The sequence below is a fragment of the Eumetopias jubatus genome, unplaced genomic scaffold, assembly GCF_037043125.1.
Source record: "Eumetopias jubatus isolate StellerSeaLion01/CBP00866 unplaced genomic scaffold, mEumJub1_p1.0 scaffold_1, whole genome shotgun sequence".
In the NCBI taxonomy this organism is placed as follows: Eukaryota; Metazoa; Chordata; class Mammalia; order Carnivora; family Otariidae; genus Eumetopias; species Eumetopias jubatus.
The window spans coordinates 119452784-119576548 of NW_028274807.1; the positions used below are offsets into that span (position 1 = coordinate 119452784).

Sequence of the window (123765 nt, forward strand, 5' to 3'; positions counted from 1 at the left end):
TTGTTAAACTCCATTTATTCATTTAATCAGCAGGAGGCTCCTGGCACATTCTCCTTCATACAGAGGGTAGAATGGGCTATCTTTCTAAAACATTCCAAAACATACTTGAATAAAATGGTGTTCTTATAGAAATCAGAGAGGGACATGACACACCACAGATGGAAGGAGCCTCAAGATGTTCAATGCTTGCAAAGTAACAAACAATAGAAAGGGTGAAAGATGGAAATGGGATTTGCTAACAGATGGTCAGTATGAAAATATGCAATCCTAATTCAGATATGCAGATCTGTACCTTTATGAAGAAAATTGGAAATGTTAACTAAAAGGGTAAATACATAAGATTTTTTTCTTCTTATTTAAATCTCATTGAAAAGATAATTATCTAAACAACAACAATAACCACCAAATACAATGGTTTGTGGGGTTTATAATATGTGTATAAATAAAATATATGACAACAAGAGCATAAAGGTTAGGATGGGTGAAATGAGAGCATATGATTGCAAGGTTCTCATACAATATAAGTAGTGGTAAAATATCCCTTGGAGGTACAACATAAGTTAAAAATGTATAAACCTGGGGCGCTTGGGTGGCTCAGTCGGCTGAGCGACTGCCTTTGGCTTGGGTCATGATCCCAGGGTCCTGGGATCGAGCCCCACATCGGGCTCCTTGCTCCGCAGGAAGTCTGCTTCTCCCTCTCCCACTCCCCCTGCTTGTGTTCCCTCTCTTGATGTCTCTCTCTCTGTCAAATAAATAAATAAAATATCTTTAAAAAAATGTATAAACCTTAGAGCAACCACTAACATAACAAAACAAAAAGCTATAGTTTATAAGCCAAAAAAATGAGATAAAATGAAGCATAAACAATGCTCAAGTCATCCAAAAGAAGGCAGATAAACGAAAAAAAAGAGAATAAAGAACAGATGGAACATGAACTCCCTTAAAAAAAAAGCAACACATATTTCTTGTAGGCAGTATAATGTTTAAAGTTGGATTTGCTTTTTTACCCACAAAGAAGAATCCAGGCACAGACAAATTCACTGATAAATTTTATGAAACATTTAAGGAAGAAATAATATCAATTCTACAGAAATTTTTCAAGAAAAGTGAAAAGGAGAGAATCTTTTCCAACTTAGTATTATCCTGAGACCAAAACAAGAGAAAAGACATTACAAGGAAAAAAAAAAAAAGGGCACAGACTATACCCCTCACAAAACGAATGCAAAAATTTAAAGCAAAAATGTTAGTAAATCAAATTCAAAAATAACTAAAGGGATAATATATCATTGGTGAGTTTATCCCAGGAATGCATGTGTCAAATGATCAATGCAATTAACCTTATTAATAAACTAAAAAAGAAAAACCATATAATCATCTCACTACATGTGGAAAGACATTTGACAAAATCTAACATCCATTCCACATAAAAACTCATAGCAAATAGCAATTCTTTCTGAGGGAAATTTTTCTTTTTTCTTTTTTTTAATTTTAATTTTAATTTTAGTTTTTATTTTATTTATCTATTTACTTATTTTTATTTATTTTTTAAAAATATTTTATTTATTTATTTGACAGAGAGAGATACAGCGAGAGAGAGGGAACACAAGCAGGGGGAGTGGGAGAGGGAGAAGCAGGCTTCCCACTGAGCAGGGAGCCCAATGCGGGGCTCGATCCCAGGACTCTGGGATCATGACCCGAGCCGAAGGCAGATGCTTAACAACTGAGCCACCCAAGCACCCCCTATTTATTTATTTTTTTATGTTATGTTAGTCACCATACATTTTATCATTAGTTTTGATGTGGTGTTCCATGATTCCTTGTTTGTGTATAACACCAAGTGCTCCATTTGGTATGTGCCCTCTTTAATACCCATCACCAGGCTAACCCATCCCTCCACCCCCCTCTCCTCTAGAACCCTCAGTTTGTTTCTCAGAGTCCATAGTCTCTCATGGTTCGTCTCCCCCTCCGATTTCCCCCCCTTCATTTTTCCCTTCCTACTATCTTCTTTTTTTTTTTTTAACATATAATGTATTATTTGTTTCAGAGGTACAGGTCTGTGATTCAACAGTCTTATACAATTCACAGCGCTCACCATAGCACATACCCTCCCCAGTGTCTATCACCCAGCCACCCCATCCCTCCCACCCCCCTCCACTCCAGCAACCCTCAGTTTGTTTCCTGAGATTAAGAATTCCTCATATCAGTGAGATCATATGATACTTGTCTTTCTCTGATTGACTTATTTTGTTTAGCATAATACCGAGGGAACTTTTTCAACATGTTAAAGAACATTTATGAAAAGCTTATAGCTAACATCTTGATTAAAGGTGAAAAACTGAATACTTATGCCCTAAGATCAGGAACAAAACAAAAATTTCTGTTCTCACTGCTTCTATTCAACCTTGTATTGGAGGGTCTAGCCAGTACAATAAGACAAGAAATAAAAATAAAAGGCATCCAGATTAGTAATTAAGAAGTAGAGCTCTCTTTATTTGCAGACAGCATGATCCATTTTGTAGAAAATCCAGTGAAATTTACAGAAGATCCTGGAACCAATATGTGAGTGTAGCAATGTTGCAGGATACAAGATCTATATACAAAAATAAATTATATTTCTTTTTTTTTAAGATTTTATTTATTTATTTGACAGAGAGAGACAAAGTGAGAGCGGGAACACAAGCAGGGGGAGTGGGAAAGGGAGAAACAGGCTTCCCGCTGAGCAGGGAGCCCGATGTGGGGCTCGATCCCAGGACCCTGGGATCATGACCCGAAGTGAAGGCAGACACTTAATGAATGAGCCACCCAGGTGCCCCAATAATTGTATTTCTATAAGTAGGTACCAATGATCTGAAGCAGAAATGTTTTTAAACATTTTAACACATCAACAAATATTAAATACTGAGGGGGTGAATCTCAAAAAAGATGTGCAAGACTTATCCACTAAAAGTATCAAACACTTTTGAGAGAAATTAAAGAGGACCTAAACAAATGGACAGATATATGTTTCTCATGAGTTGGAAGACTCAACATTGTTAAGATGTCATTTATTCCCAAAATGGTCTATAGATTCAGTGCAATCCCTATTGAAACCAAGCAAATTTTCTTTTTGGGAGAAATTAATAAGGCGATTCTAAAACTTATATGGAAGTACAAAAAACCTTAGGATAGCCAAAATGAATTTCATAAAGAACAAAGTTGGGGGACTAATACTAACTGATTGCAAGACTTATTATAAAGCTATAGTAGTCAAGACAGCATAGTATTGGCATCAAGACAAATGGATCAATGGAACAGAATACAGAGTCCAGAAAAATACCACACATATATGAACAACTACACTTCTACAAAGATGCAAAGCCAATTGGGTGAAGAAAGGATAATGTTTTCAACAAATGGTGCTAAAACATTTGGATATCTATATGCAATAGCAAGACTTTGGCCAATGGCTTACCCAATATACAAAAATTAACTAAAAGTGGATCAAAACCTAAATGTAAAATCTAAAGCTATAAAACTTTTAGGCTCTTCTAGAAGAAAACATAGGAGAAAATCTTTGTGAGTGTGGTAAAGAAAGATTTTATTTTATTATGTTATGTTAATCACCATACATTACATCATTAGTTTTTGATGTAGTGTTCCAGTGTTTCATTGTTTGCATATAACACCCAGTGCTCCATGCAGTATGTGCCCTCTTTAATACCCATCACCAGGCTAACCCATCCCCTCACCCCCTCCCCTCTAGAACCCTCAGTTTGTTTCTCAGAGTCCATAGTCTCTCATGGTTCGTCTCCCCCTCTGATTCCCCCCCTTTCATTCTTCCCCTCCCGCTATCATCATCATCTTCTTCTTCTTCTTCTTCTTTTTCTTCTTTTTTTTTTAACATATAATGTATTATTTGTTTCAAAGGTACAGATCTGTGATTCATCAGTCTCACACAATTCACAGCACTCACCATAGCACATACCCTCCCCAATGTCGATCACCCAGCCACCCCATCCCTCCCACCCCCACCACTCCAGCAACCCTCAGTTTGTTTCCTGAGATTAAGAATTCCTCATATCAGTGAGGTCATATGATACATGTCCTTCTCTGATTGACTTATTTAAAGCAAAGATTTTTAAATAAGACACCAAAAGCACAGTGGATAAAAGAAAAAAATTAATGATTTAGACTTTGTTGAAGTTAAAAAATTCTGCTCTTAAAGGACACGGCTAAGGGAATGAAAAGACAAATGACACACTGGGAGAAAATAAAGCATACATCTGATAAAGAATGTGCATCCAGAATATGTAAAGAACTCTCAAAATTTAATAATAAAAACCAAACAACTCAATTAAGAATGTCCAAAAGATTGGAACAGATATTTTAACAAAGATATATGGATGGTAAATAAGCATATGAAAAGATGCTCCATGTCACTGGTCATTAGAAATCTGCTAATTAAAACCTTAATGAGATAGTGCTTCACACCTAAAGTTATAAAGGCTGATGTTATCAAATGTTAGCAATCATGTGAAAGAACTGGAACTCACACACTGGGAATGTGAAATGACCCAACAAACTTAGAAAACAATTTGGCAGTTTCTTTTCTTTTCTTTTTTTTCTTTTTAAGATTTTATTTATTTATTTGACAGAGAGAGACACAGCGAGAGAGGGAACACAAGCAGGGGGAGTGGGAAAGGGAGAAACAGGCTTCCCGCTGAGCAGGGAGCCCGATGTGGGGCTCGATCCCAGGACCCTGGGATCATGACCCGAAGTGAAGGCAGACACTTAATGAATGAGCCGCCCAGGAGCCCTGGCAGTTTCTTAAAAAGTCCAACATACTCCTAACATATGGTCTAGCATTCCACTCCTATGTATTTACCCAAGAGAAATGAGCATATGCCCACATATGAATATTCATGGTAGCTTTATTTGTAATTGCCCCAATCCAGAAGCAACCCAAATGTCCATCAATGGTGAGTGGATAAACAAGTTGTGGTGTATTTATCCAACGGAATGCTACTCAGCAGGAAAAAGGAATGAACTGTTGCTGCACATAAAACTATGGATGCATCTTAAAAAGAATTGCTGAATGAAAGAATCCAGATAAAAAAGAGCACGTAAAAACCAAATATATCTGAGTGATCAAAAAGGAAAGCAAGAAGGTATTCAACCCCAAGCTTAGATTCCAGTTAATGAAGGACACATTGATGATAGAAAATCATTAGTTACCTGGAGGGAAAATCAGGAAATCTTATTTGCATTTTCAAAGGTGGATGAGAAATGGCAAGTTGATTTCAACAGTCAGAATCTCCCTGATTATTAATCTGTGTGATCGGATGTAAATGCTATCCCTCCAAATCAATTCACCTGTAGAGAATCTGTTCTTTGTTATTATTATTATGACCAATTTCAAACAATAAGAGTAGAATGGACAGTATAACAAACTCTCATGTTCCCATTACTCAGCTCCAACAATTTTCAACTCGTTGCCTCTTTTGTTTCATCTCTATAACCCTGTCCACTCCCTGTGCCTCCAGCCCCAACATCATGCCATTCCATCTGGAACTATTTGTTTGTATTTCTACAAAAAAAAAAAAAAGATTATTTTCAGTCTCCGTTTTAAATTTCTAAGAATTCAGAACCAGTCCTGGCAACTTCATCTGAAAATCTTGGAGTAGTTTGGGAGGAATGTAGGACTGCCCACACACTGATAAAGGAGAAGCGATTTACCGGCCAAGACATTTTTCTCAAGAAAAGGGAAAAGGTTTGTCTTCTCTTCTCTGTTTACAAAAAAAAGCAAAGTTGATTTTTCTGTAATGAGTCGCAGTGCTATCTTCTCAGGCTCTATGTGACCGTCCCAGGGGCTGCTGTGTAACATGACCATTATCCAGGAAAGAAATGCGCATTTTTAGACGGAAACGTGAAACCTTCTCCGTGGCAATCGGGCTCGTAAGGGCATCCACACTTGCTTTATAGGAGGCCACTCGGAATGGGAAATCGTGGAACAGATGTTGCGCTCCTGGGAGTGCTTCGCGGACCTCAGCTCTCTGGAAGTGTTTTCATGAGACAATGGGATTCTTTGTTCTTTAAAATCTTCAAATCTCTCAGTTTTCTTTCCTCCTCCCCTTTCCTCCTCCTCCTCCTTCTTTGGAAGCCTCTTCCTTCTCAGATGTGATAACTACTAATTGCTGCCAAGGGTAATAATACTGCATTGCATCCAAAGAATTTCCAGTGAGAACGAAGTGACTTTTGAGGGAATATGCTCCTCTCTCTCTTTTTTTTTTAATTTAGGTTTTTTTTTTTAAATATAGGTTTATACATAAATAAAGTATGTGAATCTTAAGTATATAGTTTGGTGAATTTGTATATATATATATCCATGTAACCATCATTTAGGTGAAAATGTGGAATTTTTCCAGGACCCTAGCAAGCTCCCTCTTGCTTATCCCCAAGATCAGAGTCATGCCCCCTCCCCTCCAGAGTAACACTATACTGACTTCTACAATCAGAGATACTTTTGTCTGTTCTTGAACTCACCTACACGAAATTACGTATTCCTTTATGTCTAACTTCTTTCACTCATCATTGTCATAAGTTCCACTCAGGTCATGTGTAGCAATAGTCCATTTCTTTTATTAAAAATTATTATATAGTATTCCACTGTACGAATATGCCACAATTTATTTTTCTCTTCTGGGGATGGACATTGGGGCTATTTCCAATTTGGGCCTGTTAGGAAAGTGTCCAGTTCTCTGTGTTGCCACTAGCTTCTTCCAGACTGTGACTTGCCTTTCCATTCTCTTAACCTGTGTCCTTTGATGAAGAACAGTTAATTTTGATAAAGTACGATATATTTATCTTTTTCTTTATAGTTACTGCATTTTGTGCCTTAAGAAAGCCTTGCTTCTTTCTCTAGAAAACATATGTTGTCGTTGTTTTACTTTCACATTTAGGCCTCTATTCACTTTCACAGTAATTTTTGTCTGTGGTGTGAGGTAGGGGTGATGATTCGTGTTTCTTTCCGTATGGCTATCCGACTGAGCCAGCACCACTTTTTTTTAAATTTAATTTTATTATGTTATGTTAATCACCATACATTCCATCATTAGTTTTTGATGTAGTGTTCTATGATTCATTGTTTGCGTATAACACCCAGTGCTCCATTCAATACGTGCCCTCTTTAATACCCATCACCAGGCTAACCCATCCCCCCACCGCCCTCCCCTCTAGAACCCTCAGTTTGTTTCTCAGAGTCCATAGTCTCTCATGGTTCGTCTCCCCCTCCGACTTCCCCCCCTTCATTTTTCCCTTCCTACTATCTTTTTTTTTTTTAACATATATTATTTGTTTCAGAGGTATAGGCCTGTGATTCAACAGTCTTAACACAATTCATAGTGCTCACCATAGCACATACCCTCCCCCATGTCCATCACCCAGCCACCCCATCCCTCCCACCCCCTCCACTCCAGCAACCCTCAGTTTGTTTCCTGAGATTAAGAATTCCTCATATCAGTGAGATCATATGATACATGTCTTTCTCTGATTGACTTATTACGCTTAGCATAATACCCTCTAGTTCCATCCACGTCATTGCAAATGCAAGATTTCGTGGGTTTTTTTTGATGGCTGCATAGTATTCCATTGTGTATATATACCACATCTTCTTTATCCATTCATCTGTCGATGGACATCTTGGCTCTTCCCATAGTTTGGCTATTGTGGACATTGCTGCTATAAACATTGGGGTGCACATGCCCCTTCGGATCACTATGTTTGTATCCTTTGGGTAAATACCCAGTAGTGCAACTGCTGGGTCATAGGGTAGCTCTATTTTCAACTTTTTGAGGAACCTCCATACTGTTCTCCAGAGTGGCTGCACCAGCTTGCATTACCCCCAACAGTGTAGGAGGGTTCGCCTTTCTCCGCATCCTCGCCAACATCTGTCGTTTCCTGACTTGTTCGTTTTAGCCATCCTGACTGGTGTGAGGTGGTATCTCACTGAGGTTTTGATTTGGATTTCCCTGATGCCGAGCGATGTTGAGCACTTATTCATGTGTCTGTTGGCCATTTGGATGTCTTCATGTCTTCCCAGCACCACTTATTGAAAAGACCATATTTCCTCCACTGAATTTCAGTGACACAATCATTGACATGCAAGTGTGGGTCTGTTTCTGAACTGTATTCTTGTCAGTGATCTATTTGTTCATCCTTACACAACCAGCAAACCATCTTAATTATTGTATCTTTATAGCAACTCTCAGTATCTGGTAACATAAGTCCTCCTATTTTGCTTTTCTTTTTTAAGACCATTACAGCTATTTTAGGTCCTTTGCATTTCCAGATGAATTTAGAATCAACTTGTCAATTCCCACAACAAACTCAGAATTTTTAATGTTATTGCATTGACTCTAGATCATTTTGGGCAGAATAACTTATTAACAATATTGCATCTTCTTTTTAAAAAAATTTTTGGGCGGGGAGGGGCAGAGGGAGAGAGAATCCCAAGCAGGCTCCACATTGCACAGAGCCTGACCCCAGGCTTGATCTCATGCCCCTGAGATCATGACCTGAGTCCAAATCAAGAGTCCAACGCTTAACCAACTGAGCCACCCAGGCACCCCAATGATATTTCATCTTCTGATTGACATGGTATATCTCTCCGTTTATTTAGGTCTCCTTCAGTGTCTCTTGAAAATGCTTTGTAGTTTTCAGTGTGGAGGCCCTATACATCTTTCATTAGATTTTCCTATTTTTGTTACTATAAGTGGCACTGTTTTAAATTTCATTTTCTAATAGCTGTTAATATGAAAACATGCAATTTAAAAAAATACTGACTTTGTATCCAGTTATCTTTCTAAATTCCCTTAATTTTCACAATTTTCTTTAGATTTGTTTCTATGTATACAATGATGTCATCTGCAAATAATGATGATGTTATTTCTTCCCTTCCCTTCCCTAATTTTTATACCTTTTAATTTTTTGTTCTTATCTTATTGAACTGCCTAGGATTTCCAATATGATGTTACACAGAAGTGGTGAGAGTGGGCAACCTTTCTTGTCTGTCATCTCAAGCAGGTGGGGACACTGCCACCAAGCTTGTCACTGGCTTATTTACTCCCAAGACCCATCAAAGAAGTGGAGGTCATAATTATTTTGGCCAAATGTGTCATCTCGCTTAAGGAAGCAAGGTTTGGCAATATCAGGAAGCAAAGCATTCTTATAGCCAGGTCTCACCATCTCAGTTCTTCTAATGAAACAGTAAGTTCAAGACCAAGCCACTGTTAGTCACTCTGTATTTATTATTCTGTGGTTATTTTGATTGATCATGATGATCCTCTCCGGGAAATTCTCCACACAGCATGGGCCCCACAGGTTGCGGGTGGGTGGGGCTGGAATGAATTAGTCAAAAATTGTGCACCATCAGGGCAAAGTGAATAGTTCCTCCACCCTGGTTCTGGAGAGCAACCAACTCAACATCGCTGAAGGAAGAAAGAGAGTTGGGAAGTACTCCCTGGCTTCGGACTCAATCACCTGGTGACAAGTGCCCTTCAAAATCTTCCTGCCCTGAGAATTCTGGGTGGGCTGGGACAGCTTTCTCAGTTCTGTGATACAGGTTCTCACTAATGTCAACCATACCTGCCCCGAGATGACTTAATTAAGCACGTCTTTAGGGGTGGGGGGTGGAGGGGGTTCAACCTGGCTGCATATTAGAATCACCTGGAGAGTTTGAAAAACTACCAAGGCCCAGGTCCCACGCCAGAGGTCCTGATTTAATTGGTCTGGGGAAGGACCTGGGCCCTGGGACTTTTTACAAAGTTCGTCAGGGGATTCTAATGCACATCCAAGCTTGCCTAGTCCTATCATGCAGCTCCTTAAAAAGAGGACCCAAGAATTCTTGTCCTTGTCCTCTGGGAGTTCATCATCTAACCAGGGACATACATGCTGTCCCTGGCATCTGGGCAGAGATCCTGGGTGTCTGTGACCTCCTTGGATATCAGTGGCTGGGGCTGTGAGACACTTCAAAGTCAAGTCTAGAACTAGCAGACTCACCTCCTGAAGCCGCCCTTGGTTGAGTGTGCCTGTGTATGAGATTGTGTTATTGTAATAGTCCAGAGAGGTGACCTGGAAGCCTTGACCCAGATCCAGACAGTGACACCCACGAGGGAGGTTGGCAGTGAGAGGTCGCGATGTTGTGCTGTGGGAAGGGTGGACCTAGGGCTGGGTCACACAACAGAGACCTCCTCTCAAGAGGCTGTCACTGCTCGGCTTCCGCCAACATCACCATATAGAGGAATGTGGGCCTGGTCTTTCAGCATCTCTCTATTTTTCAAGAGAGGTCAGAAATCTGGATTTTCTGTTTAATTACCTGATTTTTCTGAGTTGGGCTCAATTTTATTTAAACGCACACATTAAGTGGGATGACAGATGTCTGACAAAACGACCTGGCCCCCAGAACTAGAGGGAAAAGCGGACCAACTCCTTGCGTTTGGGACTAAGTGGAGATTCCCGCTCTTTGCCGGGGCCCGGGGCGAGACGCTGCGTGGTCTCCTGTCGGTCCGCTGACGCGCAGACGGGTCTCCTGCTCTGAGGCTGCCGCTGGGAGCGGGGTCCTGGGGAGCAGGCACAGCTGTCCTGGCACAAATCAACCACCACTGTGTTACTTGTCACCTGCCGCCACTTCGGCCGCCGCATCGTGAGGTGAGGAAACCTTTGTTTCTTACGAAAGATGGCCCCTAAAGAAGCCAGCGGCTGGCATGAGGGTCTGAGGGGGAAACAGGGGAAAGAGGGTGGCTTTTGTCCAGAAAGTGGCAATGGTAGGTGGGGGACAGCGTGAGCCAGGGAGCTCAGCAGGGCTCGGCTCTCTGCGGGGACTGTGCCCCCCATGTGCTCTAGTCTCCGACAGTTAGAAAGCGGTTAGCGGGACTGTCTCAGCAAGTGCCTCGGTCAGAAACGGGTCATGGAAAGGCCAAACCTCAGAGAACGTGCGGGGATGAGAAGGGGCCGGGGCTGGGGTGTGACGGGCACTGCCTCTGGGGAGGCTCCCAGGCTGCTTGCGGGGAAGGGCCCGCGCCGGGGTGCGCGTGTGCGCGCGTGGGTGTGTGCGTGCAGGCGGTACTAACACACCGGGAGCCCTGGGACGTGGGGCGCGCACACAGGCGGACTCAACTGGGAGGGCTACAGCAGCTCCTGACCTCTCAGCCCAGCTCACCTGGACACAGAAGCTCCCGCCTAGGGAAGGTTGGGACAGCAGAAAGTCCCCCCCCCCCCCAGGACTCCCCCTTTCCTGTGCATGGCTCCCTCTCAACTTGTTCACAGCTCTGCATCTCTGCCCTGGTTTTCCTTGATCGCCGTCAGTCCTGGGCGCCTTCCACTCCCTGCCCTCCCGCCCTGCCTGGCTGCTTTCTTCCCTCCGACACCATTCTGTGGCGTTGCTTCGCGCTACCCGTCTCCCCTTAGAATGTGAGCTCCAGCGGCGCGGGACGGGACCCCCTCCTTCGTGTTCTGGCAGGGCGGGGCGCACCCCAGTGCCCCAATATCTATGGAATGGCTAAGGGAGTGAAAGGGCCTGAGGTCCCAGAGGCCTCCTGGCCAGGGTCTCCGCTCTAACAGGAATTCCTCCCCTTTCCCCGGGGAACTGTCCTTGCAGGTTCCATGGACATCCCAGCTACAAGGGGGCATTTCCGCACACACCTCCACCTCACTGGTCTTTGCTGAAGCCATATGTCTGGGCCAGGGCTGTGTGGAAACAGCAGGCCCGGGCTCTACCGTTACAAGACTCACAGTCCGCAGGGGCAGAGAGGGGCTCTAGCGCTGGAAGCTGAGGAATGGACTCCCAGAGCAGGCAGACGTTAGCAGCGGGGGGTGGGGGGGGGTGGGGAGAGCTAGGGAAGGTCTTCTTGGAGGAGGGTCAACCTAAGCCAGTCCTGGAGAAGGTAAAGTGAGGAGAACATTGCTGGGATGAAGGAAATTGCATAAGCAAGGTGTGAACAAGACAGATGCCTTTAAGCTGGAAAGCTGGTGCTGAAACTGGGACCCTAGGAGTTGGGGAGAGTGTCCTTGTCCACTGGTCACCTGGTCCAGCCCCTGCAGTGTGTAGAGAAGGAAGTGATACACCCAAGGTCACAACATATAAGTGACAAACCCAGGCCTCCTGACTCCAAAGCTGAGCCCAGCCTCCAGCCTTGAGATTAGAGCAAGGAAAGAATGCTGCCCCTGGTGGTAGGTTTAACATGTCTGATGCTTTTGGTCCGTCCTTACCCAGGTCGTCTTTGCTTAAAAAGCAGAGATGAAGAGTGCCTCCGCCTCCAGGAAGCCTCCCCCTCAGACCCTATCTTCCCACACCACCTCCGTGATCTCCCTCTCACTTTGTTAGTCTGTAACATCCGTAAATGTCCCCTTGGAGGGACAGATCTGCCTGAGCCCTGGGTCCTCAGAGATTGGCACGGTGCATGTTTGTGACCTGTCCTGCTGCGTGAATGCTGTGCCAGTCCTCGCCCAGACCTTAGCCTGACTTGCTTGCATCCCCAAACCTGCCTAGGCTGCATGGTCACTCTTCAGCAACTGGCACTCCTCCTTGATGATGACATACACTTCCAAAGTTGCATCTGGCTACACCTTTGGGTCTGGTTTGCAATGATTATCCCATAGGGTTCACTCTGCTGGACCCTGTACCCCTTGCAGAGCCACCCCGAGGACACCCCCACCCAGGCATCAGGAGTTCAACCTGGTTTTCTGCCACCATGACTAGCTGGTGTGGACGCAGGACCCAGGCACGTTCACCTTTGTAAAATGACCTCGGGTTCGGGCTCAGGTGGGAACAGCAAGACAGAAGAGGCGAGAAGAGCCTGGGGAGGGGTTCGCGTTCTTGCCTCCTGAGGGTCTGGGGACACACTGGCCAGGCTGGCGCAAGGCCCCCGCCCAACCCTCCCCACAGAACATTTAAGCAGCTGAAGGACTGAACAACAAACTTTATTAGAAACACTCCTCATTCATCAGTCAAATTCACATTGAAGTGGGGGAAGGCAGTGCCATCCGGGGCTCTGGAACCCCACTGCTGTGACAATTTCCAGTTAAAAATGGGTCTGGGCAGCGAGCTTCAGAAACACATGAGAGATGCTTAATGGTGGTGGCAGCGGCGGCAGCAGCATCTCCAGGAGGGGACCGGGCTCGGAGCGGGCGGAGAAGCTGCTGTCCACAGCCACCCTGCCAGTGACAGGGCTGCCCCTGAGGCCCCAAGCTGATAAATAAACAGCACATCACACACACACTGGAAACAAACAAACTCGTACATGTCTCCTAAAGTGAAAAAATAATTCGCTCAAATAAAGCTTTGTGGCAGCTAGGCACCTCCAGGATGGGCAGTTGCCTAGAGACCCCCAGCACCCCAGGAAGGCTCACCAGCCTGAGGACATCATCATCTACTTGGGAGGCACAATGCCCCAAATTCCCCCATTAGCACCTTTGGACTAAGTACTGCCCTCTCACCACATTCCTCTTTTAAAATGCAGCGTGACTCAAGATAATAATAATAATAGTAAGGATACACTCTGTCCCTGGGGTGAATTAGTCAGACTCAGCTTCCCTGAATAGAGGTGCCTGGGGTAGCCAGAGAACTGTGGGCCAGCGAGGGGGTGGGGGGGTGGGGGGGATGGGACAGAGAGGGCGGTGAAGGGGTAAGTAAACAATGTTTGAAGAGGTAAGCAGGAAGGTGTCAAAACACGGCTTTGTCCATGTGCCAATTCTGCAGTTGGGCATCCCTGGGTAATAGTCTTGCAAAGGGGCACATAGTCCTAAAGTGTCAAGGGGTGGGGGCCCAGAGGGGCACCCGCATCAAGCTGCTTTCGTCATTCATTATTCAGAGGCAATTTCTCCCCGAGCTGGCCAATTTTCCCCTGGTCCTGTCTGCACCAGGGCAAGCAATAGAAAAGTCTCCTGCCCAAACGTTTTATTCATTCTCTTGAATAAGGAGACAGGCTTTCTGATCAATACCAGGGGCCGCTGGGTCTTGGTCGGCGGGCAGGATCTCTGCTGGGCGCAGGCTCCCGGCTCTTCACAGCTTCCAAGGAGGTGCCCGACTTAGAAGGGCTGCCTCCAAGGCAGCAAGTACTGTTGTCAAGAGACATTTCGTTTTCCGAGTTGGGAACACGTCCTGGTCCTTTCAAAGAACTGAGTGTCCTGGTGCTCTGGGGTGAGGAGGAGCACCCCTTCCTGAAGGTACTGCGTGACCATGAAAAGCCAGGCCCTGCTGTATGCGGGTACCCACTGCTGCTCCTCAGCCTCACTGGTACTGCAAATAGTTTTTGAGAGATTGAGGCAGGGGCAGGGTGCTGATGTCCCGTAGGCGCTGGCGGCCCAGGGCCAAGCGGATGGATCTCCGGCACAGGTCCATCAGCGGCAGGGGCTCGGCTGCAACGAGAGGGGAGTGGTTAGTCTTGCTGGTGCCTTGCACACCTGCTCGTCCCCGCCTACCCTCTGCCCACCACTGGCACACCTGCTCCTCAGAGCTGACCTTCAGGGCCTGGGGCTCCTCCTCCGAGAAGCCGCCTCTAGTTATATTAGCTCAGGGCTTAGAGCAGTGTTTTTTAAACTGTGGGAAGTAACCGGTTAGACTAAAGAATGGTGAAATCAGTTCCTTGGACTGTGACCAGCAGTTGAAAAGAGAGAAAGAAAGAAGGAAAGAAAAAGAAAAAAGAAAGAAAAGAAAAGAAAGAAAGAAAAAGAAAAGAGAGAGAGAAAGAAAGAAAGAAAGAAAAAGAAAAGAAAGAGAAAATGAAGAGCAATGACCATAGCAAGGGTAAATATCATTCTATGAAAACTTTGTCTCTGATGTGGATGTTCAGTGTGTCTCAATGGAAAAAAATACCTCTCGCTGCAGATCGTGATAAAAATGAAAGTCTCTGAACTAGGAGGGGATCTGCAGGGGGCTTCCTCCTAGAAACAGGTTAGACTTAGGGAGGCTGTTTGAAATTCCTTTGAACCCTCACACTTCTCCTGTAGTGTTTTTTGATGATCAGCAGAGGGATGCATTTTCTTCTAATATCCAGTTCTGGAAAAAATTCATGAATTAAAATCCATAAGCCATAGAACCTCTGGATGTAGGACCAAGTTTAGTTAGTTTTACTGCAGACATGTTGATTAAGCTCTTACACTCTTCCAGGCCCTCTGATTGGACCCAGGGATACAGAGATAACAAAGCCAAGGCCAGAGGCAGCCCTGGAAGTAGAGGAGGGCTCGTGGGCCCAAATTAAAACAGGTGAATAATCCGAATAGAGTATAATATGCGCAATAATTCTTAAATGCACAGGGGACAGAAACTGGGTGGTTCCTATGGAAGAACTGTTTGAAAGCTTCAAAGAGGATAACTGAATGAGGTTTTGAAGGGTGAATAGGAGTTTTATGTGATGTCAGGGAGGAGGGTATTCTAGGCCAAGAGAACAGGCAAAGGCAGAGAAGCGTAAGACAGGACAGGCTGGGAGGTCTAGAGAGAGAGGAGTGGTGCTGGTCTGCTGGACCAAGAATGAAGATGGTGGTGGTTACAGTTGTCTCATCTGGCTTGTACAGGCCTAGTTTCCCCAAGCCAACAGGAACATGCTAGAGGTCTGAAGCTGCATCTTCCCACTTCTTCTTTTTTTTTTTTTTGATAAGAGAATAAGTGATAGTTTAAAAGCATTCTATAATGTACTAAGATGCAATCAAACTGTAAATAGCAAATACTAATGCAAGAGCTGTGAGAAGAATAATATCATAAGGGATGAGAAAGTGGTCAAGAGTGTGTTTTATGGAAATTTTCATTTACTACAGCCGCAGAGTTCATGTGGAGAGCCATTAGAACTAAGGCAGGACTTGGCTGGTGCCCTGGAAGGCTCACTCCAGAGCGTGTCCAGCTCTCCTTCACCTGAGGTGAGGCTGCACGGTCCCATATCTGCACAGGGTACTGGTGGCTTTAAACACTCTCCCCTCTGTATCCTCTCGTGACCCTCACAAGGATGGCCACTGTTGGCCAGGGAGGACTGGTCATCCTGTTTTTCAAGCCCAGAAAACAGACTGCTCATCCCCAGGCACATGGTCACAGAGTCACCATACCTAGACCAACCCTTGACACCCCTCTTAACGTGCCCCCACCCTCCTTCAGCTATACCCCTGTACCCAGCTTTCTTTCTCCCCGTGCCCCACCTCATTCTGATTCAGGCTTTGCATTGCTCCCCAAATCATGCCTCTGTGAACAACCCCCCTCCCAAACCCAAATCCTCATCTAAGTGTAGTTACATTTTTATTTATATATTTTGTATTCGAGTATTGCTGACACACAATGTTACATTAGTTTCAGGTTAATTGTAGTTACTCTTTATTGAAGACTCATTATAGGGGCGCCTGGGTGGCTCAGTCGATTAAGCGTCTGCCTTCGGCTCAGGTCATGATCCCAGGGTGTTGGGATCCAGCCCCATGGTGGGTTCTGTGATCAGCCAGGAGTCTGCTTGTCCTTCCCTCTTCTTGTGCTCTCTCTCTGTCTCTCTCTCAAATAAATAAATAAGATCTTAAAAAAAAAAAAGACTTATTATGTGGTCAGGTGGTGTCCTAAGCTATTTGTAGCTGCTCACATGCATGTAGGTATCAAACTCATATCACAACAACCCTTTGGGGTAGGATTATTATTACGATTATTACTATCATCCCCATTTTAAGGAGGAGGAAACTGAAACACAAAGAGGGTGAGTCACTTGCCCAAGGACACATAGCCGAGAAGGGCCCGAGCCAGGAGCTGGTCCCCACGCGTGGCATGTTGGCAGGACATGGGTGGGCGCCATGCACAAGGCGTACCGAGCGGAAGTGTGCTCTTCTTCCACTTAGACAAATGTGGCAAGGATTTTCAATCCTAGCCATTGAACAATGAATGGGTACAAGGCGTCTATAAGCTTCTTAAAGGACATGACCCTGACTCACCTGTCTTAGGACCTACAGGCCTCAGTCTGCACCCATCGCAGGGGGATGGCCCAGAAACTGTCTATTAAATGAACGAGCTGATGTTCTGCTCCTGGGCGTGTCTTCTCCAGAGGTTTTAAGCAATTGGAATAAATTAATCTTGCCTGGCAGCATTTCCGGCTTAGCTCCCCACTCTCCTATAAATCCCCTGAGAACAGGGCAGGTTTTAATTGACAAGAGGCTTGTGGTGAGGAGTCAGTGAGCTAGAAAGTGTAACGTACTTAGCACAGTGACCGGCACATAGTCGGTGCTCACCATACGCCACTTCCAGCTCTCTCCTTCCCATCCGGGCACTTGCGTGGTTGCCCTTGGGGAGGATAAGCTTGGGGATGGCTGGTAACAAGGTAGGCTCTGTCTGGGAGGCCAGCAGCAGTTCCTTCTCCAAGTGAGGGGAGATGGGCTGGCACTTGGCATCAGGAAAATTTTGAGCTGATAATCACTGCCAGATCTTGAGAGCTTTCTTAAATATTTTAAAGCTCTAGGCACACATTAGGTCCTCAATGCCCAAAATGCCAAGCCTTTTCAGCAAACCCAATTCCCTGTGTGTTCCCTGCCTAGTTAGGAGCTGGGGAGAAGGTTAGATCTCTGTTCATGGTCACTCCTCTGCAGTCATGGAAATCAATCCAGAGCCCGATTCTATAAAGGAAGCGAGAAGGAAGGGGGGCAGATGGGGTTCAGGGCACGTCTTTAGCTCTAAGTGTGATATAAATCATCTCTTCTCATTATTTGAGAGACCTTTACACTGACAGAGGCACAGCAGTGCCAAAGCGCACAGGGCAAGTCCTCACTGTGGCTGTGAAACTTCCCAAGATCCGGGGATGCCCCGTGTCAGCTGGGCCCACCCTCTGATTCCTCTTTCGGACTCCCCTTGGCTTCGGAGCCCTTCTTCAAGCTGCCACAAGCTGAGGCTTAGAAATGATCAACCAGGTGGCAAGAGAAACAAGGGATCTTTCAGCACAGGAGCCATTTTTGGAAATGTTTGCCAACTAAAAAATGAAAAAGGAATCCTTGTTCCCCAGAAGTGAATATCCAAATGGCCAATGAGTCCATGAAAAAGTGCTCAACTTTATGAATCATCGGAGAAGTGCAAGTTAGTGCCATGAAGTGACTCTGCTACGTGCCAACCCGAATGGCCAAAATGCAAACAAGACATTAGCAAGTGCAGACAAGGATGTGGAGCAACTGGAACTCTCATAATGCTGAAAGCATGCAAGCGGGCACAACCACTCCGGGAAACTAAAGCTGAACCTCTGGCCTGCAGTTTGAGTTCGGGTGCACACAGGTGTACCAAATGCATGTGCACGCATACCCACAGTAGCATTATTTGTAAAAGCACAATCTGGAAACAACAGTTCTGCGGTCCACCAACAGTGGACTGTACACATAAATTATGTCTCTTCATATAGCGGGACACTAATCAGCCATGGGAAGGAAGGACCCACAATGACATGCAAACACGTGGACGAATTATAAACACAATCGTGAGCAAAAGAAAATTACACATTGTGTGTCTTCACTTATCAGGTTCTGGAGCTGGGATGGTGAAGTGAGGGCAGTGCTGATACTGGGCAGGAGGTGATGAGGAGGGGCAGGAGGAAGCTCCTGGGGGGGGTCAGACATTGTTCTGTTCTTTGAGTTCTGGCTATACTAGTGTGTTCAGTTGGTAAAAACCATCAAGCTTAGTCCCCTGAGATTTGTATACTTTCTGCCTATTTATACTTCAAAAACACATTTACAGCAAGAAAAATAAAGTCACTGGCTGGTTGGGAGGGCCTCTACCCCCTGCTGGGGGTGTGTGGATCCAACACAAGCCAGGCATCTCTCCCCACCCCCAGCCCCAATGGGGTAAAGTAGGGAGAAGAGGTTGGCGTGGAGTCCCTGCTTCTGCTCCCACCCCCAGTGGGCCAGACAGTTGGCTCACCTTCTTGGAGCCACAAATTTTCCTCCTCTGTAAATTAGGGGATAGCAACACCTCCATCTGCATGTTGTGATGGTGGTATGACACCACATGCTCTTGCCTTAGAGGCACTCTCTCCACAGTATGTCTTATTTCAGGCCACCGGCCCAAAGAGGTACCTTTAAAATAGTAATAATTTACTTATTGTGGTTCTAAAAATTGCTCAGTACATCATCCTAATTGACAACAACGCTCTGCTCTTGATGAAGATTTATTGGAGCCGGGGCTGAATGTCTGGTTCCATGCTAAAAATACTCAAGAGCAGCCATCGCCAAGGTTCTATGGTGACCCAAATTTTCCATAATTCTCCACCAGTAACCTCCTGTACAACCAATCCCAAGTAAGCCACAGGACTTCCCAGGGACTCTGTTTTGCTGTCAATAAAATGGGGGAAGTTAGCTCATCTGGCTTAGACAGTCCACGTCTGTGATGGAAATGTAGAGATTTCACACAGGGACTGGTGGCTGAAGCAGCTTTCCTGGGCCCCTTGACAGTCTCTCTCTGCGGCGGAAGATGCCAAGACGCGAGGCACCATACCCTACTCTCATCCCTACGTTTATATTTTGAAAAAAGATCAACATTTTAAGGTCAGGAGGTGAAATTCTTTTGTAATTGTTTTAGACAATGGTCAGCAGACGGGGAAGGTTTGAGTGACAACCCTGACATCTGAACTCAAGTAGACCTGGGTACCTTTTGTTTTCAGGAAAAGAAATGAGAAGACATGCATGTGGATAAGCGCACACACATTCTATATGCACCATATGCTGTGCTAATCACTTATGCATAGACTATGGTTTTGGTGCTGGAAGACTCAAGAGAATTGCCTGCATGCCTCTGGGCCTCCCCTCATGCTGCTCCTTCAGCTGGAAGACCCTCCCCTGCACCACCTGCCAGAAACCTGCCTCCTCTATAGGGCCTCCACCAAGGGTCACCTCCTCCCCAAAGATTTGGCTTCTCTGCCCTCTGCATCCACATCTGTCAGGTGTCACCCCACTTAGTTAATTACGTCAACGGACAAATATATCATTACCCACTCATTTCCAAAATATATGACATCCCTGTACCAACTGGCCCGGTCATGGTTGACAGGGACCTCAGCTCCCATCTAGAAAGCATTGGAATCTGGGGTTTTCTCTTTGCAAGCTTCACTGTCTCCCCAGCAAAAAGGGGTGTGACTATAGCTGGGACATGGCAGCACTTTCTGGTGAACTCTGTGCCAGCAAGCGTCCCTGGCACAGATGGGCCCCACATTTTTCCCTGGGATAGAGAGTGAGCAAGTCCCTTCGTGTGCACAGGAGTGCTGCACAGCAGAACAGTCCTAAATAATGCATGGCCTTCCCTAGCAACACTGCGGAGAGAGGACGTGGGAAACCTCCAAAGGGGAGAACCCAGAACAAAGAGTGCTAGAAAATGCCATCTGAACTGCATGGGACTGTGCTCCAGGGGGCATCCGTCCCAGCCCCATCTCCCCAAAAGGGCAGAAGAGATGTGCACATGTGTGCGTGTATGTGTTTAAAGGATCTGACAACAATACTGGGAAGCAAGAAGGACAGTCAGCAGCCAAGATGTTCAGGTAAATTCTGGGAAGACACAGGCAGGTGGGACAGGTTGGGTGGAAAAATCAAGCAGAGAACTGGCTGCCCTGTGTGCCAGGGGTGGACGTGGCTCTCACCCGAGGAGCCCTGGAGAAGCCCCAAGCTCCAGCAACAGAGGGCAGACTGGGCATGGAGCAAACATTGGGGTACTCCCTTGAAGAACTCTGAGCTTGGCATCGGGGGCAGCTGAAGCCTGGGCCTGCGCTCTGCGTCAGGTGGACAGGGTGTGGGTAGCTCCTCAGCGCTGTGGTCGAACAGAGATGCCCCATGGGGCATGAGCCAACCTCTCTCTGCCACGGAGGGCACGGTGGCTGGTGGGAAGAGGCTTCCATCTGTATGCAGTCCCTGTGGGTCTGGCCCGCCCACCAGTTCCCTGGCCCAGTACCCGGCAGGAAGGTGTGTCCAGCAGAATGGCCTCCCCCGAAGACTCCACGGCGCTCCCAGGCACAGAGGAACTGCCCCGCACAGCCAATAGCAACTACGTTTCAGACTCTGAAAGAAGAGCCTCTGCCCACCTAGTCTGAACATTACATGGGGATGTACTCCAGCAAAATGAGAAAGGAATCCAACCAACAGGATGGCACGAGCTTCCAGGAAAAGAGGAGAAAATGGAACATGGACATGAAGGAAGGTAGAGTGATGGACATGAAGAGCCATTAGGTCTCCTGTCTATGGCCGTCGCTTCTCTCAAGTGCCATCCTCCCCATCATGCTCTGTGCCTCGTCGCCTCTGACCCCAGCCCTCAGCGAATTTCCCACTGTGCTCTCTGGGACTGCAGCTTTACACACAGAAAATTGCACCCTTGACTTGTCTGAGAGATTCCCCCCACTTCCTGACTTAAGAGCACAGAGCCTTGTCTCCTCCTGGGAGGCGGTCTGTGCCTTCAGGCCCAGGAGGTGGGTCAGGACTTTTCACTCCTTCTTGCCACATTCTAAGCTCTGCACCCACCATCTGCTTGTGAGAAGTCCCAGCTCCTCCGTGGCTCACAGCGCTCGGCTCTGATCCCTGTTGCTGTCATCTATTGACTTCCTGTCAGGGCTCTGGCCTGCACCATGCCGGCCACCCCCCACTGATGGAATTCTCCCCGGGCACAGCCTCTCATCGCTCCTGAGTTGATGAGACTCCTGGTTCTGGCTCCTGGTTCTGGACTGCCTCGTGCTCGGGACGCTCTCCTCCACCCTGCTGCCCACCGCTGGGCCATGCCATGGAGCTCAGCCACCTTCCAAAAAGCTCATTCCAGCAACCCAGTCTCTGACCACTGGATCAACTACCCCCACTGTGGTCACTATTTCCTCTCAGGGAAACCTCTAGGCCCCAGGACGCTCTCCTTTAGTGCTCCACCCATCCAGATCCCTTACCTTCACCTTCCTCCTCACCCAACTGAATGACAAAGGGTGTGGAGGCAGGCCGGTGGGATGGGGAGCCAGGGAGTGGCTGGGGGCTGGGAATGCACTGGAACAGGGAGCACCTTGAGCTCAGTTCGTCTCTGTTCAGTTCCTTTGCAGGGTCTCCCTGCCTGGACCCTGCTGCACAGCTGAGTGCGAAGTGGCTGAGCAGTTGGCAGCCCTGGGCCCCAGCTGGCCTCGGCCACCAGCTGCCAGAGCGGCTCCGCCTTCCTCCTTAGGGCCTCCGCCCCCATCACTGTGGCAAGTGGTTTGGCAAAAAGGCTCGGGGTCCCTTCCACAGCTGACACTTGGCAGAACAGAAATCCGATTTAATCCTGGCAGTGGAAGGACTCTAATTGAACCCAATCAGATTAGGCTTAAATGTATGTGAACAAGTGAATGGCAAGGCCAGAGAAGCCTGTGAGATATGTTATGTTAGATGAGCCTCAGAGACCTAGAGCTGTGGCTCCCAAGCTGCGAGCACAGGCCAGGTGGGCTTCCTGGGGGAGGTGATACTGAGCCAGACCCATGGGGGCTGACTGGCCATAACCTGCCATATTTTCAAAGGCAGGGCTGGCTGCTCAGAGGCCGCACTCAGGTTTACCAAGTGAGCCTCGTTTTAGCCACAGGCTCACATTGGCACTGTCGAAGGAATGAAGAATCTGGTGACCTGAATCCTTCATCTGAGGACCTTTTATCCACGGGTATTCCCTGGCCTCTTGGCCAAGATCTCAGCAGAGTTGGCGCTGGGCTGCCTGTCTGCTCACTTTGCTGCTATGCCCTGGCCTTGCCAAAGCCAGTGGGAGGGTGTTAGCTGTTGCCCTCACCCAGTTGTGAGGAAGAATGACTGGCTCCAGGCAGGCGCTGGGCACTCGGGCCTCCCTGGGGATTTGTGGCCTCAACTCCTGTTGGGCCTCCTCAGCCTCTAAGCAGATGCAGCCCGGAGAAACCTCTTTGTGTTTAGGTTGGGGAGGACTGGGGAGATGGGAAGAGGTCCCCTCACTTGCCCAGACTCAGAGCCTGGCAGCGGCGTGGAGAGATGTACCGGAGAGAAATCCTAGCTCGGCTTCTACCCTAGTCCAAAGCCAAGACCAGTCTCTATTGACAGCAAACTTGAAATTTTTAGGGACATCAAAGCATGAGAACATCACTATTATAATCAAAGTCTTCTTTCTTTCTTTATTTTTTAAGAGTTTATTTATTTATTTGACAGAGAGAGACACAGCGAGAGAGGGAACACAAGCAGGGGGAGTGGGAGAGGGAGAAGCAGGCTTCCTGCTGAGCAGGGAGCTCTGCCTGCAGCTCCCCCTGCTTGTGTTCTCTCTCTCTCTAATAAATAAATACATAAAATCTTTAAAAAAAAGAAGGGTTTGGAGGGATACCAGAGTCCCAGTGTCATTTTGTGGACTTTGAGGATAAAGTCTTGTACCTCTGGTGCAATGATGAATCACACATGTATGCAGGCATTATACTTCTACTTACAAACGTGCTTTGCAAGACCTGAGCAGGGAGCTGGGTACCCAGGGGCTCACGGGGCTACAGATGGAACAGAGAGACTGGAATAAATGGTGGCAGCCCAGAAAGGTTTGTGTTTGCTAGCAGGAACTGCAAGGGGAGCTGTGAGAGCCAGGAAGAGGGGCGCCTAACCCAGCCTGGGGGTACCCAGGATGGCTTCCTGGAGGAGGCAGCAGGTAAGAGAAGTTTTAGATGAATAAGAGTTAGCTCTCTGTTGAGTGAGGATGTTTATTGGCTCCAAAGGCATATCTCTTAGATGTGTTCAAAGAATCTCATTTGTGTAACAATGGGAAAAGTTGTAGTTTTCTCAAAATGACACTTTGAGGAAACAAAAATCAGTTGTGGAAGAAAGATCTAGTCTGTTAAAATAAAAAGTCAGTGTCCTCACCTCCCTGGGAGTACAGGCTGTACCCTAGATCCTAGCCAAGTGTCCATATGGGTGACCAGGTGTGTCCCAGGGATGAAAGCACACTGAAATGGTGTGTGTCTCACTCTTCTAATGAAAACATTTCCAAAAAGGCATGTGTCCCTTTCTAGTTTCATGTTCCTGAATTCTGACTGGAATGATCCGTACTGGTATTCCTGAAGCCTGAGACACTTTCAGTTTGGAGGGGAACTAAAATGACTACATGTAGACCTCAACTCAACAGGTACTGGGCACCTGCTATTACCTGAGCCAGGGAGAGTGTCCCACCACCTCTACCCAGCTCCAGGCTGGGACCCTAGAGAGCCATCCACAGACCAACAGCATCAGCTTCACCCAGGAGCCTGTTGGGAATGGGGGATCTCAAGCCCACCCAGCACAACTGCATCAAAACCAGCAATTTCACAAGATCCCCAGTGGTCCACAGGCTTGGTCCACGGAGTTGCTCCACACATATCTCAACACCCAGCAGAGAGACCAAATACTCATCCCTGCCCATCCTTCTCATCGTTGTGCTTCTCTGGTGGGACCCCTGTCCTAGGGGCCATGTCTTAGGCTCCTAAGCCCTCCTCTGCCCTCCAAATTGGCCTTACTAGCAAGCCCTTCCATGCCTACCTTCTAAACATCTCTGATCCATCCTGACTTTCTATCTTCACCACCAGCCCTCTGGTCACTTCCTGACTCCACCATGAAAAGCAGCCTCCTGAGGGTCTCCCCCCCTCTGCCCTCTCCCCATCCAGCACGGCTCCCTCTCTCTGCTGGGCGAGACTCCCTCCTGTCCCCCAAATAGCCCTCCCCAGCAGAGGCCTTTGAGTGGTTCTCATCATTATGCTGACTCACCTGAGGAGTTTATGAGACAACTGCTGTTGGAAATATTCTGTCCTACTGCCAGACATCGTTGTCTAATTTTCAGCTGGGGAAATGTGGTTTCCCTACCCCCCACCTGTGATAAATCCCGGGCCACCCTGAATTGCTCTAGAATCATTTCCTGTTGTTGTTGCTGCCTTCTGCCCCCGTAGACTGTAGGCTCCCACAGGTAGGGACCGGCTCTTGTCCCTGCTGCCCAGCCCTTATGGCTCTGCTCTGGACATCACGGGCGCTTGGTGTGGGACTGAACCGGCCGGCGTCTGGAAGAGAGGAGGCAGCTGCAATAAGCTTCATCTTTCAAAGGAAACTGCAGCCCAGCTCTTCTGGTATGAGGAACGAATTTAAAAAAGTAGCCCTTTCACATTGCCCTAAGCTGGCTAAAGAACCCTCCAGCAAGGCCCCCACAGGCAGGCAGAATTAGTAACACACTGCGCCAGTTCCTCGGTCTGGTGGAGGGACGTTCCTGACTCAGCTGAAAAATTTCCCAGAAAATCTGACTGTTTTCAACTTGGAGCTCACCCTGGGGAGCTGCATGATGGCTGGACACCCTGGCTTTGGCCGAGGATGGCCCCTGGTCATGCAGGGAGAGCATCAGGGAGGTGGGGGGCGCTCTCTGGCTGTTATCCACCCTGCACCATGGATCATCCCAGTGTCCCCAGAAGTCTTCTCTGCTGCTGTAGTCCTGGGAACAACCTGGCTGCCCCTACAGATACTGGAAAAAACACATCCCACATGGGACAACCACATAAAGGAGCAGAATGGTCCTTCAGACAGTTGGTGCATGCCCCATCTTGGGCAGGATTGGGGCTTTCAGAGATGGGTCCCCCTCCTCATGGTGTGTCCCTTTCTTTCTTTCTTTTTTTTTTTTTTAAAGATTTTATTTATTTCTTTGACAGAGAAATAGAGCCCGCACAAGCAGGGGGAGCGGCAGAAGGAGAGGGAGAAGCAGGCTCCCCACTGAGCAGGGAGCCCGACGTGGGACTCGATCCCAGGACCCTGGGACCATGACCTGAGCCGAAGGCAGACATTTAACTGCCTGAGCCACCCAGGCGCCCCAATGTGTCCCTTTCTAAAGAAGAAGAATAAGGAGTGTGGGAGCAGCAGGACTTGCCGACCAGATGGCAAGACCTACTTAAAGCCATAGCAATGAGTACAGTGTAGTAATGGACAAACTAGAAAGTTCAAGAACAGCTAAAACTAAATAAGTCATTGTTTAGACATATAAGTGAAAAATCTATAAGGAACAATAAACACAAAATCCAGAGAAGTGAAGGCTGGCAGGGCTGAAAGAGGGACGGACACAGCAGTACCCAATTATCCATGTTCCAGTCCTGGGGTTGGGGGAGGGATTCATGGTAGCATTAAATTATAAAGAAGTAAATACATAAAGAAGCAAATTAGAATGAAAGAGGGCTATGCATGTGACCAATGATGGTGTATTACAAGTAAGGATTATGTTTAATCCAATTCTGTGTATCAGAGGTCCTGTCAAAAACAAAGAGAGAGAACGAGAGCAAAAGTGAGAGAGAGAAGTCATGGATTGGCCTCTCTCTGGCCAGAAGACGAATTACAGTTGAATGCTAGCTGATGAGTAATAATGGGGTCACTCTTGCCTGCTGAGAACTTAGCACTGCTTGGGGCACAGCTAGAAGGAGAAGCAGCCCAGGCCTGGAGCTGACTTCTGGCTTTAAATGGCAAGCTGCTTCCTCTGCAAAATGGGGACGACGCCTGCCTTGGGGGCCTGGGGGCACAAGACGAGGGCCACAGGCTCAGGCCCTCGAGTAGCTGGGCGATCACATGCAACAGCTTCTGTTGTTTCGGTTGCTCCTTTAGAACAAAGTGGAAATTGGCAGTGGGTGTGGAGAGCAGGACGGACACCCCCTGTAGGAGGCCTCCACGTCAATAACCACAGACGATTCTGACCAGAGGTCGGAGGAGGCCAGAGCCGCTGGGGCACCAGGAAGCCGGGATGCGCATCTAGCTCAGTGGAACCCCACAACTCCAGCCCTGCCCATTAGCCCCTTCTACTTTGGGGGTGTTCCTTCCGATCTTTGCATCAGAAGCCGAAGCATGAGGAAAGCCATGAGTGTTGATCTACTTATTTTCTCAAAGTCTGTCTTGGTGTTTTCCTGGGCTCTTTGGCTGGATTTTTGGGAATAATAGTAGTAAAAATGTAAACAGTCAGAGCAAGGATGCACATAGCACTTGTTAGGCCAGGAGATGGTCTAAGTCTTACCGTACTTACTCCTCACTGTGATTCAGTGAGGCAGCTGCTATTATGAATGCCCACTTACGGACTGAGCGAACTGAGGCACAGAGAGAGGTTAGGTAGCTTGCTTAGAGCCATAGTGAAGTGGTGAAACGGGGCCGGAACTTGGGCAGTATGGTTTGGGACGTGCTTTCTGTTGGCAGACTCTCTTGGGGAGGTGGGGTGACAGGCACTGGGAAAGAAACCCAGCTCTGCTGATTGTCACCTAGCCTTGCCCCTCAGCCTTACTCCATGTGGAGGGGCTAGCTCTGTCTCCGTGCATGGAGATCCCCAGATGGACTGGAGGTGAGCCCCTGGCCCAGCCTTGCCCAGCCATGGCTGGCACGCAAGCAGTGAGGTAGGGCCCAGACGAGGGATCCTGCCCAGGAGGGGACAGTTACTAACGGGTCCTCCAATCCACCTGGTACCACTTGGATTTGGCCTCAACAATTTGGAAAGAAGGGAGCCAAAGCAGACTGCACGAGGGGGCTTCTTGCCTCCAGGAACAACCACCATCCCTTCCCGCTGCAGCCCTGGGCTGTGCACCCTGCAACCATGAGGCTAACTGGCACAGCTGACTCCTCTTTTCTAGCAAAGAGCCAAGGTCAGGCAAACTTCCTTCCACTTGGGAAACGTCATCACTCCAGCCTCTTGCTAAACAGCATAAGCCCCGGGGCTTTAATATGAAGGCCTTTTAATGGATGTATTGTGTTTATTTGACCTTTCCAAGTGTGAGCTCAGAAACAGGCCCAGAGGAGGATGGTGGAAACTTGTTTTTCTTAAGTTAAGCAAAACTGATGAGTAAACTGAATTCTTGGATGGAGTCTGCTGAATTTTCTCAGCCTGGCTCCCTGCTCCTTTAGTCAGAGGATCCAAGTAGCTCAAGAGGAGCCCCGTATTTAGGGGATAGCTTGGGAAGAGAAAAAGTATCTAGTAAAAAGTGGGAAGTGATGATGTCTGTAAATGCATATTTTCTGTGTGTAAAGAGCCGTGCTGCATCACGGCAAATTTGGAAACGACTGTCCTATTTCTATCTCTCATTTCAAGGCAAATGGCTTCCTGCTTTAGGTAACTTTTTAAAAAGTTAATGATCAGTGCCTGAATGAAAACCCCTTCCAGTATGACAGATATGTTTGGATTTGGGACCAGAAGGCTGCAAACTCCCGGGCCTCGGGGCCAGGGGGAGAGGTACCCTAAGTGACCGGCAGGAGCAGTGGGCGTGGGAGAGTGCGGGGCGGGGGCCCATGGACACCAGGGGACACACACAAGCTCCGGCTCGGGCTCCAAGCAGGAAGGTGGGCCTGGTGTTTCCTCCTGCTCTTTCCAAAACACCTGAAATCCAGATTTTTATGAGACATTTTTGTGTTATTTTAATTCAGTATGGCCAAACACAACATTTCTCGGCCCAGACACAGACCCAGGCTAGCAGGGTCACCTCTCCTGCGCAGGGAAGTTCCTTCACCACCTTGTCAGAATTCACCAGCTGGGGGACAGCCCATCCTCATAAGCTGCCGGCGGGTCTGATCCAGCCACGGAGGCACAGACTCCATGGGATCTAGTGATTTGCTCACTGCTCTTCCACGGTGAGGATGACTCTAGCTACACTAGCCTTAATTACATGCAAGAAACCCGGATTGCACGAAGACCCAATTCTCTCTCCCCGCAGTCTCCCAGCAAGGATTCTAATGAGTATCCAGATTGGAAAGATCTCACTCACTTGGACTCCAAACGTATCCACTCCTTCTTCACACCCAGTTTTCCTTGTGTAGACACCAGGTGGGTAAAATGTACCATCCACTGTGAGGGGTTCGGACACCTGGGAGTCAGGGGGCACTGCAGGGACCACCACAGAATAGCAGTAATAACACCACCACTGCTACTACCCCACCAATGATAATCATGGTTAATACAGAGCTCACCGCAAGTGCCAGACACTTGCCCTTTGGTAACTCATTCAGTTCCCACAGCATGCCTAGGAGGCACCATCCTAAAAGGTACCGTGTTTACCTTCATTTTAGAGCCGAGAAACTCAGGCATAGCGAGGTCGTGTGATTCCCAAGGTCACCCAGAAGTAAAAGGCAGAGCTGTCAGCTCCAGAATCTGTTCCTCACAAGACACTATTCAATGCCCAGAACAATGATATATTTGGTGTAAAATGCCCATATCTATTTTCCCATAAAATCAAACACCTTCTTATTTCTTATTTTACTCCAGACAAGGGGTAGCAGATGGTGGAGCTCTATGAACAAAAACATATTAGTAGAGAAAAATGACAGATAAAATTAACTTGTTTTGCTAGCGTGAGCTGGAAAAAGGCAGGAGACTATCTTAGTTCAGGCTCTGGCAAAACCAGTTTCCTAAAGGAATTCAGATTGAGAATCCTCTTGGCCAATCTTGCAAGTGGCCAAGAGAATAGATCTTCAATGTTCCCACCACCAAAGAGAACAGGTAATTAGGTGATGTGATGGAGGTGTTAGCTTACCCTGCAGAGATAATCATTTTGCCATATGTAAGTGTATCAAATCCACATGTGGTTCACCTTGAACTTACACAATGTTATATGTCAATTATATCTCAATAAAGCTGGGGGGGAGGCTTGTTTCCCAATTAAAATAATAATAATAATAATAATAATAACAATAATAATAATAATAAAACCACCACCACCACCTAAGGCGAGCAACTGCCCTCTGCTGGGCCCCACCTGCTTGAGATGCATCACCTCACTGGGCCAGCACAGCGAGTCCAGACACAGCACCATCTGCCCATGTTGTTTCTCAGTGAGCAAGACAAGCTGCCAGCACGTTACCGCAGAACTAGCGAGTGGCGGACAGCGCTGGTGTGTATTCACTATGCTTTTGTCAACTACCCCCCGGAGTCCCATGTTTCTTGAGGGTCCGCTGTGTGCAAAGCCAGGTGCTGGGGAATCGGAAATGAGTCAGACATGCTCAGTTTGGGGAGCACACAGTTTCCTGGGGGTCCTGGGGGATAAAGGGAGCTCCCCAGGGCCATGCTCAGGGTGAATGAGTTCCCCCTGCGAATACTTTCTGCATCAGCACAATTGCCCTGTCGACTGAAGTCTGTGGACAGCTTCCTTGCGATAAATTTATTTTTTAATTGAGGTGAGGTTTACATAACATAAAATTAACGGTTTTAACTATAATTCAATGGCATTTAATACATTCACAGAGTTGTACAGCCACTGCCTCAAGTTCCAAACCTTTTGGATCACCCCCAAGGACATCCTGTACCCATGAAGCAGTTACCCCCCACCTCATTCCTCCTTGCTCCAGTCTCTGGCAGCCACTAACTAGCCTTCCTACCTCTATGAATTTATCTGTTTCAGATATTCCACATAAATGGAATCAGACCATATATGACCTCTTGTATCTGACTTTTTTCGCTTAGCAACAATGTCCCTGGAACTCCTCCACGTTGTAGCAGGTGTCAGATCTTCATTCCTTTTTATGGCTAAATAATATTCTGTTGTACTGATGCCCCACATTTTGCTTATCCATCCAGTGACGGACATTTCGGGTAGTTTCTACCTTTTGGCTGTCGTGAGTAGTGTCTCTGTGTATATGTGGGGACAAGTATTTGTTTGAATACCTACTTTCATTTCTCTTGGGTATATAACGAGGAGTGGAATTGCTGGGTCATATGTTGATTCTGTGTTTAACTTTTTTTTTCAAAGATTTTATTTATTTATTTATTTGAGAGAGAGCGAATGAGAGATAGAGAGCACGAGAGGGAAGAGGGTCAGAGGGAGAAGCAGACTCCCCGCCGAGCAGGGAGCCCGATGCGGGACTCGATCCCGGGACTCCAGGATCATGAGCTGAGCCGAAGGCAGTTGCTCAACCAACTGAGCCACCCAGGCGCCCTCTATGTTTAACTTTTTGAGGAGCCACCAAACTGTCTTCCACGGCGGCTGCGTCATTTTACAATCCCACCAGCAATTTCCCCATATCCTTGTCAATACTTATTTTTAAAAAATGTGACTTGAGCTGGACAGGACTCGGGGAGTGAGAAACGGAAGACCCAGGTGTCGACTCTGCCACAAACTCTCTATGAGATCGTATGAATAGCAACCCGCATTTCTAGTGTGTGTGCGGCACCAGGCACTGTTTTAAGGCCTTTCCACAAATTAGCTCATTTAATCCTCACAACAACCATCAATATCCTCCTTTACAGGTGAGGAAAGGAAGTCACGCGAAGCTCACAACCTGTAAGATCGCGCAGCTAGTGAGTGCTTGAGGAGGGCTTCCAACATTGGCAGCGCTAACAGAGGGTCTAAGCACCACACACCGTGCCTCTCTGGGCTATAGTTCTCAGCCTGTGTGAGGGGAAAGGGCAGGGCTCGGGGCCAATTTCTGCCAGATGAATTTTTAGGTAGAACTCCAGTCTATTTAGTGGACAGAAGGGAAGATGATCAGAGTGAAGAGTGGGGAATCAGGTTCTGCCCTTGAGATAGGGCCTTTGAGGACTTCAGAGAAACAGGGTTTTGGAACTCCCTTCCAAGATCCATGATTCTGAGATGTGAATGATAAGACAAAACTTCAGGCTCTTGCCCAGTCGCGCTTTATTTGATATATCTTACACTTACAAAGTGTGTTTTCTCTTCGCTGAGGACCTTCACAAACACCCTATTTGCTATCAGGATGAATCATTCCAAAATCACACTCAAGGATTTATGAGGCCCTAAAGAACGTCTATTTCCTAGGAGAGAATTTTCAGGAACCTGGGAGATCTGATTTCAGTTAAGTGCAAACCGGAGCATTCCCACTCTTTTCGTGCTTTGGTTTCAGCTCCTGGGGCAATCTCTCCCAAGCAGGCACCTCTTTCCTGTCTTGTCAGTTCGATCTTGGGACCTAAAATAATCACCAATTATTTGAGCACTTTTCATGCCAGGCCTAGTGCTCAGAATCTGTGACACGTCACCTTCCTTAATCCTCACTGCAACCCCTTGAGGGAAGTGCTACAGATCCATGGTCCCTTAGCCAAAACCCTGGGGCCAGACTGTTTCAGAACTGAGAGAGTTCCAGAGTTTAGTAATTAAGTCGCTTATGCCATGCATTGCATAACATCCCTGTGGTCTGGGGCAGTGCTTGCAATCAAATACATTAATATTTCTGTAGCGAAACCTATGAATATTCACACTGAGTGAAATAAGGAAGGACTATGAATAGGTTCACACCCGTTCAGATTGAGTCTGACTACAGAATGAGTTTGCCCCAAACTTAGGAATAAGGTTTTGGTTTTCAGGCCACAGCCCTGCACGAGGATCTTTATTTTACAGAGAAATGATGAGGCTCTGAGAGGCTACATGGCTTTGCTACCTAGGGTAACATATCTGGTGAATACTGGAGACAGAATTTGATCCAGAAGTCTGTCTTTAGCACCTATGTCTATAACCACGTTGCAACATGGGGAAAGAGGACAGATTTCAGGGTGAGGGGGGAACAGTTGAATGTTCAAATCCCTGCTCTGCCACTTAGGAGCTGTGGGCTCAGGTGAAATCACTCACCATTGACCCTGAGCTTCTGTGAGGTCACTAGGGCTGTTTTCAAATATTCCAGCTTTCCCCCTCCAGGCACAGGAAGAGCTAGACCCTTCCCTACTCATTTGAAGTTAGGTGTGGCCCTGCCCTGACCGTGGCTAATGAAAGGTCAGCGCCAGTGCTGCGTATCACAAGTGGAAACTTGAGGAGCCAGTATGTGCACTGCTGCCTTCTCTTTTCCATGAGTGACCCCTAGACGTTGTTCCTTTTGCCCTGGACCCGAAGGACACAAACCTTGCAGAATTGAGCCTCTAGGCGACCAGTGAGGGCATGCAGCAAGGGCAAAAACAAACCTCGGTTGTTCGAAGTCAGTGCAATTTGGGGTTTGTCTATTACAGCGGCGAGACCTGGCCTACGCTGACTGAAACAGGCTCCTTCTCTCTAGAAAACAAGATGTGAAGACTGAATGATGGGGCACATTGTGAAGCTCCAAGAGAGTGCCTGGCAATGAACATTAGCTAATTCCTCTGCCATCCTCCGCCTGAATTCTCCAGCTGTGAGGAATGGGGCCTAATAGTTCTCCTGCTCTGTTGGAAGGAGTAAAACTGCTTGTTAATACTATGAGGTATTAATGGAAAGGATTTTGTGGGTGTGTACTTACGTATTCAGTCATACATGTCCCTCACCCCCCTCTGGCTCTGATGGAGAGGCCCGAGGAGGGGTGGGGTGGAGGGTTGGGGACAGAATCCCAGCCCGGAGACAAATAGCCACTTGAGGACTCCAGGTTCCTGATGGAAGTGACAGCCGGGGACCCAATATCCCCAAAGATGGGACTGCAAAGGGCCTGCTTGTGTCAGGAGGAGGTCAGGAGGGCCAGGCAGCCTGCTGACAGCTGCTGAGCACAGAGAAGGCACCACTTCCCCCAGGAGGGGCTGCCAGGCGAGCCCACTCAGGCCGACAGATGGAGGGAGTGAGGCCGTGGGGAGGAGATTCTCTGTGATGAAAATGTGCAGTTGCCACCGGGACTTGCATTAAGACCCCATTTAGCAACACCGATTAAGGAGCTATAAATAGCACCTGGGCTCTCTCACAGGCCATAAAACACACTTCCCTGCTCTGCTCCCAGCCTGCAGCCTGCCCTGCTTAATTGGAGCTCAAAATAAAATACCTGAAAGGCCACTTTTTGATGGAAGGCCCTTGTTGTCATAGTGACCGGTTGCTGGGCTAGGGATGGGCCAGAGGCTTGACACAGGGCTGCTCAGGCAAAGGTGGGGAGGAGAAAGCTGGGGAGGTGGGGGGGGGGAGGGTAAGGGGGAGGGGAGGGCACGCTGACAAAGGTTACTGTGGAAGTCTGGAAGCACACATCAAGGGGTCAGTCGTTACATCAGCCTAGTGCTGACATGGCTATAAAAACTGGCAGGCTCACCCATCACCTCTTCCAACCAATGGCCTGACAACGAGGACCATGGAGGCAAGGAAGTGGGCCTGGCTGGCCTTGGGTAGATGTGAGAAGCAGAAGACTTGAGTTTGAGTCCTGGCTCAGTCATCCAACAGCTGGGAGACCTTGCGTAGGCTTCCTACTTATCTGGGCCTCTGGTCTTTGCCACCAGCAACAAGGGACCAGATGAGAAGGTCTCTAAGCTCTTGATGCCCAGCTGGGGCTCTATAGCTGAAATCCCACCACTGTCAAGAAGAATGAAGAAGCCCTCTATGTGCTGAGTCACCTCCAAGATATATGAAGTGGAGGGGCGCCTGGGTGGTTCAGTCGGTTAAGCGTCTGCCTTCAGCTCAGGTCATGATCCCAGGGTCCCGGGATCGAGCCACACGTCGGGCTCCCTGCTCCGTGGGGAGCCTGCTTCTCCCTCTCCCTCTGCTCCTCCCCCCACCCCCTGCTTGTGCTCTCTCTCTCTCTCAAATAAATAAAATCTTAAAAAAAAAAAAGATATATGAAGTGAAGAAAGCAAGGTGCACATCAGGGCATGAGGGGAATGCCGCTGTTTGTGTATTTGTGAAAAATATCCTGGAAGAAAATGCAAGCATCTGACAGCCGTGGTTGCCTCTGGGGAGGATGACTGGGAAAAAGGGTGGGCAGAGGACTTATCACGGTCATATTTTAATTCAACTTTATGAGTGTATTTAATATAAATAAAATCTAAATTAAAAAAAAATACTGGACTTCAGAAGGCCCAGGTTTTAATGAATGAATAAATGACCAACTAGACCAGTGGGGTCACCCTACATAACTCCTCTCTGCCTCTTGTGCTCCTTGAACTTGCAGTCTCCTGCACTTGGCTGTGTGTTTAAACGCGTTGGGGCCTTTGCCCGTGCTGTACCCACCCCTGAAATTTTCAGCCTTCCATCTAGTAACATCTTTATTTTTTTTTTAAGATTTTTTTAATTTATTTGCCAGGGAGAGAGCACAAGCAGGGGGGAGCGGCAGGCAGAGGGAGAAGCAGGCTCCCCGCTGAGCAAGAAGCCGAATGTCGGACTCAATCCCAGGACCCTGGGATCATGACCTGAGCTGAAGGTAGACGCTTAACTGACTGAGCCACCCAGGCGCCCAAAGTAACATCTTTAAATCTCAACTCCGATATCCCTCCTCTGTGAGCACTTCCTAGATGCCACGGCTTCCCCAAACACCTGTTACTCTCTCCACTGCACTTCCCAGAGCACTTGATTAACCTGATCTCACTGGATTATCATGATCTGTGTGGCTGTTCCAATAAACAAGGAGCTTTTTGAGGCTGGGCCCACGTCTGATTTCATAGTGTATCCGAGGCCCTAGCACAGAATGCTGTTCAGTACAACACTCTGCATCTCTGAGGGATCAAACACACACAGAGCATCCTTTCCAGATGATTCCCTGTGGTTTATCTGCTAAATACCAAGTCTCTGCTTTCACATCCCCTCCTCCCTTGGCCTCATTTGAATGTGCTAGGAAAGTTAATTTTTTAACATTAGTCTGAGCAGAATACAATTAGGAAGGGTTGCCCTGTAGCCAGAAACAATCGCAGTAGATGCACCCAGTGACACACACAGCGAGGGGCCTGCCCAACGCTTCTGCCTGACTAAAGAGAAATGATTTTGAGGATTATTCACAGCAAAGGTGTCATCCGGGCCTTCACCTTGGCTGCCTTCCTGCCTGCCTCCTCAGGAATCCCATGGTAATGAGGCAGCCACAGGAAGGGGCTGCCAGGCACAGGATCTTGGCTCTGCAACTTAACTGGTTGAGTGGCCTTGGCAAGCCCCTGACTCTCCCTGGTCCCCATCCACAGCACGGGGACTTGGACCAGGGTCCCTAAGGCCCTGCCCATTTGAAATCTCTATCTGGAATTTTAAACATCGGTCCAGGCAGGGCAGCACGGTGAGTGAAATCTACTCAATACAGACAAATAAAATCTCTGCGTGAACACCAGAGACCAGAGGAGGGGATGTTAGGATGTCGCAGTAGTTACAGGATGATATCACATGCAAGACACACTCCCATGGGTAAACCCAGAAACCTAAAGAAATACCTCCCTTTTGCCAGGTCTCTGAATTGAACTCATCATTGAAATGTGCCTTCACCCAGACTGCCCCCTATGGAGGGCAGTGTGGGGAGGACGGAATCCAGCGGCTATTGAATGAATAAACAGGGGCAACCAAGTGAGGTTCTCAGAAGGATAGCCCTGATTATCACCCTGATTTGTCCAAAAGATCATTTATAAACGTTCATTCCATTAACCCTTATGTTAGCTACTAATGGATTTTTGGTAGTTTTGCCTCCAGCATCTTTTCTCTCCTCTTCGGATTCCCTTGAGGACCCTCCCAAGACTGCCCCATCCCTGCTCCATGGGTGGGAGACTGTAACTGCTGCTCAGCCAATCAGCGCATTCCAACCCAGTGACCACAGTGATTGGCTGGGGAGTGGGCATGTGACCCGAGCAGGGCCAATTAGAATGCATTCTAGGACTTGCGCTAGGCAAGGCGGATACAAACGGGGCGCTGGCTCCTGCAAGATAAGGAGGAAAGCGGTGGCCGCAGGGCCTCCTTGCTGTCATTCTGGGACTTGAGAAAGAAGACCCCAACCATGGGGAATGTGTGTGTAGAAGGGGTTGTAAGGGTGGTGCTCTGTGGGATGGGAGATCTAGGGATCAGTGGGGAATCGCTGTCCTTATTTAGATTGTATCATTTCGTGTAGCTTGAGAGTATGAGAACCTAAAGCCCCATGAAATACCCTAAGGCGCCACTAGACACAAAGGTAGAAGAGCTGAGAAATGGATAGAGAGAAACTTGATTCTGGCAATGGTGTTTGAACCCTGGATGTAGGTGAGGATGAAGCCTGATTTACCCAAGTACTAGTCAGTGATAAAAGCGCACACATTCCCTTTATTAATATAAGGTACTTTGGGTCAGGTTTGCTGTACCTTACAAGAGAATACAACTAATAAAGCACCGCTCCTGGGTTAGGCCTTCTCTAACACTGGACTTGAGTTCTTGGACTATCATCTGAAGTAATCCCTGATGGAGACACCACAGTGGGTGGAAGAGGATCTCTGGCCCAGTGAAGAAAGGCAGGGGTAAGAAACTCATGGCGGGCCAAGCCACACACTTGGAGGAGGAGGGCTCCGGAAAGTCCTGCTTGCCCAACACCAGCCCGACACCAGTTTTTCCGCCGGTGCCTCAAAATCCACCTGAGCATTTCTCGTTCGAGTTCAATGCAACCTAAGACACAAGAGTCAGGCAATGTACAAGTTAGAAGAGATTTCCAGGGATACCAGTCCACCAGGCACTGCACAATCAAGGATCTACTGTCCAGAGAGCTGAAGTGGCTGACTCGGTGCCCAAGTAGCCAGTCCAGGGCAGATCACAGGCCAGGACCCCTGAGACATGGTGTCCCTTCCACTGACCCATAGCTGTTGTCTAGTTAAGTCTTGGCGCTTCTGTTTTTTTAAAATCTCTCCCCCCTGCTATGTGACAGCTCTGCCACCAGGTGGCGATGCGGAGTCACCGCATGCCTTGCGGAATTGAGGTCAGCGGCCATCATGGATTTGCTTTTAAAGAAAATGTATCTTTATTCATCCCAAAAGATAATTAGCATACAAAATCATTGTTAATTTGAATATAACTTCGAAGGCAAACCAAAGAATTACAACTGGGGCTACATACATTGTCTCTTCTTTACTAATTATTTGCCTTTTCTAACCTGGCCAGTGAGGGAGTAGAGAGAAGCCAGGCCTTGAGGTCAGACAGGCCTGGCTTTCAAATGCAGCTCTGCCATGGAGTAGCTGCATGTCTTTGGCAAGTCATTTCTCTATGAGCTCAACATTCATCTGTAACAATGGGTTCACTGCTACTATAAATAGGGCTCTTGTAAAGGAAAATTTCATCACTGCATTCTCAGGGGCCTATATATAGTAGCTTTCCAATAAACCTCAGTTGAAGTAAAGGACATGGTACCTAATGAAGTGCTTGGCATGGAATAGCAAGTACCCAATGACTCTTATTATTAGAGGCAAAAGGGAAGTAGGTCTATGAATGAAATTATGGGCCATGGTCATTAAGAAAGGGGGCTTTGTAGGGGACATAAGACCTCACTGGGAAGCTAGAAATCACAGCGTGTTGGTGGCTGCCCACTCGCTAGCCACTTAAGGCTGATGCTTTTCAACCTCACTGTAAAACATCCCTTCCCACCAGGTACCTCAGCTCTGAAACCCTTCTAGAAATCTCTGTGCCTTGTGGGCAAGTTCTTCAGGAGAATTCCCATCTACCCTTCTCTGTATCTTCCCTGGCCTGACCTGTGAATAAGAGGCTAAACAGTCCCTAAAAGCCCAGTGCTAAAGAAGATTCTCAGGAAACTGGCTCTCCTCATCTAACACCATCTCCTGGGCTGACTTTCCAGGCTTATGGCCTCATTCTCTCCATCTGCAAAACCTGCAGCTGGCTTGGATGGTGCCCACATCCCCTCCAGAGGTGGGATCCTGGGAACACCCCTCCCCCTCAGGCTGACAGGGGTGCAGAATTCCCTTAACTTCAAACTTCCTCAACTCTAACGGAGCAAATTATGTGACGCTTTATTTTTCCCAGCTTGAATGGGCAGAGCTAGCACCTCATAAAGTGACAGGGAAAATATTTGGCTGGTTTCGTAAACCAGGGCCACAAAGGCTCACTTGTGATGGGCGGCTGTGCCCATCTGGGCAGTGAGGTCCGCAGACACCACTGCCCACCCGACACCGGCCACCTGTGTGCAGACCATGAGGCCTGGCAGCCTCTCAGCCCCGCCAGGCCATCTCCTCCCACGCACTTCCCGACCCTGAGCTGCCAAAAACAACCCCGGCCATTAGCCCTACACAGGGCATTCTCAGCGGCATGCCTGGGAGGCCCTCAAAGAAGCTTCTGTGGACCGGTCAGCAGCAGCCACCGGGAGATGTCTGCGGCGCGTCCGGGTCACAGTCTGGCCCCAGCAGGCTCCCCTCAAGGAACCCACCCACAAACTTCCCTCCTGCAGACTCAAGCGCTTTGCAGCCTCCCTGCCTCTGCTCCTGCCATTCCGCCTGCCTGGAGCACCTCTCCCGCCCTCTCCCTCCAGGCCGTTCCTACTATGTCCCGGCCCTGAACAAGGTCCTCCTCTCGGCCCATCCCTCTGTAACACAAGCTGACAGCACTCCTTGCTGGTGCCCTCATTAGAGAATTAATCACACCCTTCCGGGGGGCCTTTATTATTTAATGCTGGCATTATTTCACTGACGCCTCATTGATTTGAAACAGGGAAAGAGCTTTTTCAACATCGGTGCCTTTTTCTGATAAATTATCCTTTTGAGTACCGACCTACTTTTAGTTTGATCTCTTTGGGTGGGAATTTTTCTAAAACGCGTTACGCCTTCATCTTGAAAAATTGTTTTCCAGTTTTCCTGAGATATAATTAACATATGACGCTGTACAGGTTTAAGGTGAACCACCATGATTTAAAATACGCACATAGTGTGAAACGATAGTATGCTCTGCCCCCCCATCTAAAACCAGCCATCGTAAACATAATGGAATCCATTTTTTGAGGATTCCGTTGGAAAAGAAAACGCCACCTTCCGACCCCTGGCTGCGGGTCTGCTCGGCTGGGCCGCCGGGGTGGGGCCTGCACGCCCCCTCGGTGCGCTCGGAGAGCCCCTGCTTGCGCCTGCGCGCTTGCCTCTGGCCTCACTGCGCACTCTCGCGGCTGCCTCTTCCGGGACGGGAGCGGGAGCCGATGACCGGGCGATGTACATGCTTAGTAAGGTGTAGGTGAACAGAAAATAGTGTCTAAGATCTTTTTCTGAACTCCAGAGGAGAAACTGGGTTCCTTTTAAGGCCCTGAGTCTTTCCGTTCATTCTCGGGGACGAGGTTGTGTGGAACTGAGGACGCCAAACAAGCATGCTTGTTCCTATGTTGATATGTCCTGCGGGTGATGCGTCGGCTCTGCGGTGCCCACACGGTGCTTGGCCCCGAGTGGCTGGGTAATAAGACCCAGCTGACTTGCTCTGGGCAATGTGTGACCAGGATGTGGCTCACCCCACAGCAGCGTGCTCAGCTCTCACTGGAATTAACTGCATCTTGAAAGGGCAGGCTGGCTCAGCCTCATCAGTGCCTCAGAGGGGCCATGGCTCCAGGTCGCTGGTGGCTGCTGGCTCCAGGGGAGGCACATTTGGGATTGGGCGGGGGTGGGGGGCGAAATTTCTAAATCTTGCTGGAGCTAGTTGTTGTGTCTGGTCTCTGGTTCTTGGAAAACAGAGATGTCAGACAACTTTATGCCGCATACCGGACAGGCATGGCCACTTAGGGGCCATCTCGTTTCTTCCAAGCTACCACAGCGGGTTGAGGCTGCAGTAAATCCTTTTTTAAGGCCTGCGAATGGAGGGGCTGGACAAAGAGCAGGCTGGGCATGGCAGTGACTACACAGCCAGGGATCATGGACAGTAGGAAGAAAGGGCCTGGGAGGCCCTTGGAGCCCAGGTAGGAGGTGGAGGCAGAGGCGCAGCCTCTTACCCACAAGCAGATGCCTGGCTGCCCCGAGGCTTGGTGAGTTCTGCCAAGCAGTGTTCTCCCTGGCCATGTTCCCTCAGGCAGCCACTTGGACCAAGAGGCATCTCCAAGATGCTGCTTGACCACCTGGGCTTGGGCACTGTTTGTGAGTTTGTGATCTCATCACACCCCAAATTATCCATACTCAAAAGTCTTATAGGCACAAAGCTTTACTTCCTGCTTGCTCCCTTTAATCTTCATGAGACCCTGCCTGCCCCTCCAGCCTTGTTTCCTGCCCTGCTCCATGCATGCCTCTTGCCATCTCAGTTCCTAAATTATACCAACCTCCTCCTTCTCTCCTCGGGGCCTTTGCATATGCTGCTCCTTCTGCCTGGAATACCTTTTTCTTCACTCCCACCCTGCAACAGACACCTTGTTAGTTAATTCCTCCTCGAAACTTAGAGGTCCCCAAGATTGGCCTTTTCTGACTCCCAAGACACACCAGAGCCCCCTCATGCACTCTCCCAGCACCCTCTGCTTGCCCTGTGTGCCACCCAACACCACAGTAACCACAGGAAAATTTCTGTCATTGGATGTGACATGGCTCCCTGATGATTTCTCGGAAGTTCCAGTTCCCTGGCTGCCCTGCCTTATCAGCACCTAGCACAGGACCTGGCACATAGAACATGGTCAGGAAATATTTAATCAATCACTACACCCTCCACTCCATCCCCAGCCAAGCCGAGCTGCCCCAGACCCAGAGCCCCCTCATGACTGTGACTTCTTGCTCTTTCTTCCTGGATACACCTTTCTCGCCCAAGTAATTCCCACTCTTTGATGAAGGAAGGAGTGAATCAAGGAACGCATGAACAAACGGACTAACTATTAGGATTTCGTTAATTTATATGGGAATCATGAGGTCCTCCACTGCACTGGAAAAGCTCTGAATGTGTGGCTGGAGAAGTATTCACAGAGGAAAGAGCCTGGAGTGGGAGAATTGCCTGTAACAAAGCAGAATGAATTTACAAGCATCCCTGAAAATGCTTTCGGGAAATCCAGAAAGTCTCCGGTGAGCAAGGCTTTGTGAGTGGAACTGAATAGTGCAGAACCTGTTACGATTAATTTAAGACGAGCATGCATCCTTGATGCCTCTCATGTTTAGCGAGCCATCTGCTGTTCAGCTTAAGGGAAAGGAAACATATTCGTAAGGTAGACAGAACCTAGATGTCCATCATTTGGGGAATATTATGCGGGTAATGATAAGACTTCCCTGGCGGTGATGACTTCCATGTGCCAGTGCCGTGCTGGGCAGTTTATATCCATTATATTATTTAATCCTCAGGAGAACTTTGACAGGGGAGATTTATCTCCATTTTACAGATGAGAAGATGGAGCCTCAGAGAGGTTGAGTAGCTTAGCCACGGTTACAGAACTAGCTGTGGCAGTGCTGGGCTCTACCCCAGGCAGCTGGACTCCAAAGTCTCTCTGCCCGGCTGCAGAGTGAGGCTCTAGGCAGGGCTCTCTGGGCCGCATCCCCCAAGCTGAAGAGGCAGTGCTGCCATGGAAACGAGGTTCCCAGCCTCTGGTCCAGCTGGGTCTGTTTCACCAAGTCTTTGGTCAGGTCTCCCCCAGTGACATAGTCTGGGTGTCTGCGGCGGCGAGGGAGGAAGGGAAGGGCGGACCACATCAAACGGCACTTGGGCCAGCCTGCGGGGGCGGGGGGTGTGTGGCAGCCTCGGAGGGTGACAGCACTTGGGCTCTGAGGGCCCCCACCCTTCTCCACAGGGACCTCTTCCACTGCAGCCTTGGAAGGTCGGGAGAGCATGTTTTAGGACCAGTGTCATTGACCTAGGACAACTTCTACCTGTTGGTCTACCCGATGCAGAGCTGCAGGCTTCATGAGAAGCCAGTCCTCCGCCTCCTTGAAGTGACATTCCTTCCCTGTGTGGTCATCGTGTATCTCCAACACTAGTGGAGTAGCTACAGGGCTTGGGCTTGGAAAGCGGAGCCCTCTGATGCCTTCACAGGGACTCTGTTGGGTTGATGCAGCAAACATTCCCCAGAAAGCTACCATGTGGTTAGCTCCCTGGGCACCAAGGGCACCCTCGCCTTCTGTCTCTAGGCTCCAGGCCCACCTCAGGGCTGCTGAGTCCGGGGATCCAGCATGCTCACTCTGCAGGCTGTGCTACTCCCATGCCCCTCCTCACTCTTGGCCTCGCCTATTGAAGCCATCGTGACACATCTTTCTGAGCACATGGAGGCCTTTGCTTCACGTTGGTTGAGCAGAGGAGCCTTTTACCCTATGCATTCGTTTGCTCAGTCTGCCCGAACACAGTGCCATGGACTGGGGGGCTGAAGCCACAGAAATTTATTGCCTCACAGTTCTGGAGACCACGAATTCAAGATCAGGGCATCAGCAGGGAGGGTTCCCTCAGGGGCTGTGGGGACAATCTGTTCTCCGCCTCTCCCCTAGCTTCTGGTGGTTTGCTGGCAATCTTTGGTGGCTCTTGGCTTGTAGACATGCGCCCTGATATCCATCTTCTTGTTCACATGGCCTTCTCCCAGTGTCCATGTCTCTGTGTCTGAATTTCCCTTTTTATAAGGATACCAGGCATATTAGATTAGAGCCCACTCTAGTGACCTCAATTTACTACATCTTATTGTATCTTATTTCTAAATAAGCTCATATTCTGAGATTCTGGGGGTTAGGGCTTCAACATGAGAATTTTAGGGGAACACAATTAAGCCCATACCACTCTGCTTACTTTCTGCAAGGACAGCTGAGGGCTACTCCGGAAGAACAAGACCGGCCCAGCAGCTGGCACCTCTGCAGAGCCAGGAGAGAAAGAGGGAGACATATGTACAAAAGGCAGCACAGAGGAGCAGAGCCACACACCTGCTGTGTGGCTGACAATGACCCAGGCCACAGACTTGGGGCTTCTGGGGCCTGGGCAGGACCAGTTAGGACAGTACTGGACACATGCCCAATGCTAGTGTAGTTTACAACAGTCCCCAGCTGAGGGGATTCTCAGAAGGTAAACCTAGGCTCTGCTGCGCTGCAGCTCAGGGGGCCCCCAAGAGGCCACACTTGGCCTCAGCACTAGCCCATTCTGATGCCACAATCTCTTGTTCTGAACTAAGACTGAGTTGACTATAAAACACCTTCCCAACAGGCCGAACAACCAAGCTCACTTAATATACATCCCCTCTAAGGAAATGGCCCACCAGTTCTGAGATTCTGCAAGGCACTAGCCAGTGTTCAAAGCTTTCACGTATACATGTTTAATTAATTAGAGAAACCCTTTTCTGGAAAATCAGTTGGCACTCAGTATCCACAATCTCAGAAACAGTTCATACTCCTTGACCTGTTATTTTTACTCCTAACGGTCTACCACGTTGATATAAATAAAAAGGACAGCAGGTGTTAAGCAGATGCATTCACTGCAATGTTACTTATAAGAGGGAAAAGTTGGAAACAAATGTATACAATAGAGGACAGTTAATTAAATTATGATATAATTAAATGGTGACCTACGATTTATTAAAAATTATATCATCCCAACAACACCACCACTACTTAGCACTGTTCTGGAAGGACTAGCCAAACAATTAGAGAAGTGAAAGAAGGCAAAGTTTTCATTTTCTGCAGATGGTTTGCTTGTACAACTATAACACCCAAGAGAACCAAAAGAGAAACTTTGAGAGAAATAAGAATTCAGTGAGGCAGAAAATCACTGGTCATCAAAAATCAACAGCTTCCCTGTAGACATATAACAAGTTGGGAAATACAATGGAAGGTAGGGTTCCTTTCATAATAACAACAAAAAAGATAAAATACTTAGGGATAAACACAACAAGAAATGTGAGGCTTGTAAGGGTAAAAATGTGAATCACACTAAAGGACAGTAACAGAAAACTTGAATAAATGGAGAGACGTTATTTTATGTGTGAACCACAGTCCTCAATAACTCAAAGATGTCAACTGTCCCCTAAAATGATCCATAAATGTAGTATGATCTCAATTAAAATACCTATGGGATTTTGGGGGGACTTTACCAAAATGATTAACTAAAGTTTATCTGGAAAAGCAAACACAAATGAAGAAAGAGAAAAATACTAAAAGAATAATGAGGTGGGATGCCATCCCATGGGTTATTAAAACAGATTTTTAATCACTGCATTACAGTAATGAAAACCATTTGGCACTGGTGAAGGTCTAGGCAGACCGATGGTGAGTGAATACCTGCTGCGGGGTGAGGAAGTGGCTATGGGAAACAAGGACAGGGGTCTGATACACAGACAGACCCGGGCTGTCCTCCCAGCCTGTGTGGCCTTGGTCGTCTGCGGTACCTGCTCTGACCCTCTTGTTTCATGCGAGTAGGGGGAGAATTCCAGGTAATGTGAACTCCGAGTAGGGGCTCAAATGTCACGGGACTCACTGAAGGGCCACTATTATTACCAGTTATTTATTCTTTTTTATTTTAAAATTATTTTAATGATTGGGGGTGCCTGGGTGGCTCAGTTAAGCGGCCGGCTCTTGATTTTTGGCTCAGGTTATGATCTCAGCATCCTGGGATGGAGCCCCACGTCAGGCTCTGTGCTTAGAGGGGAGTCTGTTTGAGATTCTCTCTCTCCCTCTGCCCCCCCCGCCACTCGCATGCCCTCTCTTTCTCTCTAAAATAAATAAATAAATCTTTAAAAAATACAATTATTTTAATGATTAGATTATTTTAATTATTTTCAGTTATTGAATTTAACTTTTGGATAGGACCACATCGCCACCCAATCAGAGGCTCACCAGCCACATCCCAGCGCCATCTAGATCTCCCTTTCGGGTATGGCTACCTGCACATCCCTGAGCCCATCCCTCCACCTTTCACAGCGATGAGGCCAGTCTCTCTCTCCCATGGGAGACAAGCAGAAAGTCAAAGTGGAGGCCTTAGGAGATATTCTCAAGAAAAGAGCAAGACTACAGGAAATGTGAGTCTTTGGAGAGAAAAGTGAGCAGCCTCAGAAACAGTCTCTGTTGTTGGAAAGCCTCTGTTACGGGCCTGAGATGGTATTATTGAAGACCGTCCCATTCCCAGGCTGAGAGAGACCAGGGGCAATGGTGGGCGTGGAGGAAGCAGCATGGTGAGTCCAAGGGCCAACAGAGGCCCTGGCCTGACTTCAGGGATGACCTTGGGTCACGGTGGGGCTGGGAGCTAGTGATGGAAAGGCCCCATGCAGGCCGAGTAGCCTAGCCTGGTTCCAGCTCCAACCCAGACTGTCAAGAAAGGTTGGAACAAGAAGAAATGGTATTTCAGGAAGCCATGTATAGAAGACACCAGGTGGAGGACCGGGAACTGAGAGACAGGAAGTTCAGCTAGGATGCTGATGCAGCTGACCTGGAAAGGGGGCGTGGAATGACAGGCCCATTTCAACCAGGCAGCACTCCAGGCTCTCTATTACAAATCTCCCCAGATCCTTAAGATATGTTTGAGATTGGGGTAAATTTATTGGGTAATTTATTGGTAAACTTATTTCTTGAAAGAAGGCTGCAAAATTAGTTAATAAGTTAATACATTTAATTAAATATCTACCCTAGAAAAAGAGCATTGTGTCAGGAAGTCAAGTGCAGTACAACACAACTCAACTCACCATTACACCTTCTTTATGTTTAATGAAAGAGGTTGTATATTTTAACATGTCTGTTGTGATGTTACCAAATATGTAAGAAGCACAAGCTGGAAATGATAGATGACATCCAGTATGGAATTAGAAATCCAAACGATCTGTACACTCTAGGAAATTTGGCATAGTGCAGTAAGATGGAACCCATCAGGGTTTCCTATAAAGTCCTGCTTTTAAGCCTTGGAAATAAACCCAGCTGACGGGACAGGGATGTCCCTGAAACAGAGTCATAAGCTCCCTGAGACTGGCCAATGTGAGCTGGCTGCTTAGTTAACTGAGACTAACAGAGGCTGCATCAAAGAAGTATGAGGTCCAGATGAGAGGAGGTGAGGTCCCACTATAACCTGTGTTGGAAAGGCCGACTATCTACCATACCATCTACCTGCTTTGGTCACTAAACTCATTTGCTGTCTGATGAACCTATTTAGCTGCTTCTACCTACAGCCCTAGAGGGTCATCACCTCCAGGTTTGGCTCCTCTTCCAGAGGGAAGCATAGATGATGCCTCCACTTCTGTCTTAGGTGTTATTTCTATTTCTCTGCTCTTCTTATGGTTTTTCCAAATCCAGGCCCAGACTCAGTCACAGGGGTCTCATGGCTGTCTGCCAGTTTGGACCCAAGATCTCCGTCATCTAGGGAGAGTCCCTTTGCCCCCAGTCCCAGCTCCACCCCGGTTAGCCCCCGGCCCAGCCTCCAAAGCAGAAGGCACTGGAGCAGATGACATGAAATGTTCCAGGAGGACAGCGCACAAAGGATCCCTAGCCATCCCTGTGTTCCAGGCCCCAGCTGCTTCCCAGGAAGTCTGGGTGGACACGGGCCCTCCCCTTCGTTTCCCCTCATTTATGGAGAAAAGTGAAAATTCCCTCTTTCCCCCTGATGTCTGGGGCCTTGCCGACAACAGAGCCAGATGACACTGGGATTTATATGAGTTTTGACAACATCAAGTCCCAGAGAAGTCTCGGGGGAGCCGGGCAGGGAGCAGGTGGGGGAGCGAGGGATGAATAAGTCTGTTCTGAGCCCCAGGACAGCCTCTTCCATTATGCATTTGTATTCATCCCGTAGCCATGGCGCTCCAGGCAGCGGCCCAAACAGTCCAGAGCGCACAGCTGTTGAGGAGCTTACAGTCTCAAATTTTCCGCCTCAGAGTAGCCGGAAATCCCTTCCTGAACATGCCCTCCACAGTCTCGCCCGGAGCACTTCTCCCCCGGGATGCCGCAGGCCTGCCTCCTCACCCTCACCCCCGCAGCAGGCCCCCCAGCCCTTGCTCCCTGGAAGCAGGCCCGAGAGGGGCCGGGCACATTCTCCAAAGGGGAGCACTACACATGAGTTTTGCCCCGTTGGGGAGCAGGGTACACGGTTAGATAGTCAGGACTTGCCTCAACACCTTTCCTCATTAGGGCTTCCTTGGTGGCCCCTGAGGCGCTTCTAAATCCCCCCCCCCATGTTCTCTGAGGCGGAAGGTGCAGCCGCAGAGAGCACGTGTAGCGTGGGGGACAAGTAATCACGGGCAGGAGGGCAGGGAAGGGACACTTGGGCAGGCTGTGCTCTTCAGCTGGCTCGCCGTGAGAGACGGGGTGTAACCCAAGGGGCCACAAGGCACGCTCGGGGTGAGCCTACCCGAGGACAGGGAAGCTGGGGAGTCTATACAGCAATGGCCAGAGGGAGGGCTGCTCCCAGGAGCAATCGGGTGGCCCAGTCGTCGGCTCCCACAGCGGGAGGACGCCTTCGGTGCCGGTGGGGACACTCAGGCGACGGGGCGCAGCAGATATGGGCCACTCAGCTCAGGCCCCGGGAGTGGCGACGGGTCCTCAGCTAGAGTCTCAGTCCTAGCCCGGGACAGCTTCCTCCTCAGGCTGCGGTAAAGTGGTTTTGGCTTGAAAGCCTTTTGTTACAGGACTTTTGGGGTCGGCCAAAAAAAAGAAAAAAGGCCAGGAGCAAGCGTAAGATGGATGCGTGTTCTCTTCAGGCCAGCTCAAAAATTGCCTCCTCTGAGAGGCCCTCCCTGTTCAGGGCACAGAGGTGTGTGGAAGGAACAGCCGCCCAGCTCGGCTCCTGCTGAGGTGGGCGTGCAGGCGAGGAGCCACCCCAAGGGTGACACTGGCGGAGTCGCTCCTTGGGATGCCTGTGGTAGTCAGCACAGATCTGCATAGAGTTGGAGCCCAAATTCGCCCACTCATCAAGTTCCCAAGCACCTACTGTGTGCCGTGCCTTGGAGGAGGGAGGAGGCGTGGACGATGCCCGGTCAGGTGGAGACAGCTGAGGCAGGAGAACAGGGGCTGCCAGGGGAGCCACAGGAGGAAGATGGACACGAGCTCCCTCTGCAGAGGGAGACCACTGTACTCCAACTGGCCCCGGGCAGCAAGACTGCTGCAAAAATTGTTCTAGAAACAGAAGGAGCGTGCCCAGCTACCAATCACTAAAGAGAACCAGGCCAGGCCTGGGTGGCATTTGTTAAAATGTCGACTGGGTGCTGGGCACCTGGCTGACTTTTTTATAGATGCCACCACACTAAAGCATCCCTGCCACCCCAGAGGGAGTTGCTGTTAGCCCCTATTTCCCAGAAGAGGAAACTGAGGCTCAGAAGGTGGCAATGACTTACCCAAGGTCATATAGACCGCTTATGTAGTGTTAGAGGAGGAAGCCGTTTGGCCGGAGTTCAGGGAGCGGGCACATGGCTCTTCATACCCAGCTGGTAAGGAAGACCCTTGGTTTCCAGTTTGAGTCTCTTGCAGAGGTTTGAGATGCTCATAAAAATATATGTGAGTGTGATAAATATGCATGTGGAAGGAGGGAAGTGGGGGGCCCAGGTGGGCCCTGGAAACTGGCACACAGCCCTTCTCCATCAGTGCATGGTGGTAAGGTGGCTCTGGAGATTCAGAAGCTTCCCCAGCTGTGACTAATCCACGGTGGGCCTCATGCCCAGCTTAACCTCTCTGGGCCTCCTCTTTGTCACTGAAGATCCAAACATTCTGATGAATTAAATTATACCCCAGTTAGTACAACAGAAGGAGCATGTTTTTGAAATGAGACAGACCGGGTTTGGATCCTGGCTCTGCCACTTATCAGCTGAGTGACCTCGGGCAAATTAAGTGACCTCTCTGAGCTCCAACGACCTCATCTACAAAGTAGAAAAGGAAGTAGCGTCTCCTCGGCAGATTTGCTGGGAAGATTTACAATATGAAAAGTGCCTACCACGATATACGGTATTACTACAAAGTTTATTATTGTTGTCATTACGGCCAGCTAACATTTTTAGGTTTAGTTTCCAAGAAGCCTTGATTTCTCCCTACAGACTCTATTATGAGGAAGAATGCTTTATCTCCCTGCATGACCTCTGCTAGCGTTCCCACATCACCAGGGCTGCCCTACCTTCTGCCTCCTCCTCTCTGTTCTGAGTAGGGTTCCCGGCACTTTTCATTTCCAGGCAGGTCAGGCTCAGCCCCACCACTGCCCCCTGCCCAGAGCCCATCACTGAAACCTGCCCTGCAGGCTGGCAGCCACAGCGTGGCCCACAGCCCGCTCTGAGGGCAGATGGAGGGAGGCAGAAGAGAAAGAGCAGGAGCCCAAGCATCAGACTGGCCTTGAAACAACTCTGTGATCATGGGCAAGTTGCTTCACCTCTCTGAGCCTCTTAAAATGGGGAGAGCAGCCCCTCCCTACAGTGGAGGGAGGCATTGCCTCCTCTCTCTCCTTGCCTTGAGACCTTGCCCAGGCTGCATACCCATCCTTAGCTTCCCTCCCTGCTCTCCCCGTAGCAGGGTGCTGAAGGCTGGAGGCCCACTCCAATGCGATCAGCAGGCTTGGGAGGCCCTTGGAGCCGGAGACTGAGCTCCCATGCCAGTCATTCCCCCAGAGGGCCCACTCATGGGCAGGACGGCGGCAAAGCCAGCGGCTGCCTGAGCCTGGCTGCCCTGAGTTGCTCAGGTAGAATCTGGCTCCCTTCCTGTTTCAAGCTCCACTCCTGGGGCACAGGGGCACACAGAGGTGCTGGCCGTGTCAATGATGGAGACTTTGATTGTCGTGGATTCTAATCAGTATCTCTTGATGGACTCCCTGTCAATGGCAGAGAATGGTAGACGTGGTTAGTGAAGGAGAAGGGCTTCGGTTGAACATAAGTTGATTTCAACCTGAAAGTTTTCATTTTGTTGGCTGATAATGTCAATGCTAATAATAATAATCATACCATCACCTCCTATTTATCAAGTCCTATTGTGTGCCCCTCACTCTACATGTTATTTCTAGTCCATAAACATGCTGGGAACCAAGGGTGACCCCCCCGACCCCCTTACAGAAGAGAGTGCTGAAGCTCAAAGAGGTCAAATCACTTGCACCAGGTCCCCGGCTGGGGATCAAGGAAGTTGAGATTTGAACCCAGCTCAGCTCTACTCAAGGCCAACCCAGGCCTCCCCACAAACCTCCCATGCTGCGAAGTCTGGGTTCACAGCTTCTTCGAGTTTGTCGGCTGCTGTGTCGGGCGATGCACTGACTGCTAAGAAAAGCCACTTCCGGGGCTGGGCAGGCTCTGGTTCACACAGGTTTTGCTGACTAGAGCTAGGATGGGAATGAGCTCTACCGCCTCGGCTGCTTCAAAAAAGGAACTTGTCCGACAAAAGGAAGTCATCCTGCCCTGTCACCATATCCGTAGGTTTCAGCCTGTGTCCCTGGCCATGAAGCATGAACCTGGGCCACTGGTACCGCCACGGGGAGCCCTGCCATTGGGGCTGGTCCTGAGTAAAGCTGCCATCCACACTGTCACTGGCAAGCAGCATCTGTGCTACTTAATCGAGTCATTTGTCAGCCTGAACAGGCTGTGGCAGGAAGACCAGAGAAGCGGGAGTCGGGGGCGGGGGTGGGCGGGGTGTGGTCCACACAAGCCCTGGCTCTGTCACTGGTGGGGTAAAAAGCTGCATACCTCCCTTAACCTCTCTGAACCCCAGGTTTCTCACTTGCCACATGGGGGCAAATGTGTCCTGTCTCATTGCTCGGGACACTTTTGATGGTCAAGAATAACAAAGTGGATTTAAAAGTTAAACAGCAATGATAATAAGTAAGAGGCATTATGCTTGCTAAGACCATAATTCCTCATTGGTAACAACTATTTTTGTCTGCTTTGCCTCTGCCGTTTGTATCCCTAGTGCCTACTAGTGACTGTCACATAGTAGGTGCTCAATTGATATGTGCAGAATGAATGAATTTTTAAGAAATGACTTCCCCAGGGTCACATGGTGGTAGAGATAGGATTTAAAATCTGGGCTGACCCTAATGTATATTCCCAATCTGGGGGGCAGGGGGAAAGAGAGAAAAAGAGAGAGAATTCTTCCGCTTATCCCTTAATTCATAAGCAGTCTGGAGGGGGAGCAGGAGCTGAAACAAGGGGTGGGTGGCCAGCACCACCTCAGACGAGTATTCATGAATGTCCCCACCCCACCGCCCAACACACAAATGGATACACTCAGATTTGGTCAGGTGCCTTTGAAAAAGCAAAAAGAGCAATTCCAAAGCAGGCTCTAAAGTGACTTTCCCAAGGTCATCCAGCTGATGAGTGGCAGAGCTGTCAACACTCACAAATACTGGAATGATTTCTATGAAATCCCTGAAAACTGGTTTTTCAAAGATAACTGGCTTTTGACAAATTCCCCAAAGAATGAAGCAAGGGGTTCTGTCCATCTCCTCTGTTCCTGACCCTAAGGCTGCTGGTGGACACAGGCCTGCTTGTGAAAGTCATGATAAAAGAATCCATTGCAGTTGAGGAAAAGGGTAGGCTGAGTCATGAGAAACACCACATCTGCTCCCTGTCCTGCCTCCGCCGCACCCTCTCTCTGGCCTCCACACCTTGGCCTGCCTCCCTCCTTTGGGCTCTACCGCACTCCACGGATGCCCAGGTTTCAGGACTCAGAGGTCCCTTCCTCTGCAGAGCTCTCCTTTATCTGCCATCTGTGCCCCCGTGGTGCCCTTGCCCCACTGCCTGAGGTCTCTGGGAACCTGCGGCTCCTGCTGGACTGTTCTGCTTCTGCTGGACAAATGGGCTGGACCGTGTGGGCCTGTCTTTGCAGCTGCAAAGCCCAGCCCAGATCTGGCCTGGGGGCAGGGGAGAAGGCTCAGCCAGGGTTTGCACAGTGAATACTGACCTGCTGGATGGGGACGAAGCTGTGTCACACAACCCCCTTCCTTGAGGACCCGTAACCTCTAGCTGGGATCCGTCCCATCCTTGGGGGATGTGGGTGCCCACAGTGAGCAGGGTCAAGGCCGCCCAGAAGGGCTGCTAGGTGCGTCAACCAACACCTGAAATCCCATTGCGATGTGGCACTGAGTCACCAAGGAAGCAAGTAGCAGAATGGTAAGGACAGTCTGGTCCCATTTGTGCTTTGTGAAAGAGCAGGTGCACACATTCGTATTTAGATATGGATACAGATGTGCTTGTATCTACCTAGAGCGTATGTGAGGAGCTCCGTAAGACATTGGTCAGAGTGGGCTTGGCTTAGCTGGGGCGCTCCTGAGACAAGCTTCAGGAGCAGACAGTTGGGGGGGGGAGATGATCTCTGGAAATACAAGGGAGAGGGCAGAGTGCACCAGAGACGGGAGGAAGACAAGCGAGAGAACGTTAACGAGCTGACACAGATGGGGGCAACTGGGCTCATTCTCTCAGGACCCTCTGAGCAAGTGTGTAAAATGCACCTCAGAACTGTCCTGGAGGCTGGGGAGCCGGGGTCCTTTAGCCACTGACCCTCTCCCCATAATGGTTGAGGGGTACCCCCAAGTTGTAGCTGCATCCCGCTGAGTGGCTGCCTGCAGCCCAGGACAGAGCGGCATGGACAGGTACCACCACAGTGCCAAAACAGCTGGTCCGGTGACTGCTCGCCACCATGGCTCGGGGGTGCAGTGTGGGCACCCCAAGAATCTGCTAGGAAGCAGGGATGGATGGGGAGCACTTTTATATCCCTGTGGACGTGTTGAAGTGCAAAGTACATTAAGCACAAAGAAGCAGGAAACTCACCTCTCCTCCTGCCACCTAGAAGGAACCTTTGATAACCTGTTTGGAGAATAGCCCTCTAGCATTATTTTTTATAATCTGGCCTTACACATACTTGTTTTGTACTTGTGGATCTATGTATGTATAACCTCGTGCCCCTTCTGTGTTCCCCATGTAATAACGCTGGCAACACCTTCCTTTGAAGCCGGTGCTAACAACCCCTGTAGTCCAGGGGAGTGGGGTGACCAGCTGCCCCGTCCACTTCCAAGATGGGCTGGCAGGGGGTTGGGGTCCCCATGGAACGCAGAGAGCAGGGGGACCCTCAGAGGCCAGCTCCCCACGTCGCGGCGCAGAGTAGATTTACCACTCTGATGCTGGGGTCCCAAGCTATTCAACACGGTGCTGCCTAAATGGCCAACAGGGCTTTAAATCTCTGCTCCAGGGTCACTTCCATTTTCCTGCTCACTGAGCACAACCAAACTTTTGCTTCCTTAAGGTTGTAAACACAGAAGCGTCCCCCTGCCCCCCTCCCACCACAGACAAGGCAGCAACCCCTCACCTGGCATGCCCCATCCCACTCTGCCTCTCCCCCCCCCCGCCCCCGCGGCGGCCTGGGTGGGCAAGGGGGAGTGCAGGGCCTGACCAGGCCCAAGGAGTTCGTCCTCTGAGCTAGGGCCAAGGTTCTGCATGCAAATCTGACTACAACAGCTCAGGAGCCCCGGTCCTCTGTTGTGTGTCTGCAGCTGTCCCTGCAGCTTTGGGCCCCCTCCACCCCAGCCCTTCCTCCTCTTAAACCCAGAGCGGCTGCTCTTTATGTTTCCAAGCAGGACAGTATAGGCTCTGGATCAGTTCACCCAGGAAGTCAAAGCTCAACTTCGTTTCTCACCAGTTGTGAGAGTGAGTGAGCGAGTCCTTAGACCCCAGGTGCCCCAGGAGTAATGTTAAGAGCAGCGTACTTCTCAAGTGTTTTTAGGCAAAGGAGCCTGGGACACAGTATCATTATTATGATCTTCTCCAGAGTTCTGACTTGTCAGCTGTTGTGTGTGTTGTTTACAGCTATTCTGTCATTAACCCTTAGGCTGCAAGGTAGGCCATGTTATTCTTGCTTTACAAATGAGGAAAGAGCAAAGAGGGGTAGTTTACCCAGAATCAAAGCCCAGGCCTGCCTGGTCCCAAAGTTGGTGCTCTTCAGAGCTATAACCTCTTATACGCACGTACCGTGTGCCGGGCTGTAAACCCTTTGTGTGTATTATCATATGTATGAGCCTTACAACAGCTCTGCAAGGTAGGTGCTATTATTAGCATCCCCATTTTAACATAAGGAAACCAAGGCACAGAGAAGTTAAGTCACATAGGCAAGGTCACCCAGTAACCAGCAGCAGAGCCAGGATCGGAACCCAGGCAGTTGGAGGCCAGAGCTCCTAACTTCTATCCTCTGTGTCTCTTCCCTGCTTTGCCCCTTCTTATTCCATGTGATTCTCCCAACAACCCCTCAAGGTAGGTGGTATTAGCCCCATTTCACAGCTAAGGAGAGTGGGGCTCTGACACACAGCAGGTGTGAAATTAAACCAGGAGACAAGGCATTTCCAGCTGTGAAAATAAAACGGCTTAAAACTTCCCTCAGATTCCTTCTGTATTATTACATTCTGGAAGACCTCTCACTGAGGGATGAGGCTGCAGCGATTTAGCGACGTTGTATTTCTTTCTTGTCCTCCTAGTCCATGCTCTAACTGTACAGACCATTTTGCACGGCGTCGAGGCTTGCAGAAGGGCAATGGGTGCTTTCAGGAGGTGATAGATCAGAAACAAAGTCAGACTGCAGAATACCGAGAAACCCTTTGCCTAGAATTCTGCTGAGCTTTGGGGCTTTGGAGAAGCACTGACCATGTGCCTGGCTCTGTTTGCAAGAACCGCACCAAACACCTTGGGGATCCTTGGGGAGAGTACCTTCTGGCAGTAGACCAGCAGGATAAGCACAGGATGCGTGCTGTTGGCTCCATGCCCATAGTCAAGTGAGGCACTGCTAACTGAGCAGTGTTCTTTGCCACAGAGGCAAGGTAGGGCCTCAGGATCCTTTGCAGAAGAATAGCGTTAGAGGCAGCACCTACTGATAAGAACTACAGTTCGCATCTTCCTTGCAGCTAAGAACGGTATGTGATCACATTTTGGCCATTGAGCTCTAAAGAGGAGGCATGGTGTGGTATTTCTGAGACATCTTTTTAAAGAAAACAGTATGCCCTCCATCTTTTCTTCTGTCCTACTGCCTGAAGTATGGGTGCAAAAGCTGGAGCTCTGGCAGCCATCCTGGACCATGAGGTACCTTTGGGAATGGAAGTCACAAGATGGGAAGGTAGAATAGCAGGCAGAAGGAATCTGGAGCACCGATCACCTCATGGAGCCTCAAAGCATCCTTGGACTGACTGCTTCTTGACTTCTCTTAAATGAGAGAGAAATGAACCTCTATTCTTGTTGAAGCCTAGATTATGGGGAATTTTTGGTCCCAGACAACAAGTAATTCATACTGATACACATCTAGCCTCCAATCACTCCCCCAGGTGTACTTCCAGCAGGCTCTCCAATTTGTCGGCCCCTGAATCTATCAAGCTGCTTCACACCCTGTGCCTGCCCCTGCCACGTGCTGGTCCACCTCTGTCTGAAACACACTCCCTTTCATTGGGCAAATACAAACTCATCCTTCAAACCCAGCTTGAGCGTTCCTCCCTGGGAAGCTGTCCTAGATTCCACCTTTGGAGTTCTCCCAGTGCTCTGGGTCTCATGCTCAACTGCAGCCCCTAAGACCCTGTCCTGTAAGTGTATCCATAGCTATCTCTGGGTGCTCCTGATGGTAAGAGCAATGTCCACGCTTCCCAGTGGGCTGAGGCAGAGGAAGCATGGTAAATGTCAAAGGAATGAGCAATATATGAATGAGTGCCTGGGGCTGGGGGTAGAGGGGAGTCAGACATTTTATGCCATCCAAGCTGCAGTAGCTGCTGCAGCCAGGGAAGGCTTCCCGGAGGAGGGGCAGACAATGGCACAGAGCATACCAGCTCTGGCTATTGGGTCAAGCTACTGCCTGCGGCACAGAAAGTAGGCACCATGAACCCTCCAGAGATCTTTATACGGCTTAGTGGAATGTCTCTAAGATAGTCCGTAAGTGTCTCTGTGAGGTCACGGCCCCCAGCTAGAGCCCAGATCACGGATTGGGAGTGATTGACAGAGCAGCTGCGTAAAGGAGCTCCAGGGCCCTGGGTCAGGCAGGGGAGGGGTCAGGCATTGTTGGAAGCTGAGCTTACTCTGTGCTGGCGTTGTATGGCCATCTGGTTTGGGTCAGAGGTCTCCAGGGACAGGTTTGATTTATAGGCCAGCGCAGTGGCCCAGGCGGCATGGAGGGGAGGGCACAGAGAGGCCAGGGAAGGGGTTTGGGGGAGGAGGAGGGAAGGGCCAGGCAGAGGCCCCCTCCAAGGCTGAGCAAGCACGGGGCTTCTGCTCTGGGCCTTGGAGGGCCTGGGGTTGCCTTTAACAGAGAAACATTACAAAATAAAGTATTGAAAAAACCAAGAAGTCTTTATTGTGTGCCCACTATCTACCTGGGACCATATCACATGCTGTTACCGTCTGGGGGAAGGAAGAAATCCCCACGAGCTCCATCCAGTGATGCCAGGCCTTGGACGCTGTGCTAGGCGTTTCACATCTGCTGGCTCACTGACCGCTCTCTGCCACCCCCCGCCCCCAGAGCCGTGATTAGCCACATTTTACAGACGGTGACAACCAAGCAAAAGTGCAGAGTCCCACAGTCTGGGATGGCCTAGGCAGGATTCAGCTTGGGCTTTCTGCCCAATTCAGAGCCTTTCTCCTCTGCCCCAAAGGGCCTCCGGAGGCTCTGGAGTTAGTGGAGCGAGAGGTAACAGGGGTCAGAGTCCAGCAAGGAGGAGCCACAGAGAAAGCCATCTGAAGATTAGTCACTAAGAAGGTGGTGGCGCCTTCCTCTTTCCTGGGTTACAAACCCCTGCAGACTCCCTCTGTCCACCCCACATGTGCTCCAATAGCACAGAATGGGGTTGTTACTATGCACTGATATCACCAAAGAGGACTTTAAAAACGAAGCCGGCATCTCTCTGAGCCTCGAGAAAGGCTAGCTTAGGCGGATGGAGAAGTGGGGCCAGCACCCAGGCAGGGGCACAGCAGAGACAAACGTGTGGGGCCGAGATGTGCCTGGTGAGGTGTGGATGCCGGTCTGAGGACTGGGGGCCATACTCCTGTGCTGGAGGTTTGAGGGGCCCCGCTGAGGGAGGCCACGCCCAGGGCACAGCTCCTTGGGCTGGCCTAGAGAAAGGGGCACACCTAAGACCCCCTCTCCCCAGGGCAGAGCCAGCTGGAGCTTCCCTCCTGCCAGGAGACTGAGAACATGGGGCCCATGCCTGTCCCATGTCCTCTGCAGGACATGTCCTGAATGAAGAGGGGCACCACCCAGGGTTCTATCTGGGGTGTGGGGGGTTGGGTAGCATGGGGACAACAGAGAAACCACAGAGCACAGTTCCCATGGGCCCCCCAAACCAGCTGGGGGAAGCCACAGACCTGGCACACCACCCCTCTAGCTCCTTGGATATGCATGGTGTCCCCCCTGTCCAGTGAGGACACCTGAAGCTCAGGGCGGCGGGGGTGGGGGGGGGCAGGTGTTGTCCCTGTGGCTGGCCGAGGTGACACAGCTCTGCAAAACAGCCTTAAACACGCATCTAGACAAGTTCAGATCATCAAGCTGAGGCTAAGCAAGGAAAACAGGGATGCCACAGGGCCTATCAGCCAGTTTAAAAACCCTGCTACAGCTCATCGTGATCAAAGGAAAGATACAAGGAGCAAGAAAGGAGGCCTTTGGGACATCCTGAAAGGGAGGCTTCAAACTTGGACTCAGACAGAGAAGGCTCCAATTCCAGTTCTAGCCCTGTGACCTTTTAGCTTCTCACAGCCTCAGTTTTCTCACCCATGAAATGGGAATGTTACTATGACCCACACAGGGCCAAAAGGATTAAATGCATACACACACACACACACACACACACACATAACACCCTTTGGGGCAGGGAGATGTTTATCAAATATTTCTCTGACATCTTCACTGCCACTTTTGTTGGGCAGCACCCCAGTTCTATGGCAGGAAACGTGGCTCTGGTGGGACTCGGGCTCGCCTCTCTGTGTTCCGCACGTCCGTAGAGCAGACTTCATGAAAAGCCAGAGGCAGCCTGAGCAATGAACCTCCCCAGGGCTGGTGTGTAGCAGGCCATCTGTCATCAACAAGCCAGCCAGAAGGGTCACCTCCCAGCTTGGAATGCAGATGAAAAGCTGATTTCTGCGTGGGGAGGGGGCCTGCATGATGAAACCAGACACCAGGCTACTTCCTGCCAAGAGTGCTTTGTGAGGTGCCTGCAAAGCCCAGCTCTGGCCTTTGACCTCTGCCCTTGGTTTGTTTACACACCGTGGGGCTGGGGTCAGAGCCTGAGATATGCTGTGGGTTCGGAAAATGACAACCAGACCTAGCCAGATGTGCGTATGTGTCAGGGACAAGGAAAGTGTTCAACAACTCTCGAAGCATGACTGCTGGTGAGAGGCCACCGGGTCAGGAGCAAGGAGGACAAGCCCGCACGGCCCCTTGCATGGTGGCCACCGGCACTGTTCTGTTCCACCGTGCGAAGGGAAGGCGCCGGTGTGTGAGGGGCTGAGGGCACGCACGGAGCGTGTGCTGGTCCTTTTCTCCAAAGAGCCCACCGTCCAGTTGGAAAGGCAGGACAGACACCCCAGAACCTTAAAATCACAATTCAGGCCAGTCTACGATTACAAGTCAACATGAGTAGCCAACAGTGCTCTGTCTGGGAAACAGTCTCCGACACGGCCTTACGATTTACAGTGTGTTTTCGAGAGTCTGATGCTATTTCATCTCCATAAAAAACTTTTTTTATTTCTCCCCTTTCATCCATGAGGAGGTGGAGGCTCCGTGGGCTCAGGAACTTGTCCAAGGATGCAGACCTAGCAAGGGGCGCAGCTGCTCCCCAATCCTGAACCGGGGCGGGGGGGCGCACTGGGCTTTGGCCTTCTTGCAGCAGCTGCCCCTCCCCAGATGGGGCTCCTGGCCCCTGCTGTCCCCAGCATTCCTGGCATACCTCCCGTCACTGCCCTGCCTCCTGGCTCTCCCCACCCAGGACCTGTGACATTCTCTAAGGTTTCCTTGTTGTGCCCAACGCTCTCTGGATGGACATCTGTGCTGAATCCTCTTCCCACGCCCACCCTGCTCAAGCCAGGCCCAGAGAGCTGACCCTCCTCCTGGCACTGCCTCCAGAATAGTCCCATGATGGAAACAGGGGCCTGCACCCTGCCATTATGTTCCCCAGTCCTCCCCAGGGGCCCCACAGCAGCGCTGACCACTAGAACTTTGTGCAATGATGGAAATGCTCTGCATCTGCATGTCCAACATGGTAGCCACCAGCTGCATGGTGCTACGGGGCACTTGAATGTGGCTAGTGCAACTGAGGAACTGAAATTTTCACTGAACTTTAATTCATTTAAACTTAAATGTAAGTAGCTGCATATGGCTAGCGGCTGCTATACTGGACAGCACGGCAGTGTAAAATGTTTGTCATCCAAAAAATCAGATGTGCAGATAGCCTCTGAATATTAGATAACACAGAATGATGGAGCTCCTTTGAGGTCATCTTGTCTAAACCCCTCCTTCCTGCAGTGGAGAAATAAAGGCACAGAGAGGGGAGGTGACTTGCCCAAGGTCACACATAGCCGGTGGCCAAGCTGGAATGGGCTGAGCCAGCTTTCCTGGCTCTAAGTCTAGCATTTTTTCCAGGACCTGACCCCTTCTTCCCTATTTTCCACCCAACACCAGACTCTGGGTAAATCAAGTCAGTTCAGTTCGAGAACGCTTTTTCAACTCTCACATATCTGACAATCCTCTTTTGCTACAATACCCTGAATAACTGAGAGAAGCTGATGGTGTCCGCCAAATAGGAAACAGAGTCCTCTACCTTCGGTGTGCCTCCTGGATGGCTCACCCAGCCTGAAGTGACAAGCGCCCAAGCCAACAGACACCTGTCAGAACCCTGGGGCTCTACCATGCCAAGGGACAGAAGAGAAGGCAGAGTCCACCGGCCCAGAACCCACCCACATGTCCCCCTTTCCAGGATGCAGCCAAGGACATGGAGAAGCCGAAGCACAGTGGACAGTGGCTGGCCCAGACCTTGGCCATGGTGGTGGTGGGCTCCAAGCCCTGGGTCACCCACCCACCTACCACCCAGACAGGGAAGACTGTGAACCACAAATTCCCAGCCATTGTTCACTCAACAACCTGAAGGAACAAAAGAACAGTGTGGGGAGGAGACTCGCCCAGGCCCACATGGGTTTCCCTGCTCCCTTCTCTTGGCTGGCCTGCCAGATGGCTCTTAGTAGACCCATGGAGCTCTGCTGTGTTCAGACACACACACACACACACACACACACACACACACACACACACACACATACACCTAGAATCTGGAGCAGTGACAAGGTGGAGCTGTGACAAGGTGGAAAAATAACAGATGGGGTTCAAATCAGCTCCTCCACTCACAGTGCGACCCAGGCAAGGCTCCCAAACTTTCTGAGCCTCAGTCAATTCATCTGTAAAATGGAAATGGCAATACCCACCTCAATCAAAGGCTACCTTCACCAAAGTTCCAACAACGGGTCATTTGGTAGAATCAGGAGGCATGTCCCAGTGGAAAAGGAACTTTAAATATTGCTTCTTTAAAATAAGGTTTGTTTACAACTTTTTAAAAAACAGTGAATCATCTGAGTCTGTAGGTTGGAAGAAAATGCCACAGCCTGCAGGCCCCCAAGCCCAGCCTCTGCCAAACCCTATGTCCCACAGCCCTCGCTCTCCCCTGTACCGTGCCCAGCCTTGCTGGCTGCCCTGTTGGCCACACACTCACCACCTTGTACCCACCAACTCAGTGTTCCCCAGATCTTCCCAGGGCTGCTTCCACCTTACCATATAGGTCTCCAATGCCCTTCCCCGGCAGCAGCCCGGAGACACCCCTCCCTCCCTATCACGGTCCCCTGTTTTGCGCCATTTCGTCACATTTCTCTATATCTAGATTTATCATAGATGTGTCTTCTTCTGTTTCTGTCTCTCCTCCTAAGTTGTCATCACAGTACCCCCAGTGCCTGGCACGTAGGAGATATTTAAAAAAAATAGCCATTGACCCATTGGCTGAGTGATAAAAAGCCTCTCTCGTTGTGACCACAGCTCTCCAGCGGACTGTGGCACCATGGAGAGTGGACAGTGGGCCTGCCTTGCTCACCACGGCAGCCTAGCTTCTGGCCCAGGTCAGCACAGGTCAGGCTCTTCACAAACACTGAGTGAAAGGATAAATCCCATGGGGCAGATTGGCCCACACAGGACCGTTTGTGGTTGAGGGAAGAGGAATGGCTTATTTATACCGAGATCAAATTAGTGGCTATGAGCCGAGTGCGACTAATTTCAAGGTACTATTCCTGGCTAATTGGAAACGTCTTAGGATTCCCTTCCCTGAAGTTTCAATAGGAAGCCTGTGAACTCTTTCTTTTGTACAGATCCTATAGGAAGAATGTGCTCCTTCTCTGGGCCTTGTCCTCAACCCGAACCTGCAGTGTTTTTTCACCCTGCCATGTGGGCCCTGAGTTATCCAGTCACTCATTCAATAGATGTTCACTGAGAACCCACCCCATGCGAGACCACAAAATGCACCGATCGACCCTGATGCCCCTTGGGATACCCCGGGAGGAAACTAGGGGAATAAAGCAGCCTCTCCAAACTCAGCCACCCAACACTGACACTTCGGCCACATGGACTAAAGATCTGTTTCCTTAATGCTGGAGCCAATAAGAATGATCTTCAGGTGCCCCATGCCCATTCCAGTTAAGACTCGGAGCCCAGCCCCTGCTTCTGCCTTGGACCACAGTTCCCAATAACCAGTTCCTGTAAGTCTGGGACATCATTACCTGCCTAGCACACTCTCCCTCTACGTGACCGGGCACCCCCCACTGCACCCCAGTAGTCTCCTGCCAGCCAGGCACACCAAGCAGCTGACTTCTAGCTAGTGCTAGATTGATGGCATAATCAAGTGGGAAGTTTGTCACACACACACACACACACACACACACACACACACACAATCCTGGGTCCATTGATTCTATAGATGAGAGACAGCTGAAATCTGTGTTTTTACATGCTCCCTGAGGGATGCTGATGTCCAGGCAAGTGTGCTAAATGACCAGCTCCAGGACTCTTCACAGCTAAGGGAATCAGCAGGTAGGACCTGACCCAGCAACAGCCAATCAGGGGGTTGCTTCTGAAGAGAAGCGCTGGACCGATCAGAGACTCTCAGGATTTTAAAACAAGACCTAGGAAAATACTGTGCCAACAAAGGGCCAGAGTCAGCCAACACCAAGAGGTGCCTGAATTATGAGGAAACCAGAAAAGATACAGGAGAGGTTGGGAACAGGTGGGTGGAAGGGAGCCTAGGGCAGACGTGCAGTTGAGGCTGCAGAGGGGTGCCTGGACCTCTCAGTTCTCACACACCATTACACTAGGCCCTTTCCTGAGACAACCTGGGTCTTCTGAACTCCAGAGGAGCTGGACTAAACGTCCCACCCCCACTCGGCACCTGGCCTCCAGGTGAGCCCAAGAAGTGGCCCTCAGCTCTGCCTCTGGCCCCTCACCCCAGAGGCGGCCATGCTTAGGGAGATGAACAGGATCCCACGTGCCTCTCCGAGCCAGGCCTCGACATCAGGCAGAAAGCTGTCATCCACCTCACTGGACACCAGAAGCAAACCCACCCTCACCCTGGGATACCCTCGTGAAATGCATTTTGTGGGAGAACCATCGACAGGGCAAGATCTGGAACATGGTTGTAGCTCCAAATGGATCAGCTCAAACACTTCTACTTAAATGGCTCCAAAGCCAAGGTGACGCCATCTTTGCTAGCAGATCTGGCCCCTTGTGGCTCCCTAGCGGGGTCACCGGTCTTGGAGGTGGGAAAGATGACGGGCACCAGGTGCCTCATCCGCTGTGGTCCCACAGGGTCATGACAGGGCAGCCAGTGCCCACTGGGGCTCCCGGCAGGAGGGTCATGCAGCGGGGCTCACGGCTCTATTTATAGAAGCGGCTGCCACTGAGGATGAAGAACTGGGGAGAACCAGCGCGGCAGTATTTTCCAAGCTCACGCTGTCTCGGCTTAATTTTCATCCCAAGCAAATAAATCATTAAGGAGGCACTGAGTCTTGGAAGATCTGATGAAGAAGGGCCATTAAACAGTACAGGCTTAACTTGAATTATGGAAGGCTTCAGACAAGCAGCCTTATTAGTGTCTGGGCTGGGCTGTAACTCATGCTAACTGCCCCCGTGCCTTAACCAAGGGACACGCCTGGGAGGAGTGGCTGGCTCCCCGACCCAGCAAACAAATGCTGTTGCTAGATGGTGATCCTCTTTGCTCATTTACACCCCCTCCCACAAATTTGCTTGCCCCGTGCACTGCTAGCCCTGCAGCACCCACGCCGGTCCGCGGTGCTCCCAGGGGCACAGGTGAGAATGAGCACAGCCTGGCTGTCCTGTATTTGGGGTGTGGAAATGCTGAGGCAGCCGGACTGCTGACGCCAGCTTCAGTAAGCCCTTACGCTAAGGCCCGAGACCACCAGCAAGGCCGAAGGAAGGCTCACCACGATGCTCTGTGGCCCGGAGGTTAGAGGTGGCGGTGCTGGAGCTGGCTGCCCGGATCCCCGCACAGATTGCCGCCTCCGAGTTTGTGCCGTGAGCGGGCTCTTCATGCCCCTCGGCCTCAGGCTCCTTGTGTGGGAGGTGGGGTGACAGTACCTTCTCCTCATCCATGGGGATTAAATGAGCTGCTGTGCCTAGGGCACTCACGAGCATTTGTATGGGGCTGTGGGGGTTTAAATAAGACAACGGGAGGCATGAGCAGCGCCAAGAGGTGTTTAGTCTTTTGCAGGTGCTCAATCAATGACTGTTAAACAAAGAGCTGTTTCTATTTGCAGTAATCCTTTGCCAAACAAAGTGGGCCTCACCGAAAAGTCATGGATTTCCTTGTGTATACCGTGCTGGCAACGGGGCGACGGGGCGAATTTGGGCTCCAGGACAGGTAAACTGAGTCACGTGGTGGCTGGGGAGGATAAGAACAAGAGGAAAACGGGGCTGGATAGGAAAGGGAGGAAATGCAGAAGACACAGCTAGACAGGGGAAGGGTGGGGAGCACGTGGGGGGACAAGGTGCAGGAACGACCCTCATGTCAGCCAGGCAGGAGGGCTGGTGGGCAGAGCCAGGTTTGGTCACAGTGGGCCCTGTTGGGGATGTTGGGAGGAAACAGGCCATTTCCAACGAAGAGGTCAGCACAGACAAAGCACGGAGGAGTAAGCAGACTGGCTTGGCTGCAGGATCAGAGTGGGGGCTAGGGAGGTGGACGGTGGGAGCAGGGGACAAGCCGTGCGTGGGGAAGTCTTGCCCTGTGCCCTGCCCTCAACACGCAGCAGCATGAGCCCCACCCAGGGGCTTGTCCGAAATGCAGAGTCTCGGGCCCTACCCACACCTCCTGAGTCAGAACCTCATTTAGCAAGATGCCCATTAAGGTGTGAGAAGCAATGCTGACAACAAGTCTATGGGGTGAGTCCCATCAGCAAACCCACTTTACAGACAGAAATGCTGAGGAAACTTACACCTGGCTCATCCAGGTAGTACATGGAGGGACTGGTGATCTTGACTGTGCCGGACTCCCTGCTCTGGGGTCTGAGCAGGGTGGGGACAGCAGCTCTGACATGCAGGAGGCACAGGGAAGCCACGGAGGGTCTGTCTCAACGCTGCCCAGGCTGTCAAGGCCACTTCCTAGGAAGGCATCATTCTCCTCCTAAACTCCAATGTCCTCTCCCATCTATGTCAGGCTTTTTCAACACAGGCTCACAAACTGCATCGAATCTGCACTCTCTTGTTTCTGGTGAGTGGCGTTTTCAAGGGGGATTGGAGGCCTGGGTTTTAGGTCTGGTTCTGCTGCTAATTAGCCGGTGACCTTGGGCAAACCCTCCCAGCTCTCTGGTCCATTCGGCTCCCCCCTGTAAAGTGGGGGTCCGGCCCCAGCTGCCGGAAGACATCTCTTCCGGCTCCATTGCCTGGGGCCTGCCCTCACCCTCCTGCCGGCTCCTCTCAGCCACCTCTTCCCCCTTCCCTTCCCTCCAAAGGTCCAGCAGGGGCAAGCCCACAGCTGGGCCTCGTGGCCATCTGTTCAGAGACAGATGCTGCCCCTCCAGGCCCAGCGCCTCGGCAGCTCCTCCCCACTGAATACCCGCGGGGGCCATGGTGGGCAAGGAGGCCGTGTATTTGTACAGCCTTGCTGAACACACGTCCACCGAGCAAGTCACCACCAGGAACTCCAAAACACTTCCACCAGACACTTAGCTGGAAATCCCTGAAACTGCTCACGGGGAAGGCTCAACACTCCCAGCTCATTTGTGACAAACTCACAGTGGTCTTTGAACCTCAGGTGGCATTTCCATCAAGTATCTTAAAGAGAAGAAGAGTCAACCCCCCCAAACCAACATATTCCCTTATGTGAAAGCCCCCAGACCCAAATTTAATAACAATAATTGTTTCCACATTTAATAACACTAACAGTAATTCTACCAATCTACGGGAGCTGTGATAGTCATGAGTGGCGATTTTTAAACCTACTTTTTCCAGTATCTACTACATGCCAGGCACGCGACCAGTTACTTTCTGTATATCATCAACAATCCCAACGTCTGTGGCACGGTATGTTTCTATTACTTTTGCAGATGAAGACACGGAGGCTCCAGCATGAACTGACTTCCTCAGGGTCACAGCTCATGAGCAGCCCCGTCAGGAGTGAGCCCCAGCTCTTCCCACGAGGCCCCACGGAGGCCCTCTGAGAGGAAGAGGGCAGGTGCATTGTGTTTCCAATGCCCCTGCGTGTGACTCCACTGTGGCCCATGGCGACACTCTCCTGACTGAGCCCGCGTTTCAAAGCCCCCTTCCTGCCCGCAGGACTTCCAAGAGTGAACCTACTCACGACTGTTCAAATGTGAACACCGCCGCCCCCCCCCCCCCAACACACACACTCAGAGCGGGGCCACAAAAACCGCTTTCAGCTGAAAGTCTGTTCCTTTCTGTGGCAAACAAAGGGTAGGAGCCAGTTTCTGAATGTCAAGATTCTGAATTGAATGGCCCAGCCTGTCGCGTAGCCTGGGCCTGGCCCGAGTGCAGGGACAGATGCGCTGTGCTCCACACACAAGGAGAGGTGGGACTGGGTCCCTCTAGGGTCAGGCTTCAAGGGGGTGGCCTCTCCTAGCCAGCCTCCCTCTATTCCAGCCAACTGTGACTAAGGTCTGGCTGCAGAAGGGAACAGAAAAGCTCGGCAGGTGGTGGGAGGCCAGTATATTCATATGCGCTTACTGAGCACCTACTATGTCCTCAGTTCCAAGGGGTACCACAGAGGGAGTCCCTGCCTCAAAGAACTATCACCCTCAGCCCTGGCAAGAGCAGCAACAGAACAGCAACCCACTCCATCATGGAACTGCCCTGGGCAGGTAAGGGCAGGTGACTCAGCGTGCTCACACACACCCTACGTAAGGACTGACCAGATTATACAATTCAAATGCTCCTAGTCCAGCACTGTGCTTGAAGCCTCCTTAACAGCAAATTAATGTGGTTCTACTGTACTTTAAACTAGAAACCAAATCATTCACAAGATTCATCAAGGGGCCCAAAAGAGCTCAGCACTGGACGTGGGTAAGCGTGGTAAGACCCACAGCCCCCTCCAGCACACCCGCCCCCAACTCTGAGCCACATGCTGGACCATGCTTCATTTCTGCCTCATTTCTAATCCTCACAGCAACTACGCAAGGCACATATAATTATTCCCACTGCACAGAGGGGAAAACAAAGGCTCAGGGATGTTAATTAGCCAGAAGGGGGCAGAAATGAAATTTAAATTGGAATCAAATGTTTATTCTCAAAGATTGGAAACTGCCTAAATGTCAAAAAAGTGGGGGTCTGAATAAAATAGTGATACAACCATACCAAGAAAACTTAGGCAGCTGTTAATAAAGAATGAGGCAACTCTATAGTAATCATATTAAATAATCACCAAGATCTATGAAGGGGGAAGGGAGATGCAGAGCAATGTTTACAGCATGATCACATTCATGTAAAATTTCTCTGTCATAAATTTCTGGAAGGACACATGCAAAACTATTAATGGTGGTTGCCAGCAGGGAGAGGAGCTGGGGAGCTAATGGGTGGGGGGATGGGTATTTCATTGTAATATTTAAATTTGTTGCTATGTGCACAGTTTGCCTTTCAAAAGTAAATGAACACATATTTTTAAAAAGATTTTATCTATTTATTTGAGAGAGAAAGATAGCAAGAGAGAGCATGAGCGGGAGGCAGGGGGATGGGAAGGAGAGGCAGAGGGAGAAGCAGGCTCCCCACCGAGCAGGGAGCCCGATGCGGGGCTCGATCCCGGGACCCTGGGATCATGACCTGAGCCGAAGGCAGATGCCCAACCGACTGAGCCACCCAGGCACCCCAAATGCACATATATTTTTAAGTCCCTCCTCTATCCATTTCCCTACACATGCCTCCTGGGTCACCATCCCTTGTCCTGAGTAACTCACTTCATCTCCACTTGGGGAAAGAAGGCACACATGTGGAAAAGTAAGTGAATTGGGTGGATGGGGGAGACCCGGTGCTGAATGAGGATGCAGGGGGCAGAGCCCTGGGCTGAGGGCTAGGGTGGGCTGGGGTCAGGGCAGAATGATAAGAGGGACCAGGCCTGGGTCGGGAGGGCCGAGGAGCTGCATCTCGATGTCAGGGAGGCTGGGAGGACCACGGCACCTGGGAGACACATGCGAGTCAAGCAGGAAGGCGGTGAGCTCAGTGCAGACTGGAGGATGTCTCTGGCAAGGGGACGGTGTCCTTGTACTCAGCCTGGTAGGAAACTCTCTCTGGCCTTCATCAATACCAGAAGCCCTGGCTGGCTGCCAGTGTCTTCTGCTGAGCCGCTGCGCCAATAAATACTTGTTGGCAGGTCAATTAAACCATCTAGGAACAACGGCTGGAAATACAGTTTTCCCGGCTCGATGCAGGTAGACAAGCCCTCTCTGCCAGTTAGGCCTGAGATCCTACGTTTCCCACTCTCTAACCCCCGAGAAGGAGCCCTGGCGCTGACACCTGCTCTGTGGAATCAGGCCCTACGTGGTGGGCAAAATGGAGTCAGGGCTGGCCCAGGCAGCAGGAGCAGGGCACAGGAGTGCTGATGGACTGGGGTGAAGCACAGCTCTCCTGCTGGCTACCTGCTTGGCCTTGAGCAAGTTCATGAGTTCTTTACCTCTCCAAGATTCCATTTTCCCATCTACAAAATGGAAATAACAGCAACACCCCCTGAAAGTTTATTGTATGGGTTAAGAAAAAAAGAGAGAGAGAGAGAAAAGAACACTTGGCCCAGAGCACAAAACATGGGTGGTATAAAAAAAAGCATAATCGTTATGACCCCCAAATCAAAGCTGCACAGGGCTCCAAGCCCACCTTTCTCTGTCTGGGGCTCCTCTCCACTTCCTGTGTCGCCCATACACCACTCACCACCCAAGATCTCCAAGACAGGAGACAAAGCTGTTCTGTCAAGCTTCCTGGCCTCCAACACGTGGCAGGGGGAGCCAGGGAGCAGAGGAGCAATTCCGGAAACCAGCCCGGAGCCGATTCCAAAGGCCTGGCCCACCTCACAACAGCGGGGCCAAACCTCACAGCGGTTGGGACATTTTTAGTGACATTCTCCTGTTAGCGACCAAAGCATGCCTGATTCACAGACACTGCTGGGCTGTCCTGATGCAGCTAACTTTTCAGAACACCCCGTGGAGCTCTGTGCTGAGCCGAGAACTTTGAGGGCTGGGGATGAAAGCTGGAGGGAGGAGATCGGCCAGAACAGCATCTCAGGGTCTCACCCAGATCCACTGCTGAAGGAAAGGTCCAGTTGGCTGCGTGACCACCCAGCCCAGTGGAGCAGTCTCTCCTGTTCCTTCCCTTCCTGCCCCCTCTGCAAACATCTCCACAAGGGGCCCATTGGGCCAGTGTGCCTCATTTTGAATATCCTGGTTCCCCCCATTACTAGCTGTGTGACCTCGAGGAACTGACTCAAGCTCTCTGTGCCTCAATGTCTTCACTGTAAAATGAGATAATACAGGCATTTGCTGAAAGAGTAGTTGCAAGGATTAAATGAGTGAAAATTTGTAAAATGCTTAGCACGAAGGCCAGCGCAGACTAAGCAGTACGTAGGAGGTAGGTATGGGTGGTGTGTTATTATTGCTGTTATCACTTGGGCTGTGGACCTGGTCATCCGGAGGCAGCTTGCCCGCTCGCCCAATCTCCCCCCTGGGCATCCTGCAGCTCTTTGCGGTAAACCCTGAGATGCAGACCTGCTCTACTCCATGCCATGGCTGAAGAACGCATTTGCAACAGGAAAACATGCTTCTAGGAGCTCTACCCCCAACGAACACATGTTCACAGTTAAATGCGGTTAGTCCTTTTTGAGTCTTGCTTTCATAGTCATAAAAATTCAAACACTGAGAAAAGGATATCCATCAACTTGCTTCCATCACATTAGAGGAGAAGCTTCTATTCAAGCCACTTTTGGTGTATTCTATAGGTGAAGCTCAGGACCTGGCTCAGCTCGCCTAGTTAATGAAAGCCGTGAGCACCAATGGCTGTGTGCTCTGTGCCTGGAGCTTTATCATGCCCATTCTACAAGGGAGAACACTGAGGTTCAGAGAGAGGAGGTCATCCTTGTGCCCAGCCTTCTGGTGAGCACTGGGGCCAGAGTCGAATACGGTTTGTGAGGGGCCTTGGGCATACTTCTCTCCCCAGTGATCTTCTGGGGAAGCAACCCCAGAGAGCAGCCCTGCCTTTCTGTTCCGCAGTCTGTCTCTGACGGTGCTTCCCCACATCCCTGTCAGGTCTGAGTGTGGAGACTTGACATCATGTCCACAACCAATGTTGGCTCAGAATTTTCATGTACAGAACCCCACCTTGGGTCACCTTCCCTGCCCAGGGACTCCCTAGGGCCAAATCCTTCCCGGTGCCCAGGGATGCCCCTGGTGGACATCAGCCCAGGTCACGGGCTACAGGCATCATGCAGTCCCCTCCCAACCAGCCCCGATCAGACTCCACCGTGGCACGTCCTATGGCCCACTCTGCAGTCAGGGTTTGTCCTAGGCTGACCATGGCCTTTCAAAGCCCAGAAAAGCTGAGGTCCCCCTCTCTGCCATCATATCCTGCCCATAATAGAGAACATTACTCCCATCTGGAGAATAGGCCAGTGCCACAGCAGACAAGCCAATCCTGACACGGAACGACAGATGCTACAGGCTTGCCTCACGTGACATCTTGTCCTTCCCTTGCCTCCTGACGAGCATTCCAGCTTCAGCCAAACTCAAAAATCACTGCAAGTGGGGAGGAGGGTGGAATAGGCCAAGTTTCAGCCACACCAACCTTCTCCAGCCACCTGAAGGATCCCAGAGCTCAAAATGCCCCAAGAACAGCTGTCCTTTCCCACCCAGCTCCCCACCAACATTGCACCAAGGAGGATACCATGGCTTGACTGCTCCTCAACCTAACATGCCTGGGGGAGCCACTGGCCAGCCTCTTTAGCACCTTAGCTTTGTACCTGAAAACCAAGCAACAGATAATAGCTGAGTGTGAACCAATACTCAAGAGGAAGTGCATCTTGGGGGCCCAAATGTTGGCTCAGGGAGCTCCTGCTGGCTATTAATGCCAGCCACCATATAGTTGGTACCACCATACCGATCTCACAGCAGCTATGAAAGGGACCTGATACTGTCCCATTTTACTGATAAGCAAAATGAGTTGTAAGGCATTGGAATGACTCACCAGAGACACAAAACCATTGAGCAGTGGTGATACAGTTGGCACTAAGGCGTGTCAGACTCCAAAGACTTGTATGCCAAGTCCACTCTTCTGCTGCCATGATAAATTCTGGCAAGTAAATTTTCCAATTCTGCTTGAAAAGAGTGTTTGTTGTTGCTGTTGGTTTTCTCAGTACTGGGGTTTGCCTCGCCCCCATGTCTATGAGGGTTCCAGACATTCTCCACAAGGCACTAGGATGATTAAACTAGCCCTTCTCAGGACAAACTCATCTGCTCCTAGATCTAACTGGTTAATCAGAGAAAACAGAACAACACTTTGCCATGAATGGCAATCTTCATCTAACAACCATGAAAATGAAATCTGAGGAAGAACGTCGCCTGTTACACCAGAGAGATGAGCATACCATTGGGGTGCCTGGGTGGCTCAGTCAGAGAGATGAGCATACTGGCCACATTCTGCTGGCCCGCCACCCTTGAAAACAGCCAACCTGCCCTACGCTCGAGGTAAATATAAATTTTACTTGAGTAAAATCTTGTTCTTGACTTCTTTTCTGGGGTGGTACTCTCGGTCTCTCAACTGAAGCGGGGGGAGCATGGGAAAAGAATAGGCTTCGGAGGCTGACAGACCTGGGTAGGCGTTGGTTCTCAGTAGCTCTGCTCTTCTGTTTTCTCTCTGAAATGGGGGCAATTATAGCTCTCATCTGACATGAATAAACTGGAATTCTGGCTGTAAGCACCTGCCTCTGTGAGCTTCATCAGGGGCGTGGCAGGAAGTGTCATGTGTGGATGAGCCCGCAAGGCTCCTCTCAGCTGGTGGCCATGCATGGCTCTGGGCAGAGGCCACCCTGCATCCCTGAGGGACTCCCTCCTGAAGCCATAACCAATTTTGTTGCCATGATTTTTAAGCTGCCTCACAGCACGATGGTGCCTGTTAAATGAGAGGAGGCCTCAAAGCTGCCAGGGATCATCCCCCAGTAGCCTGGGGGCTTGTCTACAGCCTGCAAGGGGGTTTTGTTTGCCCACATGGTGTTTTCAGCAGCTGCCAACTTCAAAAATGGGGCTCTTTCACACAAATCTAGATTCCTGGGTCCTCTTGGAAAAAAGCAAAAGATTCTACAACTTCGGGCTCTCATTCCCAGGAGGTAATAATCAGCTAGAGATGAGGGCCAGGTGACCCCTTTTAACAGACTTCACCAGGGAGAGCTGGAAATTGGGTGTTCAGTCCCTGCCTTCAGTAGGCGGTCAACAAATGATAGTTGTTATTATCATTACTTATTATTTATCAGTAACTCAGAGTACACGGCATTCAAGTGCAGGCACTATGCCTTCTACTGTCACCCTCCTCCTGCTGTGAGCTTGAGGCCTGGCACACAGGAGACATCAACTTGTATGACCCTTATGCAGACAGCAAGATTCATGATTAGTATCAACACAGGAAGCCCTTATTAGGTGCCAGTCGCTGGTCTAAGCACTTCACGTACATTATCTTAGTTGCTCCTCACAACAGCCCTGACCAAGATTACTATCCTTGTACCACTTTTGCAGGTGGGAAAACTGAGGCACAGCGCAAGACCACCAAGCCAGTAAATGAGAGATTCCCAGAGTTCACATCCTCTACCCGGCAGGGTCGACCCCGAGTGACAATGGAGGGGGGGGCCTCCCCTGCTCCCCGCCGCCCTCCCCTGCTCCCCGCCGCCCTCCCCAATGCCTCCGGTGACAGGCAGCCTCTGGAACCCCTGGCCCTTCCCCCCCCACCCCCGCCCCCGGACTGGGCACTTACGGTCAAGGCCGTTGATGTAGCGCATGGTGACTTCGCAGTGGCCCCACACGGCACTCACCACCGGGTACAGCTTCTTACCCTTGAGGCCACGGAAGGCGACGCCCAGGTACTGGCCATCCACGACGAAACTGAGCGTGCCCTCGTCCATGTCCAGCACCACGAGCAGCGAGTCAGGCAACGCGAAGGCCTCCTCGGGCCCCAGGAAGGCGGGGTAGGCCACTCCGGGCCTGTTCTTCCCATCGTGGTAGAGGCGGCTGCGGCCCAGGTCCCAGCCCCACGACTCGGCGTCGCTGCCCACCAGTGCCGTGTAGCCCACCGAGTGCAGAGGAGCCCGAGCTGTGGCCACACCAACTACGGCGTGGGTGCCACGCTGCCGCGCCGGCCAGTTGATCTGCCAGGCGTGCAGGCCACGGGCATGGCCCACCTTGCCACGGATGCCATCCGTGCTCTGGGCCACCGGGTGCCGGTGGAAGGTGAGCCGGTCGTCATCCTTGACGAAGACATTGAGCGAGCGGTCCTCGGGGTTCCACGCGTGCCGCAGCTGCACTGCGGGCCCCGCAGCGGGCATGTCCAACAGCTGGTCCAGCCGCGCCGGCCGCCCCGGGTCCGCCCCCTGCAGCTCCCGCTTGGCCGGCCGCAGCGCCGGCTCCCGCACCTCCACCGACTTGAGGCTCCCGGAGAGCTTCTGGCCCATGGTTCACTGCCGGGAGGGGGCCGTTGCAGGCCACCGCTACCTCGTGGGAGCTTCCGCTCCCCACAGCCAGGGATGGGCCGCCGGGCTGCGTACCAGACTTCTGGACCGTATACCTCCACAGCCTCTGCCGGGCTGGGGCAGGGGCCCAAGCTCCTGGAAGAAAGCAAAGGGCACCGGTTATGACAACAGCATCAATAGCCACTTATGCCCCTCTAGAGGCTGGGTCCTTTGCGTACATTAATGAGAACAATCAAGTAATATAACGATATCTGGTATTAATCTAGTACTTTCCATATGCCAGACACTGTTCCAAACAGTTTACATTATCATTTAATCCTTAAGTCCTCCCTGTAAGACATGTACATTATTATTCCCATTTTATAGTTGAGCAAACTAAAGAGAAAGGCTAAGTAATTAGCTAAAGTCCCACAGCTAATAAGGTGCTGAGCTCAGATTCACATTGAGATCATCTGGCGTCAGAGTCCATGTTCTACTCTTCCAGTAATCACAGACAATTTTATTTTAGAAATAAGGACTGAGCCTAGAGGAGTAAAGTGATTGACCCAAGACCGCAGAGACTGGAGAAGAACCCAGGTGTATTTTGTCCCAGGGACAAGGCCTGTGCCGAGGCTGAGGGGACACGGGTCCAAGGACACAGGGATGCAGAAGTATAGGGTGTGGCCCGTTGGTTCCCACCCCGGCTTCCCTGGGGAGCTTAAATAGTCTCTAAAGTGTAGCCAGCCTCAAGAAAGAGGACAGAGTGAGGAACCCGCAAAATCACCCAGGGACATGAGCATGGACACAAGACAACCACCTGAGGATGGGGTGGAGTCTCCATGGGAAGGTGAGTGGGAGGCGGGGGATAAGGGGGCTAGTGTCCAGGCTCTGGAACCAGGTAGAACTGCATCCAAATCCCTGTCTCCATCTCTAAGCTGTTTGTCCAAAGAAAGGTCTCTTAGCCTCTCTTAGACTCCGGTTTCCTCATCTGTAAAAGGGGGGTAAATGATGCCCTCTGCGTAGTGTGGTAATCTGCGAGACAATATAAAGGGCCAAGCCTGAGACTCTGTGGGCAAGGTTTTCCTCTCTGGCTCTATCCTCTGGGCATCCCACAAGTACCCCTTCCCTTTGGATGGGCCTGCTCTTTCTTTGGGCACATAAACACTGGTTAACAACACTGACCCTGGACAACCTCCTCTGAGGCAGGATCCTGGTTTCCAGGCAGGAGGATTTGGCCACCATCTCTAGGAGGCCAGCCAGAACCCAGGGTGCTTGAGCTGCTTGGAAAGCCCTGCATGTGAGGAAAGATGGAGAGGTGAGCCCTGCATCCAGTCCAGAGCACAGGCGTGTGCACTTCCCTCTGGCCTAAGAGCTGCTGGGTTCTGAACAACCTCCCCCAAGACAGACCAAAAGGCAGGCATGTTTCATGCCCTGCCCTGTCTGGCCACAACCTCCCACCCAAATAGTGGCACACTCCCAGGCACAGTCCAAGGGGGGAAGGAAAGGACCCTGCTGCCGCACAGCACACCAGGTATACCACGGATTCCTTTTTCACTCTCCTATTTTATTCTCAACTCCCATTTTCTTTCTTTTCTATTTGCAGACCCCAGCTTTAGTGCATGCCAACCTGATCCTGAGCACCCTGGCTAATGTTTAATCTGGTGGAAACCAGAGCACGTAAAAATGTGCAACACTAGACACTCCTAAGATAGCAGGATACAGTTACTCCTTTTCGTATCCCAAATCACCTAAAATAAAGGAGAAAGAGCAAGAGAAATGTAAATGTTATCTTCAGCGAAACTAGAACACATTTGTAACCCAAACCACAACTTCTAAGGAAAGACTGCCAAGAACAGTAAAGGGCTGCCAAAAGCAGTGAAGATCCAACGGGGGCGAGAGAGCACCTGTGGCCGCAGATCTCGGATAAAGTTGGCAGAGCCCACCAGTAGCTGGCCCTCCCTGATGGAAAAAACCAACGGTTCCCAAACAGAAGAGCAGGAGCTGCCTCGGACACCTGAGGCTAAAGGAGGGCAGGGCTAGCAAAGGAAACCTCAGGCTGCCATCATGGCAGGAAGCAGTGTGTCTATGAGGCAGAGCAGGAGGAGGGGCCTGCACTGGGGGAAGCCCCTGGCTACAGATCTCTGCTGCCTGGGCAGAAGGAGGCCAAAAGAAATCATGGCCATAGTCCTGGGAACAAAATTGCCACGAACCAGGGAGCCATCATCCCGTTCTCCTAAGATACTTCCTGGCCTTTCCTCTACATAAATCCACTGCAAAATGTCGATCTAAAGAAGCTTCTCCTCTTCAAAGGGGAACAAGCACAGGATAGAGACAAAGATGCTTACAGGAGAAATAAAGGAGGAAAGGGGGGGGGAAGGCAAACCAAGCAAATTCACCAGGAAAAAAGCTGTCACAAAGCATATAAAAATTGTGACTAAATTTGTAAACTAATTTTGTAATCACTTATTTCAGAAGGGAGACAACTAGCACAGTCTTAAAAAAAGATAAAATGCATCTTACATAGTTATAAACATCCGGAAGGACTGAAAATAAAATACAAACCTTCTAAATTGTCAGAAAGAACACAAAATAAAACAGACCACACAGTGAAAGATTTTGCTGTAAGAAGCAATAGAAACAATAACACAAAGACATAAAATATGATAGTAAACTAAGCCAGAAATACTAGCTATGTCAATGAATGGCCATGGTAAACTACACACACACACACACACACACACACACACACACACACACACAAAGTCTAAGATTGGAAATCAAGATAAAACTCCCAACTGTATGCTACATATAAGAGATATCTCCAAAGCAGAGAGACTCAACAGTATTAAAGATCTAACACACCAAGTAATAGCACCAAAATTCACTGCAAAAGCTACAGCAAATACAAGGACAGACAGATACACAGTAGAGGCAGGTAACTTTAATGTACCCTTTTTAGCTTATGACAGGCCAATGAGCCAAATTAAGTAAAGACATAAACAAATCAAAATTGCATAACTAATAAGATAGGTCATTTCCCATTTATTAGGCTACAAATAAACCATACACAAAAAAAGCAGAGATAATAGAGAATCTACTAACAAAAGAAAAACTAAAACCTAATCACAAAATTATGATACAGAATCCTACCACTTGGATATTTTTTAAAACTCTCTTCTAAACAACTCAAAAAAATCTATATAGATTTTGCAGAATATAGAAAGAGTGAGAATAACAAAACACATCCCACATCTTAGAGCCTGTGGGATCCTACTAAAGTAGATCATGACTGGTGTACTTATACTAATAAGTATAAAAAAATGAAAATAATGAATTAAGTATAATAAAATAGAAAATAGAATAAAAAGGTCTGAAAACTAGTTCTTTGGGAAAAAATACCACATAAACAAAACAAAACCAATAAAACATAAAAACTCTCTAATGCAATCATTTAATCTACCATATTATATTATCTATTATAATATTATTATATCATTATCATGTTGATAGTATGTCATGAAATAACATAACAGGATGTAATGAAACAGTACTTTGTCTCTATGGTCTTCTTCCACAAAAACCCATAACCCCAGTCTAATAATGACAAAGACATAGGATAATTTCCAGTGGGAGGCATCCAACAAAAGACTTGACCAATACTCCTCAACACTGTTAAGGCCATTGAAGACAAGGAACAGCTGAGAAACTGTCACAGCCAAGAGAAGCCCAATGACAACCAAATTTAATATGGTGTCCTGGAACAGAGAAACAATACTGGGTGAAAACTAAGGAAATCTGAATAAAGCCTGGCCTTCAGGTAACCATATATCAACACTGGTTCATTAGCTGCAATAAATGTACCATACTAATGGAAGATTTTAATAATAGGAAAAACTAGGTGTGAGTATATGGGAACTCTACCTACTTTCTGTGTAGTTTTTCTATAAATCTAAAAATATTCTAAAAATTAAAGTCCATTAGAAAACATTAAACCACTTTTTAAATTCTAGAAAATGTTAAAAAATGTACAAACTTAAAAATCACCACCTGACTCATTAACCAGATGTAAAACACTATTAGCATTTGGATTATTTCATTTTATCTTTTTTTTAATTTACAAAAATTAGTGAATTTTCTTTCTATTTATATGTTGGCTAACTGAATTTAAATTAAAAAAAATAAAAAAAATTAAAATTGGCGTCATGGGCCTTTATTTAGGTTATTTCACCTAAAATTAAACAATTCACATTTTTACATATTACTAAATATATTTTAAATGCAAGCCTTTGATGACTAAAATAAAGAAACAATAAAACCTATCAACCATTTAATCTAATCATTTAAGGGGGAGAGAAGACCCAACCATAAGAAATAGGAAACGAAAATGGGAAACAATCAAGTTGCATAGCAAAAAGCACTCATAAAAGAGGTTAGACTAGCTTGTTGTCTTTTTTTTTTAAGATTTTATTTATTTATTTGAGAGACAGAGAATGAGAGATAGAGAGCATGAGAGGGAAGAGGGTCAGAGGGAGAAGCAGACTCCCCGCTGAGCGGGGAGCCCGATGCGGGACTCGATCCCAGGACTCCAGGATCATGACCTGAGCTGAAGGCAGTTGCTTAACCAACTGAGCCACCCAGGCGCCCTAGCTTGTTGTCTTAATATGGGGAAATACTTAAGACACAAATTACAAATATATGACAAACTACTATAAACTGAAGAGAAGACCAACCCACATACAGAATGTGAAAGATACAACAAATAGTTCACACAAAAAGAAAAACAAATGGCTCTTTTGAGAAGATGTTCTACCAAGTGCATAATAAAAGAGAAACAAGTTAGAACTACAATGAAATGCCAGTTTTGTCTATCAGATCAGCAAAGCTCAAAAAATTACATAACACCTTCTTGGAGAAGCAGACAGGCTCATACATTGCTAACCTGAAGGTAAAATGGTGTAACCTCTGTGGACGAAGAATTAGCGCTGTCTCTCAGAATGGCAAGTGTACATTCCACTTCCAGTATTTATTCAGTATTAAATGTGCAGAGCTACATACATATGTATAATACATCATACACATATATTATGTATCATATATAAAATACATGTGTATATCAAATATTATATATATATACATAGGCAGCATTTTTTGTAATAGCAAAATATTGGAAAAAACCCAAACTAAAGCCAGGTTAAATAAATTTTGGTAAATCATGTGATGGAATACTATGCAGTTGGAGGACAGAATGTACTGACATGGAAGATTCAACAGAGAGATGAAGCTGAACAAACAAGGTGCAGAACATGCTGTGTGGTATGCTGCCATTACTGTGGAGGGAGGGGGGAGGGGGAAGAGGGCAGAGGTAGGGGAGTGAGGTGGCGGTGGGGTCTCTAACCCAAAGGGCCCAAATGGAAATGAGGACCAGTTGTGTCTACAAGAAAGCTGGACCCTGTAGTTCAGTTAACAAGACAACTTGTTTTTTCCTCTATTCACCTTGAAGCTCCATTGCAACCTTCACCCAGCCCTTGAGCCTCAACCAATTATGAAAAATAAGCATGATAACGTGTGAGTGGTACAGGGTGTGTATGGGGGATTCAATGAACAGAACCAACACTCATCCGGGGTCATCTCTGTAAGTCTGTACAGTCTGCCCTAGCGCATCAGACTGCGAGGGGGTTGGAATCTGACACTTTTATAATTCACTTAAAGGCACCTTATAGTCCCATTCTAGCAGACCGGGAAACTGAGGCGCCAAGCAGCCTGAGCAAAGTGACAGCGGGGCTGTTCCCATCCTGAACACAAAGTCCCCACTACGTGTGCTTTCTCCATCACTAACCATAGGTATCTGCACTCTGTTCCAGGTGGCCTCACAGCTGCTTCACAGGAACTGGAAGTCACGTGCCCCTTTATCCAAAACAGGGGACAGGTGCAGAGAGGGTCCCAGCAAGTGGAAGGACTGAGATGGACCCCAGGGCCATGGGAGGGCAGGCCCATGCTCTCCCACTTTCCTCCGCACTGCTAAGGACGGGGCTTCTGCATGATGCCAAATGTGTTCAGTGCTGTGTGGCCCACAGGGGACATGTCTAAGGGCAACTGCTTTACTCTTGTACACAACCAGGCCAACTTTGGAGTTGTTGCTATTGAAGAGACACCCTCAATGTGTTTGAAAGCAACAGCCAAGCCACATCCCCAGAGGAGACCCACGCTGGGTCACTGAGGGCCTCAAGGCCTCTGCCCCATCAGTGGCAGCTGGGGATCCCAGAGGCTGCCCACACCGGGGGCGAGGCAAAGCAGACCTACAACAGACGGCCCCTTTGCTGCTCACCCCACGACAGGGCCCGATCGGAGTGCTCATGTCCACTAATGGAAAACTAGCAACCGCGGCATGTAACGAAGGGCAGAGTTTGAATGCCCGGCTGCCCACTGGGCCCCGGCAAGGATGTAAGCTCTCTGAGACTCACCTGAAAAGTGCCACTAACTCTGCTAACCTTGCCCGCCTTTGCAAGGATGTCTGTAAAGTCTGGAATGGCACAGGGCACCGAGGAGCTGCCCGGGAAATGTGACGCGCTCCTTTAAACTGCAGATGTTCTCCGACACTGCCATTTCAGCCCCTGAACGCATCCTAAAGAAATGACCATGGGTGTGTGCTAGGATTCAGCTACAGAGCAAAGGCCAGAGTGGTTCATAGCAGCAAAGAATGGAGGTCAGTGCACATGCTCAACAATAGGGGACTATGTCTTAGCTTCTAGCCCAGCTCCTGGTCTGGAGTCGGGGCTCTATTCTGCTCTCACCTTCCCTGTTATCTCCTCACTGCCTCTGCAGTCCTTGCCCCAGGGAAGTTCCAGCTCCTATGGTCCCCTTTAACTGGTCACTGAATAACAAATGAATAAAAGACAGGCTAAATAATTTGGTTTTAGTCCCACGGAAACTGTCAAGGGCAATGGTCAGGATCAGGATGGAGGGACAGAAGGACCAGCTGACTCCAGGCCAGAGCTGGGAGGAAGGAAGTTAGTAACACAGTCTCAAATCCTAAACCCGGGCTACAGGTCCGTCTTCATGTCTTTGTCCAGGTGGGTGGAGCTCTTAGTCCTTCCTTCTTCCTCTCCCCAATCCTGCCTGACAGCTCCACCTTCTCCAGGAAGCCTGCCCTGATCCACCAGGCCTTGAGGAACCTGCCCCACAACTCTGTCCACCCAGAGCTGGCCTGAGCTCTCTCTGGTCCTGCTGATCTGTTTTTCTTTCTACCTTGAGGGGTGTTCCTCTGAGCACAGGAAGCTTTCGCCTGGGCTTCTCTGCTCCCAGCAGCCCAGACACAGGCAGCATGTTTTAAAGACAGGGTAGAGTATATGTATGAGAGTGGGGAGGTAGCCCTGAGCTTCAGGGAGGTCTCATTTTCTGCTCTTTTTTAGAGGATGTAGTCAGGAGATGGGAACACGGGCCCTTGTTCTGCCCCTAACAGTGTCATCTCCTCTGAGCAGCGGACTCTTGGCTGTCACCAGTCTGCCCCTTTGCTAGATACTGCCGTGCACGCTTCCTGCCTCAGTCCTCACCTATTCACTCAACAAACACTTAGAGGATGGCTGCCACGTGCCACACCCTGTGCTGCTGGGAGCTGGGGATAGAGCAGGAGCCCCGTCAGACTCAGTCCCTGCCTTCTCTTTTCAGCCAGAAGGAATGGGTCCCTGTCACGTTTCTCTTCTTTTCTCCACCACAGGCCAGGCACAGAGGAGCTACAACAAAGTCCAAATTAAGCTATAGCAATAGTGTCATCTCTCAACCCAATAAGCAGAAGGCACACTGCACACTGCCTAATGGTGCCCCTGTCCCATTCCCCCCAAACCACACTTAATTTCTTAGTTTATGCTTGGATGGGATGCTTAATGACATTATCTGGAAGGGTCCGCCCCGGGGCTTCAATGATGGCTGAGCAAGAAAACAAAAACCCAAATTGCCAGTTGCCCTCGCGGGGACCCTGGTGGGGTGTGGCAACTCGACAGAGAAATGAGGAAACATGAAGTGTTGAAGCTGCATCGCTGAAGGAGCCTCAGCAGTCTGCAAAATGTGACGTTCAGTCTTTAGAGGCACAGGACCAGAAATCCCATTCTCAGAGGCCCGGCTGGCTGGGCTCACCCAGGCATGGGGTCGGCCTGGAGACAGACGCTGCAGGAATTGGAAATGACTGGGTGAGCTGCCCTCCCCTCAGGGTGGCCTTTGGCTTCAGACTCAGGGGTGGGTATGGATTTCACTCCTTCTTTTAACCAACAATAATGCTGCCTCCCTCGGGACCTGAGGCTATGGGAAAGTCTAAAAGCAGATCGCTTCCCTCTAGGGAGAGCTCACACCAAAGGGATCACACCCAGTGACAGGTCTGAATAATGGCAAGAACTGTAAAAAACAGTGCAGGCTGATACCATTTGAATTCCTTTAATAGACTCATATTGCTTTCAAATATATACTACAGCATTTGTAAAATGCAAAGCTAATCTAATCATACCCCGGCTTACAATCCTTCACAGCAGGATGAAGTGCAGACTCCTAACCCTAACCTCCCACAGTGCTCCCCTGGCCCACCCTCCTCCGCAAACCCCTTCACTGCATTTCCACCAAACTGCCAGAATTTTCCAACAGGCACACGTAAGCCCGCACATCCCTGTCCTAACACACTGCTGCCTTCCTCCCTTCTCTCTCCCTGCACACCCCCACATGCCCCCACATCGGGGTAATTCAGCTCGGGTATCAACACCTCTGGGGAGCCCCCTCCCCTGCTCGCAGAGCCGCCGGGCTTGTCTCCACCAGACTTATCACAGGAGGCCGTCCATCTCCTTAGCTGCCTCTCTCCCGCCAGCTAGGAGACAACTCGAGAGCAGGGCTGGGTCTCCTCACTGCAGTCCCAGGACTCCCGGATGGCACTGGCTCAGAGCAAGTGCTAGGCGAACGGCTACACGAGCGACGCACAAGCCGGAGCAAATGAGCAAAAGAAGCTCCACAGAGGCATGAGCTGGGAGTACGGAGCGCCACGAGCTCGGCCAATCCATTTACCATTTTCATTCCTTCCGTTTTTGCCTCTGTACCATGGTGCCAATGATACCTAGGGCTGAACCTGGTTTGCTGGGATGTTTTTGAGATTTTCTTCGCACAGATATTAAGTCGAGGGGCTGTTTTATTAAAAGATGCTCATTCAGCACAAAACCACCAATGACAAATGAACTAAAGAGCCTCCAAGATTTTGTCCACAGACGCCCATTATCTTTTTCCCTCTAGACACATGATTGGAGCTCACGCTACAACTGGCTGGGCAAGTCATTTCTTCCCCAGAGCTCACCAAGAGAGCCATCTGTCCAGTTCCAGGTGGGACCGTCTCCCGCCTGTCTTCCTAGAGTGCAAATCAATGAGGCTTCCCCGAGCCTCTCCTTCTTGTGGGGTTTCCATGGGAATCCTCCCACGCGCGACTGAGCCAGGAGCCCCCAAGGCAGAAGCTCAGGCTTTCAGCCAGCACGGAGAGCAGAGGATGGGATGAAGGAGGTTGCTGGGCAGAGACCAGGCCAGCATGTTCTATCTACAAGGTCATTTGAAAGAGACACACCTCCGAGGCAGCAAGGCCAGAGGCCTGGTCACCCTGCAGCTGCCCCTGCACCCAGAGGGCGGCCCCAGGCACATGTGGCTTGTTCTGGGGGGCAGCTGTGAGGCCCAGCGTGGCTCGGCCTACAGCAAAGCTGCAATACAGGCGGTGGGGGAGGGCGCTACACGTTGGGACCCTCCTGGCGAACTTTCTAGGAGGGAAACACAATAATCTTCATGTCTAGCCCCTCATTTGTCTCCCATTTATTTGGTGTAACTGGTTGTGGGAAACTCAGGATGCCTGAAAGAAAAGTAAATTTATTCATGCCTCAGGCTTGATCCAGGAGATCATGATAGGCACCTGCTGGGATTTCCGAAGGTCCCTCTATGAAGCCTGAGGTGACTCTGGGAGCACTTTTGAGATACCAGGGAGTGGACAAGAGGGGAAAAGGGGCTGGTGAGGAAGCGGGGAAACAGGGAGACCTGGGAGAGAGAGAGAGAGAGAGAAGAGAAGGAGGGCCAGGTGAAAGGGAGCCCCTGGCCGCAGGAGTCTGTGTGATTAACCTATCTCTGGCTGAGAGCAGAGCCATCGCGGAGGGCCTGGCTAACTGGAACAAGCTTGGCTCCCTCCTGGAGAAGGCAGGGCTCCAGGCTCACCATCAGTGATATTTCTCAGCACTAAGCCAGGTGGGTGACTTTGGAGCTGCTCTGGGCTTCTCCCTCTGTGCACGCATGGAGGTCCAGAGCTCACGGCAGCTTCCTGTCACCTCCTGGCTCCAGGATGCACCTTGGCTGCCCCATAAAGGGGGCGCCCCCTAAGTCACATCTTCAGGTTCTGCTCCTCTTCTCTCACTTCTGGCCTCTGCAGATTCTTCCAAACTGGGTCTCCAGCCCTGCCTTCTCTCCTCAGCACCAGAACCCTCTTTCTGGAAGCTTCTAACCACCATCAGATTAGGTGCTCCTTCAAACCACCTTGTAAAGCCAGCTGGCCTCTTTCTACCACAAGCCTCTCCCTGGGGAGTGGGGAGGAGCATGCTTACCCTCTCCAGATGTCAGACATCTGGGGACCCACTGGCCCCTCAGAATCTACATGTCCTGGGCTGAACCTCAGCTTCATCCCTCTCCAGCATACCACGTTCCTCTCTGCACACCCCTGTTTCTGCCGTGGATCTCCCCATCTCTCCATCTCTCTTACTGAGTGCCTTCAACTCCCCTTTAGCTCAGATGTTGCCTGGATTACTACAGTGGTCTCCTAACAGGGCTCCTTGATTCAGTCTGTGTCCCCTAAGGCCCCTTCCAAGCTGCCCAGGGATAAATCTGACCAAGCCACCACCCATCTTCTCATTCACCTCTCCAGGTGGCTTCTCAGCGGGAAGCTGCACCTCATAGCTTGGCACAACAGTCCCCAAGACCTGCTCCTGCTTAGTTCTCCCACGCTGCCTCCCAGCATGGCCCAGCTCAGAGAAGCCAGGCCAGCCTCCCCTAAGCACTGCATTTTGTCCATACCTTGTTGTCCTGGGAGCCTTCCCACCTTCCCTCGCCCGCAGGCAGGCCGGGCACCCTCTCTGCCAGCCCGCCATCTCCCTGCATCCCCGTTCTTGTTGCCTTCCGCACTGCATGCCGCGCTTCTTGCTGGGAGAGCCAGCATCCAGCTCTCCCCTACCTCCTGCCAGCATCCAGCCAGCACCTGCTACCTCTGGCTAGGTGAGAAACTACCCGTTGGGTTGAAGAAGGGGCATCTACTCCACATCTCTTGTACAATTTGCATTTTTAACAACAAGCATTTTCTCCCCCGTCACAATTAAAGTACACATATGGAATGGGGACTGAGTTCTAAACTCAGTATGTGAAGCAAAAATCACATGCGGTCAACACTGCCCCGGAAAGGTCCACAAGGCCCAGGATATCTGATTTGGGTGGGCCAACCCCTTTCCCAAAGAGTTCAGCACAGACAAGTGTTTTTTCCCACAGCCTCCGTACTTCTTGAGCGGAGCAGCAGCAGATAAACTAGCTGACTTATTTAGGAACCATGTTTTATTTAAAAATGCGTTGATATTTTATGTATTTTTTGCTGTGGGTCTTCTTTACCAAATATGTATGGTTATGTTCACATAAATTAAGTGCACACATTTATGTACTTGTTTTTTTTAAGATTCTACTTATTTGAGAGAGAGAGATTTAGAGAATGAGCAGGGGGAGGGGCAGAGAGAAAGAATCTGAAGCAGACTTTCCACGTTGCGCGCAGAGCCCAACATGGGGCTCGATTCCACAACCCAGGAGATCATGACCCGAGCCAAAAAGAAGAGACAGAGGCTGAGCCACCCAGGCACCCCTGTGTACTTATTTTTTTAAATGACTATAAAGCAGAAACTTCTGGTCACTTCACTCCAGGTCCCACCACCCTCTGGATTTTCCACATTGAATGGCCTGTTCTAGCCAGGGAGTTGTCCGAGACCCTTTGTTCTTACACCAACAGAGAAGAGACCTTTCAAGAGCCTGGCTATGTGACAACAGGCCAGGCAACTCAGGGAGAATTGAGTAGCCCCCATATGGTGATTTAACTGGGTCTCTTCACAGAGGGATGAGGAACTCTGTACTGGCCGAGGTCATGGCCATTTCCCGGGAGAGGAGTGAAGCCCCTCCCAGGACAGGCCTGCGCAAGTGAGGAGAAGAAGTGAGTCTTAAGAAAAGGGAAGAGGGGCTGCTGGGTGGCTCAGTCGGCTAAGCAACCAACTCTTGACTTCTGCTCAGGTCGTGATCCCAGGGTTGTGAGATCAAGCCCTGCTCAGCACTTAGTCTGCCCGAGATTCTCTCTCTCCTCTGCCCCTCTAAAAAAAAGAAGAAAAGAAAAGAAAGAAAAGCGAAGAGGAAAAGTAGGGGAAACAGCAAATGAAGTCCTTTGAGTGTTGCAGCAAAACTAGAAAGGCCAGGGAATGGAAGGCAATGAGAGAAGAAAATGATGACAAAGGGAGAAGGCGGCAGTAACCAGACCTGGAAGACCCCGGGGTGTCTAGAGTTTACTGCAGGGCAGCCTTGCGGGGGTTCTAAGTTAGACAGGGCTTTGATTGATTGATTGATTTTTTTCAGGTAGGCCAGTGTTAGAGCCCAACATGGGGCTTGAACCCAACCCTGAAATCAAGACCTGACCTGGTATCAAGACTCAGATGCTTAACTGACTAAGCCACTCAGGTGCCCCAATTCACTCATATTTTTAAAAGATATTTCTGATAAATGCTTATTCCTACTATCTGCTAATTTGATTTGTGAAAAAAAATGTATCTTACTGTAGTTTTAACTTGCATTCTTCTTATTGAGGGTGGTAGAGCATCCTGTCATATGTTTAAGTATCATTTCGATTTCATTTTATGTGTGTGGACTGCTTATGGCCTTTGTCCAGTTTTGGTCTTTTGCATATTGACTTGAGAAAACTTTTATATATTAAAGAGATGAGCCCTTTGTGATAGGAGTGACAATTCTCCTCCCAGTTTGTCCTAAGTCTCTTGACTATTTATGGTGATTTCTTTTCCCTGCAGAGTTTCTTTTTACATAATTGAATTTATCAATCTTTGCAAGAAAACAGAAATACAAACTGGAGAGATATTTGAGGGAAATGGCCAGCCAGTTGAATTTTGTTGTTTGCCAAAGGTAGTTTAAATTCCTTTTATTACTGCTATTTAAGGAAGTTTTAAAAATGGACTCAATCAGAGGGTATGTGTTTCAGAGGAATATGCCCTTGTGTGAAGCAAGCTTATATCATGCTATTGACACTCTGTCTTTCCACAAACTCCATTAATCTGCAGAGCTTTAGAAACAAATGAAGGTTTGGGGGGATGAGGAGGAGTCCCCCATCAGCCTGAGTGACAGAAGCAGCAGGATTTGGTTGGAGGATAGAGGTGAGAAGGTGGGTAACAGGGACAGAGAGACTGAGAGAGATTTAGTGCACTGATCTCTTCCCACCGAGCCGTGACCGGCCGGGAAGAGGGTGGGCAGATCTTGGAATCTCCTTTTAATAGCGTTTCCCTAAGGCTCAGGCATAACATTTCACGTCTTCCGGATTTAGGCTCCTCAGATTGCGGGGAGGGGCAGAAGGTGGGTGGAAGGATGGGGGCTCAGATTCCTAGAGAGGAGAGAACTCCCATCTTCACCCCGCAACCACCCCCGGAGGGGAATGGGGCCGCCGAGGAAACTGAGCTGGGAGAGATCAGAGTACTGGCCCAAGGTCACACCGAGGGCTGATGGTGGAGGCGGAATTCGAACTCTAGCCTGACTCCAGAGCCCAGAGCTCTCCACCTCTTCGTGACAGCGGTACAGAAGTGCCCTCCGGTCCCTTCTAGTCCGCAATGGTCCATGCTCGGCCCTTAGGTTGGCTGGAGTGGCCACTTCCTCAGGTTATCCCACCAGGGAGAGGTCCTGGGCTTGGTGTCCCCTTCTGGCTCGGAGCCCGTGGCTACCCGGGCGGACACATTTGCCGCGCTCCAGGTTCTGCCCTCCTCCCTCCTTCCCAGACCCCATCTCCTACCCCCGCCCGTGACTTGCGGAGCTCGCGACCCCCTCCCTTCCTGAGCATCACCAAGTTTGTCTCCAAGCAAGGCCAGAAACTGGCCCCGAGCAGCGCTCGGGCTGGGCGACCAGCCTCACTACCCCAGCGTCTAGAGTAAACGATAACAACAGCCACCACTTCATCACCGCCTACTGCGTGCCAGGCCCTTGACTGCCACCTCTCCGAATCCCCTCCCCCACCCCACCCGGACGAACAGACCCCCAGAATTTATTCAGTCCCCATTATATAGACGAGGGAGCTGTTACAGCTCCGGAAAGTTGTGACACGCTTGGGCTCACACAGCTAATAATAATGCTAGCTGGCATTTGCCGGAGTACTTGCCATGTGCCAGGCACAGGTCTACATACGTTACAAGCAGCACCTCATAGATCCTGCCAATACCGCTATAAAACGGGTACCATTATCATCCCCATCCTACGGATGAGGAAACTGAGGTTTGGCGCCTTGCCCAAGGTCACCCAGCAAGTGAATGACGGATCTTGCACCCAAAGCCGGGCAGGGTGACTCGGGGTGGGGGGCAGTTATTCGTGCTGTCTCCATTACACAAAGAAGCAGTAGGCTTCGAACCTATGGCACCAGGGGCCAGCCCCAAATGACCCAAGCCTGTACGCAAACCAGCCGGTTGGGACTGCCACAGCCTGCAGAAAGGAATTCCCGGGAACCCGGACAGGACCCATGCCAGGAGCTCCCGTTGTGGTGAGTGACGGCCCGCACGAGGTCCGCGCTGCCAGACCTCGGCGCCGGACTCCCGCGCGCCCAAGGGCGCCCCTCAGCAGAAGCTGGACGATACTCACCATAAAAGAGAGGGCGAGCGCCTGCCGGGAGGAATCGCCGGGGCTGGCAGGTCCTGCACTCCGCGAAGAGCCGTCTGCCGCCGCCGCCGCCCACTCAGGGGCGCCCGAGCGACCCCGAAGATGCCGGCTGGCTCCCCGGGGCCAGGGGCGCGTCCTCACGGCTGGTGCCCAGCAGCAGCGCCCCCTCTGCCCGGCAAGGTGGCCTGGAGTTGGAGCGTTCTTGGGGAAGTTGGCGCTCGGGCACGGCGGGAGGGCGCGAGAGGTCGGGTGGGAGTGGGGCAGCGCCTTCCTGCGCGGATCCCGGGGGCGCGCCAAGGCCGGCGCTCTAGCCGTCCTGAAGCTCCGCGCCGGACCGACAGGGCGGCGAGTCCCGAGCTCAGGGCTCACGGGCCGCGCCTCGGCCGCTGGCCCCTGGCGCGCTCTGCGTCTTCCCCCGCGCCCTGGGCGCACGCATTGGTAGTTGGAGCTGGGGTCCGGGCCCCGGTGCGCTCATCGCCCTCCCCAGGGGCTGGGCGCCTTTGTGCGCGGGGCGCGCCGGCCGCCGCGGCCAGCTCTGGATGCTGCAGCCGCCGCCGCCGCCTCCCCCTCCTCCTCCGCCGCCGCCTGCTCCCCGCCTTCCCGGCCGGCCCGGAGGCTGCAGCTGAAAGCCGATCCGGCTGAGCTCATCCCTGAAGGCCACTAATCCAATAGCCGCGGAAGGCGCGGCCGCCGGGAACGCCCCTTCCCCCACCATCCCGCGCCCCGGCCCGTCCCAGCTCCGGCCGCTGCCGGCGCCGCCGCCTTCCCTAGGCCACCAGCTGGCGGGAGAGGGAAGTGGAGCCCGCGCCCGCGCCCCTGTGCCGAGTCGGCGCGGTCGCCATTCACCCGCCCGCTTGCCCGCGCACTCCCTCACTCCCGCACTCATTCATGTGAAAGGGTCCTCCCCCATTCATTCAAGCGCGCGGGGAGCTCCAGGGTGGGTGCCCCTGAGAGGGAGGAGACACCCACGGTCACTCGGCAGCTTTGGTGTTTCTTCCCAACGCACGTGGGAAGTAGCAGCCAGGGAAAGGGGATGGTTTAATATCCCCTTCCTTAGACACGTGTCCACACTTTATTTTTAAAGAGCAGACTTAACTCATCTTTTGAATTCCAATTTCATGCTGCACCTGCTTCACGGAGCCTTCCCCGCCCACCCGAGGCGCAGGGAGGTGAGTCTCGGCTGTGCTGGCTGCTAGAGCTGCTGGTGGGCCGCTTCACCGCCGTCCAGAGCCGAGAGATAAGGAAGAGGGCGTGGCCAGAGCGGAGGCCGAGAGGGTGCCTCGAAGCATCTGTGCTTCCTCGGGGAAATTGAAAGTTCCTGGTCTGGGTGTCCTCCTCTGTGCTCCCGGAATTGACTTCAGTTCCATTCCACAGTCATTTGGTCTGACCCCAGCCCTCTCTGTGCCGGGCACCAAAGAGCCTAAATGCAGAGCGCCCATGTCGTCAAGGACAGACCGGTGAAGACAATTCAAACCAGTGAGGGAAATGTTTTGATGGAGGTTCTGGGGCTCCTTTCCCGGACTGGGAAGGGTAGTCTGGGAATGTTTCCCGGTGAAGGTGGTTACACGGATTAGCTCCTGGAGGCGGGGAGGTGTGTGTGTGTGTGGGGGGGGAGGGTAGGATGGTCACCTGGCTAGGTACCTACCCCAGCCCAGAGCCTGTAGCATGACCGGAGTGTAGCCAAAGGTGGTAAGATGAAGCTGGCGGGACAGCCAGTGGTTAGGCTGCTTGGCGACAGCCTACTTACTTCCCCTGTACTGCCAGAGCTGTCTTCATAAAGTCAGTGTCCTCGTGTCTCCCTCCCCCCCTCCCAGCCCCCCTTTCAGGGTATCCCATGGCCTACAGGATGGTTTCCCACTTCTTAGCTGACCCAAGACTCCAGCCCTCTGGTCTCACTTTTCTGCAGCGTTGCTCTGGGCCAGGACTCACCGAGATCCTCTGAGCAGCTCCAGCAAATCAAGCTCTCTCTTCCTGACACAGGCCTTTGCACCATGCTGACCTTTGTCCTTGGTACAGCCTGATCCCAGGTAACTCCAATTCACCCTTCAGCTCTCTGCCTGTATGCCCGTCATCTCCTCCAGGGAGTCTCCCAGGCACCTGCATTTATTTCTGTGTTTATTCACAATATAATAAACACCCATGATCCCACCATCCAACCCCAGGCACCTCCATCTCCCTATGTGCTCCTTTCCTAGAGCATCTTTTTGCCTCTGCTTCACATAAAACCACTATCCTGATTGTTAAGGTTTATCATTTCCTTGGAAATGATATATATACATATACAGACACTTGAAAAAAGTTATATATATATATGCCTAAACATTATCATTATTTTATTTAGTTTTATGTACTTGTTCTTGGAACTTTATTAACACTCTACTGTATCTGGTTTTCTAGGACTTGCTTTTTGGACTCAACAAGATGCATCCACTGATGCATGCATCTGTAGTTCCTTCATTTTCATGGCTTATAATAGTTCATTGGGGGAACAAACACAACGTTAAGAAAATATTCTTAACACTTGTTAAGGACGGTAAAGGAGACTTGGTTCTGGGGGGGGCTGCTACAATGGGGTTTTGCTGTAGGGGAGAGAGATTAGGCTCAACTTTGAACACAAAGACAAGCGGGAATTTATAGCCAAGGAGCTGGGTGTGTGTGTGGGGTGAGGGGGACAGTAGAAAATCACTAAGAGCACACATCAGGGCTGAGGAGGATTCTTGCTGGACCGACTCGACAGGGTTCTTGCTGAAGGCAGACCAGGGTGAGGGATGAGGGATTTGTTCAGACATTGAGGGTGGGCAGATACTGGAGCGGGAGATTTTCACTAACTGACTTAACAAGATTCCTTTTTCTTTCCATTTTTTTTTTTTTAAAGCCAGATTCTACCTCAATTGCCAAACTGTGTCAGCCCAACTATATATTTAATCATAACTCAGAGTCTGTGAAAAGAGTATCTGTTTAGAAGTTTAGCTTTACACTTGAAAACAGATGGGATTTTTTCTAATCAAATGTATTCTCAGTACCAATAATTTCTACTAGTTTCAAAGCATCTTTTTTTTTGAAAAGTATTTTTGTAATAACTCATTTAAGGGACTACACTACATCTACCACATTCCATTAAAACATTTAATTTTTTTTTCAGACTCAATAACATGATTCCTACAGAGCACAATCCAATGTATTTAGTGACGAGCCTTTTCAGGAACTCAGAAATGACCTAAAGTACTATTTTATATTGATTATCAGTCTATGGTGTACTATATGCACAAAAATATTAAAAAATTATTCATTTTAATTACTAAATATTGAAGTTCAATTTAGACAACACGGAAAGATACATGCTCATACACTGAGAATACAACGGTGGATTTAATGCCCAAGTAGTAAAATAGAACATGGGCACTGTCCTTGTTTATAACTATGGCTGGAGATTTACTTGTTTTTTCTCTTTTTTACCCCCTTTACCCGTTTCCTCCACGTCCGTCCATCACCTCTGGCAACCACCAGTCTGTTCTCTCTATAAGCTTGTTTTATTTTTATTCTTATTTTTTAGGTTCCACGTATAAAAAAGACAAAGAGTATTTGTCTTTCTTTGGCTCATTTCACTTAGCATAAGCCCTCTACGTCCATCCATGTGGTCATAAATGGCAAGATTTCATTTTTTATGGCTGAATACTATCCCATTTTATATATATACCACAATTTCTTTATCCATTCATTCATCAGTGGACACTCGGGTTGTTTCCATATCTTGACTACTGCAGATAATGCTGCAGTGAACATGGGGTGCAGATACCTTTTTGAGTTAGTGTTTTCATTTTCTTCAGATAAATACCCAGAATTGGAATTCCTGGATCATGTGGTAGTCCTATTTTTAATTTTTTGAGGAACTTCCATCCTGTTTTCAATTGTGGTTGCACCAATTTATATTCCCATGAACAGTGCACAAGGGTTCCCTTTTGTCCACATCCCGACCAATACTTACTTATCTCTTACCTTTTTCATAATAGCCATTCTGACAGGAATGAGGTGACACCTCATTGTGATTTTGATTTGCATTTCCCTGATGATGAGTGATGTTGAGCATCTTCTCACATGCCTGTTGGCCATCTGTTTGTCTTCTTTGGGAAAATATCTATCCAGATCTTCTGGCTATTTTTTTTTTTTAATTTTTAAGATTTTTATTTTTTTAACTTCTGCCTATCTTTAAATAGGATTATTTCTTGCTGTTGAGTTGAATGAGTTCTTTATAGATTTTGGATATTAGCCCTTTAGCAAATACAGGATTCGCCAATTTTTTTCTCCCACTCTGTAGGTTGCCTTTTCATTTTGTTGATGGTTTCTGTTGCCGTGCATCAGTTTTTTAGTATGATGTATTCCCACTTATTTATTTTACTTTTGATGTCAGATTCAGAAAATCACCACCAAGATCCATGTCAAGGGGCTTACTGCCTATATTTTCTTCTAGGAGTTTTATGGTTTCATGTCTTACATTCAAGTCATGAATCCATTTTGGGTGATTTTTTGTGTATACTGTAAGATAGTGGTCAAGTTTCATGCTTTTACATGTGGCTGTCCAGTTTTCCCAGCACCATTTATTAAAGAAACTGTCCTTTCCCCACTGTATTTTTGGCTCCTTTGTTGTAAGTTAATTGACCATATATACATGGGTTTACTTCTGGGCTCTCTATTCTGTTCCTTTAATCTAGGTGTCTGTTTTTATGCCAATACCATGCTGTTTTAATTACTGTAGCTTTGTAATATAGTTTGAAATCAGGGAGTGTGATACCTCTGGCTTTGTTCTTTCTCAAGATTGCTTTGGCTGCTTAGGGTCTTTTGTGGTTCCTTACACATTTTAGGATCATTTGTTCTATTCCTGTGAAAAATGCTACTGGAATTTTGGTAGGGATTGCATTAAATCTTCAGATTGCTTTTACCAATATTGATTTCTCCAGTCCATGAGCACAGAAGATCTTTTATTTGTTTCTTCTTCAACTTCTTTTATTAAGGTCTTATACTTTTCAATATACAGGTCTTTCATCTCTTTGGTTAAATTTACTCCTAGGTATTTTGTTCTTTTTGATGCAATTATAAATGGGTTTTTCTTAATTTCTCTGATAGTTTCGTAGTGTATAGAAATGCAACAGATGTTTGTATATCGCTTTTGTATCCTACAACTGTACTGGGCTCACTTAATAGTTCTAACAGTTTTTTGATGGAGTCTTTAGGATTTTCTCTATAAAACATCATGTCATCTGCAAATAGTGACAGTTTTACTTCTTCCTTTCCAATTTGGATGCCTTTTTTTTTTCTTGCCTATTTGCTGTAGCTACGACTTCCAATACTATGTTGAATAAAAGTGTCAAGAGTAGGCATCCTTGTCTTTTTTCTGATCTTTGAGGAAAGGCTTTAAACTTTTCACCATTGAGTGTGAAGCTGTGGGCTTCTCATATACGGCCTTTATTATGTTGAGGTATGTTCCCTTTAAACCCACTCTTGCTTGAGAATTTTTATCATAAATAGATGTTGAGGGGCACCTGGGTGGCTCAGTCAGTTAAGCTTCTGCCTTTGGCTCAGGTCATGATCTCAGGGCCCTGGGATTCGGGCTGTGTTGGGCTCCCTGCTCAGCAGGGAGTCTGGTTCTCCCTCTGCTCCTCTCCCCCATTCATGCTTTCTCTCTTAAATAGATAAAATCTTAAAAAAAAATAGATATTGAATTTTGTCAAATGATTTTTCTGTATCTATTGAGATGATCATATGGTTTTCATCCTTCATTTTGTTAATGTGGCGTATCACAATGACTGATTTGCAGATACTGAACCATCCTCATACCCCTGAAATAAATCCCACTTGATCATGATGTATGATCCTTTTAATGTATTGTTGAATTCAGTTTGTTAATATTTTGCTAAGGATTTTTGCATCTGTGTTCATCAGGGATATCGGCCTATAATTTTCTTTTCTTGTGGTGTCATGTCTGGTTTTGATATCAGGATAATGCTGGCCTCATAAAACAAGTTTAGAAGAATTCCCTCCTCGGGGCGCCTGGGTGGCTCAGCTGTTAAGTGTCTGCCTTCGGCTCAGGTCATGATCTCAGGGTCCTGGGATCAAGCCCTGCATTGGGCTCCCTGCTCGGCGGGAAGCCTGCTTCTCCCTCTCCCACTCCCCCTGCTTGTGTTCCCTCTCTCACTGTGTGTCTCTCTCTCTCAAATAAATAAATAAAATTGTTTTAAAAAAGTGAGTTAAGATGTTCTGTTTTCTTCTATTTTCTGGAAGAGTTTGTGTAATATTGGTATTATTTCCTCTTTATGCTTCATAGAATCTGGCAGTGAAGTAATCTGGCCCTGGAGTTTTCTTTGTGAAGAGATTTTTAAATAGAAATACAATTACTTTAATAGATACAGAGCTATTCTCTTTTTTAGTGAACTGTGGTAGTTCATATCTTTCAAGAGATTTGTCATTTCATCTAATTATTGTATATATTGGCATTAAGTTGCCTATAATATTTCTTTATTATCCTTTTAATACATGTGAATTCTGTAGCGGCCCCACCTCTCATGTTTCAATTGGGGCCTTCTCTTTCCTTTTTGGCCTGTTCAGTCTGGCCAGCAGCTTATCAATTTCATTCATATTCTCAAAGAATCAGCCTTTGGTTTCATTTATTTTCTCTGTTTTTCTGGCTTTGATTCTATTGATCTCTGCTCTGATCCTTTACTACTTCCTTTCTTCTGCTTCTGTGGCATCCACTTGCTCTTCTTTTTCTAGTTTCTTAAGGTGAAGGTTAAGATCATTGATGTGTGACCATTTTTCTTGTCTCATATAGACCTTTAGTACTATGAAGTTCTTTCTAAGTACTGCCATAGCTGCATCTTGCACATTTGGCAATATAGCATTTTCATTTTCAGGCAGTTCAAAATATTTTGTAACTTTAACATACTTTCTCTTTTTGACTCATAAATTACTTAGAATCATCTTATTTTGTTTCCAAATATTTGGAAATTTCCCAGTCATTATTCCATATCAAATTCTAATTTAATTCTTTTGTAGTGAGAGAACATGCTTTGCCTTCAAACCAGTTCTCACCATCCACCTGTCTCAAAGGCCTTTCAGCCCATTATGAATCAGTCGACCCTCCTCCTGCAGTGACCAGAGTCCACTGCGCAATGACAAACCAAGTGGAGGACAGATATATGCCTAGGATAAAGGAAATGCTCATGAACGGGCATGTGCTCACCCCGATACTCCTAACAAAAGTATTGCTTTGAACAGAAATGTAAAGGGAAATTTGCTTATAGAAGAGGATGTTAACACCAATCAGCTCAGATGATGTTATTTTCCACCTGGGTCCCAGAATGAGAGAGCGTGGTACTCAAGGTAAGTCGAGCACAGCTGAGTCATGACAGACAGACGTAAGTAGGACCAACGGACAAGCAGACACATTAGTTAGAAATGGCTGTTGTTATAAGCCACTGAGATGTCGCTGTTTGTTGTCACAGCAAAATTGACTAGTACATCAACGTCAACTGAACACTTGCCCTGTGCTGGAAACCGCCCTGAGCATCTACGTGTGTTCTCCCATTGAATCCTCACACTAATCAGGCAAGGTCATGTTTCAGCCAGGGTTTTCAACTGTAAACATCAGAAAGTGACTCTGTGCACAAAAGCAAGTGCAAAGGGAAAGCTTCTGCTTCTAGCCAAGATGGAACGACAGAGTCTGGATGTGCCCCGCCACCTGAAAGAATGCGTGGCATTGGGTGGATAAATGAAGGACTTTCTCTAGTCTTCAGGGTGCCACTTTTGTCTTAGGTGCCCTAGTCTTATTCCTTATCATGGGTGCAGGAAATAAGGCTCTATGATGCATCTGAGAAAATCAACCCATCTTTGGAGGATGCCAGTCCCTTTCCTTCTTCGTCCAAGAATCTACCCCACCTACCTCAGCTGGAATGGTTCTGCTCTTCAACGAACTCTAACAGCTTTTATTTCGGCGCATTTCACTTGGCAACGAATGATAGGCTATCTTGTGATACGTCTTCCGTTACATTATTTAGCTACAAGGTGCTTTGAGGAAAAAGGAACTTAGATTTTCCATGTGCCTACTCTGTGCAACTACACATAGTAGCTGTCCTAAAGCTGGGGATGACCTCGTGACGTAGGTACTGGTGGCTCTGTTTTCCAGGTGGGGAAGTAGAAGTACAAAGAGGTTAAGTGACTATACAGGGTCAGGGTCATATAGCTAATAAGTGCAGAGCTGGGACTTGAACCCAGGTCTCTCTGCTATGCATTGTGCTTATTTTGGGTCCTTAGTGGGATTTTATGATCCTGGAAAACAGGGACCACATCTTACATTTCTTTGTATCTTCACAAAATCCAAAAGAGATGCTGAGCGCTGGGTAGGTGTTGAAAAACATGAACTTTTCTTTATAAAGAGAGAAGCAGGTGACTGAGTGCTCCTGAGTCCTGAAAGAAGTACAGGGTGTGGTACCAGAAGACGCACGCATGCTCTGGGCTCTCGTTTCTCTGGTGTCTCACCCTCAGAGCCGGCTGCTGGTACACTCGGCTGAGGCCACTGTGTGGCTGAGAGGTTGTGCGGTGGATAGATCGGGGTTTGTTAGGCCACAAAAGTAAATCCATGGAAGCTGCAATGGGGGAAGGGAACTCTCACTTACTGTGTGTCTGTGTGCTTGGTTTTCATCGCTCATTATCTTATCAGAGGTGTATAATATCTTCTATGGCCAGGATTTCTTACATTTAACAGCCCAGCATTATAGAGCCATAAACAACAGAGCTGGAACTTGAATACAGGGCTGGCTGCCTCCAAAGCCCTGATTGTTGCCACTACCCTCCACTACTGACATGGAGAACACCCATTCTGCTGAGGGGAAGCCAGGTCAGGCCATCACTGAGGATGGCTGGCCTTGGGCGCATGGGGAATTAATAACTTGGAATATATTCCGCCCATACAGCTGGAAAATCCCTACTCCGCACTACCTGATATATATTGCCACTTGAATTTTTTTTTTTTTGTCAGCTATTACCTGGGTGGTAGTCAAGCATTTCATCTTCCTCATTGAATTATCTTATTATGTTCTTGATATAGTCTCTCATTCCCTCTGAAAATAAAGTGGTTTAAGATGAAAACTGCAATTACAATGCCATCTATTAAAAGGATTTCGGGATTCCTATAGTGTTAAAAGGAATATGTAATTGCCAGTTAAAGAAAAGCATGCTATTGGCCAAAACCACTGATTAGAAGTAAATTTGGAAACATTCTCTGGGCAACGTCATGGACAGGCTCCCACCCTTTCTCCGAGAGACAAAGTGACCTGTGTGAGGCTCAGAGAGGTTAATAACTTGTCCAGGGTCACACGGCTAGTATTCTCTTGACACTGGAGAGTGCACATCTGAAGCGTATTATCCAGGGAGCTGGTACAGACTAGAGTATGTAAGATTCTAGAAGGTCTCAGCGGATTTCATGGGCAACATGGCCCTAGTAGGCTTCCCTGGTTCAGGCCTTTATCATCTCTCCCATGGTGGACCTTGGCAGTCCAGTCTCTTCTCCCTCACCTCACTCCCTTCCCACATTGTCCCCCAGATAGCACCCAGAGTGACTGCCAGCGATTATTATTGGTTGCCCACCAAAACACCTTCCCCGGCCTTTTCACAAGAACAGAACAGTAATTTTCATTCAGTGGCAACGTACCCACCTCAGGGACAAGTCCTGACAGGTTTCAGCCACTCCCAGCAACTGCATAAGTAAATACATACGTCTTGTATTTTACCTAATAGATTTGGTTTTCTGTAGTAGCGTGAGTGTAAGAATTCTGGAACTATTTTCTATGTTTTTAGGTCTGAACAAGTAAACGGATATACTAATGTTGGGAATCAGAGTTCCCACCCTGCAAGAAAGGAGAGACAACCATGAAATGGGGCAAAGCAGGCAAACCCTACAGAGTTAGCTTAGAATCAGAGATACCAGGATTTCTAGATTCGTCCATGGAAAGGGCCTAGAAATACCAACGCAGCTGGTAACGAGCACACTCCAGCACGTAATATTTTTGGTTCCTAAAAAGCCTTCTTTGCTAAAAGGAACCAAAGATCCTTGAAGAAATGGCTGATTCGAGGACCAGGGCAGGGCAAGTACAAGATGAGTCTGGAACATCAGGCTGTGACAGAATAAGAAATACCAGGAATATATCAAAAGTACATGGGAAACACCTGAAGGCACGAAGCACCCGAATAGATGCCAATAATGGGTTATAATCAGTTGAGTATCATGAGAATCCATAAGTCCATACAAATATATACACCCAGACCCAAAGGACAGCTCTTCCTTACTGTAGAATGCCTACATATAGCATGAATGCAGAGGCAAATCACCATCCTATAATGAAGCCAGGCAAGAGTCATCAAGGATTACAAAAACATGTGGATGAAAGTCTATTGGGGAACAAGATATTTGCAGTCTCAACGAATCTCTCCACAAAAATTATTATTAGAAAAGGAAAATAGAAACTTGGCAGGCACCATTTTAATAAACTGGTCAATGTTAACGTCACCAGTGGTGGGACAAATCGATACCATCGCCTCCCGATATGTTGTACTGAGAAGAACACAACATCACTTCTGTGGCATTCTGGCCACAAGGACACAGTCTAAAGCTGATAACGAGGAGATATCCAACCCAAACTGAGGGACAGTCTACAAAACAACTGGATGACTGGACTCTTCAACATGTCAAAGTTATGAAAGACAAAGAAAGGATGAGGAATTGTCCTGGATTAAAGGAGACGAGAGAGCTACGGAGGCCTGAAAAATAAGTGTAACACAGGACCCTGGACTGGATCCTAGACCAGAAAAACATTTGCTATAAATTGTTTTATTTGGACCCTCCCTGTTTTGGGGGGTGCGGTGGGCTGGGAAAAGCAGTGGGGCACAGGCCAGGTGGGGGCACCCCGTGGTTGTGTGTCTGTGTGTGCGTGTGTGTGTGTGTGTGTTATGGGGCATCCGGAGCTGCGGGAAGGCCAAGATACTGAGAAAGCGTCTTTGCTGCGGTTGGCTCTTCGTCCTGTGGGTCTGTCTCCCCTTCCTCACTCAGGCCTCCTCCCTGGCTCTGCCTCAGTGTGCGCCACACCTCCCCTGCCCTTGTCTGTGGCCACCTCAGCCAATTCATCCCACCCCTTCTTCCTCCTCCTCTGCAGAGCCAGCATGGTCAGCCACCTGCTCTCGTCCAGAGCGGTCGCATTTGGTCGCGTTTCTCCCCTTCTCCGTGTGGGAGATCCCGGAGCCACGGTGGGCCACGCCTAGGACGCCCGTGCGCCAATTAAAACAAGTAACAGGGCTCCCAGGCTGAGGCTAAAAAGCAGCACCTGTACAGAGACCAGCTCCTCATTACACTTTGAGCATTTCCTCCCTAACTAGGGTCTCGCTGAAGGCTTAGGGCCACCTGTACAACGGGATGTACTCAGGCCCGGAGGGCCTTCCCCACTGCCCTTCAGTGAGCAAGAAAGACAACACCTTGCTCACAGGACACTTGATGTCTCACAGGAGACTGGTGAGTCGGCCTCTGCCACGTCCAGCTGTGTGACCTTAGTCAAATCACTTGCCTTCTCTGAGCTTCCATTTCCAGGGCCCTGCTGCGACACTGTTTCCTGCCTCACAGGGTTATTAATGATGATCAAATGCACAACAAAGGTAAATTTTCCAAGGACCTCATTTGATTTCTTTAGCTGTGAAGACAGATCTGCCTGTTGGTGATTTTTCTTTCCGAATGTCTTTCCTCACTCATTTTATTTTGAGATAGTAAAACCTAAATATTCAAAGCCTCATGTATATAAATACAAAAGGAACCATTTCTCCCCAATTATTTGAAACTATTCTCCTCCTCCATTTTCCCTGCTTCCCTTCCTCTGTGTATGATCACACACCCTCAGTCCGTGAGTTCTCCCTGTGCTTGAGTCTAACTTGGAAGAACTCCACAGAAGGGAGCCCGGGTACACTGGGGGGAATGCAAACTGGCGCAGCCAGTATGGAAAACAGCGCAGAGTTTCCTCAAAACATTAACAATAGAACTACTGTATGATCCAGCAATTCCACTTCTGGGTATTTATCCAAAGGAAAAAAAACACAATCTCAAAGATATCTGCACCCCCATGTTCATTGCAGCATTATTTACAAGATATGGAAACAACCTAAGTGTCCATCAACAAGTGAATAAAGAAAATGTGTACGTACGCACAATGGAATACTATTCGGCCAAAGAAGGAAATCCTGTCATTTGCAACATGGATGAACCTTGAGATCATTATGCTGAGTATCAAGTCAGATGGAGAAAGACAAATACTGTGTGATCTCATTTCTACATGGAATGTAAAAAAGCTGAACTCGTGGGGAGGTGCCTGGGGGGGGGTGGGTGAAACAGGTGAAGGGGATTAAGAGTACACTTATGGTGATGAGCACTGAGTCATGTATGGAATTGTTAAATCACTATATTGTACACCTGGAACTAATGTAACACTGTATGTTTATTATACTTCAATTAAAAAATTAAATTAAAATGAAAAAAAAATTTTTTTAAAGCCGAACTCACAAAAATATGGAATAGAATGGAAGTTACCAGGGGCCGGGGGTAGGGGAAATGCGGATGTGTTGGTCAGAGAATACCAACTCCCCGGTATAAGGTAAGTAAGCTCCGGGGATCTAACAAAGAGCATGGCGGCTGTGATTAACAGTGACACACTGTGTAATTGATAGTTGTTAAGAGGGTAGATTTTAAATGTTATCACCACCCACAAAAAATGGCAATCATGTCAAAGGATGAAGGCGTTAACTAACCTTATTGTGGTAATCATTTTGGAATATGCACGTGTATCAAATCATCACATTGTACACCTGAAACCTGAGATAGGTTTCATGTTGATATCTCAACAAAGCTGAGGAAAAAAAGGAGAAATCCACAGAGTCATTGCAAGAAAATTCTATGAGAGAGAGAACTTGGTTAATGAATGCCACCTAAGTGTATTACATAGACTGATGTCCAAAAAGGAGCAAGAAGACTAGTTCACAGAAGACAGAATTAACTTTGCATAAAGTTCTCATAAATCCTGCTGCACTTGTGCCCGTGGGCCTGGGCAGTCCGCACGCAAACTCAGAACTCTCCCTGTTGAGGAAACAGTGCCAAGGCCTGCGTGAACGGCGAGGGAGTTTAGGAGGCTGCATGTCCCTGTGGCCATCCTGTTCTGTCCCCCACAGTCCTTTCCCTACAGCCCCCCTTCAACATCCTCCGCAGGGGCCTGGCCACGGGCCCGTCTGGGCCGGGTTGGGCGGGAAAGAGGCCACCAGGCAGACACAAAGCAGGGGCCTGACCTGGACCCCAGAAGGCGTCCCTGCATTGTTCTGAGGGAGGCCCGGGGCAGCCCCGAGGCCCGGGGGGAGGGGAGCAGGCTGGGCTCAGATGGCAGGCGGCACCCCTGGCCAGACAGATGGTGAAAAGTGGGGGGGGGGGGCGCAGCCATCACACAAAGGATGCAAAGGCACCAGGGCAGTCTCCACCCAGGGCCTGGACCTCAAACTGGCTTGAAACTGCAGGGAGGAGGGGGTGGGGAGTGCCTTTTGCATTTGCCTGCATGAGCTGGGAACGAACCAATTTCCTCACTGCAATTTCACAGTGAAATTCTAACTCCCATTTTATAGATGAGGAAACTGGGTCTAAAAGATGCTTATCTGAGGTCACACACTAGGAGTTAAACCAAGCAGTCTGTTTCCAAAGCTTGTCTTTTTGATCTTCTTCACCATTTCTTTCTATATGGTAAATATTGTACTCTTGGCCGCCTGCACAGGGCTACTATCCAAGATCACAAAGACAAAACACTAAAAATTCCTTAACCTGTGTTCTCAAAACCCAGGAAACATCAGAATTCCCAATGGGGACAAATGAACCAAGCTGCCAAATGGCTTGACTTAGAGACAGTCGTATCACAATAAGTGTGTGTTTTCAGATGTTTAAAACAATTGTTTTTGTAAAAGGAGAGCCTTTGGGACCACACACAGTTGCGCTGAAGCACAACCAATCTCAACAATGGAGGACTCCATTCAACAGATCTTGCAAACATCTAAAGGTGGCCCAACCCATCACCAAACGTTGCTCCTCCCCAGGGTTTTTGCAATTTCAAGGCAAAATTCGAGGGTTCCCTAGTACCACCCAGAAGGATGGATGGGGACATGAGGTGGCTGTCATGAGGTACACACATGCTCACTCAAGGAGTGCCTGTCACTCCGTCTCCACGGAAAGGAGTAGAAATAGACCCCTCAGAGTGGGGAGAACAGTTGCATTTGTCCTATTACTGGGGATCAGGACTTTGCAGACCTCACTGACTCCTCAGATGGACATCATCGAGCTCACTTTGCAGGTGAGGAATGGAGGCTGGAGATGGGGAAGGATGCAGGCATATCTGTGTGCCTTCTCTGCCAAGGATCATGTCCCCCTTCTGGCAAGAGCAACCCAATTGCCCCTCTCCCACCTGCAGTCCACTGTGATTCGGGTGAGGCTGCTGGGCTCCCAGGAAGTGCACCTGATCTAGCCAGGCCCCTCACCGTATTTGATCCTTAGGACCCAGTGACTGGCTCAGGGGTGAGCAGGAGACCCAAGTCAGCCAAGGAGATTCAGTCCGGGGGGGTTCTGTTGGCCCTCGTGAACAAGCAGAGCCCTCTCTCCACTGGAATGGCAGACAGGATGGGTGGGTAGTAGACCTCAAGAGGCGATGGGCATCCTGTGAAGTAAGAGCTTTCCTGAGACTGAACCAGACAGAGTAGGAGCAGCAGATGAGCGAGATCCAGTCCCAGGGTCCTCTGAGTTCTTGCCTGAAGCCTTTCAGGGATGTGAGCAAAGCAATACCAATTTTGACTAAGCCCATTGGCTTTCTTTTCCTCCTTTTCTCCCTTTACTTCCTTAGCTCTCTTTCTCTTCTTTTTAACCTCAAGTACAGATGGTGGGGCTAATTATGCTCCTCAGTCATAACCCATTGTCATCCGTCACTGGACGGCCACAGGGGGCAGAGGACGGGCACTTGGGAAAACATACTTCCCAGCCTCCCTTGCGGTGAGTAGGGCATGAGACTGAGTCCTGGCCATTCCTCTTTCCTCTGTCCTATTTTATCCACTCACCTTCCCCCCGCCCATCCTTCTAAATTAAATTCTAGACATCTTATCATTTTACCCTCAGGTAAGGAGTTTTAAAAACATTACCACAATACCATTATCACACGCACAAAAATTATAGTAATTTCTTAGAATCATCTAATACCCAATCCGTGTTCCTATTTCCTCAGTTGTGGTCAAATGTCTTTTTATAGTTGGTTTGTCCGAATCACAATCCAGTTACGTTCTTTTTGCATATGGCTTATGTCTCTTAATGTCTTTTAATTTCATTTTAATCTGCAATAATATGCTCTTTCATTTTTTACCACACATCATTTACTGGAGAAACAGAGTCATTTATCCTGTAGAATTTCCAACATTCTGGGTTTGGTGGATTATATCCTCACAAGGTTTCTTTCCTTTTCTTTTTTTTTTAAGATTTTATTTATTTATTTGAGAGAGAGAGAGCACGAGCAGGGGTGAGGGGCAGAGGGAGAAGCAGCCTCCCTGCTGAGCAAGGAGCCTGATGTGGGGCTCGATCCCGGGACTCCAGGATCATGACCTGAGCCGAAGGCAGATGCTTAACCAACTGTAACCAACTGAGCCATCCAGGCACCCTCTTTTTTTTTTTTAAGATTTATTATTTATTTGAGAGAGAGAATGAGAGAGGACGAGGAGGGGGAGGGGCAGAGGGAGAGAGAAAATCTCAAGCAGACTCCCTGCTGAGCACCTAGCCTGATGCAGGTGGACACCGGGTGGATCCCAGGACCCTGAGATCATGACCTGAGTCAGAGTCAGATGCTTCACTGACTGAGTCCCCCAGGCACCCCTCACAGTGTTTCTTAATACGTTCCTCCAGCCGTTGTGTTTCCTGTCAAGTAGCCAGACAATCTAGAGGCATGGTTTGATTCAGGGTCAATTCTGGGGGACAAGAATACTTCAAAGAGGTGCTGTGTATTTTCTACAACACCACGCCTGGAGGCACATCACATGTGAGTACTGTACATTGGGCGATGTTAAAATTGATCTGGGTATCAACCTGATTGACCCACTTTATAGTTTTAGTAGCATTGATGACTGTGGCTTAGATCCATAATCCCAATCTGGGTTGGAAAATGGCAGTTTTCTAATTCAATCATGTTTCTTGCTTTTATTAGCCAAGATTCTTCCATAAAGATAAACTTTTCTCCATCAACTATATGATCACTCTGAACGATAGTCCACCCAATAAAGACAGGATCAATGGTTGTTTCTCTCCTTTTATTTACCTGTTTTCAGAATAATGACTTATTCCCTACCAAACAAACACACAAAAACCCACAATAAGTTTTTGGTGAGTTTCATTTAAAGAGGATTTAAAGTATATATGATATGTCAATGAATTGTAATCATCATTCTGTTGGATGCTCAAACTGTCTCACCTTTGACCACAGCGAGTCCCTTCAAATTGGACTCCATTTCCTTTCCACAGGACCTGGTAGCCCTGGTAGCTTCCTCGCTTTCCGGCACAAGATGTCCCAAGCTTATCTTGCCCACATCCAGAGCCACAGCCCTGCAGTCTGTCCTATCTCCAAGGCGCCTTGGTTCCTTTGGTGGTAAATGGTGCTTCAAAGGACACAATCATTTTAAAAGCCCTTCCCTGTGGAAGTGAAGCAGACAAGCAATTCCCATAATCACTGGTCAGATCTTTTCTGAACCAGCCAGGGGAGACAGATGCTGCAAAGCAACCTTGCTGCGTTCAGGATTCTGGCCTCTGGCTGGCCCTGCCAGAAAGGACCATGGAGAAAAGCCCAGAAAAACCCAGCCCAGCTGTCTTCGCGTCCTTTCCGCAGAGTGACTGGCTAAGAGCTGGTAGGTGTGAGGCGAGTGTTTTCCCGAGACCTGGGTCCTCTGCCGACCCAGCTGATGTCTGAAGCGCAGAGTGTGCCGCCTTTCTCACGGAGGCCCCCCGGTGCTACTTCTCCCTGTGTGACTGGGCATGTGTGGGAAGAGGGGGCAGTTGGATGGTCCTAAGGCCTAAGGTTCCTAAGGCCTTCACCAACAATTTAAGCCTCACAGCTACCCAAGGAGCTAAGTACCATTTGCATCCCCATTGTACAGATGAGGAAAATAAGGCTCCTAGGGGTTAAGTCACTCAGCTCAGGTCACCACACAATAAGTAAGTGGACAGGTAGCAGCATAACCCGGGTGTCTTGGACTTTGTAGTTGTGAAGCTCCCTAAGCCCGGGGAGGGAAGTACATCTCCAGTCAAAATCACTAGCAGTGGCAGCAAATGAAATTGCTAAACACCACCCTGAGGTCCATTCTCCTTTTCTTGCTACCAGAATTCTGGAGAATGATGCACACAGCTGGATGACTACATTTCCCAGCCTCCCAGGCCACAGCTGGGGGCAGCCAGTGAGATGGAAGAAGTTGTCTGATGGGCCTTCTGGGTGCTCCTTGTAAGGGGACAGGCAGCTTTGGGGTACCCCATTGCCCTCGTCTCATTCCTAGCTTCCGGCCTCCATTGTGGCCAAGATGACTGGAGCCCCAGTGTCCTCTTGGATCCTAGAACAGGTCTGAAATTGGAAGGCTGGCACCAAGGATAAGGGAACAGAAAGATAGAAGGAGACTGGGCCCGTGAGGGCTGAGAAATTGCCATGCCTGCCTTCCTGTGACCACAGTTCTCTCCTGGCTCTCACACTAATCACTAATCCCTGTGCTCTCTTTCCAATCAGGCCCTGACTTTCGAGCTCCCATATCCATCTCCGCATGGTCCAACTTTAGCAAGAATCCTGCTAAGTCCATTTAGCAGAGCCCAAACCACCCCCCATCCTCAATATCTGATCACCTCGATGTCTGATCAGCTTCCTGGTCCCCACCACCCCCGAGGGGATGTCTGGTCACCCTGGGCTGCCTTCAGCCAGAATCCCATTAGATCAGTGTAAGCAGAATCCTCCTCACCCTTGATGTGTGCTCTTAGTAACTTTCCATCCACTGACTCCCACCTTGCTCCTTGGTTGTAAAGTCCTACTTGCGGGGCGCCTGGGTGGCTCTGTCGGTTAAGCGTCTGCCTTCAGCTCAGGTCATAGTCCCAGGGTCCTGGGATCGAGCCCCTCATGGGGCTCCCTGCTCAGCGGGGAGCCTGCTTCTCCCTCTCCCTCTGATCCTCCTCCCTGCTTCTGCTCTCTCTCTCTCTCTTTCTCTCTGTCTCAAATAAATAAATAAAATCTTAAAAAAAAATAAAAAAGTAAAGTCCCACTTGTCTTCGTTGCATTTAGAGTTGAGCCTGGTCTCCCTCCCCTACAACCAAACCCCACGGCAACAGGCCCCTCCCCACCTTGAATAAAGTCTTCCTTGCCATCTTTAACTTGAGCGTTGAAAATAATTTTTTCTTTGACACGTATCTTTGGAATTCATTTAGGGGATAGACACACAGAATTCTGTCTTGCTGAAGCCATTTATTTGGGTATTTTTTTTCAGGGCAGATGAGCCTCACCCCTATAGATACAAACAACAACGTCAAAAGCAGCAGGGCACAATGCTGGATCTTTAATGATGCTCCAGATCCGAGGCTCCCAGCCTTCCTGATAAAACTTTCACTTTCCATGACAAATATTTTGCAAGGTCCCCTTTATCATTTTGAAATAAAAATCACATGCAATATATCCAAATAATATAATGTTCCGATTCTAATATAAAGGAGAAATAAAAAGAAATTTGTAAAAATACGTATCTCGATATATAAATGCTTGGGTACATTTACACCAGCAGACACAATGAAGTAGTCAGATGCCAATACCTATACAGAAAAGCATGTGTGTGGCAGAGCATTTTATTAGCGACTCAAATACAGGAATGGAATTGTCACCGGTGTTGTGACTTTCTGAAATGGTAAGCATCTCCAGGTAAAGTTTCAATAATAATGAAACAAAGCACAATCTTACCCTGATTTACAGAGTTAGATGCATTTCCAGAAAACACAATATTAAAACCACACAAAGTACTTTATATATAAAACCGGAGTTCTTGGGTGAGCTACTTAGGAACAGCTTTTTCATGTACATCAATTTCTGGTAGCACACTGAGAATTTGTGTGGGATTTGGACAGCTCTATCGTATGGGGCTGTCCCACACTTTGCAGGGGACAATGCACCTCCAGCCACACCCGCCATTACTCCTCTCCAGTCAACCTGAGCACTGAGCACTGCTCGGACGTCCTCAGCGCCCCCTAATGAGTGGGACTGTCCTGGCTGCAAAGTGCGAGCAGAATGGAGCTCTCTGAAAGGCAGACTTCAACCCCGCAGCTCCAGAATGAGAGCGAGTCGGCACCATGGGAGTAGTGTCTTCTACTTCATGCTCCTTCTGGATCCTGGGGGTGACTCTGGAGGGCGGGTATCACTGTCTCCCTTTACCAGATGAATCAGCAGAAGACACAGGGAAATGACTGGCACTAAAAGAGCTGCCTTGGGTCCCTCAACGACTTAAATTCCAAATTGCTAAGAGATCTAAGAGTAAGGAAATAGAACTATTGACACAACTCTTCCTGTTTTACAAACACCTAGCCAACACTGCACATTTTTCTTGTAAGACATTTGCCACTTGAACTTGGGTTGGTTAATTAATCCTTGGATGATACGAAATTATCATCTAATGACGCTCTGCTTGCATCGTAAGAAGAGTGAGAAAATGTCTTTGTGGCAGATGTCCACTAACGACCATTCAGCCTGAAAGGCAACATGGAAGAGTAGGAACTCTCTTTAGATTCAGTCTTACAGCCAGCCTTTGGCTGATAGTCAGTTGCGAGAAGGAATTTATTACAGCAGTTCCCAAAAACAATGACATGAGAAGGATCAATATGAAATACAGAAAAATTCATATTTCCTCTACAAAAAAATTGACCAACTTTTTTTCTTTTCCAGCAGCAGCTTGGCTTCACAGAGCTTTGGGCCTGGCGAATTTGCACTGTGATTTCTCTCCTGTCCGTAGGCACTGGGTGAACGCTCAATGTACTGACATATTCCCTCTCATTGTTTTCATGTTGTTTTTTTCATTTTGAAATAAAGAAAAATTCTTCCTTCATCCAATTCTCCCCTTTGCAACATACGTTTTTGTTCTTGTTTTTTTTTTCTAGAAACAGTGAAGATTTAGGCTGGCAGAAGTTTCTCGAAGCATAAGTCATACAGAGCATGGGTTTAAATGGAAGTGCAGTTGACGGCTGTCCTCCGACTGGGTAGAAGGAGGGCCTGACGGATGCGGCACAGGCTCTGGCCTTTTGTGCTGCAGGCCTTTCACAAGCATTTACCAAGGGTAACAGTGCTCAAAGCCATGTTGGGGTAGGTATCATAATTCTCATTATATAGATGGGAAAAATCAGAGAAGATGATTTGCTCAACTTCCTGGAGCAGGTGCCAGACTCGGGCTTTGAACCCAGATCCGTGTGAACCAGGAAACCATGGAGATTCTATCACACCCTTTGATCATCTCCTGTTTGAACAAATTTGCCCTCCTCCACCACCTCACGCAGGCAGAGAACCGTTCACTGCCCCATCGAACATAATCATGTGGCACAGTGAGCTGGACTTTCTGCCCTTGGAATCTGTCTCAGTCCCCAAATCTGAACGTCTAGGGCTGTGACTGTAAATGCAAATTCTACCTACAAAATCCTCTGCAAAGCAGCTCTCTGCCTCCAGTCTGTCTCTCCCATGGATAGAACTGAGCACAATTATATTGGTCTTTCACTATGAACAATGAAGAACTGTTGAAGGAAGTTCTAATTTCCAGCGAGCTCTGCCAGGATTCCTCTGTAATTCAGTAAACATTTGCTGAATATGAATAAACGAATAAACAAGAAAACTGATGAGAGTATTCTGTGCTTCCGCAGACTGAGAACACACTCTCAGCGATGGAGACAGGCGGTGGGGCTGGAACGCTCGCCTGTATCCCACCTGCTTTAAAGTGAAACCCTCTGGGAACAAAGAGGAAATTGCACCAATAAACACCATACTACTTTAAATCCTTGATTTCCTGTATGGCATAGCAAAGTATTTACTCCAATGCCCACTAAAGGCAACATGAAATCCCATCCCCAAAAAGGAGAGGGGCTAGAGGACAATAAAAGAGGGCATTTATCACAACTGCTATTAGAATCAGAGTCAGGCTGTTTTAAAGATACAATGTCAATATTTTGCGGACTATTCCCCTATGGGGCAGAGAATCTGGGAGTACCCAGCTGCCGTTTGCCACTTCATAATCTCAGTCTGGCTAAATTATCTCATTAAACCATAAGGTTATTAACATGCAGCCCACGTTTGCACATATACACCAGTACCAAATAGTATTTTAGAGGACAAGTACCTAATGGTGACTATACTTATTCAAATTACATTTAATTTGCCTTCTATCATCACAGAAGACAATAAAACCATTCTTTATTTCTCTCCATGTTTTAATGTTTGTGATTTATCAGACCCTTAGGCATCTCCCAGATTTTCCTAAATTATTAATGTAACGAACTTTCAGGGGGTACTCCTCTGTGGGTGGATGCTGTTTCCAAGTTCTGAGGGTTCTGGGCGCCAGCTCCCGGGCACCGAAGGGAAGCGCCCGCGGCGGACAGGGGAGACAGGTTGGAAGTCCCACTGCAGCTGCCGGGCGCCCCCTAGGGCTTCCGAAGGGGTAAAACGCCTTATTTCCGTGCAAGTCTTAAGCTAAAGCCAAGTCTATTCCTAAAGCCTTTCAATTAGGAAAATGTTTGGATTGAGAGGAACATTGGAGTGGATTTTTTCCTAAGCTATTTTTCACGTAAATTAAAAATTGGATTGAATTGGTAATCATTTTCTAGTTGTTTCAGGAATAGAATTATCAGATCTTTAAATGTGTACCATCTTCCTTCCCGAAGTGCATAAACTCAGTGTAATCATAAGGATAAATTAAGACGAACTCAAATTATGGGTCATCCTACAAAAGAATTTGGTATGTACTTTGAAAAGTATTGGTGTCTTGAGTGAAAATCTGAGAATTGTTTCAGAGTGAGCAAGTCTAAAGACACGTTTTTTTAAAAAAGATTTTATTTATTTGAGAGAGAGAATGAGAGAGCACGAGAGGGGGGAGGGTCAGAGGGAGAAGCAGACTCCCCGCTGAGCAGGAAGTCCGATGGAGGTCTCAGTCCTGGGACTGGGGGGATCATGACCTGAGCCAAAGGCAGACGCCTAACCAACTGAGCCACCCACGTGCCCAAGTCTAAAGAGACTTGACAGTGACATGCAATGTGTGACTCTTGAACTGGAGCTTTTTGCTATAAAGGGCACTACGGGGGCAACTAGTAATATCTGAGCATGCGCTTGTACATTAGAAAATAGTATTGTGTAAATATTACTTTTCCCAAATTTGATCGTTGTACTCCATTGTATGAGAATGTCCTTGATCTCTGAAACTTAACTGAAAAAAAACTAAACTTAAAAAAAAATGAAATGAGACTGTGTATGTGATATACACATTAGTTTCCTATTGTTGCTTTAACAAATTACCACAAACTTAGTGGCTTTAAATAACACAAATTTATTCTCTTACAGTTCTGGAAGTCGGAAGCCTGAAATGGGTCTTACTGGGCTAAAATCAAGGTATCTGCAGGGCTGTATTACTTTCTGGAGGATGTGTTTAGGGGAGAATGTTTTCTGGCCTTTACCAGCTTCTGGAAGTTGCCCACACTCCTTGGCTCATCATGACACCCTTCCTTCTTCAAAGCCCTGGATGGCCGGTCAAGACTTTTAATCTCCATGCCATATTTTTGGTTCTGACTCTTCAGCCTTCCTTCTCCCCATTTATAAGAACTGTTGTGATTCCATTGGGCCCACCTGGATAACTCAGGCTACTCTCTTTATTGTCAAGTCAGCTGATTTGCAATTTTAATTTCATCTTCAACCTTATTCCCCCTTGCTGTGTATATATTCATAGGTTCCAGGAATTAGGATGTGGACATCTTCAAGGCCATTACTCTGCCTAACACGCACACATGCGCGCGCGCGCGCACACACACACACACACACACACACACAATGAGCGAGAAAGCAAATGTGTTAAGATGTTAACAAGTTAACAATGAATGAAGAGTATATGGAGGTTAATTGCAATACTCTTGCAACTTCGGGTGGGTTTGAAATTTTTTTCAAAATAAAAAGTTTAATTTAAAAAAGCACCTTCCAACAGTGCCTGATGTTTCAAGAAAACACAAATCCACAATCCCTTATCTGAAATGTAAAAGCTCCGAAAACAGACAGTTTTTTCATAACTCCTCTGGCTTCAAAGCCTCACCTGTACTATCACGAGGCTCTTCACAGCATCTATTAAGCTCTTCACACAACTTGCTGAGACTGCTCCTCAGTGTCCCTTCCCCTTTCCGCAGTGTTTCTCCAGGGTGGCTGGTGGGCTGGGCAGGGCCCTGAGACAGAAGCTGCTGGGAGATGGGCAGACCCCAGGCAGGGCCTCAGGGCGGGGAGAAGAGCCTGAGCAGGGATGGGTTCCGGCAGGAGGTGAGGCATGTTGGTAAAGGAGTAGAGCAGGCCCATGGGGAAAAGACACCCTACGTGGGAGAAGTGTGGGAATGCTTGGAGATCTGAGAGCTCGACGGGGGCTTGAGAAACCCAAGTCAATCATTCGTATGGAGAAACAGTGGAGGTTGGAGGGAGACAAAGCAGGTCGTGAAGGGGGCTTCTTGGCAGGGAATGACCACAGTAAGGAAACGATATGATCCTAAGTTCCCAAGGAGGCTCCAGAGGGATTTTTATTACAGAATATTTAATAGAGAACAAAGACGCACCCAACCGTATGTTGTCGGCAGCTTTTCAAAGGCTGTCAGGGACTCCTGCCTCCTGAGGTTCACGGTCTTGTGTAATGCCCTCCAAGGGTGGCTGCCTCGTGACCGGATTCACAGGTGTCCAATACAGCGATGAAGCCAACACGGTGAAAATAATGGGCTGTCACTTCTGAAACTGGGTTATAAAGACTGGCTTCCTTCTTGCTCACCTCTTTTGCCTCCACTCCCTCTGGGGAAGCCAGTTACCACGCTGTGAGCTGCCCTATGGAGAGGCCCACGTGTCAAGGAACAAGGGTGGACTTTGGCCAAGAGCTATCAAGGTTGGGAGGCCCTCAGTCCAACAACTGGTGAGAAACTGGATCTTGCCAGCTATCCTATGCGTGAGCCTGGAACCAGATACTTCCCCGTGGGGCCTTGAGTGGATTGCAGCCCCAGCTGACACCTTGTGGCCTGAGATTCCCTGAGATGGGGGACTCAGCTGCACAGAAACTGAGATGATAAATATTTGTTACTTTAAGTTGTTAGATTTTGCGGTAATTTGTTATGCGCTGATAGGTCAGAAAACTTTTGAAAATCATCTGACCCACCAGGTGCTTGAAGAAGCCTTGGTTCCTTCAAAGCCTCCTGTGTGCCTTTTCCCCATTTCACACTACCCCCTTTCTCCTGCCAGAGGTAACCACGACCCAGAATTTTTGTCATTACACCGCTTAAAAAAATTTTTTTTTATTTTAACACATGTAAGGTTTGCCTAAACAAATTTTGTTGACTTTGCAGGTTTTTGAACTTTATAGAAACAGAATCACACTATATGTATGCTTCCGTGATTTGCTTTTCTGACTCAAAAATTAAGTTCCTGAGATTGAGCCCTGTTGTTGGTCACGTTGTTCATTCATTTTCACTGATGTGTATTTCTCCGTTCTCCTCTCCGTGGACACTTAGAATATTTTCAGTGTTTTGCTATTGCAGCCAGGCTCCAACGAACATTCTTACACATGACTCTCGGAACACGTGAGCTAGGGTTTCTCTGGGGGAGACACTTAGGAGTGGACATTCCAGCTTATATGGTATAAGCATTTTCAACTCTATAATACAGTGCAATTTTCCCCCAAAGTGATGATACCACATTATGTCCCCAGCTGGAGTGCACAAGAATTCCTTTGTTTTACATCCACTTGAGATTATCTCATTTACTCATTTTTGCCTTTTTCATGGTTGTAAAATGACATCTCGTGATTTTAATTTGCAGTTTCTTAATTATTGATAAGTTGAACATTTTTTCACATACTTATTGCATGCTAGGTTTTATTCTCCTGTGAATTGCTTATTTGTGATTTTGTCCAGTTTTTTCTTTTTTTTGGATTAGTCTTTAACTGATTGATTCACAGGAGTTCTTTATATATTCTGATACTCTACCTTGTCAGTTATGTGTATTGCAAATTTATTCTTCTAGTTTTTGGATGATCTTTTCATTCATTTTGAAGTATTTTGAGGAAAGAAATTTGAAAGTTTATTTTATTTATTTATATTTTTTTTAAAAAGATTTTATTTATTTGTCAGAGAGTGAGCGAGCACAAGCAGGGGGAGGGGCAGGCAGAGGGAGAAGCAGGCTCCCCGCTGAGCAGGGAGCCCAATGTGGGGCTCCATCCCAGCACCCTGGGATCATGACCTGAGCTGAAGGCAGACATGTAACCGACTGAACCACCCCAGCATCCTGAAATTTAAAAGTTGAATGTAGTCTAATTTATCAATCATTTCCTGTATAATATGCACTTTTAGTGTCTTGCTTAGGAAAACATTTTACACCCACTAGTTGGCAAAAAATTTCTCCTGCATTTTCTTCTTAATGCTTTAAGAAAACTCAATTTAAGTCTACTCCATCTGAAATGAATTCTTTTAGTATGGTGTAAGGTATCCACTAATTGGATAAGAACATCCAGTTTCATAATTTTTCAAATGGATAGTCTTGAACGAGTCCCATGTTCAGTGGTCCATCCAATTCCCACTGATCTGCAATGTTATCTCTGACAAGATCAAGTTTCCATGAGGGGTGTGTCTGTGTCTGGGCTGTCTTGTGTTCCATTGTTCTAATTGTATATTACTGTACCAATAACATATATTTTAAATTACTCTGATAATAATGTCACTGCCTTCTTTAGAGGCGTCAAGTTTATTCTGGTCCTTTGTTTTACCATGTATATTTTGCAATTATTTTAATTAAATTCTAAGAAAAATGCTGCTAAGATTAAAACCGTATAGAATCCATGGGTCTGTTGGAGGCAATTGGTATTATTCTACGACTAAGTTTTCCTGCCCATGCATGACATGTTGTATCTCTCCAATTATTTGGGACCTTATTGGTTTTCCAAAAGAGTTTTATCATTTTCTCCATATTTCCTGAGCTCTAGGTTTAGCACATTGTTTTTCACTGTTGCTATCGTAAAGGTATTATTTAAAATTTGTATTTCTTATTGCTACCATAAAATACAATTATTGCTACATATCCAGCAACATTATTAAACATACATTATCTCTAATAATTTACCTATAGATTGTTTTGAGTTTTGCCTGTAGACAGTCAAAATTTTCTTTTTTTCTAATCATTTCTGACTTGGATCTGAAATACGATGTTATATAAAAGTGGTAATAGCAGGCATTCTTGTTTTTGATTTTTAAAAGAGCTGTAACATTTCACTTATAAATGTGACATTCGCTCTAGGCTTATTGGAGGTATTTTTTATCAGGTTAAAAAACTTTCCTTCTGGGGCACCTGGCTGGCTCCTTCGGTAGAGTACGTGACTCTTGATCTCCAGGTCATGAGTTAGAGTCCCACATTGGGGGTAGAGATTACTTAAAACAAAGAGGAAAACTCTCTCCTTCTATTCCTAGCTTATGAAGAGTTTCATCATGAATGAATATTAAATTTCACTGAATGCTTTTCCATATCTGTGATGATCATATGGTTTTTCTTCACTAATCTGTGATGTGGTAAAATTACATTAATAAATTCTTTAATGTTAAACTAAACTTATGTTGTTGGGATTAGTCCAGTTCGGTCATAATCTGTCTTTTTTAAAACAATAGTATCGGGGCACCTGGGTGGCTCAGTTGGTTAAGCATCTACCTTCGGCTCAGGTCATGATCCCCAGGGGTCCTGGGATTGAGCCCCGCTTTGGACTCCCTGCTCAGTGGGGAGCCTGCTTCTTCCTTTTCCACTCCCCCTGTTTGTGCGTGCTCTCTCTCTCTCTGTCAAATAAATAAATAAAATCTTAAAAAAAAGAAGATTGATTTCTCTAAAAATAAAAAAATAAAATAAAACAATAGTATCGGTTAATGCAGGTTGAGTTTATGAAATCCATGAGTGAGATTGGCCTGCCATTTTTCTTACTGTGCTCTTGTTGCCTGCTTTTGCAATCAGGGTATAGTAACCCCCCCAAAAAATGAATTAGAAAGTAAACACTTGTTTTATTTTCTCTGGAAAAAATATATGTAAACTTGAAATTATCTATTAAATGATTGACAGGATTCGATGATTAAAACCTTTTAGGATTTCTGTGTGCTATGAAAAAAAGTTTTTTTTAACTTTCAATGATAGACTAAATTTATTTCCATAAGTCTGTTTTGATAGCTTTGGCAAGTGGTTTTTATTATAAATTTGTTCATTTCATTTAATTTGCAAATTTGTTAGCATAACATTTTCATCAAACGGTTATGAAAATGTTATGCTAACAAATTTGCAAATTAAATGAAATGAACAAATATATTTTTCTCATGTGATGATAAGAGCAATGGTTGGTTGTCCAGGATGGTTAATGGCTCCACAGTACCTCCTGGGACTGAGATTCCTTTGTCTTTCTGCTTAGTCACATATGGTATGCTTGTAACCGGCTTGTCCCAAGGTGGTTGCCCTCAAGCATGATGACTGCATTCCAGGCAGGATGAAGTGAAATGTAGAGGGACTACTAAGACATGGTCTACATGGAGACAGACGCCTGGCACAAGGTTTCCGTTCCACTGCAGAAACTGTGGAAGTGAATGTAGTATGTGGTGTAATATAGCATGCATTTGAAAAACATGGAGGAACTAGTAACCAAAAGGAAATGGAATTGGGTGGTTATTGCTAAGCTCTATTGCAGCTCTAGAAGAACAATTAATAAAAGGCTAAGGGTGATTAACACACAACTGAAAGCCAGTTATGCAAGCCAAGGGGCATCCTTGAGAGCACACGAAGAAGGACTCATCTCTGCAGTGGGACGGCAGAGAGAGCTGAGGCCCAGCCCCAGGACTTCATCATCAGAGTAGTCCAGCTCCCAAGAAGATTGAATTCCCAACCAAGGCAGGTCTGCCACCCCAGGGTAGGGCTGTGACTGGGAAAAAATGAGACCTTGACAAATGTGTCTAGTGTTCTCTGGGTTGATGCCCCCGAGAATGGGCCCCTCCTTATCAAGGCTAATCTAGCTACAGCTGCCACCAAGTGCCTGGCCTTCCAGTAACAGAGACCAATGCGGAGTGACAGCATTCCTTGAGAGGACCAAACAACCACCAAGTGGGAAGTCGAATCTAGTTGGTGCCTTGCGTTTGGGGAAAGCCAGCAACTTGTTCTGACAGGACTAGATGCATATTTCAGGTGTGAGTTTGCCTTTCCTGCCTGTAAGCCTCACCAGCACCACCATCAGAGAACTTACAGTTTGATGACCCGGCACAACATGCCAGGCCAGGGGCCCCATTTTCCAGTGAAGGAGGGTGGGAGTGGGTCCATGATCATGGAGTTTCCTGGTTGTATCATGCACCGCACCACCCAAGAGCTCCCGCCTGATTGAGCATTGTGATGGCCTGCGGATGTCACCACTGAAGCTATAGTTCACAGGTAAGATTTTATTTTGATTGGGTACTAACCATCCTCATGGGTCCAGAGGGGGTGATCCCACTTAACATCACTCACAGCTAGTGAGTCTCATGTTCTCATGGGCTCGGCAAATTTAGAGGTCTTGGTCCCCAAAGGGAGGGGACTTCTGTCACTTCTGTCAGCATATACAAAACTCCATTTGAACCATAAGCTGCATCTGCCACCTGGGCACTTCAGCATCTCTGTGGCTCAGGACCACCAGGCAAAAAGAGAAGTCACCATTTTCAGTGGGAATTTTGTCAAGGGATATTGACCCTAATCTTTAGGAGAGATTTAGGGTTTCTGTTGCATGATGAAGGCAGGGAGGAATATGAGGAGGACCCAGATCTATTCAGGTGCCTCTTGGCTCTCCCTTACCCGATTTTGTGCAGCAAACCTGTCCTGAAAGGGCACGGTCACCACAGACCCAGACCATTTAGAGATGAGAGTCTCGGTCATGCCACCGTATAAGCCACTGAGACCAGCATAAGTGTGACTTGAAAGTGAGGAAAATCTACAATGGATAGAAAAATGAGTATTCGTTGCAGCTCTAGGACCAGCTGCAATGCTGGGGGCTGCAATTCACCTCACTAACCTTCCCGTTAAGTTTGCCCAAGAAGAGCAGCCCTGGTGTTCTGGAGCTGCTTTCAGAACATGGGGGAAGAAATGTATCTGAGGGCATAAAGTGTAATGGACAGAGAGATGCATCACACAGATTCTCATTTCAAAGAATGGATTCAGGTTGCCTAAGTTGTTGCATTTATTAGCATACATTTTTCATAATTTATTATTATTCTTTCAGTAGTGTAGTCCTTGTAGGATAACTCTGCTTTAGAGGCGCCTGGATGGCTCAGTTGGTTAAGTGTCTGCCTTCATCTCAGGTCATGATCCCAGGGTCCTGGGTTTGAGCTCCCTGCTCAGCAGGGAGCTTGCTTTCCCCTCTCCTTCTGCCTGCTGTTTCCCCAGCTTGTGCACTCCCCCTCTCTCTGTCAAATAAATAAATAAGTAAATAAAATCTTTAAAAAAAGGATAACTCTGCTTTACTTCTAGTATCACTTATTTGTGCCTTATTCTTTTTTTTTTAGTCTAGCTAGAATTTTATCAATCTTATACTGATTTTTTTTTATACCAGCTTTTGGTGTCATGGATGTTTTCCATTTTCCATCATCATTTCTTGATACTCTTGCCAAAACCGCATATCTGACTACATATGAAGAAACTTCAGAGGAGCCCCAACTGAGAGAAGTTTACAAAATAACCAGCCAGGGCTTTTCACCAGTGTCAAGGTCATGAATAAGAAATACTAAAGAACCATCCAAGACTAGAGGCAGCGAAGAGACATGATAACTAAATGCAAGGTGGCATCCTAGAATAATTCTGGGGCAGGGAAATAAGTGAGACAAGTACCGAAATTTGAATAAGATCTATAAATGAGTAAATAATGTTGTTTCAATGTTAATTTCCCAGTTTTGATAATTGTACAATATGTTACTTTTTGGGAAAGGTAGATGAAAGTATATGGGAGGGGTGCCTGGGTGGCTCAGTCCTTAAGCATCTGCCTTCGGCTCAGGTCATGATCCCAGGGGCTCAGGTCATGGTCCCAGGGTTCTGGGATTGAGCCCCACATCAGGCTCCCTGCACAGCAGGAAGTCTGCTTCTCTCTCCCCCAATACCCCTGCTGGTGTTCCCTCTCTTACTGTGTCTCTCTGTCAAATGAATAAATAAAATCTTAAAAAAAAGTATATGGGAACTCTTTGTTCTATTTTTGCAACTTTTTTGTAAGCATATTGTTTCAAAATCAAAAGGGCTTTTTTTTTTTAAGATTTTACTTATTTGTCAGAGAGAGAGCGAGAGCGAGAGAGTACACAAGCAGGAGGAGTGGCAGGCAGAGGAAGCAGGCTCCCCTCTGGGCAGAGAGCTTGACTCAAGACTCGATCCTAGGACCCCAGGACCATGACCCAAGCCGAAGGCAGATGCCTAATGACTGAGCCACTCAGGTGTCCCTGTGCAGAAGCTTTTTAGTTTGATGTAGTCCCATTTGCATTGCTACCCAGTCTGAGGATCTCTGTCTTTTAATCAATTGTTCAGATCACTTATAGTTAATGTACTTACCAAAATCATTAGTTTTATATCTACCATCTTGCTATTTGCTTTCTGTTTATCTCATTCGTTCTACATCTTCCCCCTTCTTTTTCTAGCTTTTTTTCGACTGAGTATACTTTAGTATTCCATTTTATCTCTACTATTGGCTTATCGAATATACCTTTTGGTTTTATTTATTTTTAGCTATTATTCTAGGATTTATAGTATTCTAAAATATCAGTACCATTAGTCTTCTTAGAAAACCAGTTTTTGGCTTTGTTGATTTTCTATTGTATTTTAGTATTTTAGTTCATCAAGTACTGCTCTTAATTATTTCATTCTTTTTAAGTTATCTGAGTTTATTCTATTTTCTTTTTCTAATTCATTGCAAAGTATGTTGTCACAGAGCTCTCTTCACAAAAATGTTTCCATTTCTTCCTGGGCCAAGAGCTACTCTATTATTTTCTCAGCCTCCCTATCAGATAGGTCTGGGTATCAGATATGACATGACTGGATTCTGGCCGGTGAAATATGAGTAGAAGTTATATACCCATCCATGCTCATTCTTCTTTCCAGCTGACTTGGATATAGACAATCCTAAATTCAGTGGGACTCAGTGTGGTCTTTGAACCAAAAGCAACATTACCTGGCAGCCTGTTAGAAATGCAAATTCTTGGGTCACAGACTTAGGTTAAGCCTACTGAATCAAATTCTGGGGATGCTACCCAGCAATCAGTGTTTTAACAAGCCCTCTAGAATTTCAAGCTGAAATGATATTCAGCTAATTAGTAACATAAAAATGGATGAAAATATACAACACTGATAAGAATAAGTATACAGTCAAATTCAGCAGACTCTAAAACTTTAATACAGTAGAGTGTTAACCGCTTAATTCTAGTACAAAAGTTAAAGGACAAGAATATTAAAAATAACAATAGCTACAATAATTTGTTAGTAATACATAATATAAAAAGAGGTGAATTGCAACCTTAAAAACATAAAATGTGGTGGAGTAAAAGGGTAAAGTTTTGATATGCAATCAAAGTTAATTTTTAACAGTGTAAAATAGATTTATATCTATAAGCTGTTTATGTCAGCCTCGTGGTAACCACAAAGCAAAAATCTACAGTAGATTCACAAAAGGTAAAGAGAGGAAATCAAAGCATGCCATGACAGAAATTATCAATCCACAAAGGAAAGCAAAAAGAGGAAGAAAGGAAAGAGGGAACTGCAAACAACCATTAAACAATTAATTAGATGGCATTAATAGTCCTTACCTATCAATAATTAAATGTAAAAAGGAAATACCTGAAAAAGAAGTAAACGATCCCACAGTAGCGTCAAAAACCATAAAAAATACTTAGGAATAAGTTTAACCGAGGAGGTTACAGATCTGTATGCTGAAAACTGTAAGACTTTGATGAAGGACACGGAAGAGACACAAATGGAAAAATCCTGTGTTCATGGATCAGAAGAATTCATATTAAAATGTCTATACTACTCAAACCATCTATAGATTCAATGCAATCACTAGCAAAATTCCAATGGCATTTTTTCACAGAAATAAGAAAAATAATCTTAGAATTCATGTGGAATCACAAAAACCCCCAAATAGCCAAAGCAATCCGGAGAATGAAGAACAAAGCTGGAGAAACAACTTCTGATTTCAAACTACTGTATTTCAAAGCTGTAGCAATTAAAACAGTATTGTGTTGGCATAAAAAAAGACACATTAGACCAGGGCAATAGAATCAAGAGCCCAGAAATAAACTCATGCATATATAGTCAACTAATATTCAACAAGGGGGCCAAGAATGCTTAATGGGGGAAAGATTGTCTTTTTAAATAAATGGTGTTGAGAAAACTTGATATTCACATCCAAAGAATGAAATTGGACTCTTATTTTCCACCACTCACAAAAATTGAGTCAAAATGGATTAAGGACTTAAATGTAAGACCTGAAACTGTAAAATTCCTAGAAGAAAAGATAGGGAAAAAGCTCCTTTACTGATCTTGGCAATAACTTTTTGGATATAATACCAAAAGCAAAAATTAATAGGTGGGACTACATCAAACTAAAAAGCTTCTGCACAGGGACACCTGGGTGGCTCAGTCGGTTAAGCATTTGCCTTCAGCCCAGGTCATGATCCCCGGGTTCTGTCATTGAGTCCTGCATTGGGTTCCCTGCTCAGCGGGGAGCCTGCTTCTCCCTCTGCTTTCTGCTCCCCCTGCTTGTGTGCTCTCTCTGACAAATAAATAAAACCTTTAAAAAAGAAATAAAAATAAAAAGCTTCTGCACAACAAAAGAATAATAAACAAAATGGAAAAGCAACCTGTGGAACAGGAGAAAATATTTGCAAACCACGTGTCTGGTAAGGGGTTAATATCCAAAACATATAAGGAACTCATACAAGCCCCAAACAACGAGAAAACAATCTGATTAAAATGGGCAAATGATCTGAGTAGACATTTTTCCAAAGAAGGCATATAAATAGCGGACAGGCATATGAAAAGATGCTCAGCATCACTAAATAACAGGGAAATGCAAATCAAGACCACAATGAGAGACCACCTCACACCTGTTAGAATGGCTAGCATCGAAAAGATAAGCGATAACAAGTGTTGGCGAGGATGTGGAGAAAAGGAAATCCTTGTGTGTTAGTAGGAATGTAAATTGGTGCAGCCAGTATGGAAAACATATGGTGGTTCCTCAAAATATTAAAAATAGAACTACCATATGATCCAGCAATCCCACTTCTGGGTATATATGAAAAGAAATGAAATCATTTTCTCAACGGGCTATCTGCACCCTGATGTTCCCTGCAGCGTTATTCACAATCACCAAGTCATAAAAACAACAGACGAGCAGATTAAGAAGTTTGGTATGTATACACAATGGAATATTATTCAGCCATAGAGAAGAAAGAAATCCTGCCTTTTGTGACAACATGCTAAGTGAAATAAGTCAGACAGAGAAAGGCAAATACGGCATGATCTCATCAAATCTAAAAAAGCTGAACCAGAAGTAGAGAATAGAATGGTAGCTACCAGGGACTTGGAGCGGGGTGTGGGTGTGGGGTGGGGGCAATAGAGACGTTAGTCAAAGGGTAGGAGCTTCCAGTTGTGAGATGAACAAGCTCTGGGGATCTAAGGCACAGCATGGTGACTATGGTTAAAACACTGTATTAGATATTTGAGAGCTGCAAAGAGAGGTCTTAAATGCTCTAACCACATACACACAAAAATGATAATTACATGAGGGGATGGAGGTGTTAACCTTCTTGTGGTAATCACTTCACAATATGTAAGTGTATCAAATCATCATGTTGTGCACCTCAAACTTACACAATATTATATGTCAATTATATCTCAAAGCTCGGGGGTGGGGGAAGAAAATACTTTGCTAATGGTATGGGGAAAATACATCTAGTAGTTCTATTCTCTGAATTATTTCCCCAAATTATGGAATTTTCCCACCTACTTACAGTTTGGCTAAGATAGGGAACATTTATCTTTTACCTTATATTTTTAAAGATTTTATTGATTTATTTGATAGAGAAAGAGGGAGAGAGAGCACGAGCAAGGGGAGGGGCAGAGGGAGAAACAGACTCTCTGATAAGCAGGGAGCCCTACGTGGGGCTCGATCCCAGAACCCTGAGACCATGACCTGAGCTGAAGGCAGCCGCTTAACCGACTGAGCCACCCGTATCTTTTACTTTGAACAACAACAGAGAAACAAAACAAGCCCTCCATGTGATTGGGATATAGGCTTAAGTCTGAGAATCACAGCCCACGTCCACCTTGGAAGGCAAATGTTGAGAAAAGCAGAGCCTCAGTCAGCTGAGTCCCTGAAGAACTGTTAGAGCAGAGCCAACCTATTCCTCTAAGACCGTTAAATGAGCAAGCCATAAAATGTCTATTACGTTGAGCCATTATGCATCTGAGTCTCTACTGTGCCCTAGCCAACCCTAACTAATACAAATGCTTACCTCATTAATTTTCAGCATTTTTTCCTTTCTAATATAGGGACTTAAAATTTTAAATTTTCTCTAAGGACTGCTTAAGCTGCATTCATCAGTTTTGACATTTAGAATTTACATTATCATACAGCTCAAAATATTTTGTCCATGTGGTTGAGCAGACCTGTGGGTTATTTGGAAGCATGTGTCTAAATTTCCAAACTTAAGAAGTTCTTCCATGATCTATTTGCTGATTTCCAGTTTAATTGCATTGTGGTCAGAGAACATCCTCTGTATGATTTCAATACTTGAAATCTGATGAGATTGCTTGGCTCAATGTCTATAAATAGTGATGCATATTCTGCAGATGTTAAGTGCAGTGTTCTATGCATTTCTTTTGGGTCAATGTTGTTAACCATACTCTTGAAATCTATGTGCTTACTATTTTCTTCTATCAGTTTCTGAGAGAAGTTTGTT

The 123765-nt window shown here is 48.0% G+C and overlaps 1 protein-coding gene across 1 annotated transcript; it reads right to left on the reverse strand.

Annotated features, from left to right (window-relative positions):
- Positions 1–14263: 14263 nt before the first annotated feature.
- On the reverse strand, positions 14264–73514 carry SPSB4 (splA/ryanodine receptor domain and SOCS box containing 4). Its single transcript, XM_028099031.1, has 2 exons — positions 72821–73514; positions 14264–14391 (listed from the first exon to the last, which is right to left on the reverse strand). Exons 1-2 carry the CDS (start codon positions 73512–73514, stop codon positions 14264–14266), a joined length of 822 nt encoding a protein of 273 aa, XP_027954832.1.
- Between the last annotated feature and the right edge of the window lie 50251 nt (positions 73515–123765).

Excerpts from the sequence above, each read along its gene's own strand:
- SPSB4 (XM_028099031.1), bottom strand. The coding sequence starts at position 73,514 with ATGGGCCAGAAGCTCTCCGGGAGCCTCAAGTCGGTGGAGGTGCGGGAG. Across the intron at positions 14,392-72,820 it reads CTACATCAACGGCCTTGACC|CCGAGCCCCTGCCGCTGATG; the intron begins GTAAGTGCCCAG and ends CTCTCGTTGCAG.